We start from the raw sequence: 144,179 nt of genomic DNA, 5'->3' as shown, positions 1-144,179 counted from the left end.
AGAGTTTGTAGATAGAAGCAAAGAAGCCAGAGACTTGTGAACAGACAATTTACTCATTTCTCATGCTGATTTCTATTCTGTGTATCCAGGATTTTTCTGCCATGTTTCTACACCATATGCTATATTAGATTTCAGGGCCCAGTTAACCAAAAAACATTCCTCTATATGGATAGATCTGTCACAGCTCTGGTTAATTTGCCACTAGATCCTGCTATAATGCTAATAAAAACCAAGACATTTTTCCAAGATCAAGTGAGTCCCCCTCAAAAACTGTAAAACCCCTGAAGAGAAACGTTTCTGGAGAAATAAGAGACTGTATAAGAAGCTGCAGTGAAAGGAACTACTTAAAATCTGTGAGTTCTCATATTGAACTAATAGTGATATAACATTTTAATGATATGCTATCAGATTTGCTTCAGATATTAAACTCATACATTTACACTTTCAGCAGGCCTGTTTTCACTGATATTTGGCATTCAAATGCTATTTGTATAAAAGTGCTTACTCCTATGCATAGCTTCACATTACACAAAGAAGAGAGGTATGCAAAGGTCCTAGGGTGAGAAGTAGAACCAGAACATTTCGTTCTCAGTCACTGACTACACTTAAGGTCAGTAACAATCAAAGTTGTTTCCAGATGAGCAGAGTTCAATGGTTCATATGAAATAAATCATCACTCTAGGCAGTCAGATTCACAAAGCCAATCACTTGTGTTCCCACAAAGCAACATGAAGAAAAGAGAATCCAAAAACTTGCTCCTGCAAAATCCCTTGCTGCTAGCTCCTGTCCTGAGCAGCAGTGGCATGATGGGGAGAAAGCCAAATTTCTTGAGCCTATTATATGAATCAAGAGATTTCATTTTCCTAGCATGTGAGATGGTCCTTGTCAAGGGAAGAAAATCTTCACATAAATGAAGGCTTTATTTTGAAGAAATAGGAATTTGTTTCTGTACACCTCAGGAAGTAATTTGCATCAGCACAAAACAAGTGAAAAATGCCACAACAGTTGGTGGCATCAAAACTTTGAAAGAAATACAGGAGGTGAAAAATGCCCCACCACTATCAGCCAGTCCCTGTATGCTGATCACTTTTGTCTTGGCCAGCTTTGGGGGAAGATCTTCTTCAATCTGACAGTGGCTTCCAAGATATTATTTCTCTGCCACTGACCCACAGGACAGATTTATTGGTGACAGCAATCCAGTGTCATGGGCCAGCATTTGGAACAAACCATCTGTCACTAAGAAGTCAGTGGCTAATGAATGCCTTTCTTCAAGGGAGCAGATTTCAAAATCCAGGTGCTTTTACTCAAGGCTCATGTCTGCCCAGCTCTGAGCTCCCCCCCAGTCTAAGAAGATCCAAAACAATGAAGGAAAAGAACCAGAGAAAATGGAATATAGAGAATGAGGAGAGAGGAATCTTTGATCCTCACCCCTTGAAACTCATAACAGCATCACTGTGCAATGCAAGGCAACACTGATGCAGACAGATTTTTAAGGAACTTATCAAGAAGCTAAGCAGACCTGATTTTGGACTCCTTTGTCATGCACTCAGTCTGGGTCACTCAAAGGTATTGCTGCACATGGCAGAATTCCTGAGAAATTTTTATTTTACACGGATGTGACTGGGATAAGCCATAGTACTAACAAAGTAAACTGAGGCTGGTTATTACGGCACGCAAACTCTGTGATTTCTGACAACAATCAGAAGGCAAACTAGCTTAGTATCCCAACCAATGGTCTTTTCCTCCAAAAGGAAAAAGACTGACTCACGCTCCATGAGAATCTGAGAAAATTATAGCAATAGGAGGAAGAAAATGAGCATCTTTTTAAAACAATTTGTACATATTTCCTGGTAGCTTCACACACTCAGTTAGAAAAGCTATAGATGACAAACTTTCTAATGACCTTTCTGCCATAAAACTTATCTAGGTGAGGTCATAATTCATATAGTTGTGCTTCAAAGCAATAATGCTGTCTGATCTTACTGTCCCAAGCTTCTCCAAATTACTATTTTATTGTTTTGTTCAGACACTCTAATTTATAAAGGAAGGAAGAAAAGTTACTGACAAACTGTTCAAGGTGTTGTATAGACAGTGTAATGAGATCCTGGTTACGCTGTACCTCTCCCTGGAGAACAAATCAGCTCAGAGTGTCTTCTTGTGGCAGCGACCTGCAGTAGAGATTTTATCACAGGCTATTAAAAAGCACTGGGGATGGTTTCTTCTGGTTTGTTTGATATTACAGCTTTGCTTTTTTTTTTAAAAAAAATGATACACTGTGGCAGTGAGAGCTGCCAGAGGAGCAATTCAGAGAGGAGAGCACCAATTACTGGGTACTTTTAGTCCATGCTGGGCTTAACAGACAGCACCCCAAAATCAAGAGAGGAGATATACCAAATAGTGAACATCAGATATCTCATAACCAGCCCACTTTTGTGTTAAGCCTGTCTCTTTGGTTGTTTGATTGACTCATGTAGGTCAGACTCACTCAGTGCTGCGTACTGAAAAGGGAATCCAGCAACAGTCACACATCCTCCCTCACAGATAGGCTGGCAAGGCAATAGGTTGACAGTGTTGTACAATCAAGTATAAATGACTCAACACAAAACTTGCAACTTGAAACTTATAATTGCTTTGGCAATCAATTTCTATGGCAGCAGCTACTTTCCTGCAGCTACTTCAGTAACGAGTAATATCAACGATTATTACTAAAAGATGCCTCTCCTCATGACTCAATTACCAGAAATACTACATGTGCCAAGTGTTTAGAAATGTTACCTACACTCCTGAACAGAGTCCCTATTGACATATAATAAATTCAGTATTTCTATGCTGTCAAACTTTTTTAATGAGTATTTGAAGGTCAAAGAAAGAAGAATCATCTGAGATTTATTCAAATAAGCCTAGCTCAGCAGTTTCTATGGCACAGGAAGAATAACTACAGTAATGCAAGGAAGAAAAGGAGGCTCAAGGGGAGACCTTATCACACTCTACAACTACCTGAAAAGAGGTAGGTGGTGATGATTTGTCTCCTCCCAAGTAACACAGGAAAGGACAAGAGTAAACAGCCTCAAGTTGTTCCAGGAGTGGTTTATATTGGATATCAGGAAAAAATTCTTCACCAAAAGACTTGTCAAGCATTGGAACAGGCTGCCCAGACAAGGATTCACTATCGCTGAAGGTATTTAAGATGTGCACATGTAGTTCTTGGAGCATGGTTTGCAGGTGAGCTTGGTAGTGCTGGGTTAATGGTGGGACTCAGTGACTCTAAAGCCTTTTCCAACCTAAACGGTTCTGTGATTCTATGCTGGCTCACAGAAAGTCACCTGGTGTCTGCAGTGTGAGCAGGAATTATACAGCAGGGACACCACTGAAGAATCAGTCTTGAACACCGAGCATTCCTACCTGAGTGAAGCACTGAAGATGTGAAGAAGGCAAACAGAACCAAACCAGTGTCATCCTCCTTGAGATAGGATCTGTGTTCACAACACATCTGCCAATTTACCTGGTGTAGTTTCTGCATGGTGCAGTACAGATGCCCTGAGAGCTGCTGCTGAAAGGTGCTGCTTTAGAACACACACACAGAGTAAAGTGGGGGAAGGGGCTTCAGTCCTCTCTCTTTACAGGCAGATGATGCTACCAATAAAAAATACATCACTCGGCCAGTTACCTCTCCCAGCACTCTTCTGATTTATTTCCCAAGCAAAAACACTAGTTTGTTTCTGGTGCTGAAAGGTTCAGAATCTGGTCGGGACAAGCTCTAATGACTAACAGCAGCCTGCTGCCTTCTTCACAGCCCACATCAGGTTTTTGGGTATGGGAATGGGAACAGGTCAAGAAATCTTATCTCTAGAAAGGGATTTACAGGAAATGTTCTGCAAGATTGATGCTCAAGAAAACAAGCAGAATTTGTTTTGAATGAGAAAAATTTTTAAAAATATTAAAAATTCTGTAATATTTATTCAAATTTCCTTCAAATGAAAGTAATTGAAAAAGCACTCAGTTTTAAACTGAAGCATTCTGTGTTGAATCAAACCACAAAAAGTTGATTAATTTTTTCCATTTTGCTTTGGTTTTAATCACAGATGACTTTTTTTATAATCAGCACAATTTTATCTCAGAGAACTTAGACTAAATAACATTAAATCAAATTTAATTAAAAGCTTTAGCTATTTCTCTGCAGGTTTGTTTCAAAATCAGAAAGAGGTATGGAAGTTACTGGCACTATTCAGCAAATAAATTTTTACTAAAAGGGTAGAAAAATTTGGGTTGGAGGGAATCTCTAGAGGTCATCCAGTCCAATCTTTCATTCACAGCAAGAGTGAGTCTACTGAAGGCCTCCTCAAGCTATGTTTTCAAAATCTCCAAGGACGAAGAGTCTCTAACCTTTCCAGCATTAAGTTGCCTGTGTCAGATATGTTTGTTCCATGAAGTACTTTTTGTGGTGGTCTCCCAGCGTGGGATGTGACCTGCACAGTTATCAGAGGTAAAGTTATAATGGCTGCAAGCAGAACAAATTTCACGTGTTTATTCCTCTGGATAAGAAGTAAATGTGGACAGCTTTTAAGGCAGGTTAAACCTTTAGTGAGTTTTCCTGAGCTGCAAACTTTCACAAACTCTTCCTCAGGAAAGCAGAAATTAATGTCCTCATAAACAGCAACAGTTCATTAGCTTACCAAATCCTCATTCAACTTATTCTTAGCATTATAATTAAAGAATACCAATAGCTTTTATCTAGCACATTCCTGAAATAACATCTGGACTCTGGAGGTATTGATCTCCCTTTGCTGTAGAAGGAGCCGCCAGTCAATGAGGAGATAACCTTGATTATTTGCCCAGATATGGTTAGGAGGAATCAAGGTCAACATGTATGTCTTTTAGGAAACATATGCCCTGTGCTTTCATCCAGCAGTTAAAAAGAAACTGACAGTTTGCCATTGTTTTCCTTCTTTTCAGCTGAAAGAACCAAGCAGCTGTAACTACAACAGCATAACAGGAAAATACAAGACCATTTAAATCTTTGCTCCTGTTGCGCATTTCCTGTTCATTTTTGGTATATTCATTTCCACACAGTTACCAAAAATTTCTCAAAGCTTCCAACAGTACTCTCATAACAATTTAAAAAGCAAGTTACATCCAGGTTTGTCAGATGCCAATAAAGACTCAAATGTTTTTCATAAATCTCTAAAAATAAAGCCCACGACTCCCCACATACTGATAGAGCACAATGGTCCCATGATAAGCAGCAACATATCAAAACTCTGATCTTTTTCTTCTGTAATCTGTCTGCCAACTCCTATTCAAGTGGGATCTTCATATTCAAACCTTCAATGTGTTTCATGTAGTGATAGTAATATCCTGTAGGTGTAGGAGTCCTTGACAATTTTCTTCCCTTCGTGTCTCTAGATCCTTCATCCAGCTTCCTTCATTGCATATTTCTTTCTGCTCACCTTCGTGGTCCTCCCCACATCCCCTGCTTTCATCTGTTATGCCCCCTTCTTCCAGCCATATATCCCAACAAACTACTTTGCTGTGCTTTTCCCCGTACTTTTGTCCTGTGTTTTTTAATTCTCTGTCCATAATTGCTGCTAACATTCTTTCCTGATGGGCACACTGTCATTCAGTCTTGATCATACACTTCTCTGAAGATGTCTATGCTGATTGACCAAACGAGTTAGAGAGAAGAGATGCTCTTGGGAGTGAGACTGGGATCAGCAGAGCACAGAGCAGAAGCAGCAAGAGTTCAATACTCTCCTTTCTTTGAACACTGTGTGTTTGCCAGCGGGCTTCCACGATTATAATTTCATATCTGTAAAATGCCTCATTAGTAATAGCAATAATAACCACAGAAATCAGTTCTGTCCAGTTGATCACAACTATCAGTCTTAAAATTTTTAGGGAGGTTTTTCCAAACTAAAAACTGGCAGCAGTGCACAGGGAAACAAAACCTCAACACTTTACCACTCTTTGCTTCCTGTTTTTGGAAGAGTCATCCTGCAGAGCATCTCATCTTAACAGCCTCATGCAAGAAGGGTCAGTGTCTTTTGTACAGTTTTAATTGGCTGGAAAGTATTTTCCAATTCTCAAGTCTTTGAATTCCAGCTTTTCCAAACAAAGTAGTCCCAGCAGGGTCCCATCAGTAATTTCTGCATTGCTTTATTTGAAAGGCTCATTCACAAGAATGAATTACAACATGTGATAGTAATTAGCTGTGGAAGTCTCATCAAATTCTAAATAAATTCCTTGTGATCAAAATCATATTAGGTAAATAAATACAAAAAAATTGATAAACAAAGGCTTCTGCAGGAGTTCATTGTAAGAAGAAAAGTTAATGGAAGTACTGTGTCCTCAAGAACTTCCCCGAAGAATGGAAAAGCAGCAGGGACAGAAAGGCAGCAATAAGAGCAGGATTAACATGCTCTTAAAAGGAAACAGAAATTAAAATAAGAGAGGATTGAGGAGCTGGCCAGAGAATGTGGATGGCAGAAGGTTGACTCACTCATAGACTCCTGGACCTGGAGGTTACATGATCACTCCTCAGCCTTTTTTAAATGCACTGAGATGAAATTGGATGGATTATTTAGTGCAAAACATGAAGCCCTGCTGATCTTAGTCTACCTCACTAGGATAGTACTGTTTTATACATTATATGAGAACCTGTTATATGAGAACCTGTCCTACTCATTAGACTCATTCTTGATACCAGCAGGTTGTTTGCTGGCTTTACACCAGATATTAGAGAACATCACTTGCCCATTTAATCCAGATTTTGAAATAAAATAATCCAAATCCATTTGGGTTTTAAAAAATTTTCTTTACACTCATGCAGGATGCTGGGCGGGGGGGGTGTGGATGTGAAAGGGCAGGGGCAGGCCTTTTCCAAAATGATGAAAACCATTTGAATTTTCTATATTTTGTTAAAAAGAAAATGAAGTATGAAATTTAGAGGAGCAAATTTTCTCAGTGAAAATCAAAATCCACTGGACCATGATACAGTCTCAAGTTATCCCTTAGGGGATTCATAAATCTTCTGTTAATCTGAGGAAAGATACCCTCTAGGGCGATAATACTCTTAATGGAATTGACAAAACAAGTGGAAAATGTCTTTCCAGTCAGATTCACATTCTTCCTTATTCAGGAGGAATGAAGACACAACTGAGAGCTCAAGGCAAGGAGTCTTCTTGAGGTTTCTTAAGAACTGGAAGCTGGAATAATCATCTTAGTCATCAAAAGATGAGTATTTAATTGGACCAACCACGTCATTGATTTTAGAATCAGAGCATGCAATGCTAACTACAAGCCATATTTATCAATTACAGCTTTGTCATTTGGAAGAATACAAATAGAACCTTCCTAAAGCAGAAGAATTTTCTGTCTAAAAATCTCTTTTCTAATTTGAATGTGGAAAAAACAAATATGTATAAATGCAAATAATAGAGGAGCATTGAGGAAATCAAGGCAATGAAAGGCCTTTCAATTAAATATTCCTCCTCTTATTGTACAAAGGTTTCATGTTGTTCATCCAATAATGAATGACCACACTTTCAATCTAAGGATATTTTCTCTGCAGAGTGCTATTCAGAGGACTTCAGCTCCATCTCTAAAACAAGGTATCTAGCTCTGTGTCAAATAAAATAGTGCCAAATTTTATTATTTTTGCCGTGATGATGGGACAATCCTACAACAAAGACCACACACAAGACAAAGCAGCTTGGTATCCTGAATGGTACTTTCCCAAATCATCTATCTCTGGGCATCAGGGAGGAGAAACATTGAAACTTTTAGGAGGGAAAAAGAACATTTCTCTAAAATGCAGAGGTGAAGAACTCAGTCCATGTCAGGGTTGGATAAATTCAGCAGCTGGAATGGACTGTGTTCGTTTCTGCATCTATGATCTTCACCAGGTGAATCAATATGAAAACATGACCAAAATCTTGATATTTGGCAGCCAGCTGACTGGATTTGCTAATAAATCAGTCAGTGTGTATATAAAGATCTTTGTGATGATCTTCAGGATTCAAGAATAAAAATCAAATTTCCTTGAATTACATCTTCAAACCAGACAAAATAAAATTTTTACAACCTTCTTTCAAAGTACAATCATGGGTTTTCAGCATGATATAAACTTTTCCTCTCACTGGAATATGATATTCAAAGCTACAAAGCACTTTCAAAGAATATTATGTTTAAACCCCAAATCTCAGAGCAGCAAGGACATACTCAGAGTTAATACAGCCAAAGCATTCTTGACACCACTTCATTTTTCCCAGTTGGTGTGCACACTGTCCGCATGCCAATAGCTTTTACACAGCAAAGTGTGCCTAGAATAAATCTCTAGGACAGCTCTCAGAGCTGCTGGAATAATCAGGCAGGAAGGTTTTGCTGCTTGGTCACTAATTAAACACTAGTCTCGAGATAAGAATGACTAATCTCTTTTAGCTGGTGTTTAATATCATGTGCAAAGAAGGGCAGTGGTTTCAGCCCTGTTTCTGGCAGCCAGAAGTGACAACACAGAACGCACTAGCACACTAGGAAATTTGTTTGTTTGTTTGTTTGTTTGTTGCATTGAAAGTCTCCAAAGGCAGAAGGATATAAAGGACATGGAAAAGAAACTCATCAGGCACAGCTGTGACATTTGCTAATGATGCAAAATGCTAGAATAATGGCATGAGTGAGTTTCAGGACTATCCATAGGCCTAATTAGTTGTCCCTGGCTATTATATCAGGGCAAGAAACTGTATTCTAGTTTTCTTATACCAGGGCCTAAGAAAATCAGGCTTTTCTTCTAGTGACATATAAAGAGGGTCAGGACCTATGGTCCCTCTCTCCCATTCCATTGTCCTGCAGCAACACATGCTATGTCCTGTTCTTCAGGGATGTCCTCTCTCATGTCCTGCCTAAAATCCACCTTCTACACCTCCAGCTCAGCCCCATTCCTTTTTCTTTAGGAAAGCAAAGGCTTTGCCTTAGTTTGGAGAAGCGCTGTTCTGGGGGTAGGAAACCTGACCTGCTCCTGTTCCAGTGAAATAGAGAGCTCACCCACCCCATGCTGTGGTCTGTCACCCCAGCCACCCACCCCAAGTTGGCTGTCAGGCACCACTGCCTGATGTCTGGCTGTGGGACCTCCTCCACCTGTCCCTCTGCAAAGTTTTCACTGTAAGAGTTCATAAAGCAATTATTCTATTATAAGAGCTTTGCACTGCCAAGTGCAACATTAAATCCCACAACTATGTACAATGGTAAAGGAAACTTCTGATCATTACAGTAAATGTATCTCTAAATGCAATTTGAAATGCCTTTGGCATTTCTTCAGGTATGCTGCTTTTTTTTTTTTTTTCTTTTTTAATAAAGATTAAATTGCTAGAAAATTTGCTTCTGAAGACTTGATCTTGGAAAGAAATTCAAACCCTTACATGCCTAGACTGTGCAGTGGAACCAGTTACTTCCTCTTGCTAACTCCAGTATTTCTCAGAAGAGAACTACAGCTGAAGATAAAGGCAGCTGGTGACAAGGAGCAGTCAGACAAACGTGTACACTTACGATACTTTCTGTCTAGAGGATTTCAGCTTTTTTCCTACATTCCTTTGATGAAAATATGGAAATGTCAAACTTCTAAAGCAGCCTGGACTTTCCTCTGGACCTCTTAAGAGATAAAGGCACTCAAGACTTGGTTAGGAAATGACCTTTAAAAAACCCACAAGCTGTACCCTGCAAAAACTTACCTGCTCCAAAACCCCTGCTGACGTAAAAGGAGAGAAAGAACATGAGTTGTTTTTCAATATCAACCCTGTTAAATGACATCTTACAAGCACTTCATAAAAGAAATCCACTCAACTATACACAGCTGTAGAAATTTACTTTGCAGGCACGCATTAAGGCATACTGAAAGCTGTGCTTAACATTCCTCCCCAGTCACATGGAAGCTGGCTGCTCCTGTGCTCACACACGTGAGGCAGGAGCACTTGGCTGCAGCCTGTGGAACGCTCACCCCTGACACGTGAGGGTGGCTCTCCCCCAACACCAGACTTCCCCCTGGCTTTTCCTTCCTCCTGCAAATGTCAATTCTACAGATATCCACTTCTTAAAATATTTTCATTTATTTATCACTGCTATTTTGAGCTATATAACGAATTCTAAACCCATCTCAGCATACACATGAAGGAGTCTTTTTGAAGGAAAACCTCAGAGGAGACAGGGAGTCTGGAACAGCCATCTTAGTGCTGAAGGAGCCTTGCAGCACAAATCCTTACAGGCTGCTTCATTAATTAATAATCTGTAAGCATTTAATTGGTACCACTGGATATGTTCAGAACATAGAGAGTCTGAGAAAAGAGGCAGCAGGGGTAGAGGTCTTTCAGGAATGCACAGGAAAACTGTGAACATTCCTGTAACTTGTAGCCTGACACTGGAACAACACAGCTCTGCCTTCCATATAACATCCAGGGTGTTTCTGTGGGGTGCCTACATCTCATGCTTACTTCAAAAGTTGTTGTTGGTATTCTTGGGGCTGTGGAGCAAGAAGAAAGGCTCACCCTTGGGCCCTGCCCAGAGGTCCCAGAGAGCAACAGAAAAGTTCCTGCTGACTTTGAACACAACTTTTCCTTAGCATACACTCAAGATGGGTGATGGGTTTTCTGTGTAAGGGCTTGAGCATCTGCTCCAGCAAAGGGTTTTGGTGTCAGTAAAATCTCACCCAGCTGAAGGTCATGACAGTGCCCTTAAAAGTTCTTTAATTTCCTAAGGCTAAGCATTAGACCTGTTAAGGACTGTTTCTAAAGCATCAGGGGAGAAGGCTGAGCCCCATTAGACACAAGGACATCAATTCCCACTCTTCCTCTTGCTAAATATGTGCATGACATAGAAGGAAGCACATACCTTATTTTCTGAAAAATATAAGTGGCCTATACAAATTAGGGCTACTGTGAGCAGGATTGGAAAGCATCTTGGTAAACTTACATCTTCAAGTAAGTGTATAAAATGTTCATTGATTCAAAATCCTTAATTAGTGTACTGCTTTGCTTCCTCTACAAGAAGAACCTGCATTGAGGCAAACTCCCAAAGGAGAGAGTGTAGGAGTGTGACCATAGCTGCACCTTCCCAGTTGGACTGGCAGATGTGCCAGTGCTGTAGAGGCAGTTCACAGCTCAGAGCTGCCACCAGGCCAACATGGAAGATGCCATGGTGCCCACTGCAAGACCAGAAAGACCTGTGACATGGGACACAAAGGTGTGGGAGGTGGAAGGGAAGATGCCTGCTGCCTGAAACCTCTTCTTGGCTCCTTGCCTCAGAACAAGTCCCGCTGCACACAGCAGGGACAGGACTCCCTCCCCCTACCACATCTCCAGGAAAACCCAAGAGGACTCAGAGCTTTGCCCTGTGGAAATCTGTTGAATCCAAAACCTTTAAAAAAACACAGTGTATTTTCAGAGAGAAGACATGTTTTGGTTAAAGTGCTTTGCCAGAAGATTTCCAGCTAACTCCAATTACAACAAGAGCTTTCAAAACTCAACAGTCCCCAGTTTCTTGAGTTGTTCTGCTAATCTTTTATGTGGTGTCTCCTTCAACCTTCAGCTGGGCCATAGCATCACTAACACTCTTCCTCTGCTGAACCCTCTATTTGAAATCTTCTCTGCAGTTTCCTACTTTCCTGTGACTGGTATGAAACAAAATTTAAGCTCGGTGCCCACATTATTCAGGTTGTTGCTGACTAAAAGTCTCCCTGTGCTGTCTGACCTACTGACTTTGGCTTTCACCGTCTCACCCAGGCCTTTACACTGACAGCTAAGAGAGTGATTCACCTTCTGGGTGATGTGAAATGGTTTCTATTTCATTTTGCACTGCATGCAGCCTGAGAGGGGAACTAGCCCCACTCCCTGCTCTGTGAGCAGAGCATCATGCATGGAGCAGGCTCTGGACAGGAAGGGTGGGGGGGTCTCCAGGTAGGGCAAGCATGGGGCTGCTGATCCTGTCTGTCAGAGTGCTCAAGGCTCTCATGGTGGGCATGCACTTCCAGGTAAGTTATCCTGCATAACTTATGTTGCCATACCCAAACCTCCTTCTCTGTTCATGGCCTCATTTTTCAGCTGGGCCTTTTGGAATGTTGGCGTTTCCCTGCCTCAAGTGTGACTCATGACAATATTGAGGTGAGCACAAAATGCCTGGCTTCCCAGATCAGGGCACCTGACCCCACATTCCTGGGCTCAGACACTCAGGGAGGGAGCTGTGCTCTTCTAAAGAAAGATGATCAAATTCAAGGTCCAGTTGAAGGGCAGGATTGCTTATCTTTTCAGATAAGTTCCAGCTAATTCCCACCTTAAGTGCATAAGGCAACAGTCTTATATATACTAACAATCTCTATGGTTATTTAGAATTTGTATGTTCAGTTTGCTTTAGAAAATCTGATTAATTTGTCTGCTAAAAAGTATCTGGCAAATATAAGGTTAACATAAAGGCATAAAGACATTCCTTTGAATGCTTTACAGAAGTGGTTAAAGAATTTACTTTATTTTTTCAGAGGCATTACCTTATACCTGCTGAGTTATGACAGACAGATATAATAGCAAGGACATTCTAACAAACAATAACTCCTGCTGAGGAAAATAATATTTGCTCCTAAGATAAACTAGGTAGGGTATGTTCTGACCATCTGGTGACAAGACCTTGTAAGTGTGTATAGTAGCCGCCAAAGGCATAATTTCCAGAAGGCAGTGATGTGTTCTCAATGGGAGACAAATTTCTAATCTTTTGTGATTTTGTGATCTTTCTTTTGTGATGTTTTTTTCTTATATTCCCACTATTATTTTATTGAATTTAGTGATAAACACTACTTGTGGACAGCAACACTTAAGTCAATCATAGCGATCAGTGGTCACAGCACATTAGCATCAGTACAGACCATAGGGCAGTACAGCAGAAACTATTACATATTTTATATTAGACACTCATTATATTACTCAGTAGATTGCACCCACCTCACACCTCCTTCCTCCCCTCCCGCCTCAAATAAAGAAGACAGAACTAAAAACCTTGAGTGACAAAACTAAACACTAGAGTGTTAACTCAAACACTAATCTACTATTATGAAACCTGTGCAACCACTTTCTCTCAGGAGACAATTATAGGCCATAGGACCACCAGTAAAATGTATTAAATGGCAGTATAAATATCTTTTCTATTTATATAAAAGAGAACATCTGATAAGTAAGCAGTAGAGAAGTAAAAGGATCTTTTATGGATATTGGAGATTGTTTTATATATGCTCTACTTTTTCACATAATGCTGTTTCTCACAGATCTTTCTCTAACTGCATTTTAGAGCAATTTACTAAGGTTTTATCTCTGTTCACCTTTGTATTGCAAACTTGCCTTGATCATGGCATTTGTTAAACTAATAGTTCATTTCCAATAATAGCAGCTGCAGAGTTTGTCATACATGATTGGGTCACACGTGCAGAGCTGCTTCCCCAGCCCATCTAATTCCCTGTGCTTATGCCTTCTCCTAGTCTAGATAACTTTTTTTTTTTTTAATTCAGAAAGTTCTGCATGCTTTCATTCATCTGAGGACTTATTACATCAATCCTTTATCTGTGCTCAGCCTCAATTCTGCTCTGGGGATACAGCTCTAAGTACCCACCACTGCTCCTGGCTACACAGACTAGCCCAGTCCATAAAGGCTTCATTCAACTGAAAGTCCTTTAAAATAATCAGCTCCCTAATACCAAGACTGACTTCTTTTTCCTAGAGATGCAAAGCTCAGAAGTTGCAAGAAACTTTAATTTCCAGAGATTTAATTACCAGTTTTAATTTCAGACGTATCTGAATTCTGATGTCTTCAATGGAAAGGTTTCTGACATAACTTGTACCTACACTTTGAAGTTGACAGCATTTCCTGTCTCACCTAAAGTATCAGCTCTTTAAGTGCATCTTCTTGTCTTGGTGGCCAATGCCACTGGCTTTGAGGATGTATTTCTAGACACAGGAGGTTGTAGACACCCCTTCTGAAGCTGGCCTCAAACTTGTTCAGCTGCTGGTACTATGCAGTGACATAGGACGACATTTCTTTTCAAACAGAATTTCTGAGTTGTCTCATCTCTTAATTCTCTTCTGACAGTACAAAGTTGATATTCATAGTTTGGGGATGTAGCTAGAGGGTAATTTTTAAGGGGCAAATATATGGTAGTGCTAACTGATCAATAACCAGTGCTTCACTGCATTAAAGAAGAAGCAAGTTCACAGCAACCACAGGTTCTATTCAGTCAGGTGTGTCAATAGAATGCTTTAGTTTCATACTGCTGAACTTCCTGAGCTACAGACTTCACAAGAAAAGGAATGAATCTGACCTTTGGGTATTATTTGTAGTGCTCCAGTATTTGTAATTGAGCCAAATCTTGGACAATGTTATCTGTCTAATATAGTCTTGTATTTCCTAAAAGTTTTGCTATGGGGCCTACCATTTGTTACAGAGATTTTCAAGAGGCCCATGGAGCAGAGTTCATCTGTCAATAGCTATTACAATTCTTTAAGCCTCTGTTGTGAAGAATTGTGCTTTTGTCTTTCGAGCATCTCTTAACACCAGGTTTTTAATTGTTCAGCTAACATTATTAATTACTTTCCTAAGATCTGAGTCCCCAATGTTGCACATCTGGTGCTGTCATTCACCTTCCAAAATAGTGATAGATTATGAAATTTCACTGTTCTGATTGGTAACAAGCCAAAAGATTCATTATATTATTCATCCTGTTATGATGCAACCTTCTCTCTAAAAAAAAAAGCAAGATTACTTCAGCTGGCATAATATTCACTTGCCCTAAAATTCCTCTTATGTCTTCTGCTAGTCCATATATTACAGATAGAAAATACCACTCTGGCAATTTGGTGCAGGGAAGTTTCAACTTTAAACTAAGAAGGCAAGATTTTCACTGAAGTACAGTGAATGGCAAAAATTTTCTATACCAAAGTTGATCACAGGTTTTTCAGAGCATTTGTGAACATCTCCTGTCTTTGCCAATTAAAACAATGCTATGCCTACACTGCAGTCACTAATCTCACTTCTTGAACAGCAGATTAGAGAGCTCTGTGCTGCCTCACTTGCCCATTCCCTGACAGCCACCCCAGCCACCTCATAGGGCTGACAGGCAGCACAACCCTGGCTCACAAACTACTCTAATGAGCTAAGCAGCATTGTTGGAGACCAACCAGAGCAGTGGCATGAAAGCTTTATTTTTCTATTGAGCATTTTTACCTTTTATTTCAGTGCTGGCTTTAATGGCTCATTTAAATTGTGCTGAGTAATGGAGATGTTCCATTAAACCAGGTCCAGATGTTCCCTTGCTCGAGCCCTGTGACCACCCCCCCTCACATATTGCAACCTTTTAATTCTGAGCCAGCTTCACATCTCACCCTCATACTCAGCAGCTGCCAACACTGTCATTCCCTGATGCCAGCTTCAAGCCTGCTTATTGGGTCTAGGTGACATTGTAGCAGATGTCACCCTTTAATAAAGGAGAGAGGTTATATATATACTCCTATCCTAGAAGAAAGGATGGCCCAATGTATATGCAAATAGCATAGAAGTGCATTTCATCCTTTCATAAATTACAGATGATTGCAGTGCCTTGAGAAACTGAATTCAATTAAGAAATATTTACATCACCATTTTTTGCTCTGATCCTCCTGTGTTACAGTTCTCCTTGGAAGTCTGCCTTCCTAGCAGAGAACTGCACTGGTACAGGCACTTTTTAAAAACACTTTGCAGAGGCATCCACTTCTAACTTGATACCTGGGCTATTATATAGAAGTTTCAATGAAAGCATGTTAATTAAAAGGAAAAATCAGAACAGCTTCTGCTCTCTTCTTTTAAAAACAAAGTTTTTAATGATGGAAAGCAGACACACATGCCTAAGGGAAACCATCAATTCCACTGCGTGCAGTCAGTGGAATATATGAAACCAAGAGCTACTATGGGAAACATGGGTAAGAGGGCCACTGTTGTCTAGGTTTGCATGAAACATAACAGCTGGTTTTGCACAAAGATTTCTTTTTGTGTATCACTGCTATCTGATTTCTCAGTGGTCTGTTTTTTACTAGACAAACATGGATAATCCACTGCTTCTCTAGTGTCCTATGCAATCATCTCTGGAATTTAAGATTATTATGTTGCTTACCATAATTGCCCATCCCTTGGTTAATGACTACGCTTATAGATGAAAAAAAGCCTTTCATGTACTTACACAATCTGCCAGACACAGGGCAGTATGAAGCAGGGTTCAAAGTCCAATTGATTCTAATTCCACACACTGGTAATTTTCACAGCAGCTGTCCTCTGATGATCTTGCTGAGCCTCCCTATATGTTCATGAGAGTCTAAGAGTGACATGACTCCACCAAATACAATAGCAGAAAGTGTCTTACCACCCATGCAGCATTCCTTGCCTAAGAAGGGCACATTCTCTGAAGAATATCATAGCCATCCTGACTATTGCTATTCTCACCACACTGGCATCCCCCAGAGCTATCAGGAAATTATGAACGAGTTAGTTTTGATGAGAGAGTACTCCCAATAATGAGAAAAAAATACTTGATCCACATCATTTCAAGTAAGAAGAGACACATCCAAAAATAGATGGTTAACCAAAATGTGAATCAGATGCTGAAAACTTTGAGAACTTCCCAGACCCTGGGAGCAGAATTGAATTTTGGTTCCCAACTGCTAGCAGGGCTCATAAGAGTACAGATAGCCTTCCTAAAACCACATCTACAAGACAGTCTTCTGCCACAGCATTAAACTCTACACAGATGAGTCTTGGCTGCTGCTGACTTTGTCTAAGTTACAATGGAGGCTCCTCTATTTTGCTTACACCCAGGCTTGTCAGCCAAAGCAATGAATGAATGGCAGCATGTTTGCACACATCCTAATATAAGCTATATCAGAATTTACTCCAGGTATAATTTATCATGAACATGGAAGTAAACTATATAGCTCAGACAAAAGTTTTTAGGGCCAATCTATGTAAGACATGTGGGATGAATGAGCTCTTCCCAGCATGGGACCATGTGCCCTCCCCATTTGTATCCTAGCTCAATGCTAAAAGGAGACATGGTTGTGACCCCTCTCCCTTACACCTCAGAGTCCCTCTGCATGGCAGAAGGGAGCCAGAGCATATCCAGGGCTTCTTTAGTTGTCAAAATACCCCTGTATTGCAAATATAACTGAAATGCCTGAGTCTTCTCTTGAGTGCTGCCATCTCTCTACAGCGTCTCATAAAGTCATCTAGCATTAGAAAAACTCTGCAGCTTTCAGTGTTCAACCTTTATATTAGAGGTGATCAATCTTTAGCCTTTGAGGCACGATCCACCAACACTGTGGCAGAGACCCTTAGAAAATCAGCATATGCCTCATGAGAGGAGAAGAGAGTAAGTCCAGATGCTGGTTTTCTTATGGCTCTACTACATCATTGTATGGCAAATCCCAGCTATAACAAATTATGGGATTTTCATATACCTACTGATATAAGCAGCAAATCTGTGATAATGCAGACAACAGAAAGTCTTTAAAACTATATCACAGAACAGCTCTCTTAGTGAGCTTGTGAAACAAAGGTGCACAATAAAGTCCAATGCTGCAGTATTTCTCTACCGCTGCCACTTCCCGAGCACACACTGTCAGGAGAAATCCACTCACTGGGCTGCTTCTGATTCTCATTTTGAAGTTATTATTGCAAGTGCAATCCCCAGCAATGAGGTAACAAAGATATTTTAGTTTCTGTGTGGGAGGCCGCTATATATCAGGCTTGTGATTGCAGGGATCTTCCAGAGCATTACACCTTCCTTGCTGACAAGTGTATCACATCAGAGGTGTGCTGGAGGGGTGGAGAAAGCAAAATGATGCTCACACAACAATGTCACCCACAGCATCACTCTGCTGTGGTAACATGGATTGGAATGCCTACAACCAAACTGAGAGGAGCTGAATTTCTATCAAAAGGCACAGCCTCAGAGAAGGAGACTTACAAAAGGAATTTGATGACATATATGTATATATTTATGTATATGTATATGCATATGTGTGTGGATATGCACTTCTGTAGGTGATGCCATATGGGATGCTGCACCTCTGGCTGGCAGCCAGCAGGCAGTGGTTGAAAGAGCCTGGTTCCCTCTCCCAGGAGTGAAAAAGCTGCCAGCTTCCAGTGCAGAGCTGACTTTCATGCAAGATTGTCCTTGAAAGAGATGAGGAAGCATGAGGACAGTTAACCTGATCATAAGCAGGTTACTGAACTGTGTTATGATTGAGCAGGTATTATAGAAATGTTTTTTCTTTAGTTAAAATTCCAGTCCCACAGGAACAATTGAAATTTTGTAGATTCATTTTTTATGTGTAATGTTTGGCTGTAAGATAATTATAAAGGAAATCAGTTCTGCTTCAAACCCACAAGTTTTCTACAGTTTCCTATGGTAAAATATTGTTACTGAGGCACATTGTTTCAAGGAAACTTGTTTTCCTGAAAGCATCTGCAAGTTTAGAAATAATCAAAACAATAAGACAAAAAAATCAAAATGGCCATTAGGTTCACCAATCAAGCTAAGTAAGAAAAGAAGCTTTTGAAATCCTTCAAGCCACAGTTACAGAAAAAAAAAGCCAGTCCTCAGAGACATGACTGACAGTTTTGTCTTTTAATCTCAAAACCTGATTTTTCAAATTTTAATTTTTTATGCAATTAACTATGGTCACAGAAGGTTGTTTAGGGGGGTAACCTGATTTAACTATCAGTAAGACATATATGCCTCTAACATGCAGTATAGGGTGATCAAACTAAAACCTTTGTTTATTAATTGGGTTATAAAGGTTTGTGCCAGTTGTGACTATTAAGAGTATTTAGCTTTATGTCATTATTTTTTCCTTGAGAAATAAGCAAAGCAATTTGCAAGTCTGAGTGAAGCTTTGCTATGCCTTTGCAGTCATTAGTGCCACTTCCCTGCTGAAGACACCATGTTGTGCTCTGTACACCAGCACAGAGGGGCAACAGGACCTTGCAACAGCAAGGCTCATTGTCAGGCTAGAAGCAGGACCAGGGCAACTAGAGTCCTTTGCATGCATATTACATGCAGAGGGTCAGTCTGAGTCTTGCCGTCCCATCTAACACGAGCAGAAATAAAATGAAAAATGCCACAAGGCTTCAGGCTACACCTTATAGTAATATACCCATCTCTCAAATGGCAACACCCTCCTTCCTCTGGGTCACCCAAAGTGGTCTGGCTTCTCCTTCCCTCACCAAATGGAGACAAACAGCAAAGCTCAGCTGGGGCTATCTGGTGGCAGCAAGGACACACCAGGCACAGAGTCAGTTCATTTCTGAGCACAGTCTGGCCTTCTCGCGCTCGGGAGGAGGATGTGCAGGATCCTCACGGCAATTTAGGCAACCTGGCCTGCAACCAGCACATTCTTGTTACCAGCACAGAGGTGATTTCCACAGTCACCCAGTTCAGCCCCTAGCATAATGGTTATTATGAAATGCAACCCAAAATCAATAACATTTAATAGGTTAAGTTCTGAGGTTAAGTTCTATCTTTTCTAGCTCCAGGTACAAGTACAGGGACTTGAGACAGACATTTAACATTATTTCTTCTACCATCTCTAGATTTCTATGAATAATTCTGTATTTCTCAAGCCTTTCCAGAAGGAAGAATGAAGATATCTTTATGGGACAAGAAAATTTCCTCTGGAAAAGAAGGGCCATTTTATACTGTGAGAGAATAGAGATGTGTAACTGCACATATTCATTTAAAGCAGGGAATATGGTGAAGTAAAACAAGGAAAACTGAAGCACAGACATGGTTATCAGTATGAAATCTTCTCATTTACTTCCCACTGTGTAATTTATTCATGTCATGGCATAAGGGAGCATCAAGAGAAACAAGGAAAAAAGTGGTTTGTCAGAGTTGTTGTTGAAAAAGAAAAGGCCATCTTTATCCTCTAGGCAGCCCTTAATTGTGAACACAGTCCAACATTCTTACAAGGATGCTCACTGCAACATCTCAAAAATAATTAGTGTGGATAATGTTCACAATTACCAATTTTAAAAAGGCCAGAGGAACTGAGACATCAGTGTGAATCCCAGCTTCCTGCTGCACAACACTGGAACAGCAGCAGACCAAATCAGCCTGTTCACCTCATTATGCTGCTGATGGGGACTCGTGTTCCCCACATCCCCCTCCAGCTCTCACAATGAGGGGGAAACAGGTATGCAATAAGGACAGTCTCTCTTTGTTGAATATTTTATGGGAATGGAAGGATCCAGCCACTCCATTTCCTTCTTCTGCCTCCAGTGCAATGAAAAGAAACTTCAGGGCAGCAGAGAATAATGCCTGAAGAATTTGATTCCTCAATTTTTTATGCCTTTTAAAAGTTTTTAAAACCCTACTGCATGAGGATAATGGCATTTTCTACCAAAAGTGCATTGCTCCTGACAATGGCAAAGCATTGAGTATTCAACCCCTGCTTTTATCCGATTCCCCTCTGTAATCTCCCAGATAAGAGCAAGCAAAGCGTTTTACTTGTAGATCTTTCATATCCCTCCTGGGAAATTAAAAGTTGCAAAAATCCACTGTGGGATACTGGGAAGCTTAAGGGAGAAATAATGAGCTCTTGTTAGTGAGAAAGGAAGAAAAGTCTGAGGAACCTGAGGACAGAACTGTAAGGAAAGTCAGCAATGACTGAATGGCTCTGGAGGGGAGGATATTAGCCAACAACAGTGAACAGATCATTATGTATATGGCCTTAAGGGACTCCACCCAGAGATAGCAGGGAAAGTTTCTGCAAGACAGGAGGGAGACATAAAGTTTCTCATCCCTTTCTTTCAGATTCATGAGAAAAAAGGAACATCACACCCTAAGGATGCCTCCATGGTGAAGGACAGCAGTAACCCATCTGGCCTGCAAAACTGCTGGGAGAAGGGTCAGGCTTTTCAACTGAACTTCATTTCAAGTAAAGAATTTACTTTGAAGAGCCACACAAATTTGGCATCCCTTCATTTTTATTGTTGCAAGTTATTTGCAGCGGAAATAAAGAACAATGACAGAGAGGATATACTCAGTTTTTGAAGGAATTTTTTATTATTTATAGCTGAAGAATGAACACCAACATGTTTTACATTTCCCACTTGCAGATGTCATTTGATGCCTGGTATTAAGTGTCCAGGTTGCCCACTGCAGCCTACCTGTGGCCTTGGGCTGCTGGGCAGAGTTTTTAAGTGCCCTAAGAGTTTAGGGCACTCATATGGACTGGGGCAGCAAATGCTCCCAGCAGAGGTGAGCTCCATGATCCCACTCTACAACACCCAGCACTGTATGAGACTGATGGAGTAGAAAAAAGCAGAGGGAATATGTATAAGAGAGGCTCAGAGTCTGGGAAAAAGACACTGGGAGATGAGGGACAAAATGAAGAGCTGAATATCAGCCGAGAAACATCACCTCATGTGGTACCATATTCCTTACTTTTACCATTACTGATTGTTCTTAGCACTCTAAAATACACACACAAATCTATTTCAGGCGAGTCTCAAACCATGAGTGTTTAACAACATCCTGATGTACAGGGTTCAGGCACGGTCCTCTGTGCTAAGACAAACCAAAACAAGAAGTCACTCCTTATGTGTCAGTCTATAATGAAATGAATCTGAAAATTCAGAGTGTGTTATTGAATAGCATGCAGCCATTAGTGAAATATAAATCTGTTTTTCTGAAACCTTAGATGACAACTTTCTAATCTGAATACAGATGGCGATTGACCTTATTATAGCACTACATGTATAATGAGTACTGAATCCAGAGAGTAACCTTTTTTTGGGTACAACATATGGATGAACAGGTCATCTCCCCCTCTACAATTTACCCTTGCTTCATAAGCAGGAATCATGACCAAATCAAAGGAAATCAGAGAAAGTCATAATCAATAGTGTTCACACTTCTGTTTTCAAATAGCTACTTTGAGGATAATCAAGGAAAACCTGACTGATAATGATGAAATACTTCCAGTTTGCAACCAAGTAGGAAGAATATTATAGAATTTTAATTAGAGAGAAATGGATGAGTAGATCAAGACAATTCATACCAAGGAGTGCCAAAAGTGATGGATGAGGTGTTAGCTGTTGAGAAATTTTCATATTTCTGTAAATGTCAGATGCATGTTAGTGTTTTATTTTTTACTAAAGCAAAAATTGAGGTAACTAATTTAACTATAGCTGACATCAGTTTCAGGCAGAATTATGGTGAACTAGGCCAGGAGTTTATGACTAACAGTATTGGAGTGCAATGGAAAAACAATCCTGATCCCACATTCCAGTGAGATTTCACTTCCGTTCGATAAAGTTACCAGCACTGGTGTAGAAAATTCTGGTAAAATCAAGAGAAGTAGCGGTACAAACTTGTGATGAAGGAAGTGCACCTGTAGCCCTTCAGCCCCACAGGCAATAGCATGGCTGTCAGAGGGGGAGTGACATAGATGTGGTTTTACATGCCCTGTGGACCTGGGTTGAAAATTCAGTTTGGAGACTAAGGACCAGAATGGGAGCCTGCCACTCTGTATGGTATGGATGTGATGTTTCATATGGTTTTAAAATTAAGAGTATTGTGGAGTATGGAAATGGCCTTTGATGCCAAAGTTGAGATTGACACAAGAAGATCTGTCAATAGCATAAGAAAGAAAAAGGGAGGAGGGAAATATGCCAAAGAATTGCAAATTAACAGTTATTTATAGGAATTGTTTGGTTGATAAGAAATGAACTGTGTGGAAGATACACACATTGTCAGATTCTATCAGGTTCATAAATCCTCCCCTTTTTACTAAGAACCTTAGCTAATAAGCAAAAGTCTTAGAGGCATGTGCACAGTTGGGAAATGAGCTTTTCAATGCACAGGTGGTCCAAACCCCAGAGGGAAACAGCCCCATGTGGGAGTGGGACAGGGATGCAAGAGGACACATGGAACCTTATGTTTGGCTCCCTGGAGATGGGATTCTGAGAAGTCTAAGCCAGAAGAGATCTGCAGCTGCCAGCTGAATCTGAAAGTGACTTTCCACCGATAAGGCTTGAAGTGCTCCCACTTCAGAGGGGCAGAGATGGCTGGCCTGACTGCAGGCTCAGAGGGAACTTACAACACTTGTGAAGCTGAGTTCATCTCTAGATACAGGCATGCTGGTCATGAAGCAGTAACAGAGACTTTCTGCATATCTCAGTGAAGAATTTACTCTGATCTTGAAATTTATTGTTTAAAAAATAACTAATTCTATTACACCTTTACAGACAACTATACCAGAACATGATTTTCTCAGGCATTGATTTGTGAAATATGTAAGATAGATAGATAAGAACTATATATAGCCAGTGATTATCGGCCAAAAAATAACCTTCAGATTCCATTTGCAGTACAAATCTGCCACAGTAATCAATAAAGGCTTGTTAAATGCTAGGGAAGAGAGAACAAATGGGGAAGTAGCATACCAGAAAGATACCACTTAGATTTCAATTAGCTGTCAAAACCCTTCTTTTTTTAACCTCCAGCAATTCAGCATTGTTTGGCATTGTAGTTTGTCTCCTTTACTTACACAGTCACTCTTTGAATGCCTGCAGCAGTCTGATGGGAAACATCAGTGGAAAAAGATATTTCTGAAAAGACTTTGTTGTGTTTGGAAGAGCCCAATTCAATAGCATTAAGAAGCAACTGTGATTCAAGAGGGCCACATACATGCTTACATTTTTATTTTTAATCACAAAAACAGAAGGAGAACTAAAAAAAGGTTTCGAGTGTTGCTTTTTTTATTCCCCCAAACAGAATTTTAGTGGAGAAGAGGGAAAAACCAGCTGAAACTGGTTAAAAACAGTGTATCTGACCAGTATTGTCTTCTTGTTACCTCGAGTTCCCTCTTCTGAGTATTCTTCTAGCTTTAGCACATGCCCTGAGCACAGCATAGCAGTGAATGCCTCCAGCTTTGAACAAGCTTCCTCAGGCAGCCCAACAAGTCCAACAGACTATGCTGTACTTCATGCTCCCACTTTGGAGAGGTCAGGCTCACCAGCAGTGGGTCACAATACCAGCAACAAGATGGTTGCTCACAGACTGAAGCTGTCCATAGTGAAGCCCCAAGTCTGGCAGTCCCCAGGACATGGGTACTGTCCCCACATGACACCAACAAAGTAAACATGCTGTGTTATAGTCCTCCCAAAGTTCAGGATCTTTTGAAGAATTTGACCAGCCTTACAAAATGCCTCTCTACTCAGACAGATCATCTGTTACAGAGGAGAGAGAAATTTTTCAAGAGAGAATATTCTCCATTCAGTAGGTCTCTGTGGTGTAACTAACCATTAACATGATGAGGAGATGAAGCCCCTGAGGATGGTGCAGCCACAAACCATTGCTCATTACCTACCAACAGCAATGCAAACTAAAGCCTTACTGGCAGGCTTTTTTAATCTTAATAATTTGACATTTAACAGCTAGGAAATGCACCCTCAGGAAAAGGATTGGCGAGTCAGGGTGGTCACCAGGGAACAGGATTCTAAAAAAGAAAAACAAGTAATGATTCATAAACTGCTGTAGTGCTACTGAATGTAGCAGAGCTCTACTGGCCCATGTAAGCTCAGGCTCTGTCTGACGGGACCAGATCCTGTCAGGTCTCTACAACAAATAATTGGGTCACACTGCCCACATGCTAATTCCTCATGCTGTTCCACAGCTTTTCCCAGTCTATCCACCCCTGCACTACTCCTTTGACAGTGCAGTTTTGCAGCACAAATATTCATATGAAATACTGCTCACTGCTGATAAAGGGTCACGCTGTCATTTTTACCCAGCTACTGCTCAGACTAAGTGGGGAAGTAAGATATGCTTCAAGGAAAGAAATCATGAGCAGTAAATTAAACACACTGAAAGTCTCCTTGAAGAGTCATCTGCAAGCCCTTGTGCTTATCCAATGCTGACTACCTAATGAAAAGCTCATTTGATTAGGAAAAAAGGCTGACAAATCCATGTGACTAAGAAAAACACGTCCTGAGGAGGCTGTCCCTGCTACAGTACAAAAAAGCACATTGTGAAACCATGATGTGGGTGGGAGAAGCAAATTCCAGAATTGCAGATGGTATGTGGCAGCATATTGATCACGCCCTGACAGCACTGTCCCAGTTCCACACAGGCAGTTTGCTTGAAGGAGATAGAAAACAGAGAAGCAAATATTCCTGCAACACAGGGATTATTCTAAACAGTCAGTTCATCATCTGCATGAAATTGTCCGCCATGGTTAGAGCTGTCTAGTTTATCCAAAAATTCTTCATACACCCGGGGTTTGGGCTTTGAGATTATAGAAACTGTGAAAAGGACTTTCCAAATCAGCTGTTAAACTGCAATACATTTACTTTAGTTCATTACACAAAAGTATGAGTTCTGTTTTTATCATAATGTAGATTCCTTTTTTTTTCCCTAAAGTCCTATGCAAACTGTTAGCTATGTAGCACTAAACTTTAGAAGACCTGACCTTGTTCTTCATAACAAAAACATGTGGTAGGGAGCCTCTAAGATGAAAGGCCTGCATTTCAACCCATACACCATATTCAGCTGTAAAAACAGTCTACACACTCCTCTTGAGAGCTATTGAGCAGGTTTAGCAGTATACTGCTTCAAAAGGAATTGCCTTCATGGCCCAGAGAGCCAACAGCCCTGTTTTAGCTCATAGTGAGGGAGAAGTCTGAAGGGAATTCTGCTGAAAGGCCATTACACACTCGTAAGTGGAAATAGGAACTGATTCAAGTACAGATATAACATTTTTGCTCCTCACGACTGAGGACATTTCAGGCTTTGTTTGACCCAAATCTTCCCAATTCATGCACCTACAACTCACAGCCTAAGTTCGAACACTTAAGAGATGGCAGCATCCCCTGAGTCCAAGAGAGCAAATTACATCTGGAAATTAGTGCCATGCCTTCTGGGAGACCTGTGGTGAATCCTGGACCTGCTTCTGATCCATCCAGACTGCCTAAACAAGCAGATTTGGTCTGCAACATATTTCCAGTATACTTGATGCTCTGGATCTCCAGAGACTGGGATAGATTTCAAGTTGTGCAGAGGTGGTGAACAGATTCAGTCCTTGGTTACACACCCAGAAGTTATCAAAAACATATTCTGCTTCTCCTGCCATGCTTCTCTTGTCTCACTTGCCTGCTTGGTGGTCTTCAGTTCCCTGAGGTAAAATAACAGCATTTCCTATCACTCTTCTCACACCTTTGCAGATAGTCACAGTGAAATTTTCTTGTTAATGAACATCAGAAATAGGCCTTATTGGAGTGAAACATGTGCCATGAACAGTAACAGAGAACTTCAGGATGAAGAAATATCTCCAGCTCAAACCAGATCTTGTCAGTGTAGATGTAGATTCAGGTTCTATCAGCCTTTCCCCCAAGCTGTATCTAAAGCAGGCAGAAATACTATTCTGCTTCTAGCTGGATCAAGCAAACAGCCAGCCAACAAACAAGCATGCAAAGCTCAGTGATTTAATTTTGTAATAGACAATTTGCAAAACAACTACTCCACAGCAACAGGGATGATGTTTCATATCAATACATCAACTCTATACAGGCAGCCTGACACATTTTTGTAAGGATGAAAGATTAAAGCTTGTGGTAGTCTATTTCTGTTAGGCAAATGGACCAACTGTCAGAATTATCAGATGCCGTTTAGCTTGGATGCCTTGTAATCTGGGTGCCAAATTTAGGACATATTAACACAGGTTTTCAGGTTTCAGGCACCAGGTAGTGGCAAGATGGTTTCAGACCTGTGGAAAATACAAGCTCTCCACACCTCAGAAAGGGTACTGACTTCTTTACATTTTAAACCAGGTGATACAGCTAGGGACAAAAGATCAGACAAGCTTTTGGTTGCACAAGCTTCTGAATGGAATGAAAGGAGACTCACTCTATTTGCCTGATGCTGTGCACCTGCAGACTGAGTCACATCACAGTGCAGATGTTGTCTTTTACATGATTGCTCAGGGAACTGAAAAAGTTGTTTGCTTATTTTACATGACAGCTACCAATGTCCTATTGAGAAACAGAACCACTCTCTTTTAAGCTTCTTTCTTTGCTTTAGTCACTGGATCATGCTTTCTGTATTGGAACAGCTCAGTGAAGAGTGGGAGGGCTGAAAGACAAACACCAAATGGTAGGACTTTTCCTCCAATGGCGCTTTAAAAAAGTAGAAAGCCATGGTGAGTTGAGCCAGATGATAAAATAGAAATACAAATGTGCTACACTACTAGAACAGTGAGGAAATAAATGAAGGCAATGAAGGAATATGCCTGATCAAAATGTAGTCATGTCCAGGTAAAAATGCACTCATATAGAGCAAGGCACACTTTTGCTTCTATCACAAGTATACAACCTCATGAGTATAGGACCTCATAGACAAATATTAGCCCTTACTTAAATCATTTTAAGTACTTCTAATCATGAGATCTGAAAAATTTTATGGTCCAACTTAATGATTAGCTGCTAGATAACTTAATTTTTTTATTCTAAATAAAGAAAACAATTCTCCCAATTAATTCTATTGCTCACTAAATTGTTCCAGTACTAATTCAACACATTCCCAACTAGGCTGAGCCATTCAGTATAACTTACTGCAGTACAGATAATCATATTATCCTGTGCACACTGTTTGTTACCTCAAAAGCTTTTCATTCAGGTTGTAAAAAACAGTTATAGATGGAAGAGGGCCTTCTGGGCTTGGAGAGGCTAGAAAACTGGCAGACAGTTGTTTCCTCCCCAGCATGGCTGTACCCTGACTGCTCTGGGCAGGGAGAAATCCTGATAACAGGTGGAAATACACAGAAGTGGAAGCATCCCTGTGCTGTCAAAGATCATACTGATGGCTTTCACTGAAGAGGGGTGAGCTCCCTTCATTTTTAATAAATAAAAATGCTCTCTTGCAAAAATCAGTGACTCAGGGAAAGGTTTGTTTGCTCTCTGAATGATTTGGGAAGGCAGAGGAGAATGCTGTTGGGGAGTTCTTGGCACAAATTTATGGTGTGGAGACAACAGCCTGCAATGGAAGTTGGGAAATATTTAGAAAATTTTGAAAACAGATCGTGTTATATTGTTCTTGTCTCAAGTGATGTGTGGATGGTGTTCACCTCCCGGCGAGAGGGACGGGGGTGAATGGCTGAGGAGGGAGCCAGTGGAATTTGCAGACTCTGATCCCACTGGCTTGTGCTTTGTTTTGGTACAGGGGAGGATGGAGGGTGAGGAAAGGACCCTGCTTGTACATCTGAAAAATAAAGAGGTTTTTTTAACTAATGGGAATATATTGTCTTATATTAACAGTTTATGGGCAAAAGGTAGAAGGGAGAAAAAAGGTGGAGGTAATTTTTACCCCTGAACAAGGCAGCACAGGAAAACACACATTTAGACAGCCAAAATTTTTCCCATATTAAATTTTGCTAAAATTCTGTCCATTTTGCACAACATAAGCTGTCATTGTTTTGACAGGAAAGAAGGAAGAGGGTGGGGTAGGGGAAAAAATTAAAGAAGAGAGGAAGACAAAGCACATGTGAACAGACACATGTAGCACTTCCTAAACAGTTCAGAAAAATATGCATATTCTAAGAATTACAGCACTTCAGGAAGTTTGGGGTTCGATTAGGATCCCCTGGCAATTTAACCAAAGCAGCCAGTCCATAGTGACCCCTAGTAAACTGCCCCAGATTTTCACAGCATTACAAGAGGGCATTTTCAACATGATTGTTTGCCTTTTAATTACAATCAGTGATGCCTTGCTTATGTAAGGTTATCCCTATTACATCAGGTGTAAAGCAGATCATGGTCTTAGAAAAACCAAAGCTCAGCTGCCTCTGTTTCTGAGCAGTAATCTTATATTTCAAGATCATTGCAATTCAGGCTTCCAGGACTGCTCAGTGTTGGAACCCTGGATGATGAGAATTTTAAACTCTCTATGCTGAAAGGCACAGACCCACAAGAGAATACTACATTTGACCTGAGGCTGTGGAGAAGGCTTCCAAAATTGATTGATGGCACTGGGATTACATGTGTGTAGTTTGAATACAAGTGTGTAATATCACGTGGTGGAAAACTTAGAGTTTGAGATTTTAGAATATAGTACTATCTATAAAGCTAAGACAGAGGTTTTAGGGCAGTGGCTGGCCCTTCTTCTTCACCTTCTTCTGCATGGGTTTGGGTGGTGTTTTGTAATTGGACAGAAAAGTCCACATTGCGGGACATGAGAGATTAGTTATTGGATTAAAAGTGAAAATAATTTAGGTGTCATTTCTTAATTGGATAGTTTAGCCTTAAAAGACCTTGTAGAGAAAGATAGTTAGCCATTTTGTAGCTTGTTAATAGAATGCTCACAACTTGTGAGACTGTAATATAGATAAGAAATAATAAACATCTGAGTCTGAACATGAAATATCATCTCTAGTGCCTTCAATCCCAACCTTGACAGGGGCAGTAAAGAAGTTAAAGAATCAACAGCTCAGCTCAGAATGCAATGGGTTGACAGGGGGCTGTACAAAAGAGCCAAGTTTTCACCTTCCCTGCCTGCCACTGGCTGCAGCAGTCCCAGACACATGGCAGGAAGGGAACTGGAGCTGTCACATGTGGTTACAGTGCAAATTGTCTTTGCATGGTTCCTAGCATCACTACAGGCCATTGCTTAGGAAGAAACACTGTTTGGCAATATCTAGGTATCTAAAATTTAAAGTAAAGAGGGAGTCAGATGTGTGCTCCCCAACGCCCTGTGGCACACAGCCCTTCTACATAAGCCTTCCTCTCTCCTAGACTGAGAAGGAGCAGGCACTTGCCTGCCTAGTGCATATGCAAGTACTCATCACATCCTGCTCAACCAGAGGGACCAGTGCTAGATTTCAATATTCACTACCTCCTTCAGTCCATTTCATTCCACTTACATGATCTATGGGAATCCTTAGGGGAGTGTTTGCACAAGCTAGTCTGAAAAAGAAGGTCAGGCAATCCTAATCTGCTGAGAAACTGGCAGCCCTACAAGCTCGTAGCACCAGAACTCGTTTGCTTTCAAAAGCAGCAACGTCAGATGCAAACAAGGTCAGGTCAATAACCTCCAGTTTGGTGCCAGCGTACATCACGGTCAGACTAGAATGGACAGTCTTGCTAAATTTGATAAAGTGCTTTATCGTATCTACCCTGGCATCTAATTTCCCTGTTAACCCCTTGCTGAGTTCTGTATTCTCCATCCCTTAAATATTGTCATGACATGACAACATAGCTGGGGAGATGGGAATGTTTCCATGAAAGTTATCAGTTCCAGGCATTTGTTTATTGCACACTAATTGTGTCACTGAGTCACTAGCACTCTAATGTATGTGATGCACTGGATGGTGTCTTTCAATGCATGGTAAACCAACAGTACCATTAGGTATTGCTGTTATTATGGCCAGCAAGAGCTGTGCAAATGTTAGGGTGAAAAATATTAGCTGCTCTTAAAAAAATAGAAGAAAAGTTGTTTACTACTGTGTTCACAGCTTCTTCTGCTTTCTTACTGGAAGCAGTCAACCAGCTATTAAATTAGGTAACAATATCTGCAGAGATAGAGCTTATGCTTACACATGCAAGGGTTTTACATTTTTACCTCACTAAGTCATCACACCAGAGACCTGGTTGCAATCATACTCTCACACTTGAGTGCAAAGGAACAGTCTCCCTTATCCTATCCAAACTTTCAGTCCTGAGCTACAGATTTTGCATTCTCAGTTCTGAAAACATAGGGTCAACAAAAGCTAGGAACAAGTTTGTGAAATTGTTTTGATTGATGACGGTAAGTTTGTTCACAGTACATTGCCTCACTGAGCAATAGGAGGCCTTTCTACAGAGATGAGTCAGTGTCTGTAGCTGCAACTAGAAGCCCAACAGCAGGTTAATACAAAATCTAACACAAAGGGATCAGCAAGGACTAAAAATCATGCTAACACCTTCAACAACAAAAAGTTGCTGCAGGAAAAGAGCACAAATGTCCTTAAGCATGCTCTTATCACATATCCCACAAAAGCATTTCTCCAGACTAGCACTGGATGGCTTTCTGAGGGAACTATTGGCAATCAGGACTCACAGATGTTTATTCTGGGTTGTGATTACAGGGCTCAGCTCCAGTATTCTCTGAAGTGCTCTCTGAATGGGAGCACAGAAAGAATGTCAGTGGCCCTGAAATCTTCCCAGGCAAATTGGCACATGGACATGGTGGTACTCTCTGAGACGCATCTGAAAGCAAAAAGTGATGCAAGCCTGCATCATAATGAGACATCAGATGGTTAGAGGTACATCAGGTTCTGTTAGTGGGTTACTAAACCCTTAAGGAACAAATAGTACATTTAACCTGTACTCCTGCAAAGATCAGGGGACCAAAATGATCCAATTTATTTCCTGTGCTCCCTTACAGGTCTTTCTTTCTAAAGACCCACATTTTTTGGCACAGTCATCTTGACAAAATTCAATGGTTTTAAATACTTAGTACAGATGCACAGTCACATTTTTCATCATATACACATTTGGATACAGATCTCTCTATTTTTCTCTTAAGAATGGATGGTAGGTGCTATCTATGGTTTAAAATTTAAAAAACACTCAGGTGCAACATATGACAAAAGCAGCATTTGAATTAACACACAGCTTTGAATGAAGCACTAAGTATTATCACATGTTTCACTTGTATATGCCTGCTCAGTTCTTCCATGCTCATCATGGAATATCCATTGACATAATTTCATTCAGCCCAACTGAGCAAAAAATTTAGCAGGTAGAAACTTGCCTACTTTACAGTGAAGGCTGAAAGATACTTGTTGGTTGGATAATTTCAAGTATCCAGCTTGAGAATGTTTTCATCTGTCCAGGTTTTGAGCTGAGATAATCACATTTTATTGGCTCTACACCAGAGCAGTTCTCCCAATTGAAATATGATAGCTAGAACACCCATCTGCTGAAAAACAGCCTGTTTGGAATAATGAATCATCAGCTCTTGTCTGCCAGTACCCACCCATACAAAACGTATGTGTCAACCATCCTTTGGATTTACTGAAAGTGGATTTACCACACTTGTTTCTAAGGAATCCGCTAAATTAAAAGCCCATTCATTAAATACAGCTTTAATTCATTTCAGGCTCTTTCATGCCCTGTCATGTTGGAGATATTCCTATTTCACGATCCAAGCAAGCAAAACAGAACAATCCATCCTTTGATTTGTCAAAACATTCACATGAGTTGATGACAAATATCCATCATGGAAGAAGTAAGAGCTTTCACATGATGCCTAAAAAAGAAATGTTCAAATGGAGTATAACTTCAGTAAACAATTTAAGTTATTTTGAACAAATATTTGTGCACATCAGGAAACAAAACACTGATTTTATTTTTCAGCTACTCATTATAAACAACAAAAAATTAAGAACTTTTGTGAATTCAAAACCACCACCAACTCCCTTCTTTCCCCTGATGTTTGTAAATTGTCTGCAGCAATGTCCTACATACACTGAGCAAAACTGCTGATCGCTGTCAAAAATGAGACAAATGGCACTACAGAGAAAATCTTAGACTGAAGACAAGGTGATTGACCCTTCCATCACTGTCTGAAAGGGGGCTGCCGCTGATTTGTGAAGAGGCAAAACAAAAGAGCAAGTTTTTCTGATTCTTGGGCCAAAGGGCTTGCAGCACAGTTTGTATCTCTACCCTTCACTCAGAATAAAAGGCCAGAGTGTGCTGAGCTTGTTACTCCCAGCTGCTTCTTGAGCCGTGCAGCAGATTCAGTTCAGCCTCAGTTATGTGACTCAAAAAAGCAATATAATAATTACGGAATACTGGTAAAAACCGAGGGAATGTTAGAGTCTTTTAAGTGTCTCCTGTCCTCACATGTCTCTTTTTCCCTTTTTTAATTTCCAGATTGAAAGTTCTCTGGTGCTAACGGCTTTTGGTTTTGACTTAATAAACCCTGCATAGGATGTTTTAAGCTCTCCTATCTAAGTGCACTAGAACCCTTAAGGGGTTCAGCCCTGAGGACATTGACTGTCTATAAACAGTAGGAAAATGATCCATCTGTTAAGAGGGAATTGTATTGCAAAACCATACACAGGAAAACTTTGATTTTGTATACACTCCACAGCTGAACTGCCACCATTTTCTTTAAAAATCTTTTATTTCTTTCCTTTAATTTGATTCACAGTTTGCTCCTTTGCATTCAAAGGCTGTTGGTAGAAAAGGAAACTGGAGAACTGCAATAAGCAAATACAAGAACAGCAGAAGTGTCTTTTTTTGGTCCTAATCTTGAAGTCTTACCTTTAGAAGGTCAACACGAGGGTACCTACTGATCATACCAGATATCATTACTTAGGCAAAACAACTAATCTTAAATTCATTTTTACTTTGACTCATAATAATTAATATGGAACCTTTGAAATAGACTCCTCTTGCCTTGACTCACTCTTTAAATTGGCTGAAAACTCAGGGCAAGGGCCGGCTTTCCAACAAAGGGATACAAAAGTCAGATAAGCCAGTCCAGAGGCAGCAAAACTACCCCATTATTTTTTCCCTTAGAGTACATGCCCACAATGCTCCCCACCACAACTTTTTCTGTTGAACTGCTTGCAGAAGATGATGCAGGAAATGCCTGTCTGACACCCTCTGGCAAACATCTGTCTCACAACTTGACAGGTGACTCACCAATACAGTGAAAGTTACATTACAGGAAAGCAGTCCCAGAGTGTGGAAAAAGAGAATTTGTGGCAGAAGAAGGAGGGAAGGAGCTCTCTAGCAAGCTCAAGCCCACTAGAACAGGTGGTCTTGGTTTTTCAGCTCAGCTCACCAGGGATAAAAAAGGAAATTACTTCAGCCACTTAGTTCATCAATATTGTATTTAACAAACTCAGGTGGGAACCATGAGGCCATAGGGAGCCTAGACCAGTTAAAGGATGTGGGAAGTAGGTATGAATTACACAGATGGAATAAAGGATTTGAGTTAGATAGACAGACAAACAGAAGGATTTAGTGTAACAGCATCACTTCTTCTCTCTCAGTTTCTTACCAAGAAATGGAGGCAGAGCAAGGATCACAGTGCTCCAGAAACCGAGACAGTTGCTGCCAGCAAAGAGGTAAGAAAAATGGACTTATGTAACTTTATGAACATTTTGCTTACACAGGAAATTTAATCAGCAAAAACATCATGTACTTTAGGACTTCCTAAATAGCAGTGTTATCTATAAAAGGAATGAATGCTATTACATTAATTCCCCTTCCGGAGGCAGAAGTACATTTCATCCCCTTTGCCTTCTTGGCATGCCTATAAACCCCAAAGTATTTACAGGTAGTGCACTCCAGGGCTACTGAGCAATGAATATTTGATTTGGGCAGCTCTTAACCTCTTAAGGTCTTCTGAGTACCATATGTTGCATGATTCAAGAGGTGAGTTTTAAAAACTCTATGTTCTTTCATACTAGTGACTTCCAAATCACTCACTGCTCTACAGATGTGGTAACACAGCTCCTGCCTTGTGAAATACCCTAAAATCTCTCCTCTTTCAGAGTTACAAAATGAAAATGATATTATAGGTCTGAAATAACAGTCTTTTGTTCTAAACTGCAGCATCTCCGAACATTTCCCAAGCCCCAAATCTGTTTGGTGGAAAGGAAAGAGGAGGCAAAGCCGTGTCCATATGCTCCTTGGAAAGATATAGATCTAGTCAGGGTTTAAGTTCATGCTTCCTTGTCAATCTCTTATGGTCCCAAAAGAGATACCAGGAGGGAAAAAAAAAAAAAAAAAGCTGCCATAAACTGACTTATCCTGTGTTATATGCTTCTCTGAAGTTTTTTACACAGCTAACTTGCTGGAGAATTCCTTAGGCAGCTCCATGTCTCTGCCATGCAGGAGCTAAGGAGCTTGTTATCATGTCTTACAGGACTCTGCAAGTGTCTGGGGCTTTACTACAAAAATTAAAATATTGTGAGAAAGACTGCTTATATTATCTTTGTGATATTTCTTAAAACAACACTTCTTATTTCCTGTTTATTGGGAAGGAAGAAACTAGAAAGAAAAGAACTACATATTAAATCCTTTGAATCGCTCTCTTTTTAACAGTTATACTACATGGTACCTATAATGTTTGAACAGGAACCTCTCCTACCTGAATATCCACGTTATATATATAATACCTATACATAGGAGCATGAAAGATGTACAAGTACATCATTTATGTACATTTCATGTACATAAATTCTTTTCAACTTTGTCAGAAAAAACATATCCTCTCCTTTCATTCCTGATCCCGAGGACCCCCATTTAGCTTTATACCTCTGCTGCCCTAATTTTCAGGGCATTTCTGTACGGTTAATCCTGCCTGCCTGTTGTCTGATTTCTCCCCACCTGGCTCTCATATTGTGAAGGATGTTTATGCACAGACAGGTGAGACTTGTTTAACCCCTCACATTATTAACTGACAGGTTTTGTAACAATGACCACAGCTACTGCTCTGACTGGCACCCCAGCTGGGATTTATTTCCATGGGCTCCAGAGCTAGTCAGAAGAGAACTGAATATCACTTCAGTTAGAAAGCAGGCTCTGCAAGGGGTAGATCACACCACCTGTGTGATCCAGAGAGGACAAATAAAATATCCTCTAATCCCAGCATGTGACAACAGAAATGAGGAATACAATGCTGTCAAAGGAGATGAGTTGAGACAGTGACCAAACAGAGAAAGATGAATTCATGGGCAAAAACAATTCTATCTTGCAAAATCAGTGTAAATAAAAAGAAACAAAATGCAGCAGGAAGGACTGTGAAAATATTTAGGCAAAATTGTTCATCTGCATTTAATGGAATCAGCAAGTCTTTACTAACAACACTGGCATTCTTCAGGCTGTATGTCCAGTAAATAACAAAGTCCAATGCAGCCTTTTCTAGATGTTCTCAGTCCTTTTATCCACTTGAGCAATGAGCTATTACTCATTCAAATGCTGTCACGTTAATAATTCAGTGTGGGTATTATTACACTTGCTGGGGAATTTCCCAACAAAATAGATTTTTATTGGAGATTATTGACAGTCAAAACCAAGAAATTTTAGGCAAGTTGTAGTGGAAGATAGGAGCTTGTCCAGAATTTGTCCTGCCACTTTTCCTTTGGGGCATCTAATGGTATAAAGGTTCCATCAAATGGTATCAAAGCATCTCAGCTTCTTGAGCATTTTGCCATAACCAGCACTAGCTCACCCACCAGGTTTCAAGCTTTCAGGCTCCTTGAGTTGACTTTGGATCATAAGGAAGAGCCTCAACTACTAGAGCTCTATCAGTTTTTCCTCCTCTGTCTGTTTCCCTTGCATAGCCCTATAAAAAGTTATCCCAGATGATCAGCTTTCCTTATTTCACATTGCATTTTACTTTTTCAGGTCTGCATTTTATTTTTAGGAACAATCTATGCTGCTAAAATACAGAGACACTACAATTTGTATAAAGCAAGGACCTTTCTACTTGAGAGCAAGTTACCTCCCAAGACATTGAAGGACAAAAATTGAGAACACTTCTCATTTCACCTTATGTCAGTGTAATCTTTGTTGCAAATATCTGAGGAGACAATTTCTTCTTCTCAAGGTGAACATTAAAACCTGATGGGCAATATGCTGGCCAAAATAAAGCCACACAGCCATATTAAGCACTCTTAAGGCAAATGAGCTCTGCTTGTTAGGCATGCTGTTGAAAGAACCAGAATGAGGATTAGAAGTGTTTGAAGACATCCTTTCAGGGCTAAAAAGAACAAGCTGAATTGAATTTGACTTGTACCATGAAAAGTACACTACCGAGAACCCTAGCAGCAGAAAGTCAGTAAACGAAAGTCATGCTATACTTGGGCACTACAGGAGAAACAGAACAACTGTACAGCACATTAATTATGTCTGTCTAATTGTTCATTAATCTGAAAAGAGAGAAATTATGTTCATCATTCATCTACTTCAACGTATGACATTAGAATAAATCAACACGTTCATAATCTTGACAAATTTAGGGAAGAAAACATTGTGTTCTCAAAGAAAGAAAGCCTGCAGACTCTAATCCAACCCATACCAGTGAGTGACAGAGGACAAACACAGGTGTTTGATGCCCTGAGAATTAGAATACATCAAGGTCACAAGAGGAAAAACAAGGAGGGCTTTAGCATTCTTCATTGTTTTTAGTTTACAACAGGGGAAAAAAGAAGTCCAGATTTTGATCTTAAGTAATGACAACTTTACCCAACTTTACCCTACTTTGCACTGTTATTATAATTTTATTATTTGTTTAATTCCTGTTCTCAGGTGTTGATATAAAACTGAAAGAGAAGAATAGAAAAATCAAAGTTATCTTCCTGGAGTCAAGAAAGGATTTTAACTGTTACCACATTTTACTACACATACAACTATGACACAATAAAAATCAACTGCTTATTAATAGCATCACTGGATAAAACAGAGTGACTACAAGCCTCTTGGTAAATCTTCTGAGGATTGTGGTTCTCCTCATATAAGTTGTTAGGATGTGAAGCTCAAAGACACAAGCCAAAGCTCTTAAGCATGCTCCTGCTAATTTGTCAGGTGCATCAAATAAGCTATCAACACTTCAGAATAATCCCCCATATTCTAAGGGAATAAATATCAGGGTGGAAAAACTCAACATTGGATTTTTTTTTTCAAATACTGACCAGCTCAGACATCTATTTGTGTGTGTGTGTGTGTGTGTGTGTGTGTGTGTGTGTTTATCCCCAAAAAGAGGGAAATTAAAGTTTTAAGATCCCAGCCTTTGAACATAAGTTTGCCATTAAAAAAAAGACATGCAGTTTCAGCTAGGCAGAAATGCTTTTTTTCCAAAAAGGAAAGTTATTTTGATATTTCTGTTAGGAAGAGGTAAATACTCATTTCAAGACAGCATCAATATTGCAGTTCTTAAACAGGAGCAGACCTTTTATTGTTCTGCTGCCAGTTTACTGATCCTATCTTCTTCCATAGCCCCCATTACACATCCCTGAGCACTGCAAAATCTTTTAATCTATTTATCCTTATGGCACCCCTAAGAGACAGCAAAGCACTGTTATCCCCATCTGCCAGGTGAACTGATGAAGGGATGCAAGTCCCTCGTGAACTCACCATGAGCAGACCAAACAAGGGCAGAGCAATATCCTTCCAGCAAAGTGGCAGGAGATTTTATCCATGGCTAATATACCCCACCAGATGAGGAAGACTTTGTCTTTGCTCCCAATTATGCAAAGAACTGAATTCTTCTCTTTGTCATCTTGGATATTTTCAATGTAGTCCAGCAGCTACTCATGCATGTTGTTTGGTACCACATTTGAGCAATGAGACCACTTCAGGAAAAGGTTTGAACAGATAGGAATTCTGTAAAGTATCCACTTCTGACAAGACCCTCTATGTTGGTGCCATAAAAACCTTTCAGTGTATTTTGCTCATTGTTACCTCTACACAGGAGGCTGCTTCTCCTGGCACACAGCATAGGAAACCTGCACTTTCAACACAGTGCTTGGAGTGGCCCTGAAGGAGTCAGATCTTGCAGCACTGAGGAGCAAACCTGAGTACAGCACCTCTGAGTAGTCTGCCAACAGTAATAGAAAAAAGGTGGTTGAAAATGAAGCAGAGATATAAATCTAGGCATTCCTAACTGCTTGTGAATTCTGGTGTTCCAGCCCCTGGACTATTGTAGCCCCTGCTCACTGTTGGGCCATATAGATTTTTTGAAAGGAGATAAGAAACATTCCTGCCCTGACCAACCAGGAGTGTTTTTATCCAGGAATATATTAAAAATTTATTCTCTCGACCATCTGTCAACAAGATGAGCACACATGGGCTGGGAATGTTAATCCATGACATTGTCTTCCTTCATCTCCTCCAACTGATACCTAGAGTATACAGCTATGTGAGTCTGACTTATGTAGAAAGAATAAAATCATTAAGCATGGTTGACTTGGCCAAAAACTTCTAAGACAGAGGTAGCTGTAAGCATTTGGAAGGCATAAAAACTAAGAAGGAATTTAACTGGCTAGGTTAATCCAAAGGAGTGGAAATAGTTCTATATGGTGATGGTTAAGTACTATCAATTTTTATACTAGTTTAATGCAGAGACAAAAACTTGCAAAAAGCCCTATTTTCTCTTACAGTTCCCAATAAGACATGTATTGCTACAGTAAAATAAGGTTGTCTGGTTTCAGTATCAACTCAAAAAGGGCATAAATAAAGGACAAGTGCATGGCAGAGATGAAGGAGTTCGACTTCTGGACCAGTATACACAAGGTGCAATATATTAAAGGCCCAAATTGCTGCCTGCATCTTTTCCGCCTAAAAAGGCAAAATGCGCTGCAGTCATCCCTATTTGCTACTTTGCCACATTTCACAGCTCAGTCAGCATAAACCCCAAAGGTTTTTTCATTTACATTGAAGCCAACACTTCAGAAGAAAGCAGCAAACACTTCTGTCTATCCCACCACCATATTACAGGTTTGCTTTCCCCCCTTCTACATTCTAGTCTCTAATTTCTGTTGTATTTCACAGACTCACAGGCTAATCAAGATTGAATAGGAACTCTGGAAGTGATCTTGTCCAAACCCTCTGTTCAAACAGGGTCATTTAGAGTGGTTTGCCTAAGTCTACACCCAGATGTCTTTTGAATAAATATATTTATATTGTCTAAGATCTTTAATCAGCAGTAAAGTCGAAAACAAATTAGAGCTAGAATATATTCTAGGAAGTAAATGCTTTATGCTTCTAGGCATAGCAATCATTTAAGTTACAGATGTCCTTAGAGAGCCCACACACGGCAACTGACTATCCACCTACAGCAAACCTGAATGTTGACTGTTACTGTCATCTAAGTTTGATTCCCTTCATGTTCAGTCTAAAAAGATAGGGTGGATGAATAGAAGATCTGCCTCCCTGAAAGTCATTTGAGATTTTAGGTAATATTGATGGATTGGACCTGAATCTCTGTCCCAAGATGTTACAGTGTAAACAAACCTAATAAACATGAAAAAGGAGAGCAAAGAGTAGAAAGAGATGTCTCTTCCATCTTTCAAGAGAACAATGGTACAGAGAAGAGATGAGCTTCAACTAACTTGCACCTAGTTCAATGCCTTGTACCTTGATCCGAGGTGCCTGGATCATCGAGTTTGAAAAACTGATCATCCAGCCTTTTCCAAAATACCTTTCTTTCAAAGCTGTTAAAAATAAATACTGCTTACCTATGAAATATGGCTGTAAACAAACATTCAAGTCACAGACAGAAGATTTTTATGAACAGTTCTGTGAGCATGTACTGATGGAGCTTTTACAGAGATTGATGTGAAAAAATCATGTTTCCCTGCTATTTGGACAGGTTTTACTATGGCATTAGAAAGTTTTGCATTGAACGCAGCTCATCACAGCACAATGGGCCCCAGGTTTCAATCAGGTTTCTACATAACACACACAGCTTTCTTTATAAAAGCTTGACTGATAGGACAAGTGTGCCTCCTGAGCCAGAGAAGCACATTAGCAGTAAACTTTCCATGCAGGCATAGGCAATGGCTGTAAACAGCAGACTAATGGAACAGAGTCAACAGGGATCTCACAATCCATGAACTGATTATGTAAATGTCATCTGACTGTTTACTTGAGCCATTCTAAGCATGGCCTAAACACAAAGCACATGGAGTTTTTCAAATATGAATGAGACTCTACTAAATATCTAGACACTTTCTACTTGGGGATGTTTATCTCCAGTGCATTTGACTTTCTCAAACCAATAAGTTAAAGGTTCAATTGCTACTGGAATTAGGAGCCAGGTAGTTGGTATCCTTTAGAAACACCGTTCTTCTTCAAATATGTTAGAAAGGGAAAAAAAAGTTCATTATGAAGCTTGAAGGATATCTACTGTAAATCCTGATGCTGAAAATGATAATTTCAATCTACAAGTTCATGCACCTATAAAAGGTTACAATAGCTGTTCTTTGGTTTGTTGGTTTTTTAGGTTTGTTTGTTTGGGGGTTTTTTTTGGGTTTTTGTTTGTTTGTGGTTTTTGTGGGGTGTTTTTTTTTGTTTTGTTTTGGTTTGCTTTTTTGGGGTTTTTTTTTGGTTTTTTGTTTTTGTTTTTGTTTTGTTTTGTTTTGTTTTTTGTGGTCCCAGAGAGTTAGCTTTAAATGGCAAATCATGCTTCATAGATAAAGTTTATATAATGCTGGAAATTGTATGAGCCACAACTACAGTACTATGGATGCCCAGTTCACATTCCGGCAACTTATGTACAAACCCTCCTATCCATCTCTCTAACCAAGCATATATTATTTTTCAGCTTATGCAGGCACTCTACAGCATGTACTTATCTCACCTAAAGCTCCAGTCCTTCAGTACTCCTGGCACTCCCCCATAAGAGATGTCAAAATCTGAGGTTTGCCCTCCATGGTCTGCATGCCACAAGTAGTGTTGAAAACTCTTCCATGGTGAATATGAGACAGGTGGCAGCAACAGCTCTTGACACTGGCTGCACGGATTTTTCCCCAGGAACTGCTGGGTAAATCCCCCATGTTTCTCACAGAGCAACTGGGAGTTGAAACAATTAGCAACCAACACAACCATGCCTTTAATGGCAACGAAAATGCCAAGAACTTGGCAGAATGAGATAGGGATCATTGGATTAGGATGGAAGGAGGGCTTGATCATCTTTACCCCTGAGGTGAAAGAAGAAATTAAGACAGCAATTAAGAAAGAAGAAGGATAGGATTGGATTCCTCATTTTGGCAGACAGGAAAAGAAGGGAAGGAAGGAGCCAGAGTGAACTGCTGCTTAAGGGTGTGTAAAAGGAAGCAAGGAGCTTAAAATTGGGAAGGGAAAATGGGTGGGAGTGAAGTCCTGTTTTGGAAAGCAACCAGGGACATGCAACTTGCCCCAAAAGTTAACAATTACTGCTGCCTTGAGTAGAAAGTGAATTTCAGAACAAAGGGTTTATGGCAGAGACCTGTCCACCCATTCTTCCATCCCTTTTCTTTTACAGGAAGAGAAATCAAGAGAAAGGCTCAGCTTTGGAAACATTCCCAGTCCAACTAGTGTCAGAACCAATGCCCCAAAGTGCACCCACAGGACTACAGGGAGCCAGAACACCTCTGAGGGCAGGGTATCTATCCCATATTCCCTCTCAAGTAAGTTGCCTACTGACATGACGTCTTTCCATTGACACTGGACTACTGAGAGAGTACTGTGGAGCAGCTTCCAGATCTATGAATGTAGAGATAACATTTGCAGTAAAAAAACCCAACCAAACAGATAAAACCAAGTTCACAATATGTGTCCACTGGAAATAATGCCAGGGAATGGCAGTCATCAATTTTTTTTTCTTTTTTTTTTTTATTGACCACTAATGCGTACTACAAAATGGTTATATTACTGAAGAAAAGCTCTCCCATAAATACCAATGTAATTTGGCCTAGTTTAGCAGGTGATTCTTAGCCCTGACTTCAACAGAAATCAGTGATTAAAGTTAAACACATCCATAAGCATCTGCAGGATCAGAGACTGTGTCCCCATAGTCAGCTTTTCCAGTACAGTTCCAGACCATTGCCAGAGAATCATATTTAAGATTGTATTTTAGTATATCCAATCTATTTAGCTGGTAAGTTGTGCATCTCAGAATAGATAATTTCCATAAAATATTGTTGAAGATTTGCTTTTCTGACTCCCAGTTGTCCTGATAATTTGCTTTCTTTTTTTGTCAAGATGTGATTCATTAAACTGATTTAAATGTATTTTGATTTTTGTTTATATCAATCATGTTTACTGAATTCCATATTTGTATTATTTGTGATATGCATAATGTTTAGAAACACATGAACAATACACTCACTAATGATAGAAATTACCAGCTACAAAGGCAAGAAAATTTTGTTCATTCTATTATCTAGATTCACCAACAGAAATCTCATAGATGAACTCTATTCTAATACACAGCCAGATAAGCAATCTTCTTATCTCATAATGATTTCTTCTCATTTAAATCTCCATTACTTCTGCCATCTCATTTTTATGTAATTTCCTTCTTACAGATGCTTTTATGTTAAATTTCCCCAAGCAGACAATAGATGTTACGTTTTCTTGATATCTATTTCAAAGCCTTTTATGTGGAATGAAAATAAGTGTAGAGAAGCTACAGGAAGGTTTCGTGTTCTCATGCTCTCCTGAACTATACATATTCTACACTGCAAACTCCTAGATGGAAACTGCACTCCTTCTTCTTAGAAACAATCCCATTTCCAAAGGTAAGGATTAGGAAGCTAAGTGCCAGGCTTAAAAAACTTTTAATTTGATATAATATTATTGCTGATAATACTGGGAGAAAAAAAAAAAAAATAAATCCAGAAAGTCCCTATAGCTTATCAGCTGAGTCATATTCTGCAGATCTGATGCAACAGTATCATCCTTGAATTCATTCCTGCCCACCAATACAAATTTCTTCCTCTAATAATCCTATGAACCTCACTACATTTGTTTTGTCAAGGTATAGGTTCTGGAATCTGTCTCTAAAAGATGGAGGAGTGAAACCAAACCTGAATGAAGTGCAACTTGCCTTTGGCAACTGTACATCAACTAGACTAACCTGATAATTTTTCTCTGTGCACTTACTGAGGCTGCACTCAATCCGCTCATCGAGATCATCAATAAAGATGTTTAACAACTCTGGGGTCTTGGGGAACCCACGCTAGTGATCAGCCACCAACTGGATGCAACCCCGTTCATCACCACTCTCTGGGCTTGGCCATCCAGCCAATTCTTCACCCAGCAAACAGTGCACCTGTCCAAGCTGTGGGCTGCCAGCTTCTCCAGGAGAGTGCTGTGGGTGACAGTACTGAATTCCAGGTAGACAACACCCACAGCCTTCCCTTCATCCACCAGATGGGTCACCTGGTCATAAAAGAAGATCAGGTTGGTCAAGAAGGATCTGCTTTCCTAAACTCATCCTGGCTGGGTCTGATCCACTAGTTGTCCTGTGTGTCCTACATGAGAGCACTCAATCTGTTCCATAACCTTCCCCAGCACCAAGTCAGGCTGACAGCCCTGTAGTTCCCTGGATACTCCTTCTGGCCCTTCTTGTGGATGGATATCACACTGGCCAGATTCCAGTCATTTAGGACCTCCCTGTCTAGCTACAACTGACGATAAATGATGGACAGTGACTTGGCAAGCTCTTCCACCACTTCCCTCAATACCCTCACGTGGATCTCATCCAGCCTCATAGACTTTTGAGAGTCTAAGTGGCCCAGCAGGTCACTGACTACCTCCTTCTGGATCGCAGGAGGTCTATTCTGCTCTCCATCTCTGCTACCCACTCAGGGACCAGATGCCCTGCGAATAACTGGTCTTTCTGTTAAAGACTGAGGCAAAGAAGGTATTAAGTACTTCAGCTTTTTCCTCATCCATGGCAACAATGTCCCCCACCCCCTGCATCCAATAAAGGATGGAAATTTTCCTTGGCCCTCCTTTTGTTGTTAATGTATTTATAAAAATATTGTTATTGTCTTTCATAGAGTGGCCAGATTGTGTTCTAGCTGAGCTTTAGTCTTTCTCATTTTCTCTCTCTGTGATCTAACAGCACCTTTGTACTCTTCCTGAGTTGCCTGCCCTTTCTTCTAAAGGTCAAAAACTCTCTTTTTTCCCCTGAGTTCCTGTGAAAACTTCCTGTTCAACCAGGCCAGTTTTCCCTGATGTTTTCTCTTTCAGCACATAGGGATGGGCTGCCTCTGCATCTCTAAGACTTCCTTCTTAAAATATGCCTGGCCTTCCTGGACCCCTTCATTATTAAGAACTGTTTCCTATGGGATTCTCTGAACCAGTGTCTCAAACAGGCCAAAGTCCACCTTCCATAAGTCCAAGGTAGAGGTTTTGTTGACCACTTCCTTAATCCATCAAGAACCAAAAAGTCCTGTAGCTTTGTGGTCGCTCTTGCCAAAGCAGCCTCTGACCACCACATCTCCCACCAGCCCTTCCTTGTTCATAAAAAGCAGGTCTAGCAGGATAGTGCCCCTGTAGGCTCCCTCACCAGCTGTGTCAGGAAGTTACCTTCCAAACGCTCCAGGAACCTCCTAGACTGACTCCTTTCCACTCTGTTGGGTCTCCAGCAGACACAGGCAGGTTAAAGTCTCCCACAAGCACAAGGTCTGGTGATGGTGAAACATCAGCCAGCTGCCTACAGGATATTCCATCTGCCTCTTTATCCTGGTTGGATGGTCTGTAGTAGACTCCCACCAAGATCTCTGGCTTACCAGCCTTTGCCCTGATTCTCAGCCCTAGACATTCAATCTTACCACCACTATCCTCAAGCTCTGTGCAGTCAAAGCACTCCCTGAGGTACAGAGACAGCCCACTGCCTCTTCCTCCTTGCATGTCCCCTCTGAAGAGCTTGTAGCCACCCACTGCAGCACTCCAGTCACGGCAGTCACCCCACCACATTTCCCCGATGGCGACTATATCACGGCTTTCCTGCTGCACGACGGCCTCTGGCTCCTCCTGTTTGTTACCCACACTGCCTGCACTGGTGTAGATGCAATTGTGACTGCTCTGCTCTCCTCCAAAATCAGCTTCTATGTGTCTCAGGTCCTACACCTGAAGGGAACTGTAGGCATTTGAAATAATGGTCCTTAAATCAATGAATAATTCTAACCACTGCATGTTACTGAAAAAAAAAAAAAGAGTATGTATGGCTCAGATAAGTTCATGTATGTATTTTGAGACTCAGAAGAGAAGAGGTTTTGAATTAACAGGTTTAAAAAACTGTATGAAGAACATCCTGAGGGCGAATGATCTAAAAATTGTGTCATGACATGTATTTTAGTAAGAAAAAATATTAATTACCATGGTGAGGTAAGTGATCCTTTAGACATTTGCAGACAAAAGAACCACTACCCTGCTGAGTTTTTAATGACTTGAGAACAAAAGCATCTCCATTTAGACACCAGAAGTATTTGACCCTCACAACCCACTGTTGCTGTGTTCACTAGGTTGTGCCCATACTATCCTTCTGGTTCAGTGTTGAAGTAAAACCTCGACTGTCCGAATTCACCATTGGATTTGCAGTGTGGTTTTAGCATATTCAAACTAGATTATCTGAGCAAGAAACTCACCCAAAAACTCTTCCCCACCCATGCACCATATTTACCCCAGTCTGTAATGGAGACAATAAGTGGTTAAATGGATGACTTGTCCTTCAGACAGCCTCAACCACTGAATGATCAAGACTGCTGTGAGAATTAAAAGATATGGTATCTTGCAGGTACTAGAGACCTGGTTTGAGTTACCCATCTCAGTTTGCACAGGCAGATGTTCAGAAATGTAGGTTGCATTTTGGCTTTGGGAATAATTCTGTGTTCTTGTTACAAAACTCTAATGGATGTCTCCATCTCATCTGCCTAGCACTACTATAATTTTATAGCTAAACATGTCTGAATTTTCTCCCTCAACAACCAGTCTAGAATTACTCTCACAGTATTGCAAAGTTGGATCATTTCTGATTCTTGTTTCCTCTTGTCCCTTTTAGCTGCAGCACTGAATCATACCACCTTCAGACCATGTAACTGGTTATCCATATGCAAGGTATGTAGCCTCATTAAACCACATAATTCAAGACCCAGATAGGGTTGCCTAATGCCAAGGTACCCCTGCACCAAAGTACTAGGACACCCCTCCTTGCTGCTGCTTCTCTGTGTTCACTATCCTGAGTTCTCCCTGCATCCCAGTGTTCTGAACATGGCTATACTTTGCAACTGAGCAAAGCCTGAATTCCTTGTGCCCATAGCTCTCCTTCCTTTCTTGTGCTCAACATGACAGTCTCATAATCAACCATTTTTCCCCTGAATACTTCCTCAGACTGCCTTAGCCCAGGCTCTCTTGGTCTTTGGTTTGGGATACAGCTTGAGAAAGGCTCTGCACTGGAATGGGAAAGCACCGTAATGCACCTGCAGCAATCACACAGACACAAAGCACAGGTCTCTGCAGCACCAGGTGTCCAAGCACATGGTCTCCAGCACAACCTGCAGCAGATCCAGGGGATGCTCAAGGTTCAGTGACCACTGAGAAAGCTCTTTTCCATGATAATTCTTGGCTGCAGCCCTAGGAAGTGTCATCCATGGGAGCTCCAGGTGAGGATAATGCAGGGCATTGTGGGGGAAGACTACTGCAGCTGCCTTCCCACAGCTGCTGTGTGCCAGGCTGCACCCGTGCTTGACCCATTTACAGTTGCCATGGAGAGAATGAAGTGTATGGAATTATCACTCCTCCAATTGCAATGAGATTTCATGGAAATAAATATCCATTTGTGAATTTAAAGGGGAAATACAATGAAATAATTATGAAAATCTATGTCCAGTAACTGCTGACAAACATGCATTATTTGACAAAGCTAATCTATCATCCTTTGTTATCAGCAGACTGCAGCTCTACCCGAACCAAACCTCTTAACAAGAAAAGAGAGGAAATTGGGCACAGTTGTGGCACAATTCCTTTCAAGACTTTCACATTCGAAACTCAAATACTTTTCATCTTAATGGTCTTATAACACAAAAATGGATTAAAGCAGCATTAAGCCAGAAATCAGATTTTTATGTGCAGTGCAATTTCTTGCAAATTCTGTGAATAGGTTGGTCTCCCTCCCAACAATTAGAGTTCTTCCCTCTGTAATTGTACTGCAGCTACAGCAGCTACTAAAGAGAAGAGCACAAGAGATTGCAAAGAAGAGCTCCTTCCAAGTGCTACTACTCAGCAAGGTTTCTTAAAGAAAGAAATGCTATTATATGAAGGTTTGATGAGTTGATAGGAAATGACCAAAAATGTTTCATTTAGGCTTCAGTAAACATTTTATACATCTTAATGTTTTTTTTTCATTAGTTTATTCTCTTTTTCTGCTAAATTGTGAATTTATGAATTTCAAGGATGTAAAAAAATGTTAAGCTATTTCAAGCAACTCTGCAATCATGAGACAGCTCAATTTTGCAATCTTGGTAGCTGACGGTAATTTTGGTCAAGTCTCCAGTTAAGGATATTTGCAGCACATAATAGCAATAATTTATTGAAACTACCTGAACTCAGTGAACAATGCTATCTACACTCACATGTCAGTGGATGGCCCTTTATTAGCCATGTATGACCATGTAGCTAAGCACATTCATTAGTTTTTATTTTCACTTGTTTAAAGAACTTAGAAGCCTAGCTGGGGATCAACATTCCCAAACATCACCTGCATTTGGAGGAGCTTAGTCTTATATTAGAGATTTGATCCCACTTTTTTTTTTTTTCACTGGGTCTTCTGACTATTTTACAGTTGTGATAGGAGGGAATATTCTAACCAGAATGTTCCACAGGGAAATGATTCAGGGCTAGCAACCCTGTAGACGGAGGAGGGGAAACTGTGCTAAAGCACATTTGAGTGACACAGACCCAGGATGTGGGATTGTGAAGGTTTGTATTTAGTATTTTTTTTCATTTTGTTTCATGGTAAAGATTAAAGCAGACAGCTGAAAACTCAGAGGTAGGCAATGTCTTTCATCCATCTTAGAGACGGAGGCGGCTTATCCTGTGGTAACACAGTGCCATCTACTGATTCCTTTCTTTAAGGAAAAAAAGAAAACCGCACAAAATTATATCTTCATGTTAAAGAAAGAAAAAAAAAACCACAAAAAAAACAACAAACTAAATTATCCCTCATGGTAGGGCAGGTGTAGTCAGCAGCTGCAGCACCAAATGACGGCTGTCCTGATTCTTACCAATGAGCTTTGCAGCACTGCATCTTACCTGTCTCGACTACTGATAGTTAACTACAGCTAAACCCAAAATATTTATTTCACAGGTGGAAAAACCACAAAACCAGTAAGGAAACTTTTTTAGAAAAGAAAATAAACCCAGAATTTCTCATCATGGAAGACTTCATGACATACAGGGATCTCTGGATGCTGGCAGTTACTCTAAATCTGATTTATCCCCATCCTATGAGTTGAGGTTCAGGTGCAGGTGCCTTCCAGAAGCCACACATTCCCATGAGCTATGTGCTGGGCTACGTGCCGGGAAATTCCACATATTTCATTTCTGCTTCCATTTGGCCTGAAGACACCCATCCCTTTGTATTGCTGTGTAGCTGTCCTTGGCCAGGAGACAGCTGCAGGCTGCACAAAAAGGTGGGGAATGGGATGCAGTTTCATGGACGTGACTTCGGCACGTGACCACCATAGCAGGTGCTATATGGGACTGCTATCCCTCACCAGCAAATCTATGCTTAATCTTCTTTATTCCTAACTGAGAGGAAGATGAGTGAGAGGAAGACCAGACAACAAGCCTGGGATTTAGAAGTGCCAAATACACCTCATAGCTTCCCACAGATGGGCTTTTTTCCCATATTCTTTCAGTGAGAAAGAGCAATTCATAATGCAAAACCAAAGATAAACTTTTGCACATTTTTGATTAAACAAATTTTTATGCACTGGTGCAGCAGTTACCTTTTCCCAAAGATAACATATTGTTTTTTCCTTCAACTTAAAATACTTTCCTGAAAACTATTGTTTGCATATTAGGTGATAACAACACCTTGAAAATACACAGTCTCAGATGGTGCATTAAAAACAATGGTGAGCAAGCTTCTAGAATAGTAGAAGAAGAGACCCTGAGAGCTTTAATAGTTCAAAGGTGATCTATATTCACCACTAACAGGTAATTTTCAATTTACATGGTACATTGGTAAAATAGTCCTTTTACCCTATTCTGTCCTGGCAAGCTCTCACTTGGATACCATACCCAGGATTTGGTGCTACTTTCATGATGTTTGTGAAGAGATCCAGTGAAAAACAGTGAACAATGGGAGATCTGGAAAGCATAGCATACAAGGAAGACTTGCATGAGGTAATATCACCTAAAAAAATATATTTAAAAGCTACTGAAAAGAGAAGTAATAAAATTTTCTTGCCTATCATGGATAAGAGGAAGATGTAATGACCTTCATGCACAGTTAGGAGAATTCAGATTGCATGCTAGCAAAAAGCATTTCAGCAGCAGAGGCAGAGATAGGGAATAGAGTGCCTGAGAGGATGTGGACTCCCTTCAACCAGAGGTCCTTACTAACAAATTTAATAGAAATACAAGTATAATTACTCTGGCCACAAGCACAGCCTAGACATGAGCTTCATGAGGTTCTTCAAGCCCTTCTTGCTCCATGAACTTCTGATGTTAAAATTCTAGCCTAGGGAAAAAAATTAGCTTCCTTCCAACCAGTAATGCAGGGTCAAAATACAGCTACAGCCTGATTTCACAGACACTGGTGTAAATCAGGAGGTACTAAACTAAGGGCAGTGGAATTACGCTGCTATAAAGCCCAAAAAGATGGCCTTTAAGATCATTAATCTAGTGGGTTTTACAGTAACACAAGGCAATTTTTAGATATTTTTCATACGTATTCTAGTTTCTTTGTTATGTTCTATTCTGGATTTTATAGCAATAACGATATGATCACCTCATTGCCCTGGTATCTAAGTAGTGTAACAGGTGGAAAAAATATTAGCCAGGAAAAAGATAAGGTGATTTGATGCCCCTGCACCATATTTTAAACCCACCAATAGAAGAATGCAGTTGAATAGATTCTTTTTATTAAACTCTACTTAGTAAACTAATTTCTCTGCCTTCTGTGGCTAGCAGGTTCACACAACTTTCTTTTTTAAACTGGCTAATTTTGAACAGGAAAAGTGTTAATTAAAAAGTAAACCAAAGGGCTTAGCTAAATCTTCTGTTTTCTCTGTGTTCCAGTTGCTCATCTGTAACAGAGAGATCGTAGTTTTCTCACCCCAGACATCTGCTGTATGATTCAAGATTTGTAGGGTGGTTTGCATATTCCCAAGTTATTAAAATAGATCACAGCAGATAATCCAAACACTACATTAGAAATTAATTTCCCTTTGCTGGACTTCTGACAGAATACAGAAAATGACTGGAAGATCTGTGGTTTTTCTTCCGAGATATACAGTCAGCCAGTGTGACTGCCCATGCTGAGCCCAGCAAATAAATCTCTCAGCAGCCTCAGTGGGAATGGGATCAGCTCATAATTTCCCCATTTTTTCTACAGGAAGCCTGAGACCTTGCTGACACAGTGAGCACTCTCCAAGAAGTACCTCTACTTCTGCATTTGCATCCTCTCCCAGTGGATCTCCCTTACTAGCACCTCCCAAAAAGCTGGTCTGCCCCTTTGTACATGGATAGACAGCTTTTATTGCACACAGGAGTACTTAAATGTACCTTCTGTTTAGCACGGAGGGCAAGCAGTCAGTACAACTTTGGTTTTGAGGTAATTTACTTATTGACAAGGATCAGCCTAATATCACCTATTGCTGGGTGGAAATAAGTTCTCTTTGGGGTAAAGAGGATGTACAGTCTGCCTGGCTGCATAAGAGCATCATCCCTTGTAGTTGTGATAATATTTAACTGCCCATGTGTGGACACTCTTATCCTAGGAGTAACAAGTGCAATTTCATGTTTAATCCACTTCTGAAGATAAATGCTGAGTGTGAGTAAACTAAGCAGGAAGAAGACACTCATATGCCAGGAGCTGATAAAGAAAAGTTTATCGGACTTAGCACAAAGACAAAGCAAGACTCACCTGAAGCTGTGGATATCAAAAGCCCAGGTTCCAGGCATGAACAAATCACCTTAAAACATTTGACCACACATGAGTAGCCTGCAAACCAGGTATTTGGAAGTGTGAGGCAATGGCCACTAACTTGCCAAGGGTATGTGGGTCAAAGTGTCCTCACTTTCAACTCTCGATGCCATTGACACCAGACAGCTTGATTTGTCATGGGTTCACTTCCCCATAGCTGAGAGGGTACCAAGCAAGGACAGCTTCCACTGAACACTACAGCAAGGCTCTTGCTTGAGCAGTGCAATATCTTTGCTGTTTCTCATATTATTTGATAATTGTGTCCTATAGTTTTGTTCCAGCAAAGCGCCTTAGTTTTTCCACCGTTTCAAAATATAATTCTTAAGTAAGGAAGCCTTAACTTTGGGTTATTAACTTTGAATGCCACATTATGGTTTCCATTATTTATTGCCACAACAGCCTATTAAAGAGGCATCTCCACCCAGCTAAATGCAAGATTTTTTCTTCAGGCATAATAATATCTCTGGGAGCTGTTCATCTCTAGTAAGTATTTAAACATATATTTAAATTTAAGCATGCAAGTTGTCCTCTGACGTCAGTCAGAATTCTGTTTAAAAGTAAATCATGGACTTTGTTTTCTTTTACTCAATACAGCATAGTTGCTATGGCAATAATCAGTAGCAGAGCACTTGTGGTGAAAGGCAGAATGTTTTGATTGTCATGTGAAGATTCACACCTCCAGAATTCAATTCTTTTCCTAGCTGCTGCTGTTCCTCCTGCTGGCTCAACAGACTGCAGTGAGTCTTTATTAGCTCTGATAAGCAGCACTAAGACAATGATTGTCCAGCTTGCTCTGAAAGGCCACTTAGCACTGAAGAATTAACACTCCCTGTACAAACACCCCAAAGATGATACTACAGAACAGGTGTTTAATCTACAAGGAAACTTTCTTTTCCTTGGTAAGGAAAGCTTTTAATTCACTTCCTCTATAAAGAACACCTGATGGACTCTATTACGCAAATGCTAATCACGATCAAAGCAGTTCTAAGAAGGGATACCCAATCCCTGATCATAAGTCTTTAGTCTTCTTGTGTGTGCACAATATGCATTCAATTTTTATCAGAGTTTTATGGAGCAAAGAACAAATATAGTACCAACTTGTCCACCAAGAACAGAAAAACATCCCCGGCTAGTCAGATGGAAAAACAGATATGTGGGAAAGAATAAATGAAAAAATATCAAAGCAGACAGAATAGCAAGACAGAATTTGCTGTTTAGCCTTAAGGTCACAGGCAAATCCATAACAATTTCTGAAACTATTTGCTATGTTGAAAAACCTGAGACCTCTTAAACTACCTTGCTTTTATAACGTGCTCTCAAGGCTGGCCCTGAGCTAATTCTTGGGAATTTTAGGAGGAAAACTCCGTTCCCCAACAGTGTCCTCATGACTAAGTTGAAGTACAGTTGGACTTCTGCAACTTCCAGATGCTCCCTCCTCCCTTTCAGTGACCATGCCCAGTATAAAAAAGTCAGATGTCCTTCCTTGATGTCACTGTAGGATAATTAAAGACCCAGTGTCTTGCTACCACCTGCCACAAAGGCTTATGGTCTTTATATGCAATCTGAATGCAAGCTGCTACAAAAGACAACATCCCCCACAAATAGTGAGGTCCCAAGGGTGTCCTGGGATTAAGGAGGTTCTGATGCTCTGTTTCAAAAGTAAAGCACACACAACATCCCTGAAATTCAATGAAAATGCTTCTCTGATAGCAAGAACTGCACACTAAGCCTTTGAGATTATAGCTGGAAAAAAAAAAGGTAGGTACTTTCCTAGCAGGTTCCTAGGGAATCTGTATTTATTCTAACAGTTTTCATGCATGTCAATACAGGAAAGTAAATAAGTAAAAAAGACTGAACAGTGTTAGTAAGAGCTACTTCACAGTGGATCTGAAAAGTCACTTTATTTCTGCCTAAATCAGCTGGCTCTGAAATGGGAGCACATCAGTGGAAAACTTTTTTGACTCTGCTACCTATTTTTGGACTTGTCAAAAACATATCACCTACATTTTTCCAGTTTTCAGCTGATAAAATGCTTGTTGTTTTTCCCTATATACTTTCATACTGATAAGCTTTTTCACACAGAGTAACTGAGCTTGCCTTACCTCAGTTAAACCCTGTTTCATAAAGCCTGATATCTATGGTCCATTTCATAATGTTAGAGTCATGTCTTACACAACTGTAAATGTCTGACACCCTTCCATTTACACACTACACTAGTTTTAAGTCTCAGCATAGAAAGTGGAAGCGGGAAAAAAACCCAACAGAATCTGCCACTAGAAGTGGCCGGACCTTTTCATAGGCACAGGTTGACATAAATTTCAGGCAAATATTGAAAGATTTGTTATTTCAAAGTATATCACATCTGGATCTGGTCTAGTACCTGAATCTGAAGCCTTACAGGTTACTCACAGGAAAAACTTTCCTGCTAACTTTTTAGTGCTTTGTCCTTTTGCTGTATGGTACTTCAAACTTGCAGAGGCAAAGGTAAAGTAGACAAGAAAAACATCACTGTAAAAAGATGATCACAAAGGGAGTTTTTAATAATCAGAACAAAATTTAATTTTTAGAAGTTGTTGAGCTTCGGTAACTAATTAAAAAAAAGTCTTACTTATGATTTTAAAATATTTTTGAAGTCTTTCACTGTCTTTAACACTGGACACTGACCCCAGTGATAAAAACAAATAAGCTTTGAGATGGAAACCAATATCTTCTCCTTGTCCAGAGAAATGCCTGAGAACTACTTGCTGGGAAATCATCTGTGACAGGCACATAGGAAAGCCTTGTGAAAATGTTCTTCACAAACTCAAAAGTACAGAGGCCCTCCAGCCATACACCTTCCACAGTTTGAAATGAGTATATGTGACCCAGTATGAGAACTTGGTGTTCCTTTTGTTTAAACATTAATCAGCTTTTTCAGAAATAGCAGAGCAGTTTCATTAATTTCTTTTCAATTTATATAATTATTAGATTTGTAAGTACATAAAAAAAACACTTTGCACTTTTAAAATTTAAATTACTACAAACCTGAAATGTAACTTCATACAATACTTGAAAAAAAGACATAACAAAAGCAGGAAGGAAAGAACTGAGAATATTTTCCCAATATATATGATCAGTCAGGTAAGTTTTCTATAGCTATCAACAAATTTGCTTAAGAACATTTCATTTGCAGTTCATCACTATTAAAATGCTGTTAAACTTAGTCTTCCTTGCTATGTATTTGCACAGAAGCTTACAACTGTCAGAATTTAGTCTTGCTCAAGCAAAAAATACAGCACCACCACTCCCTGCAAATTATTATTTTCATAAAATTTTTGTTGTGCTCAAGGTAAGACATATAAAACCACCTTAATCCTGCAGACTAAGTCAAACCATTCCTCCGGTAAAGAGCCACCAGGCAGAAAGGAAAATTCCTTTCTTGGCTCAGAAGTTTGTGAATACTGAGAAGGAGAGAAGACCTCTGTGGGCAGGGGTAGTTCCTCAGCCTCCTCCCATCCCATCCAAATCAATCAGCAGGGCAGCTCTACACACCCTTCAGGACTGGTTTATATTTAGCAATTAATAAAGAATAAAAAATAGCAAATCGTACACCCACTCTGCTTTGGGGAAACAAATGTGCTAGTCAACGGAAGATATAAATAATCGCACGATGACACAACGAAACGCCTCATCCGGTGGCTTCAGTGCAAGCTGCTGTCCAGGGGCCAGCAGAGCTGCTGGACGTATTTCATCAGTCTCTTTCTCAAAGAGATGGATTTCTTTTTTTGGGAACAAGCCCAGTTCACCGAGGAGTCATTTTTTCCCCCATCAGCTGAGATCAGTCACCAGTAACTCATCACTTCTCATCCAGCCCATGCTCTTCACTTGTAGCTGAGACTTTCCAGCAACGATACCACAGCTGGCCTGCAGGAAACACCCCCGAACTCCCTATTCATAGTCGGGGAAGGGCAGAGGAAGGAGAAAGCAGGCAATCAGATACAGAGCGATAGGAAAAGTGTGACCTTCCTTTCCCTCCACAGTGACACCATTTTCTCCCTCAGCTTTAACCTTTTAAAAACATTCAAGAAGCCATGTGAAAACTCACAACCTCAATGCAATCTAGACATAATAACTCCAAATTTTTAGATCCAAAAGAAAATCCATAGTGCTAGGATCTATAGATACTAGGCCAGAGAAGGTGAACATGAACAACAGCTCCATGGAAGAGCCATTCTGGGTTATTACTCCACCAACTATAGGCACTTCTATTAAAAACTTGTTTTATATTTCATTAAATAAGTTTGACATGCTGTCCTGAGAGCAAGAAAACAGGAGGTTTGTGTACCTAGCTCTCCCACTCTGGCACAGTTTACCTTCAGGGAATGTATGAAAAATAAATCTTTACCAGGGACTTCCATGCCCCCTCCCTGCCAGCTGCAAGTGAGGTTGGCATGAGGCAGAAGTCATAATGCTTCTAGACACTCATGTGAAAGGATTGAGAACATTCGGGTGCTACATGTACAGAGGATGGCAAGTTTATATGGTGGCTAATCAGGGGCCTGGGAAATCACAACGAAAAGTTACTCAATGTCTTGCCTTGGCCATCCAAAGCTGGCTCTGTCAGTCTACTCAGTTTCACAAGAACTTGCAGACATGTGACTGGAGGTGTACAGGGACAGAAGAGCAAAATAATGTGATGGGCTTATAGGGAGGGAATTGAGATTTTTACTGCTTTCCAGCTGCCTTACAAGAAAATTCGAGTGCTCAAATGGCAGGTTGTGCTCTCAGGGTGGTCCACAGCAGGGTGTAAAATTGTTGGGAAGTTTATTTACATGCTCAGTCACTCTCTGACCTCTAATAAGAGCAAAAGCAGCATGAAATGAGGCCCCAGCTACTGTGAAGAATTGCCAGATAATGAGATTTATGGAAGAGTAAACATGTTTATCCATATCCCTCAGCTGTTAACCACTGTATCGAGCAAAAGACAGGCTGCCACTTAAAGGGTTAAAACAGATTCATAATTAGAAGGGAGACTACAAGACCCTGGTGCAATCCCGCTGTGCAGGACAAGGAGGAGGGTGGTGAGTGTGTACACACACCTCCTTCTGCTCACAACAACAATATTTTTATTCACTTTCCCTGATAACAGAATCAAAGAATCATAGAGCAGTTTGGATTGGAAGGGATCTTTAAAAGTCATCTAGTCCACCTCCCCTGTCATGAGCAGGGATACCTGCATTTAGATCAGGTTGCTCAGAACCTCTTTCAATCTGGCCTTGAATGTTCCCAGGGACCTTAGAGCAGCTATAAATTGCAAAGCTTTTTGTTAGCTGGGCTATCACTGCAGTCCTGATTCAAGTTAGTGCTGTAGCTCAAAGCCTGTGCTGCCCAGTGCCTCTTTGAGGAGCAGCACAAAGTGAATAGGTTTGATCCCAGCCTTGGCATTAACCTGGCTGCCAGCACCTTTGCTGGTAGTTTCTGGGCACACAGAATGAGTTTTTTCGTCTTAGTCCTAGCAGGGCAGAGCTGAAGCAGTACTGCAGAAGACATTGCTTGATCTGCCTCCATTTGGCGAGGAGTGAATGTCGATCTCTTGGGCTGTAAATTCTACCAGCATTTCTCCGAATTTTACATATGGTTTTCTCAGAATTATGGGTGGTGGAGGAAACAACTCTAAATAATAACCACAATGCAAACATTTTACAGTAGAAAATGCACCACCCTAAAAATGGCACAGAGCCATCATTTTAAATTACACAGGACAGGAGCAATGCCCCTGTGGAAAGTGTCATTTCAAGGTAATGAGGATGTTGAGGAAAGACTGTGTGACCCTGCCCATATTTATCCTCCCGAATAGGTGGGGATGTGTCACAAATCGCTGTTACCAACCCGAGCCACTCCTCATTCCCGCATGGCAAGCTCAGCCTTGCCACCAAGGAACAAAGCACAGCCGCCACCATAACTATTCCGTAGGAGCAGCTCACAGCCAGTTTATCACTGTAAGCCTGCAGCGGGGAGCCAGCAGTGCCAAACGACAGAAATAGCAGCACTCCTTTTATCACCCACGGTTTCACAATGCACAATGCTGTGCCAAAAGGTCCATGGATAGGGTGGGGACATTCCCCTCACCTTTTCCCAGGGCTCATCACTTAGTCTTGATTTTTACAAGAACTATAAGAAAAGGTTTCTCATTTCCAGGTGTGGCAATATGACCCTCACTTCTCAGTTCAGGATGTGGTCTTTACAAACATTGGACTGCACGAGATGCATCCTGAGGAAAGGGTGAAGTGCCACTCTGCATGACTGCTGCCTGAGACCATGAGCTGTATTAACTTTCTGGAGGGAAAGGGGGGAAGTGAGACTGCCCCTGATCATAGATATACAGTCACCTTAAAACAATACTTTGGTCACAAGTCTAATGACTGTCTCTTTACCATTGCTCCATCCCACTCAGCAAGAATTGCTGCTCTAAGTGGAAAGTTGAGCTGGAGCTGAGCTTGGCCAAACTTCCTATGGTGATGACCAGAAGCCAAGTATTGAGAATGGACTGAGTCCTCCCAGCTCTGCAGGGCTGGTCTGAGCTCACCCCCACACTTACCCATCCAGAGCAAAACTGTCCCTGATGGTAAAAAGGCATCAATTGATGTTGGAAGAACAAAATGCTGCATTCAGCATCTTTCCTAGGAATAGAGAGCACTTTCCTCATTCACATTTTTTCATCAACAAAGTATGTATCTGTCTCCCCTGCAGAGAAATAAGAGATATTACCATTCTGATGTTTCAGATACCAAGTGTTCTGCATGGAAAACTACAGGACCACAAATCATATCTATTCAAAGCACAATAAATTGTTCAGGGCCACATAAAAAAAAAACAAACCAAATTTCCCATGAATTTCATTTGTGAAACCCCAGGAAACTTCCACTTTAGTTAAGAACTAAACAACCCTGATTTGGCACACCTAATGCACCTGCTGCTCTGATCATGCAGGGCTTAGTCCACGCACAATCACTACTTTGAGTGTTCACATTTCTTAATTTTAACTCAGAGGTTAGCTAAGTAGCCACATGTGGAAAGAGAAAGAGTGCTGTGAATTAATCATAAAAATTACCTGACTTAGCTTCAAGGAACAGAGCTCTTTCAAGAGCACTCAAAATCTGACAGCATCCCAGTGACAACTCCATGGAGTACAACTCCAGGCCTTAATGGCTGTTTCCTAAAACCAAAATAAGTTAAACTCTTATATTATTTAATGGCAGTGAAATCCAAAAGAAAATTTTGTATTGTTCAGAATATTGCTATAGATTTATTATTTTCCTGGACACAGATGAATGTCAGCAGTTGCTTTTTCTTTTTCTACATTATTTGAATGATCTCAAAGGCAAAAGCCAACACCCCCTATAAAAGTTATTTAATTTTTTTCTTTTCTGAGCCTCACCCAAGTCCAGTCCTCACTTATATTCTGCTTCTTTACATCTGCTGTTACTTTAAGTATCTTTATTTTTAGAGGTATATTGATTTACAAGATTCATCTACAGTGAAGCAAGAACTAACCAGCCTTCCTGAATTACTGTCTGACCTCCCAGTGATGCACACTGAAATCTTTCACTCTTTCTACCTCAGCTCTGCTCTAACTCATCCCTACCAGACATCCAGCAGCCAGAGTACACACCAGCTGACACCTTTTTTCTTGAGTTCCAGCAGTTAGTTTTCCAGGATGCCTGAAGACTATGTAAATCATATTACCACCAAAGAAAGGAATAAGCAAGAAAATTTCAGCCAGGAATATTCTGCCTCTCCCATACAAAGCAACTTTCTTCTCTGCTGAGATTAGTCAAGCCATTCAGAACATGACCGCATGAGGGAAAAAAACTACCCTCAACTCACTTTGAAGAAATGTCTTGCAGGCATTACAGTGTAGTCTGTCCTTAAACAGCCTCAGCAGCAAGAAGAAAAATGCTTCACATTTCCAGATGTAAGATGTGCAAAGAAAGTTAATTAACTAAAGTTCATATACTGCTTTGAAGGTGGAAAGACCTTCAAAGGAAGTGTTAAGAACAGATAACCAGAATCCATCTTTTCCAACCTCATAAAAAGCAGATCAGTGCTGCATAAAATGCATACAACAGAGAAATTGTGCCTAAGGAGTTGCTTAGAAACTGGTATTTCCCAGCTGTCTCTCAGTCAGAGCTGGGATTTCACTACCTATTTTTGACAGGTAACCCAAATGGGACATTGGAGTCAATATGGCTGGAACATTACAACATTTTCTTCAGCATTCAGGGCTCATAGTTTTGATGTTTAAAAAGCAGATTTCTGACAGCTCCCTCAAAAAGTAATTCTTTCTGTGTCTGTCCAAATACATAACAGCCCAGCTAAAAATGCTGTTTCTGTTGCACAGTATGCCCATTAAATAATTCATGTCACTAACACTGGTGAGAAGTGGTATGTAGTAGCAAAACAAGTGAATCTGAGTACATGACAGCACAATTCTAAATATTAATTAGGAAGGAATGAATGAGCATATTTAAAAATCAAACTGAAATGTACCTCTTGCTGTATTTTGTCCTTATCATCCTTACATCCAAACTGCATGACCTACAATAACTTAGCTAAACCTCAGGAAGAACAATTACTTTCCTCCCCCAGTGGTGAACAGCTACATCTCTCAGGCAAAGAAGCACAAATTGCTTTGGTAAACAATGTTCTAATTCCACTCTGGAAAAGAGGTATTAATCAGGCCCTGGGAAGAAAAGTGAGTCTTAGGCAGGATGACAGCAAAACCAGAACCAAACCTCCAGCTGACTATCAAAGGTAGACATTGATTTGTATCAGCTGAGAGGAATGTGACCTCTGAACCCTTGTTCTCAAAATAAGGTAGTTTTATTATTTAGATGAGTGGATGGTGTTAAGCACTACAAATACATAGCATATTGTGCTATAGAGAACTCAGGAATCTAAAAAACTTCTTTTCTTTCAGGCAGCTCATAGAAAGAAACTGAACAGGGAAGTAAGGTCTCAGACCAGAGTGAGATTTTCTTTGGAAGTACTTAGATCAATACCTCAGCTTGCCCTTCTAACTGAAGCACCACACTATGGAAACTGCATATCTGAACAGTTATGCACATACACACACTTATTTTTTAAACATAAACCAAAGGTTTCAAAACATATTACCAACAGAGGAAGCAGCCTGAAGCTCCTTGCAGGGGTCAACTGATTAGAAGAATCTCACAGCGCTGTAACAGCATATTTCTCTCTGAATCACCAAGAAACTGGTGCATGTGGCTCTTGCAGGATGCTGGTTTTCACCCCTGTCCCATATGACTCAAAGCCACAAAGGCCAGAGATATATTTGACCATCCAAAAAAAACCTTTCCACATTATGCATTTGAATAGGCAAAATGACAACTCTGGAACAAAATGATTAACTGTAGGAATATAATTATGGGTTACAAAAGTATCCTTTCCATCCTCAAAAGGCTTAGTGCAGTTCTGGAAGCAAACCAGCACAGGAAGGAGGTAATTTCCTAATCAAACTTCTAAGGTTATCTTATCAAACCTACTCAATGTCCTCTACTTGGAAAACTGACTCCAGTGTCTCCTTGGAAAAGAGTGACTAAAATATAGCCATTCAGCAGGACTGAAATTACCTACTTTCAGCTAATAAGTACTCATGTGATATCTCACCACATGGATATTTCACCACAAGAATCCCAAAGACAGACAGAATCCCAGACAGACATTCTACTGTTTCCACCAACAAACATTTTGGCATTCATCCTATTTTCATCAGTGAAATACAGTCAATTCACTGCAGCCAAGTAAGTATAAACAAATCAGTTTTAAAAAATTAAGGCAACAATAGGAAATGTTCCTTTTCTTTTTATTTTTTTTTTAATAAGTCAACCCTTGAAAATGTCATTTTACAGCTGCAGAAAATGTGACTTTGCCTGATTTTTTGTTGGGTCAGCCAAACTTGAAGAAAAACATGAAATCTCTCTGTAACCAAGGATAGACTACTACTTTAATAGGCACTGTTCCCAAAGGAAGAGAAAATCCAATTACTAAAATGGTAGCATAATCTTCTCATTATTATTTCAGGAGCTCAGAGTTAATTGGACAAGTGTAGCACCCTGTGAATGAATGTGTGTCCTCATTTCACAATAAATGGTTTGTAATTACTTCCATTTCTCTGAAATCAGGAGATAGCTCTCATTAGCAATACCCTGGAAGAAGCCTTTTGTGGGTTTGAATAATATTACAAACCCCTTCATTAGCATATTTGGGCACCCCACAGAAGCTCTTACACACAGAGAAATGTTCTTATTTCTTCTTTCACGTAACTGCACAAAGGCCCCACATACCTATGGGGAAGCTGCACACGTGGTTTTGCCTCAGCCTCCACTGCAGCCCAGCATGTGTCTGTCACCTCCTCATGTCCCAGTGGGCTCCTTGGACCAGGCACTCCTGCCTTCACTTGAGCCAAGCTGCAAGGTCCAGCACACCTTCCCAAAGCACAGGATAAAAACAGTGGTAGCATCCAGCTGAAAAACCTTGGCCTGATCCACCTGACAGGTCACAACTTCCATCTTCATCTTTCCACCTTAAACAACTGCCCATCCAGGACCCTTGTACTCCCTTCTGTGGGGGCATCTGCATTTTCTAGGATATTATTAAGGACACCTGGTGCCAGAGAGAAATGCCACAAGGCAGGCTGTGCCGTGTTTAACTCGTCACCCACCAGAGAACACACCCGTCAGGTGTGCTCCACCACCTCCTGTGTTTTAACAGACAAAACATGCTCTTCAACACAGAAGCCCAGGAGTGTGCATCTGCCCTTCTGGACTTATCACTGACCTCTGCAATTGCTTCCTTGCATATGAACACAGACACACACCCCCTCAGCTGTCTTGGTAAAACAGGTGTTTGTGAATCCAGAAGGTGATGCAAAACATCATCCTGTGAAGCCAAAAGATGTTGCAACACATCATCCAAGTCCCACACTAGAAGGACTTTTTTCAGAATTTGGAGTAATTTTCCTCCCTCCAGATCTCTCTGTTAAAGAGAACAGAAATAGATGCACAACTTAACAGTAATGTTACATTACATACAAAGGTAAAGATTATTTGCAGATTTAGCACAGTTCTGCTTATTCTCTCCAGCATCACGCTAGCTCCCCTGTTAATTGCAGTGATGTGGCAGAGCTCAGGCTGAGTTCTATACAGGCTGCTTTGGCTGAACTGGCATTCTCACACTGGTTGCACTTTCCCTCATAATCTCCAAATCCATTTCAGCTGCTCCTTTTCAGGAGGCAGCACCATGTACATAGCTTCTGGCTGCAAAACTAGCCTTCAGCTGCATTAAGAGGCATCCGGTTTAACCAGTTATAATACTGCAGGGCTTCCTTCTTTTTCTCATCATACCCCAATCTTCACCTAATTTACAAATGTTACCGACAGAGATTTGATGTATTCTAGAAAAAAGCCTTGTGCATTGTTGTCCTTTAAGTACAAACATCACCCTCCAAGCACAAAAACAAATGCTTGGAAAGGAGGGGAACAGAATTCAATGAAGAAAATGTCCCAGAATTTCCTGCAACTGTTGTTGGTTTCCTTTATTCATTATATTTAGCTTTCTATAGAATATTTAATTACCATCTAGGGTGGAAAATGAGAACCTGGTCTTACTCTAAGACTAAGAAAATTTAATTCCATTTTCATTTTCCACTCTCCACCACACAGAAAATCCACAAATTTAATAAGAAGCTTGAGGAAAAGTACTTGGATACTTCAGCCAGCATCCTTTCTAGAGCTGAGACAGGTATTGAGCTCAAGCTTTAAGTCTGAGCAAAAACAAACCTCAGCCCTGAAGACAAGGCTGGAAATAAACTCCTCACAGTTCCCTCACAATCCCACTATCTTTTTTCTCTCCTTTTTCCTTTATTTGTTGTTGTTACTAAGAGGAAAGTCTTAAGTATATCTGACTCTATCTGTGAAGTTGAATCTTAATGTACAGCTTTCCGAAGTTTGGAAATTCAAAGCTTGGGGTTTAAAACCAGTCTAGCTTACACTCTTGATCTGCACATTTAAGTTAGGCATGAAACTTTCTCTGACCCAAAAAGTCAAGTCTGTTTTTATCCCTGAGAGTTTTAAAAATATGTTTTGCTTTGCCTAAGTTACAAACACTGTGGGAACATGGACATAGCCTGATTTGAATATAAACATTAGAGCTGATGTTTCCCCTCTCCAAACTACATGCAGTGTCTCCCTAAGCAAATCTGCTTTCAGGCATTATACAACAACTGGGTACAGACATAAACAGGCTGAGAAAAGATCTGAAATAGAACAGAAATAACCCTATGCTAATTGAGAGCTATAAAGGATGGCAAATATATTAATACTTCCACATGTAAAGTAATCATCTCACACCAGTGAGATAATCTTCTAGTGTTAAACTGAACTGTACTAACTCCATCAGTAAGAATTAACAGATGGAGCAACTCTTTGAGATTTACATAACAGTAATTAAACAAATCCTCACAATGGCCACATGATTTAATGCTCAAGCCAGGGCAGTCTACAAAAATAAAAGCTGTACTGTCATGTTGGAAAATTCCAGAACGTATAGCCTGAAGAGCTCATAACTTGGATCAGTGTGCCTTGTCCTCCAGGATATCCTCTTTACTGTCCACTTAGAGTGAGAGCAGAAAACTCAGAAATAAAGCAGCTGTAATAGACACCTTCATTATCTGTAGGAACAAGTCCTTGGACTGCTTCATCTGTGAGACAGTTATTCATACATGTTGCTACACTGGAAGTATAGTCTGAATAAAACACATGGGAAAGCTCATAACTCTTGGTATATAGGAAAATTCTATGTGCCCACAGAGAGCTCCTGGTACAAGCAGGTAACCTATCCCATGGCACTTGCTTCACTGCCACAAGCACCAGCAGCTCCCTTTGGGGCTGAGGCTGAAGGTAGGCATGGGAAATACAATAATTACCCATTTCTACTGGCAGGAAATGTCCCCACTGGGTAACACCCTCACATCTGTGCATGTGCAAATGTATAGGAATCTCAAAGGGCAAGAAAAAGCAGAATAAGCAAAGTACTTGAACTGCACATTAACCGTAGAAGGAAAGAGCCTACCCATTAGAGATGGAAAGTGCAGAAAGGGACAATATTTTGTATCTTCACATAGGCTCTCTCTCCTGCCCAAAAGTCAGCAGCACCATTAGCACCAACAGACTTCCCTTACCTCTCTGAGGTGCTGGACACCGTGATGGTGGAATGGGGTTTCCCAGAAGTTCACTTCTGAGAAATCTTCACAGCCATGCTGGACACAGGGACACCATCTCCATACCCCACACCCGGGGGTCCTGCAGAGCTCTGTCCCCACCCCATTACTCCACCTCTGATATCTTGGACCAGAATCACGTAGATGACACACAGACCTTTGTCTCCAGCATGTGAAATACATCTGGAATTCTCCCATCATATTTAATGCAAAGATAAAATCAACCTCTAAAAGTAAATTCATCTCATTAAACCTGAACCTAGACCAGATCCAGATGGGGGAAGGTATCCATTTATTTCTACTAATTGTCCAATATCCCATCTGCTGTTGCTGAAAATGTCTGCCTCCCACATGCCCCCATCACTCCCTAACTAATGAACTGTTTCACAGCTTTTGGGTTCTAATGCTCTTCCAAACAGGATGTGTAAATAGAAAAGAAATTGGCAGAATGAAACACATGCTGATATAGCTGTTTATTCCCCTCCCAGCTGAGTGACTGGGGATTAAATACACCAAAGCAGGTATTCTGCTGCCACCACATGGTCATGACTAGACCTAGCCATTTTTAAAATAAAATGCTTCCTCAGAACGCATCAAGTCACTAAGCATATAATTTTTACGTATTTCCTTGACATGCCTTCAACTGGCAGTTCTTGTACCAAATCCATCAAATGCCCACAGTTCCAATCTGGCTGCTAGGTCTGCCCTGCAACCAGGTGGCATCCAGAGATGTGAGGTGTATCCAACTCTGCTTCTCTTTTGTTGAAAGCAAACAAGTCTCTGATATACCCAATTAAAAAAACCTCTGCAAACAAATGAGGAAGAGTTGGAAGTGGTTTTATTTTTTGGTGACAAACACTTCCAACAGTTCATTCTCTCAGGAGTAAATTCTGGGTTCTATTAATGAAGAATGACGCTGCTTGTGATGCAGCCAATATTTTTGTGCAGGGATGTAAAAACCACCATCACTGAGGTCTTGAAGTGACAAAAGGCTTTGATTTCAAAATACTCAGAGAACAGGTATTAGGATGATTCAGCTCCCTACCATAAAGAAGGTTATAATTAAAACATTTATTGTCTCCATGAATATCAAGAGAATGTAATGACCCCACGATTTAAAACCACTTAGTAGGATGAAGATAGTTTCTCAGGCTTTCAGTGTAGTGTAGTAACAACCTTGTCTGATATCAGTGAAGTGCAATATGGGTGGATGGGACCCCACTGTTCAGAGTGAAAATGAGCTGATTCCCCTTTAGTCTCACCACGTGCTTTCTACTTTGTCTCTCAAGGTAATTCACAAACCAGAGCTACTGTCATATATTACTCTTTCTCCAATCTGCCTTAACGGGACAGATTTTTGAGGCAGGAATGTCAAAAATATCAAAAATATTTAGGATTTGTAAGACAGGCAAGTCATCTGGCTTGGGATGGCTTGATTGTGGAGTCTACACTGACCTTCTCATCCAACATGAAAAACTGACTTAAACATTAGCATTTGGGATGATCATTTTCAGCTGTCATTGATATTACTTGACCAAAGTTCAAGAAAGGAATGGCCACAATAGCAGCCTGTATTCTAAGGAGCCATTTTTGGTAACTCAAATTGCTGTCATTTATTTCACTCTAAAATACTTCTGTTGACATAAGTCAGTGCTTTATTGTGATGGTTTTGACCTCAGTGAAGAACTCATAGGAATCCTTTGCTCCCTCCCTGCCTATGCCTGAGGCTTTCATCCCACCAAATGGCAAGTTCAGGTCTCTCACAAGCCAGCAGTTGGTCCACACCAATCCAGACTGCAGCCTGTGTGCTACCCTGTGAACACGTCCCACGTTGCTGGACCACACCGTGGCTGCCAAGCCATATTTCACACCGTTGGCTCTTCTGATCACCTCTTCTTCTGTATCAAATGCTACCACACATGTCACAGGACCAAAGATCTCTTCTTGCATGCAACAAGATTCATCCTTGACTTCAGCAATAACTGTGGGTAACATGAAATAGCCTTTCTGGTTGCCAGGTGGGAGGGCCAAAGGATCCACTCCCTCTCCACAGAGGACTCTGGCTCCTTCAGCCTGGGCTTTCTTCACATAGTTCCTTACCTGGGGAAGTAGCAAAAAAACATCACTGCTAAAGGACACCAAATCCCAAGAGTTCACACATCAGCAGGAGCCTCCGAACTCCAGCTGGAACACGCTGCCCTCTTACAATAGAGGGCAGCATTCCCTAAATTTTGTTGTTATGCTTCTTTGTATGCTTATTTCTTGCTGAAAAAAAAAGCAGTTTTCTCTTTCCTAACACTTACTAGCCTAGCAGACAACACTGCTGGCTGGCCCTTCCCACTAAGTATTGTCAAAAGGGTAGGACCCTTGGTGAAAATACAAGTGGTTCCAGAGCCTCCCTCCCTTCTCTCAGGAGCCTGGGTAGTTTGCCATGTATCCCACACCATGGTTTCACTAATTTACTCCAAGGAATCAGTAGTATTTTCCTGCCTCACAGGCAAGGCTTTTTAAATGTTTACATGCCACTAGGATGATGAAGCCATGAATGCTACAGAAAATCTCATCAATAAATGATTAAAGATGTTTCCGTGGCTGCTGCTACCATATGCTTGCTACCTTGAAGACACAGGATGTACTGTTGATCTGCTTCTGCTGTTCTGCAGTTGTTGCCTGGTTTCTCTCCTTAGAGAAAGACCACAGAGATACCACAGAATTTCCTTATCTTTTTCTTCTTTTAGGCACCTTCGTAGGTAAAACTTGGAAATTCTCTATGGTGCTACAGACTAAGGACCTCAGGAAGCAGGTGTTTCTACCACTCTACTTCAGAACAACAGCACTTGGAGAATCTTCTGAGGCATCAGGAAAGCATATCAAAGGTCTGGCTTTCTCTCACTCTGTGGTTTTTCAGTCTGCTTCTTGCGTCAGAGAGTTCTGGGATATGTGCATCTGCTCTCCCTGAACTCTGACACCACAGCTTTCATTTCATATAAGTCACTAAAGCAGACTGTGTCTAACTGTGCCATCTCAGCTGCTCTCCACACACAGACCATTACAAATTACTGCAAGCAGTTCTAGGAAACTGTTTTGTACAAGCCAGAATTTGCCAGAGTGATATAAAAATAAAACTTTTAACTTGTCAACTAACTTATTAGGCAAATGCACCATTAAAATCCAAGAAAATGTTGTTGAACAACATTTGTGAGTATAAATTCAGGACTATTTGTGAGTATAAATTCAACCATTAGAATTATCTTATTCAAACAGGAGGAAATATTCTTTTGCTATTTTAAATTATTTTCCCCAGGGAGTTTGATTTTTTTTCAGAGCACTCACATGATCCCAAGCCACAGGCAAAAGAAACCTCATTAAAAAGATACCTTATAATGGCTTTGAGTTATCATCCCTCAGAGCTAATCTTGGAGATGACAAGATCCTTTCCTGTACAGTCCTGAAACTACCTTTTGTAGCCCTCTAAAAGATGAGATGAAGTCACATAAACTCCATGTAACATCACCTTTTCTAGATGCTCTTTACTTATTAGTGCTCCCACATCAGTTGTAGGATCTGAGGGATTCCCAGTCTTCCACTTCTTGGCCTCTGCCACAAACCTCTTCAAAAACTGACCGTATATTCCCCTCTGAACAAAGATCCTGGAGGTGCAGAGACAGATCTCACCCTATCAAAAAGAAAGAAACAAACAAGAAATCAACTATATTGGTTCATATTACATTGCACTGTTGACATGTATTAGGAATTACAACCCAGTTCACTCATGTCCCTGCATCCTCAGGAGCATAAACTACATTAAGCAACACTGCAAAGTGGGATTTTTTTCCAGATTAAAAAAAAAGGGAGAAGGAAAAGGCAAAACAGTATCACTATCATGCAATCACTACCATAAGTAAATTTAATTTTATCAATTATATGTTTTCTTCTCCAACATATTTTATAGGAAACATGATTTCTAACTCTGAATGATCTCTCTCTTCATTTCCTGATAATCTTTCTCTGATACCAAGCTATTTTCCTAACGCTTGCCCAGATACAATTTCCTGGCTTTGGTGCTCTCTCCTGAGGGTGGTGGTGAGGGACAAATAATGTTGGTAAAATTTTGTGGGAAGTCCCCTAATTTAATTCTAACAAATTAACAAGCATCCCACTTACTTACGCAGTGGGACTTAAAGCAGCTGCTTCCCTGAGAGATAAGAAATGTATGTACTTTGAGAGGAGTAATTACACCTTGTTATCTTCTGACGGAGAGCATGAAGATGAGCCTTTTATTACGTTGTTTCCCTCCTTGTGGAATAATGAAGCATTTTTCATATTTTTCTACTTAGGACTTTCTCAAACACAATCTTGAAATAGACCTTGGCAATTTGAGATTCAGATCCAAAGGTAGGTGCAGCATGCACACAAACCCTCAGACATGGCCCCATCCTGCTGCCAACAGGGTTTATGTGTTATAGGGGCAGGAGGCACCTGGTTGGCAAAGCTGGACCTCACGGTGGTGGGGATGCACTGGCTCAAGTCAGCATCATCGAAGATGATGGCAGGGTTTTTGCCTCCCAGCTCCAGCGAGAGCCGCTTGCAGTGTGGAGCGCTCTTCTCCGTGATCCGCTGGGCTGTCAGCGTGCTGCCCGTGAAGGAGATCAGAGGCACGTCGGGGTGGCACACCAGGGCCTCTCCTGCCTTGGCGCCTGTTCCAAACACGACATTCACCACCCCAGGAGGCACCCCTGATGGGAACAAAGGCACGCGGTCACTGTACCCTCCTGTCGCTCCAAGGGTGTCACTTCACTTTGTTTTGTCCCTGAAGTTAGAAAGTTACCAGCAGCTCGAGGGTGAAAAATACTAACCCTTAACTTCAGTAGTAGCTGAAATCCACGATGTTAGACAGATCTATGTGTCATGGGCTAAATGATAAAAACAGTTCCACTAATCAAGCTTGTCTGATGTGCATCATCAGAGATGCAGTGTACAGTCATTCAGGGAACAAGCAATTGTTCTCCCAGTTTTAATTAATAGCGCACCAAATACAACCGTGACACAGTCACCAAGAGCTGATTCTCACTCCTTTATTCTCTCACGGCTCCTTTGCTTGCACCACAGACTTAGGACAACCATAAATGGAGTGTAGGAGGGGCAAAATTTTTCATCAGAAGATAGTGGAAAAAAATGAGCAACAGCTGGATTGAGGAGAGAGGATAGCATGAGGACAGAGAAAACCTTTTGTTCTCCAGTGCAACATTCAGCTACAGCAGTCTTTCCCAAAGTCTTTGAGCACCTTCTGATTTCTGCAACTGAAAAAAACCTGATGCACACACAAACATTTCCACTCTATTCCTGTTCCTTAGCATGCTACAGGACTTACCTGCTTTCTCCAAGTGTTTGCACATCATCCAGGCTGTGACAGATGTCATCTCACTTGGCTTGGCAACCACAGTATTTCCACATGCAATGGCAGGAGCTATTTTCCAAGTCAACAAATACAGTGGCAAATTCCAAGGACTGATTAAACCAGCTGCAAAACAAAACCACAAAGACAGGAAGTCAGTCTGCTGGGATACAAAACTCATTTCTCTGACCTCAAGCAGTTATACACCAGTTCAGATCTATGAAGGGAATCTGGCCATGGCTTTTATTTTCAGACAAATAAATAAATTTATTGTACAATAAAATTGCAGCATTTCTCACAGGGAGATAACTTCTTAAAAGACCTGCACAAATTATTCTAAAAGAGATCAGCTGAACTCTCTGAATAAGTTTTGCTGCTTCTTCAGGGCAGAATCTTATATTTTCAGGAAGTTTTTTAGTATTTTGCAGGAACATTAATGCAAGGTTAGCCATAGCAATCATTTACAGCAACTTGTCTGTGGTAATACTTAGTGTTAGCAAAGAGCAAGTGAAAGTAATCATAGAATGGTTTGGGTTGAGAGAATCCTTAAAGATCATCTGGTTCCAAACCCCCAGGGACACCTTTCACTAGATCAGGTTTCTCAAAGCCCCATCCAACCTGGCCTTGAACACTGCCAGGGTTGGGGCACTGTCCATTTCTTCATGCAACCTGTACCAGTGCCTCATCACCCTCACAATAAAGAATTTCTTCCAAACATCTAATCTAAACCTACCCTTGTTCACTTTGAAGCCATTACCCCTTGTCCTATCACTATATGTCCTTGTAAAAAGTCCCTCTCTCTTAAGCTCTCTTGTAGGTCTCCCAAGAGCTTTCTCTTCTCCAGGCTGAACGTGCTAGCTCAGATCATATACCTGCTTCCTCCTGCTCTTTAAAGCTGTTTCTTATTTTTCAATTTTAATATTAAAGAAACTCTGTATAACATATAGTATACATTTTCCAGATAAATTTTAGTCTAACTTATGAGTGCCAGAATTTATCTCTATATAAACTGTTGTTCCCATGAATTGCTGAATGACCAGAATTATTTTCAGTAATTGCCTTTAGGAATATTTCACTTTACATATTAATAGGAAATTATGAAAAAAAAATCTGTAATTGTCATGTGTGACTCCTTACAAAAGCCACGGGATTTATTTCTGTTTGATGGAGCAGATTCAGTGAAGGACTTTTCCTTATGAGAATAATTTTACCAAAAAAAGTTGTGTTCTCCACTGCTCAAGAAAAGTTTTAACAGGGTCCTCTAAGATAGCCAATTTTATGTTGTAAGTAATTTAAGTGTAAATGTGGAGAACTGACATCTATTTAATGTTATATGTTTTTTGTACTATATGTATAACATAACCTAATAATGAAATCATTACAACACGGTTACTTGTCAGCTCAGGACAACCACTTTATTTTCTGAAGCAGCAGCAGCAGCATCTAGTGGCCGAGTTCAGCAGTTCCCCAGCTACAGTGGTTTCTCCATCCAAGTGGACTGGGGTCACCGACTACTACAGCTTTCCCAAAGGAGAGGGGGATCCCACTCTCTCTGCTGGAGCAGGAGCTCAGTGCTCCGCACATTGCACTGATCCACAGCTGTAATGCTCACTCACAGACGAAACAAAAGAGAGATTGTGAAGGTGAGAGCAAGAGATTAAGCTTTTTAGGTATGCAATCTTTTTTCTTTTTTTTTTGCCATGAAGTCACATAACTGATTTTACATGGAGTTGCTGATGCTTTAGCAGACAAGCCCATGTTTAGCATATGAGTCTGAGATAATAAATGCTTTCAAAAAAATCTTTGCTGAGCCCCTATGGAGGCAGACATTCTGCCAAGCTTTTCAGCATGTGAGGATAATCATACCAACTCCCACAGATGCCCTCGAGGTGTAGTGCACGCAGCCCATGGTTGGCATTTCAGTGCACTCTGTGATGTGATGAAGGATGGAAGAGGCGAAGAATCGGAAATTGTGCACGGCCCGAGGGATGTCCACCGTTCTGGCAAATGTAATAGTTTTTCCTGAAACAAAAACAAACATGCTGCTGTCATCATGGAGAGAAACACTGCTTTATAGTCTGCTCTGAAAGTTGATTTATGTGTCTTTTGGGAAATGTCTTTTGTCCTGTGCCCAAGTAATCGCCAGCACAGTACAAATGTAGTCAATGACAACAGCTCCCCTCTAGTAATTTCAAATATCTGACAACTGAAGTCAAAGTCAGCAATTCTAAAAAGCAAGACTCACCCAGGAATCCCAAGTCCAAAACCTCCTCAAGGTTCATGCACATCTACTCCAATTTGCTCCAACAGTTCATAACATAAAAAAAAATTCATCCAAAGCCTCCATTTCAATATTCAGCAAGTCACACTTATTTGAGATCAACAGTTCCGGTTCTTACCCTGATCCTTTGACTCTGCTTGTGCAAACGCTTCCAGGTCATGTTCAATCAGGTCTGCCAATTTGTTCAGGATCTGAGATCTTTCCAATGGACTTTTTGAGGACCAAATTGGGAAGGCATCTTTGGCAGCTTTGACAGCAGCTTCCACCTAAAAAAGCAAAAGAGGGATGATGAATGCTAATGAAAGCATTAAGAAAATATTAAACCCTCAGCAGATAAATTTATATTTCAGAGACTAATAATCCTGACCACATTGCTGGGGAGATGACAATTCCTTAGAGCTTTTCCATTGTTATCAAGACACTACCCCATAACTCAATAAGTGTTACTGAAACAGAATATCTAGAAAATAAACTTTCACTGGAATTCTTGTTTTTCTCCAAATTACAGCAACTTGTGGGGCACCCTCCAGGCCTGGAAGAAATGCTGGCATGGTCAAATGGAACCAGCAGGTGCCACTGGCCAAAACAAAAAGAATCTTTTTTCTCATGGAGGAAAGAGCAAGAATCTCCCCAGAGCAAATGCAGCTTCAGTCTAAACATGCACAACCCTTGCAACACAAGACTTCAGCCACAGCAGGCAATGACAAAAGTAAGGGGCTGGAAGCTCTGCTAGCTCTTGATTTTCACCATTTGGTTCAAGCAAGGACTAAGAATATATTTAGGGAATGGACACTCAGATGAAAATTTTATCTTGCCTGATCACAGCTGGAAAGTCATTAATGCCCTCACAAGGAAAAAAAAAAAAAGTTCCTTTTTCAGCTCTGGGGGTTTAGTCAGTTCTCTTACCAGACACCTAACAAAGACTAGAGGTAAGAATCATTATATGCGTTTATACAGATACACATCACTCCTATTAGTATTTTGCTTGAGATGTACATGACTGCTGCACGGTCCTTCAGCATGACATTTCTGAACAGTGGCAGATTGCCACCACTTTTCTGAAACAGACCTATCTTCAAAGGATTAAAATTCAGCAGAAAGCTTTCTGTCCCATCAGTCATTTCCTCTGGACTCTTAAATGAAGTTACCTGCATCATTCATCTGTTGATTTATAAGCAGTTCCTTCTTCATGTTTACCAGTCTCACACTAACTAAAGATGGTCATCAATATTCTTCCATATTTTAATTAACTGCCTTATTTCCCAACTTTTGCTTTCTATGTAATGCTTATGCCATACTCCCAATGTCTAATATATGCATCAAAGTGGTGGTTTAACCAAAGCTGCCTTAGCTGAGTTCCTAAAATTTTGCTCGTACAATTTCTTCAGTTTTGGAAATCTGCCAAAATCAATAACTAGGAGGATGCTGATGTAATATTGATCAGACCATTATGACCTCTCTGAATGTTGCCATATTTCTAGTTCCCATGAAGTCACTGAAGGCTCCTTTCCACCAATTCCACAAAACTCAGTTAAAAAATTTGTTCCTTCAGATTGTGACAGGTCTTATAAAAACCATCACAAAATAATTTACAGATACTCCTTTTTATTAATGAGGGCACAAAAGTTCAAGCAAGCAAAAAAATAAAATCTATCTACCCCTTCTCCTTCCCCCTCCCACACACATCAGAATTTATGGGCCCTGTAAAAATAACACCCAGAGTTTGAAAGCCAGAACAACACCAATGCAGGGGGCAAGGTGGGAAATAAACCAACATGCGGAGAGTCACATGGACCACTGGCCAAGCTCAGAAACCTAGACTCTTCTCTTTCAACTGTAGTTCAACAACTTCCTGCTCAAGTGCCAATGGCAGCAGGCTGTCAGCCACTGAACAGCTGAAGCAGGACCAAACCAGGCCTGGGAAAGGGGAACTGCAGCTTCCTGAGTGAGTCCAGCGCAGATGCCACACTACCCTGAAAACGTTCACCCTCTGTGAAACCATACCACCTTCACTAATGGTTCTTCCACCCTCCCATCCTGAGGTGCTGCTGCTGCTCATCTGTCCTCTCCTCTGTGCTCTCCTCCAGGTGCTGCCAGGAGAGGAGACAGTCAATACTATCTGCATTTTTAACCCTTCAGTGGGTTTAGAAGAAGGACAAAAATATTGCTTTTTCACAAACAGCAGAAGAGAAAACCAGCAAGGGAAGAAATTAAGTGGCAGTAGATTAATCAAATAAAAAGTAAGAGGAAAAAAGGAGAGAGTTTTGTAGAGAAAAGCTAAGCATACAAAGGTTAAACAGTTACTTAGTTTGACTAGCAAAAAACAGCAAAGAAAGTAAAGCCACAAAGAAAGCACACATAAGAATTCAACTATGAACTCCTGTGTCTGATACACTTCCTTCTGCTTTCCTCTTCTGCATGAGACAGATACAGAGAAACAACACACAATCCAGACCCATCACAAAAGGCTCCTATCAAAATACCCCATGCTGGACTGCCCTCAGAACAAGATGTTTGCTTTTGCAGGGGATGATGTGCAGGAGATAGGTTCTTTAAAGAGAAGTGTTTTTAAAGTAGATATTTGCCAACACTAATTAGTCCTCATCAGCCTGTCTTCTGGATATACAGGGCACCTGCTCATCTTGCTGTGGTACTGTTATGTAGAATTTAAGATATCTAGCTGGGAAACAAACTAACTCCTAGGAACAAACAAACCTCCTCCGTGTTTTTGGCAGAAAGTGGCTAAAATGGCCACAGCAGCTGACCTGCTGTTAAACTCCAGGGTCAGCAACAAACTCACTGTCTCCCCTTGTTTCACTTAACTTCCCAGTAAAATTTACCAAGATAATATGCAACTGGACATTGAGCCTTGCTAGAAAACAGCACCCTGAGTCCTTTGCTGAACTCTGGTCTACATGCTTATTTGGTATCTCTAGATAACCTAAAGTAGTATGAGATTGCATTTTCTCCAGCATATTCCATCAGTCAGCAGCGGATGCCAGCTCTGCAGAGCACAACCTTCTTGCATAGTTGCCTGAAGGCAGGACTAAAGCACTCATCAAATTTACAGGTCTTTAAACTGTGTTCCCATTGCTACATACAAGCACTGACTGAGAAAGCTGAAAGAGAAAAGCATTGCTCTTAGGACACTTCAACTATATCTCTAGAGTGGATAGCAGCCTCTGGCGTTCTCAGATTTTTCTGGTTTTAATGATTTTGCAAATGAATGGACAGGAAGATTTGCACCTGCACATCAAAGAGCAAACTTTTCAGGCATAATTAGGATTGGAATGAACTTACACAGATGTATTCCAACAAACCCAATCTGTTACTCTTTAACCCTTGGTCATCAGCATCTAACAAATATTTACCCCGGTGAAATTAGAGTGCAAAGGTTTCTGCTGAGAGAAGCTGTCAATAAGGCTGAAATGCAAGCAAAGGGAACAGTTACGCACTGTAGCAGTCTGTTTTAAAAAACATTTTCAAAATGCTGTCTGCTATTTGACAATATTTTCCAAGCCCTCTGTGCTATCCAAGCCTGTCCAGTCACTTTCCACTTCAGTAAGTTTGAAACAATTTTGGACACAGACTTGTAGGTCCCCTATAAAGCAGCATCAATGAAACTGCAGTTCCCCTGATGAACATCATTGCCTATCCACATCTGAATACGTACAATGTTCCAGGAAACATTCACCCCAGTAGAGAGCACAAGAAACCCTATGGATGCAGAGGAGAGGGTAGGTTATAAGGAAACACATTCATCACAGCCACTGAATATCCAACTGCTAATATCAAAATCAGAGAGGTCTGAAAGCTTTTTACCATCTTCAGAGAAGAGACATCAAGCCAAAAACCCTTTTAAATGAAAAGTGCAAATCTTCAAGACACTAAGGGAGAACACAGTTGCATATGGTGTCTCTAAATTTATTTACAGAAGAGATCAATAAACACTGTTCTCACAGATTGTTTATATTTACAGCCTGTCTGGGTGTTATTGTGAACTTATGCATAAGGCATCTCCTACCATGTGAGCTGAAGGAGCTCCACACAAATTACTGAAGCTTTACTGATTCATACCAGCTTAGAACACCATAACTTTCTAATAGCAAAATATAAAAAAAATTGCAGCATTTGCTGCCACAGCAGTGCATCACACAATACTATAATATAATCAAGAATTTACTTGTTTTAGCATTGAAGTCATCATTTTTCTGTTCTCTCACTTCCATCTTCTCTCACTCAAAAGGTTAGTTACATGCATTTAACATTTTTCACTTTTTTGTACATGTGGATAGTACTCACCTCTTCCTTGCCACTGTCTGGAACCCTGCAATAGACATCTCCGGTGGATGGATTATAGGAGTCTATGTAGGAGGAACAAGGAACAAATTTGCCACCTATAAAATTTTCCAGCACTAAGAGAGCCTTTGAATGAGCCATTGTTGGCTGCTTACTTCACCTGTGATTTTTTTCAACGAGGCATCAATTTAGATTAGTATGTCTGTAGGTATTTGCACAGTGAGTCCGAACTCCTCCCCCATCTCTCCGTCTTCCCTGCACCACTTGTTTACAAGTGGGAACGAACCCTGGCAAAAACAGCAGGAAAGAGCAAAGGGAAAAAATTAGTATTACTGTAACACTTGGTTCTTTTCTAGGAGTTGAAGCAAAGAGGGAAGAACAGCACAGTTGCTGGAAACCAGCTTTTCTCTGTCTGTAGGAAATGAAGTACTGAAAAAAAAAGGGAGAAAAAGAATGGTTTGACAGGGGAATTTCTACCTGTATCAGTTTTGAAGTTACAGTTTGAAGATATTTTGCAACAACTAAACAAAATAATTCAACACTCAAACATCTGGCCAGGAAGCTGCTTCTAAGTGTCAGCAGACAAAAGACACTTAAGACCAGCATGTCTGCAGCTCATGTTCACTGTTCTATCAATACTTTTCCTTGTATCCCCAAAACCAATGCACCTAAAAAACAAAAGATTTTAAGCACTAAGAAACTCTTTTCCACCAATATCGCCAAACATCAAACAATACAAACAGCTGAGTGACCCCTCAATTCAAACAGCTGAGAAGCACAAGCCTACCTGGCTGGTGTCAGAAATTCACCAGGTTTTTTTCTCCCAAAAAAAGCAAGACACTGGCTGTCATGCTTTCCCTTCCATAGATATTCCAGCGGAAGACACCTTACTACAGAGAAGCCTGTTAGTTTTTCCATTAACTTCCCAAGAACCTAAACTGCCCGGTAAGAGCCGTGTAAAAGACATTTTCTCCAAGACAATGCTGAGGATTATCAAATTGTTTTAAGATTGCATGCCACCTCCTTGCTCTCCAGAGATATTCAAAACACTACACCCAGTATGTTCTCACCAGGAGATTGTGAATATCTCGGTCAGGAGTTTAAGAAGGTTTTGCATCCTAGACAATTGGCAAGCCACCAAGTTTCACACAGATCAACATGCAGTCATATTTTGATTGAAAAAAGGTGATATGCTTCTATTGCACAACAACAGATCATTTATGCTTCAACCAAGTGGCACCTCTGAGCAGAGTTCAAATCTGTGTTGAAAGGTAGTGCAGTCACGTTGCAACTGGATTATGTAATACCTCTTCTTCTCCCAAGCTGCAAACTGGGAAAGCGTGCAGTAGCTTTCCAGTCATCACAGAAAAGTGAGCCTCAAAATTTAATCCAAACATGTGTGAGAAGAGTTATCAGAGGTTCACCCTTGTCCATAAACAGTAAGGAATTTATGCAAATCTTAGAACTGAAGACTGTAACTGCTCCCTGACTCAAGGGCAACCTAAACATTTTCAAAGTTTGAAGGCAAGCTCAAGTGGAACCGGTTCAATGCAGGAGATTGACAGTATAAAATCTCTGGAATCCAACAAGGGTACCTAAACCTTCACAGTGGCATGTTGAAACTGATAAATATTGAAGTGCAATTTTTGGTCTATAAAAAGACAAAAGAAATAGTGGTAATTCATAAACTTGGCAGTAACAGTTTGCAGGTATTTCAGATTCATAAGCTTTTACAGAAGTCATTTCTACATAAAGCATTGCTGATTGTACAGTACAATTCAACAGTACAATTCAATTATGTGGTCAACAGTACAATTCAACTATGTGGTCAAGTGCAGGTAGCTGCTGAATTTGGGCTAAAGTACCTAAGGGCAAAAAAAGTTATCTACCAAAAAAAATTATGTGGGAAGAGTAGGTACAGACCATACAGAACTGTGAACTAAATAAGAACTATAGCATTTTTGTGTTCTTCACTACTCTGGACACAGCTTTACTTCGGTTAATCCCCTAGACTGATGCTCTGGAGCGAGTGCTTCAGCTCCTGCCACTACTAACTCGGGGCAAAGGTGAATTGTCTCCACTCTGCACTCACATACAGGTCCTGAAATACCTGAGGTCATCTCAAAATTCCTACCAACATAACTTCCAAGTTGTAGTAAAATGTGTCTGTCCTGAGCTGGAGGTGGCAGAAGGACCCTCTTTTCAGCTGGGAGGTTTCATCTGCCCCATTACTGAAAAGCAGGAAGGACTTACAGGCGTAAGTCAGCACAATTAGGCTTTAGCAGACACCGCAAGATTAAACTGTCAGCCTTTGTTCAAAAGAGCCCTAAGTCTGGATGAAAGAGATGTGTATGTGAAGTGGCTGCACTGAGTAACATGGGAAAAACTGAAATTATTTCTTCAGAAAGCCAAGTTAGATGCCAGTTTCGCATTTTAAGTCATAAATTTACTCTGAAACTTCTCAGTTATGGTAAGTAAAGAATGATTTAACACAATTTAGGAGTGTTTAAGTAACAAAAGATGAGGGAGACAAAAATGCTCAGACAAATTAATTTTATTATTCTTACTGTTTAAAAAATAAAATTAGCCAAAGTTGGCACAGCTTCTACTACACAGCAAAAGAAAATTTCTTTTTTCTTAAATAAATTTTGGGACAGGGAAAACAATCCCATGATAATACTACATGCCATTCTCTTGAAAACAAGGTAAATAGTTTTTTTTTTTCCCTGAATATGCATTCAACTCAAACCTAAAAATATTTTAGACCAATAAAGTTACTGAATTAATGTGCAGCAAAAAAGCAATCAAAGAAAATATGTAAACAATTTATGTCTGGAAGTAAGGAGTTTGTTTCATGATAATTCATCGTCTTTTTCTCTAATTCAGCTTTCTAATATTTTTCCATCAACTTCTCTAAGGGCTAAGTTCCACATGGAGAAACTCATGAGATTCTTGAGATCAAGAAGTCCAACACTTGCAGTTCCTTGTCAGTTGGCATCTTGTTCTGCAGCAGGAGAGACTGATGAAGGGATCCCCAGATGTCTCACACAATTCGACTTTTGTCACCACCATCTTCTCCCCAGTTAATTGCACTTGTTCCTTCAACTGAAATAACTGGATTCTTACATAGAAGTTTGGATATCTGATTGAGTTTTGCTTGGACGGTGGAAATTCTGTCACCACTGTCATTCTTTAATCTAAAAATACAAGCAAACGGAAAAAACCCTATGGTGAAAAATTAAGTACCGAGTGTAAAATGATCTCAGTGTTTTTCTGTATTATATAGTCGTGGAAAAAATAATTCCTTTTCCACTTAAATTCTCGGAACAAGAAAACAAGTACAAAAATAGCAATTCCCAAATAACATATCAAAGAGTTTATTTAGTCTCAATTCTACAAACATTGATCTAGCTCTAAATATTGCAGATCTAAATAGAATCCCAGTCATCTCAAATTTAATGAAAAATATGTTCAATCCATCCTATTTATGGATCTTATTTAAGACCAGACAGATTTTTAGGAGCATTATACATCCATAAGGCCTCTGACTGACCTAGCACATCATTCATACGCATACAAGGAGAAACCAGAAATGCTCATGCTCAAATTCTAAGTTTTGACATTAAATGACTCAGGCTTAAGTTCTCAGTACCAGAACTTGGTTAATGCACAAGATTTCTTAAAGGGACAGATAGAGGGACATTCACATTTTTTGCTTCTAGTAGAAGATAGAACATTTATGTTTGGCCCCACAGTCTTTGCTTCCTCTCGCAGAGGATCAGAAAATGGTTTTTGGCATCAGTAAGAATCAAATGTACAATTGTCTTTAGCTATAACAGAAAAATATGTTGGACCCAACCTAGACAAAGGTTGGCCAACACTTCTTATTTAGAAATTGCTTCCAGTATATTCATACAGACAGATTTCAAGAGACTGATGTATTTCAACTCAACGGGAAAGAGGGGAAATTCTAAACACAGTAATTTTTACTGCTAACAAATTAAACAGAATCATTACAAGATTTCCTCACATCTTCCTGCAGCACTGTCTCTTTTTTAGCAGAAAAAAAATCACTCTTTGGGCTAGAGGGTGTAAAACAGGTCCTCTGCAGTACAGAAAGTCTATTACAAAAATGTCATACCTCTGTAACAACTCCTGCAGCAATAGTGGAACCACTGTAGCGTAACATAAATCTCCCCAGCTCTTTAAAATCTTTGTACAACTCTAGAGCAACAGGTCTTTGAGTTTGTAGTTCTATTAGAGCATTCTGGCCTTTAGCCAAGAACCTGCAGGTAAAAAAGCAGAAAACTCTATTAGAAATGTATGCACGGATCAATGAAGAAAAGAACAATGAACAAACGGGAAAAATTATTTTAGAAAGTCTAGAGTACAATTATCAAACTTGATTTCAAGTATAACCCAAGCCATGAGACTGAAAACTCATTTGCTTGGAGTATACATTTTAATAAGGCATCTAAGTTTTCTTCAAAAACTTCTTGGCACTTATCACAGCATTTAACAAATTGTTTTTGAAGCTAATTATCTCATTAACACCTGTTTTTTCATGTCAAGTTGAAATCAAGTCTTGTTTCAACCCCACAACTAAAGAGCCCATTCATTACTTTGTAGAAGTCTGCAACAGTTTCAGCCATGAAATTTCTGGAAAAGGATTATTCTGAAAATGTTGTATGTCTCAAATAGCATTTCTATATTAATTTAAAAATATTATTTTAAATAACTAAAGGGCTGTTACTGTAGTTGTATGGGAAGATTCCCTAAATTTCTTTTGCACTGACACATTGTCTAGTCAAGTGTGTTTTAGGCAGTTAGCCATCTCCAGAATTATATAAGGATCCCATGCTTGAACAGTCAAAGAAGAAATACTGTTTCAAAAAAAAAAAAAAAAAAAAAAAAAAAAAAGAGAGGAAGAAAAAATCTCCTTTAAGTTAAGAGCTGCTGATCTAGGATTCATTCCCAATTATGCAAGTGACCTTAGAACTAAATCACTGTACTTCTCAGGTGCTCTGCAGTTATCAAGAGGGCAGGAGATTTTTCAGTTTGCAAAGCACATTGAAATCCAAACATGAAACCAACTAAAACAATAAAAGCATATTCTTATAACATACAATTGATTAATAGTAGAACCTGTTTGATATACTGTGTATTAAACATCAACCCATTTCTTGAGTAATTATTAACTATTCATAACACTTACTTAGGTTTTTTCTTTGTCACTTCACCAGTACTTTTGTGCAGAACACTCAACAGTCTTGTAATAGTAGCAGGTTCACTTACTGTTTGATAGTGTAAAAGCACCTGAAAATATTTTTGCAGTTATTAAACATCCTATAATAACCAGCAATCCTAGGTATTAATAGCTGAAAACAGCAGCTTGCTTTAAGACTGATTTTTTAAAAACAAATACTTGTAAAACTTCTCTCACAGGAGTGTGTGCCTCACATCCAGTAACTGTTCCTAGTTTCTAAACTTTGTGATCACAACTGGTATGACACAAAGGCCATATTTTATGTCACCATAAATACATTTTTCATCCTTCAGTGTTTTGCTTTTGCCACCTCAGTGCAGTTCTGTAGCATGAACTGGTATTTTATTTATTTTAAAAAGTATCTTAAAAGGTATCTTACACTTAAGTGCATCTTTGTATTTCCACAAGATGCAAGCTTCTAAAGCCTAGCTGTGGTGGAACTCACATTCTCTGAAATGGCTCAGCTATGTATCAAAAGCCAGTAAGAATAAACAGGTACAGTATCCTCTTCAAATTACAGAAGAATCTGTTTCCTCTGGAGAGACAGAACCACTTCTGGATTCTGACTGTATCTTGTATTCAGGAGGTCAAACATAGAGAGGAAAAGCTCTGAGCAACCTGCCATGAACACAGTTTTCACAGAGACTTACAGGAAATCCTTTAGTGATTGGAACCTCAATATTGAAGATGAGAACCCGAGCTCTGAACCGAGTGCAAACTTTTATGGGTTCCTTGGGATCACAAAATACACAGCCCACACTAGAAAAGAGAACAAAAAACAAAAAACAAAAAAAATCAAACAGATATCTCTTGACATAGAAGTGTTAAATAATTTTCCTTTTCTAGGGCAGTGATTAAGACAAGCAAAGGAAAAGCAACACTACTTTAATATAAGAAGGGTGGTGCAGGGGTGTAGGTGTGTGGATATCCAGGAACACTATACTGAAGCCTGTAACAAAATGCGTTCCTAGACAATGTCTACCTTATTTTGTGTGTATGCATGAAGGGCTCTGTCTAGTTCAGTGAACAATTACGTCCATTGCTAATCAGTTTCTGAAAATGTCATTGTTTCCTGTGCGTAGATATTTTTAAGAATTAGACTTTCATTCAGAGATTCAGGGTTTCCGTTCAACAGCATAAAATACTGCAGGGTGCCCAAAATTGCAGTACTGCTGCCTGTGGCTCAAGTATTTTCTGGATAATAAGGGGACATCATGATCACAATTCAAAACCTGAGATTTCAGCAACACTCATTTTCAAAAAAATTCTACTTGGAATCACAAGAAAGCTGCTGCTTGTTACAAGTTGGTAAGTAGACTAGACATAGCTTTTTCACAGGGGCTAGTTTTAGCCATCGGAAATGAAAGGAAAATTAATCCCACACAGGTAAACATGACGGAAGAGAAAAAACAGCATGATTAAACATATACATAAAATTTCATCAATATCAAGAGGACTTGAAAATTCATAACTTTTTTTGACGACCCTAACATATCTCCAAAAGACGAATGACATCAAGGTAACAAATTCAGACTTCATTCATCAACTAGAACAAGACTTCCCTCAACCTTTCACCACTCAGAATCCCACCCCACTATGAAATGGCCAACAGAGAATACCTGTACTTTTCCCTTAAATCAGAGCATAGATTTGAAAAACTATCAATGCAAGGAGATTTTCAAAGAGTAGCTTGAAAGTTTGCTGTCTCAAGTCCAACTGAAATGTAAAAAAGGTGAACAAATTGTGGATCCAATTATCTGGCCTGAACAACAACTGCCACTTAAAAGCTTGAGGCTAATGCTTAGCATGAATCCTACAGACTGGGAAAGACAAGAAGAGATTTGCTGCACCTCACTATTAAGACCACCCCTTAGTAAAACATTTAGGAAAATAAATCTTACAAGTAGCTAAATGTGTTGAAGAAACATCAATTCCACTTTTACAGATTAACTTAGTACAAAATGACAGTTGTTTGCATGTGTCCTGTTAGAATAATTGATAATTTGAGAAGTTCTTTAAAAATTTTGTTTTATTTAGCAACATGGGTTTCATTTATTTGGCAATTAAAATGTCCAAGGGGTAGTCTAAAAGAAAATGGCTTGGAAGGTTACTGGTGTCAGCACTAGGACAAAGGATGGAAACTGACAGTATTCTTCTGAGGCTGCCGTTGCACATGCAGCAGATGTTTCCAACGTTTGTACATGCAAGCCAGGTGATATGCATCACTTTGGTTTTAAATATCCTGGTAGCCACATCATTCTTCAAGTAAACCGCTGTAATATAGCCCAGTATAATAGTTATACAGCTTTTCATTAAAAACAAACCGTTACTTAGACTGAAACCCAGTTTTGCTCACTTGATTTTGATGATATCCATGCCGGTCAAAGTGAGACTAACGTGATCTCCTGCTGCAGCCCAATCAACTGGTTCATCGTGCAGTGTGATTCCTGGAAATGAGTAAGAACAGAACCTCACAGTGAAGTACCTAGGTTCTGAGCTACAAACAAACAGCTCTGTTTGGGCCATTTGTGCTTCATCAACCATTACTCATCAATTTTCAGTATGAATGGGTTGAGAGTAAAAGCTTTTTAACTGAGAAGACTGAGGAAGCTTTTCTTTCCCCTTGGTGAGGATTCACTATTCTCTCTCACCACACCCTGCACCATAACATGGCCTTATTCGAGCCAGAGGAGGGGACCTGGCCCTTGTCACCAGCACAGATGACGCAATCCTGAAAACGCTGTAGTACTAATATCTCCATATCTGCCCCACCCATCCTTTGAGGCACACGCACACCCTAGACCGCATCTTTCATATACTTTAATGGTACTGTGTCAACTTTCATTTACCTTGAGTGGGTTTGCTGACTCTTTCATAAAAAAGCGTAACTGAAGCCTTCCGTTCGCAACATCATGTCTATTAGAAAGCACCTTTATGTGCAATTTCATTCTGATTTTAATGTATTTTAATTTCTTTAAAAGACTACCTGCCTGATGGATGAGGGCAAGACTATTTAGCTCTGATTGAACATCCTGAGGTTTCTGGTGGACACTGAGAGAAAGAAAAATCCTGGTTTTTTAGAAATACTGCATATATTTATAGGATCTAGTTCTATTTTGCTGCAGATTGTACGTCTTGACTTGCAGATTTGTTCCCAAAACCACTTGCCAAAAACATGCCAGAAAGCATGATTGAAGTATAATCACGTTAAGTATAATTTTTTAAGCAGTGCTGATAATTATTGATATATCTGTCATTATCACAGAATGAAAGAAATTCGGCCTCTTGAAATGAACATCTCGAATCCTAATGTGCACACTACCTTAAGTAAATACCATATGTTAAATTGAATTATGACTTGTTTATATTGAATATAAATAGTAAATGCTTAATATGCTTATATGTCTAACTTATATGCCCAACCTTCATTTGCATTTCAGTCATAGGAGAGGCAGTACAAAAGAAAAACCATAGAATTGTGCTGCAGGAGATACTCAGACAAAATACATCTGTTTCCATGGTACTTCCTCCACTCCCCACACAGAGAAGTGACTACAGTGGTCTGCTACCCAAATTTATCCACATTTTTGTAACATTCCTGTGCATGTGAATAATGTGCATAGAACTGTGTAAATTGATAGACTGAAGAGCTTCCCAAATTAGCATTGAACAAGCTGGGTTTGGAACAGAACAGACAACCAAACCAACACATTGCTGTATTCAGGATAAATACTTAGATACAAAAACCTATTCATATCTCAAGGACTCAATTTTTTATTCACTGGCCAATGTAGGAAAATCGTAATTTTATCTTTCTATTTGAATATGAAGCAAAACCAACTCTGCAGTACAAAGACAGCAAGCTTAATTAGGAAACAGCTAAGCACTTAATGTCTAGCTATTTCTTTCCAGAAATCAAATACATTGAAATTTAAATCAAATTTTCTTCTATTTTCTAGCTGTTCAAGACAACTATATCCTGAAAGTTTGATACTATGAAAGGATCAGTGACAAATCTTACAACATCAAACAGGAGTGATGACTTTATTCTCAAGCTTTTTCACAACCAATTAATAAGATTAATTTCTAAAGCTTGTTCAACATCCTCACACTTCCTAACAGCAGAAACACTCCACAGTAAAGCTGAATACTAATGATTCCTGTACTGAATATCTTTATAGACATTGCTGGAACTCAAATGTTTTTACAGGCTCTTCATAAAGCAATGTCTAAAGCCACAAGGCTATAACATTTGGATTATCTGATAGGGTAAAAAAAAGCATGCAAGATTTCACATACTCTTCACAGACATATTTATACAGACACAGTCACATCTAAAGAAATTCGTTTTATGCTTTCACAATTTATGTTTGACAGTTAGTATCAGTTTGACAGTCTGTTACCATTTCAGTAACTGTTTCTAGCCCAGTATTGACCTGAAAGTAAACACGCTTCTGAAGACTGTACCTTTTGCAGTGCAAGTTTCATTGGGAGGCATTGCCAGAAGTCGTTCTCCAACCTGAATATAGCCTGCTTCTATTTTACCAGTCACACAAAATCCTGAACCTTGGTCTGCAATAAACACAGCAACAATTTCAAAAGACTTCATAATATAGTCAGTTTCCCATCAGAAGTTAATCCTTCAGCAATGCCTAGACAAGTTTTTAATATAATGAAGATTTTTTTTCCCTTCTCAGCAGAGTGTTCAGTACTTGCAAGTTAGCCAGCTGTGCATCATAATGAAAATGAAACATTAAATTCAAAACCTCTAGATCTTATGTTTTTCAGAACTAAGCAAGAAATATTCTTCTTTAAACAAATGTAGGTACATAAAGAAGTATTTTTTAGTTTTTTCAGTATTAGACTAAACCCCTTAATTTCTAGCAATATTATTTAATTCAGCACTTTCTCACTATAATTACAGATAAAAGGAATATGACAGACTTCTCATAATAATTCTCATGCATACAGGTGCAAATTCCTATGCCATTTACTGTTTAACTGAGTCAGAATCCTACACACTCTGTCTGTATATTACTTTTACTCCTGGAAAAGTCAAAGAATGATTCAGTACTATTTAATATAGTAATAAATATGAGAAACTGTTATAATTGGCTAAATTTAAGTATTTCTGAATAAAAGATCTGCAAAGTTTTCATCTTCGATGTCCTAACAGTCTGTTCATCATTTGAATTATATGCCAGTTATTTTCCACAGATATGCTACACATGGACATTTATGCACATACACCTTAACAAATGCCTCATCTTCTTAGCATGTGTTTGCAGGTGTGTTTAAAAACAACTCTCTGAACTGATTCTACAATGACATTTTCAGTATCCATACAAGCAACAAATAATCTTTTGCTGAACATCAGAATTCAGCAATATAAGCAAGCATCTTAGTATTTTGTGACTCTAATTAAAAGCTGAATTTAAAAGAACAAGTTGATCTCAAATTCTGAGGTCACTTACTACTGACTTGCTCTTTGCATTCACCACAGATACTGATGAATGCTTTTGTGTAATGAATCTTTCTATTGGAAAAATATTACCAGTATGCCTGCATGCTAATTTTCCTCTATTCATTCCAGCAAATGAGATGAAACACAGATAATTAATAGATGACATCAAATGTCAAACAGAAAACTGTCAAAGCTGGTACTGGCTAGAAAAAGAATACACAAGTCATGTTACAGACACCACCTCAATACAGTACACAAAACAACCTGAAGTTGGCTTTGCAAGCACTTGTGGCAACCAAAAATATAACCTCATTCCAGGTTCTCAACCACTCCCAAGCACAATCAAGAACCATTTATCTTTTGTTCACATCATCACCTGGTTTGGCTTGGTAAACCAATGTGGTCTTTGAAGCTTCACCAACTCCCATGCTGATTGCTTTCTTAAAAGGCTGAAGTTCCTTCAGTTCCCCCTGAAATCAGTTCAAGTGCAAAATGGACAGTGGGGGACAGAATCAGGGCATAAAAAATGGCCCAATTTCTGTGCATCATGGTATTTGGGTTCTGCCAGAACATCTTGTTTGTACTTAGGATTTGGTTGGTGGACAAGGCATTTTAGGGTCATAACAGTCATAACCTAGACAGAATTATAATATGGTAGGTGGGGACTGATGCAGCAGCAAAGGGATTTACAGGGACCTCTCAGATCAAGAGATAGTATAGCTGGCCTGGAGAGAATGAATATTAGAAGGACTGTGGAGGATAACAGCTAAAAGCTGGCTGAGGCAGGTGAATCATATATGTGAGCAGCCTTAATAGAGAAAGGGGTTTTCCAAACTATATAGGAGTACACTCAGCACTCTCACTTTTTACACATTTCTATGGACAGTTCCTCCTGAGCATGCACAGGTACTGGAACAGAGCTGAGAACAACTGTTGCTTCATGTACTTGTATCTGCACCTACTTCCTCTGGTGGCATCAAAGTTGATTAAGTTTTGAGATCATAACGTAAGAAAAAATAGTCTACAAAAACACCTAAAAGGCCGCATTTAGTGATAAACCCTCTATATGTAAATTGAGTCCCTTCCAAAGTCATTATTTTTTGCATACTTTAGCAAAATAGATGTAGTCAAAACTGCTCATTTTGTGAAACTTTGCTCAACCCAAAAATTATTATTGCAGCTGAAAAGCTGTGATATATTATTTTGAAAGATCTCAATCAATAATCCTAACACATTCTCCCACAGCTCATGAAAATAAAGAGATAAAAATAAACACAGAGATGGCATAGATGGCAAAACCAGTGATATCACACTAGGGTAATTTCCTATGCAACTCTTCAATATTTAGCATTATGGCTTCAGTTAAATCAGCATGCACAATATCTAGTGTTTTCTCAAAGGCCCACATGAAAATTGCACAACCTGGTATTTCCAGGCTTATACTACTTACAATCAGTATTTCAATCTGATTTTTTGTACTTCCCCTAGAAACATCTAAATAGAAAGCAAAATTTCTTAAAATATGAATTTCAATAATCATATTTGATTACAAATATTTACAACAGTTAAAATCATGCTGTCATTTGGTTTGCAATGTTTCTCAAGGGACCTACAGAATGTTTCAAATGCGCTGAGTCTAGAAGCCTTATTTCTTCTAAGTTACTTGCAATTGTAAATGACTAAATGGAAAAAAAATCAAGCTTACCATGAAAATCTTACAGGCTCAAGGCACTCTATTTTCACCAGACAATCAAAGTAAGAACTGGTTATAGTTCTTGCTGTTCCTATCTTTATTAATGCTAGGGAATAGCTCACTGCCTTAAATCCTTGGCTGGTTGTAACAGTCTCACCACCACCACTATTTTCTTCCACCTCATCTGCCCAAATTTTTATACAAAAATTAAGGAACATATCATTATTCACATCTACAACAATGAACAGAAAAGGAACAAGACAAACTTGTTTAAAATCTAGGACTGGAAAGCAAAAGAGCCCAAAGCCACACTCATAAAAAGTTTGAGAAATATTGATTTAGTCCAGCAGAACCAGTTTGGGCAAGTCCCAAATTCTGTCCCACAGAACCATGAACTCATTACACAGACAAATAATTGGTCATGCAGATTAGTTTCTTCCATTCCTTTTCCAGGGTGTTTCACCTTCAGCAGTACTATTTAAAATTTGGCAAGGAATAGAACTTGAAAATGTCCTATTCTGGTCTAGGACTACACATGAAGTTCCAACTTTAAGTCTTATTTTGAGAGCAATTTTTAACACTTGTGTTAAATATCAGTGAAATGATGGTAAAAACATTATAAAAACAACCAACCTTTAAAAACATCAGCAACACACAGTCTAAATGGTTTATCCACTGATCTCTGTGGTGGCTTGAAAGAATCTGCAAATAAATTGGTAAGATCTTTTAGAATGTCTGTATGTAATAACTATCTCAGCAACTTCTCTGTTAGAGAAATTAATTATGTTGCATTCCATTGACTTTGTCTCATTTTTTCCCCAAAATAGAAGTTTTAACACACACAGGACTAAGAGGTGTTATTTTAAATGAGGAACATTGCACTTACCAATTTGCTCCAACAAACACTTTCCTTTATACCATTGTGTAAGGTCACTTGACTGACCCCTTGTGACTAGATTTTCACCACCAAGGCCACTTGTTGGGATATAAGCCACATCTGATTCCTAATGAAGAAAACAAACGGATGTGAAGCATACATGAACAACAGAATCTCCTAGCAGAAGCAAGAGGTGCATTTTTTGAATGTTATGCATCTAAACTTTAAAAGAATAGCTGTCAAATTTGTATTTCTCCTGGAGAAGGCTGATTATCAGTGGATTCCTTTGTGGTTACCTCTTGCCTGATCACTCTGCTCCAGCAAAGAGTTGGAGATGATTAAATATGACAACTAGAAACTGAGTTTAGGTAATAAACTCCTCCATGTTTGACAGGAAAACTTTGGTTTGAATTGCTACTTTATGCATAGGGATTGCAGGAAGACGACAGCCAGTATAAATGAATAGTAGCTGGAACTTAGAAAACATGAGAGGAGAGTTCTCATGAGCTCATAATCCACACTGATACCTGCTCCAGTATAAAACACTCTACTGTCATTCATGTAATCCTGAACATTAAAATAGACAATTCTTGGTCTCTTCTGCTTTGTAGACAACAATCCCAAGAAACTACAAGTGATCTGAGTACCCCAAAGTCTCAACAGACCTAAACAAAGATGATGACACAAAGGGTATTAAAGAACTGACTACCCTTATGCAGGACTCAATGTCACCCTACCAGGAAGAAAAGGCATCTGCTACATTATGTGCATGTAGCAGTAGCAGGAAAGTGACACAAAATAACCTGACTTTAGAAAAAGCTCATCCCACCCAAATGCTTGAACAAAGCAACAAAGCCCTCACAAATATATTACCTTAAAGCCAGCTTGCTTAAGAAATTGGCCGAGCTTACTTGTAATTTCCTGAAATCTTTCCTGTTGCCAATTGACCTAAAATAAAACACAGATTAGGATATGATAATAAAATGATAGATTTTTAACCATGACTTGAACATACAGCTGCATGTCATCAATTCTGTAGTAGAAACAGATGTATATTTATAAACATGAGATTTCCAGGTGCATTCATACTTGAATATATAAGAGCATACACATTAGCAATTGCTGATCACAAACACCACTAAAATTGCAAGCCCTTTTAATTTTAACAGTAACTTTTTTTTTAAGTTTACACAAAATTCAGATTCAGCAAGATATAGTCACTACAGTAGTAATTTAAAACATAAATAGTAATCTTTAACACACTTTACACATTTAAATAAAACTATTGAGGTCTTGACCTAAATGACCACCAAGATGATCTTACAGATTCCACTGAGATCAACTGTTATGTCAAATTTCCACAAAATTTGGGACCCATACTCATTTTAGCACAAAAATTAACCTTCTGTGTACTCTGAAAACACACCCATAAATAAAAAGAACAGCATCGTAAAGTCTAAACATAAGGGACAGAGTTGGAAAGCTAAGAGCAGTGCTTTACTATAACTTTCACAATACTGATCCTTAATATCTACAAATCTAGACAGAAACCCTTGACTTAAATGAAGAAACTAAATGTGTACCTGGTCCATTTTGTTAACTGCAACAGCCAACTGTGTCACTCCAAGAGAGCGCACTAATAATCCATGTTCTCGAGTTTGTCCACCCGTCTCAAACCCTGCCTCAAACTCTCCTCTGCTGGCATCCACAACCAAAATTGCCACATCAGCCTACATTATAAATAAAAACAAATTAAAAATAGTTTTTAAAAAGTGGTTAAGAGGTGGAAATAATCTGGGTAAATACCTCAGTCAGTAACATTTCACACAAAATGTACTTCACACAGAAGGAATCCTGATGTGCTCCAAATGTAACAGAAATTTCTCAGTCCCATCTGTACCATACCCACTTTGGTGAGATATTATGGCATTATGTCATAAACCAGCACCTCCTGGTTAAACAAAGGACAATTGCTGGTTTGGGGAACCTGTCCCCTTCAATCTATCCAGATCTAAACAAAAGCAGCCTATACTCAGAAGCTTTAGAACACAATGTATGAGCACAATGTCCAGCTCTCTCTGCCTCAGTCTGTACACCTTCTTAGCGAGAAGCTGCAAAAATTACAAACAAATCACCACACTATACAACTGGGACAACTAGTTGTACTGTACTGTCGACTGTATGTTGGATGTGAATGCTTCACAGTCCACTCAACACACTGGAGCATACCAACATCACAAGATGGCAAAAAACAAAGTAGCCTATTTCATCACCTAGACAAACCCTCTGCCAAAGCATTAAGTGCAAACAGTCTACAGCACTGCACAAAAGTCAGCATGTAAGCACTGGGAAAAACATAGATCTTGCTGTTAGCCTTAAATGCTGCTAATATTTCTTGTACTTTTCCTGCTTTGGTAAGTAATTGCTAGTTAGATCACCATCACGTACTAAGCGACAGCAACAGAAGTGAACAACAAAGAGTAGTGGTGTCAACAGGCAGGTGTGAGACCATTTCAGAGTACTGAGGAGAAAAAGTGGTACTTTTTCCCTTTCCTTAAATGTTTATGCTTCAGAATTCCAGGAAAAGGAAGAGAGTCCTGATTCTGAACATCCCTGGCCTCATCCTAGGCATGAAATCCCCACAGCTCAGAGATAGCAGGAGTGTGAGAATGGGAAAAGGATAACTGATGAATTTCCTCAGAGCTCCCAGCCTCAGAAGTACATTGCAGTGAACTTCTCCTTCAAAAAGACATCCTGCATTTTCTAAACTATAAAAACAGTACCTCAAGGACTTATTGTATCAAAGGCCAGATGCTGGCCTTGATAAGGCTGATTTGCATTTTGCATAACAGCAGCTGGGGGTTCACCTCCTAACAGCATTCTCCACAACAAAAAGGGTTTTCCCAATTCCAGCCATTGATTCAGCATTGAGCCTACTCTAATAGGCAACAGAAAGTTGCAAAGTTTCAGCGATTCCTTAACAAGCTCCAGAACAGACCAGTCCCTCATCACCCTGAGAGCTGGAACACAGAGATACCAAGCTTCATTTGGTCACCCCTGTCTTCTGCTGAACTGATACAATTGCTGGAGGACTTCAACTCTTCTCTTAATACTTCTGCCTGTGTTACTTTTCTCCCAAAATAAAAAAAAAATATATTTAAATAACAATTGTAAAAAAATAGCACATCTGATTCAATATTTTCCACTGTTCTGAAACCAAGGATTCAGTTCTAATTTTAAAACTCATAAAACTACTACAACACATATTCCACCATATAGATGGCTGTATAAACACTACACCATAATTTGCAAACTTCTGACTATTCTACAGCCTAACCACTGGGTCACAAGGTCTGAATTCTCACCCGGGCTCTGCTTCAGAGCTAAAGCAGAACTTGGGACAAACCAGTCTTCCTATAGTGCAGTTCTCTATCCAAAATCATACTAGCAGTACTCATCCAAGTACTCAACAAAGATCTTCAGATATAGCCCGTATTTCAGACAGTTATGACACAGACAAAGCAAAAATCTATACACAGCTTAGCTTTGGAAAAAAAAAAATCTATTAAATCTCTACCTTGGAGAATCATTTTTATTATTTAAAGAAGGGTACCTATAAGCGAAAAAAATAAATCACTCTTTTATATAATGTAACTACATTATTTTTTCCCCATCTCTGAGGTATTATTTCCACAAATAATAATCTATAGGAGACTGGTAAGTGCCATACTGATTTCAATGGGTAGTGTCCAATGCTATTGACTTCACCTACTGTTCCTAAAACAAGTGACATGCAGTCTCTGCAAATATCCTCTTGACAAGATAAATGCATTCTGTATAAACTTTGTTATCTGTTTTCTCATCCCCTATAAAATACACTGTAAAACAGAAAAATGTGTTTTGCTTGAACTATAAATCCTTTCTCTTCAAGTTCAAAATCACTTAAAATCTTAACCTACGACGTGACTTTCACAGAACTACTCATTGAGTAGCCATATATCACATTTGAATAGCTTTCAAAGCTCCAGTGATTTTATCAAACTGCAACTTACTGTTAAGTTACTTAAATAAAACCCTCCTCCCCAACATTAGCATCAAAAAAAGCAACTACCTTTAATGTTTAACAAACACATTCTTTTTTAAGTTTAGAAAATGCAAAGATAGGTTAACACAATCAATAATTCCATTCCATTCCATTTTAGATTTTAAAAGAAAAAAAATATTTAAGAAGAAGTTACAAATAATACTGATATTGGAAAAAGCATTTTAGACCATCTTTACCTGTGCAGCTCCTGTGATCATATTTGGAATGAAGTCCTTGTGGCCTGGAGCATCCATCAGTGTAATTACTTTAGTTGGTGTCTCGAATTTGGTCATACCCACATCCATTGTTACTCCCCTTAAATAAAGCATATATGCAGTGCACTATTAAAACTGCTTTAAAACTTCAGAGATATAAAGCAAGCTATTAAAAATACAACCATGAAATTATACCCTTCATATCTTTCATTGATTTAGCCTTCACCATAGGGACATCTGCATGTTGGAAGAGCAGACCTCTAAAGCTGCCATTTAGTAAATCCAGTTGTGAAGAAAAATTCCCAGAATTCCCAGTACTACCATGCACCCTTAGACCATATCCAAACAAGCACAGCAAAAATATGAAAATTGAACTGCATATTTAAATCATTACTAGTTATACTTTTGATATTTAATTCTTAAAAAAAAGGTATCAAAGTAAGAGAAACATAGCTGAGTTTTTAAAAAAATAGGTGGTATTGGACTACAGAGACGCAGTTACACATTTACAAAGTCCACAGGCAGAACTCCCGATTGCCAAGGAAGGATCACAACACACTTGGACTCAGTTCCACATCTCGCTAACCTCCACATGTTCTGCATGACACACAGGATAGGATCCATCTCACCAAATGCAAACACCTACAATTCACATGTCTGTATCTGGGTTAGTCATCTGCATCTCCCTTTACAGACAATCAAGACAGGAACTTTCAAGGGACAAAACATCTTGTAGTAGAAGATATTTTTAGTATGCTACTTCCAGTCACCAAAAAATCCCAACAATAAGTCCCCAAAAATCCCAAACATTTACAGATGACTCCAGAGAGTTTTTTTTCAAATACAAAACTCATTGCAAAGAGAAAATAGAATCAATCAAAAACACCAATTCAGAAAACTCACTCCTTCAATATAAAAATGCAATTTTAAATGTCATATTTCAAATTAATGGTCTTTTATATAGCCTTTTATAAAGCATACAAATATAATTGTTAATTAATTTGTAGATTTTATTTTAAAAGTAATGTAAGTCACATGTGATGAACCGACATTTCAATGCTTATTTTATCAGGTTTATCAGACTAATATTTTCTAACAAATGCTGTTCTTTCACGGAAAAAAGGTAACTCCCATCAAAATGTATTTCTACCTTTCTCTTTCTTCACCAGTTTCATCCAAGACCCATGCATAGGCAAATGAAGCTTTACCAGCCTTTTTAGATTCCTGTTCGTATTTGTGCATAGTTCTTTTGTTCACATTTCCCAAAAGGTAGAGCAAATGACCCATTAAAGTACTTTTGCCTGCATCAACATGTCCTGTGGAAGAAAATAAATATTACAGCAATTTTATTCATTTATGCAATTTAGGTAAAGCACAAGAAATATTCTAAATATATAAACATCACATGTGCTGATAATGCTTCTGTAATCCATAGAACTTCATAATCCTGTGAGACAGAGACACAGGAAGACAGGTTATTAGAACAGTCACTTAGCATGAGAGCCATAGAGCACCTCTAAAATCATGCTAAAAAGAACACACTGCAAAAATGAAACCAAACCAAACATGTTCTGTACGTTCAAAGGGACACTAAGTCAACCTCACTGTCCAAGTCAAAGACATCTGAATGTACTCCCTCCAAAAAATGCAGATGCAACTGAAAACAGTATGAGATTCCCTTCCCTGGAGCGAGGACAGTTTTGCTCCTGTATCACTTCCAGCTTTAAACAACGCAGTTTTTAAACTTTATGTTTGTCAGAAATGTAATTTAACAATATTACCTATTACCACCAAATTCAGCAGTTGCTTTCCTCCTTGTCTCTTCTCCAACTCTGCTTTCACATCTATTTGTGGTTTTGCCTTGCTTGACTTCTTTGCTGGAGTAGGCACCATATTCTGCTCTTCTGAAACCTGCGCTACTTGGGGTGAAGGAGTAGATTTTGAGACAGCCTCAAGTACCCCAGAAGCTACACTGATGTCTTCAGGTAATAGTCCTTTCTGAGGTGTATTAGTGTGGCCATTTTCCTCAGCAATTGCACTAGGGGAAAAAAGAAAACACAAAGAATGCAAATGGCAAAGAAGACATAGAAATAGGGGAGAGAAACTGAGTTTTCGATTCACTATCATGTAAGCCCCAAGGAGTACGTGATAAGCCCATTAAGGTGGAACTGATAAGCAGCTGGATAAAAACTGCACAGATACCAGCTCTGAACATCTTGTCTGAAAAGCAGCACTGTTTACAAAAGCAAGATAAGAAGAAATCTTGTAAAATATATGAAAGAGATAAACAAGCTTTCCATAGACCCTTCCTTTAACAGGAAGGGAAAGGACAATTATGCAGAGCAACCACAGAGCAGGCTTCCTCTGAACTAAGAGCCCAAGTCAACTTTGAAGCACAGATCCTGAAACAGTTTCCATGTACAGTACCATTACTACAGTTGAACATAGTAATGTTTTATTCTGAGAATAGCAATATAACATAAAGAGTTGATATTAAGCACATGTAAGCTGCAATTTAAAGTGCAATGCTTATACAGAACTACAACAGATGAGTTAAGATTTATCAATATTTTAAAAAAAATTGTTTCATGCATCAAACAAGACACCCAGAACTAAAGAGATTTGGATTCTCAAACTCCCTTTTTCTAATACCCTGTTCTCCCAAAAATCACCATACTAATCCTAATGTTAATCTCAAATATATTATTTTCTAACTCTCTTTTTATCTCCATTTTATAAATAAAAATATTTTGCTGATTGACACAAGCTTTCTGAGAATGTACAATATTATTCTTTATCTGTCATAGCAAAGATGATCAGTAAAAACAAACACTAAGTAATATTTTAAAGACAGCAAAAGCTTTCTTACTGCCTAACAGAGTTGCATGGTGAGGCATTAATGTAAGAAACAAGACAGGAACAGAAGCAGTTATTACAGGTCTGCCAACATTCTATCACAGCAAATGTCAATATACAAACCACTGATTATTCAGAAAATGAAAATCCCTACAAAACACTATACTTAAAATATACTTCCAGGGGAAGCTTCTTCCCCTGGAAAATTGGAAATCCTTTCAAGTTCAATACCATCATGCTGCAGACTGCTTTCTTTGGAACAGCTTCATGCAGGCTCTCAGAGTCAAGTGTTTCCACATCCACAGTGAAATTTTCACTCTCCACTTTCTCTTTACATGCCACAATTAACTACCGAGTTTTAATCTTTTCAACTTCTACAAACCAAGCTATTTGTTTTGGTACCATAGAATCCCACATTGTGACATCTCAGCTTTTATTTGACATTACTTCCATTTTCTGTCTGCGTAGGAGTATTTGCATTGCATTAGTCCCTTTCAATTACACAGATTTCGTTGAACAATACAGCCTAAACATGTAAGTCTACTAAAGAAAGCTGTTGAAGAGTTATGATCTCTGTAAATGTTCAGATCAAATGCAAACTTAGTCTCTCATTACAAGTAACGTGGGACATTTTTTGGCTCCCCCTTCTTCCCCACAGTTTCAGAACCCACCTGTGTTATCAGTACTGTAGTCGACTGATTGATTTTGACACCTTTTCATACGGCTCAAAGCCAAGTTTTTCTCTTGATTGTGAGACCAAAGCAAAAATTCCAATACTCATTTTTTTGGCTACAAAACCCAAGGTCAGGTTCTTGCCTCAAGGCTGAATACCCATATTTTTTTCCCAAAACCCAAGGTCAGGTTCTTGCCTCAAGGCTGGATACCCAGGCATGCTTCCCAAATCAGCTAAGCAAACAACCTGTTTTATGCCAGCCATGATAGTTGTAGGGGTACAGACAGTACCCCTGCTTCTGCATAATGGATAGACAATTCTGTATGAAGTCTATTTGATATTAAATAAAATATAGATGTATAAAGTCTATTTCTATTTTTGTATTAAGTATTTTCTAAAAAGAAGGTATTCTACAAAGTATTCTAAACCACTTGTAGGAGAAGAACAAGTTTCTATCAAACTACTCTCTTGGGTCACACAATCCTGACATTCTAGAATTCACACTACAAAGCAAACTGTTCTGTATCACCAACTATCACTCCCATATTACAGATAGCATTGCAGTTTGACAGGCTGAATAACCTTGATAACACTTGATTCTTTAAACCACAATAATAGCTGGTCATCATTGCTTTACGTGTAGCAATGAAGAAAGTTGATTACACACAAATTATTCCACAGGGAAAAAAGTCACTACAACTATTTATGCTTTCTTTTACTGGAAAAGGTAAGTGCATTTCTATAAGGTTGAACAGAAGGCTCTGCCCTTTAAAATTCCTTAAATAGTACATTAAGTTTTAGCTGAAAACCTACTTTGGAATGGCAAAACAATTATTTTCTCCAATGTCTCTGCAGGGAAATTTTACTTCATGAAAACAGACTGGAAACAATCAAGTTGATAGAAGGTAAATATACAGAGAATTGTGGTAACAAAGTTTTCTACATATTGTAATAAGGTAAAAAAATCTTCTGAATGATGTAAAGTATACCAAATAATTTTTGTCTCAATCATTTAAGAGAGCCTCATATATTTACATTTAATTTGCATTAGACAACTTTCATCAAGATTAAGACTCTTCCATCTTTTTTCCCTTTCTTCAGGCAAACCAGTTGAGTCTCAGCATAATATCTAGTATGTTCACATTGAAGTACCAGGACTAGTGCCAATATGCAAAGGTCACACTGAAATGCAAATATGGTATTTTACATTGGTATCAAGTTTTCTTCCTTGAAAGTCTAATATTTGAAGTTCTGGAGAAAACTATTTGTATAAGAAGTCATATCAAAACAGCCTTTACAGCTGGCAATCGTTTTCTCTCCATTTCTTCCCAAACCAAATTTTCAAAAGTGAAAAAAAAATTAAAAAGCAGTTATTTAGATGAAGCTGAAAGTAATGTGAGCCACAAACATAACTCTCCTATGTTTCTATAGCTTTCCAAAATATATTCAAGCATTGTCACATCAGCCTATTAACAGACAAGAATGTATTTTCATAGAGAGGTTATTTGCAAGCCTCTAAATTTTATTTCATTAAACTAGGTAATGATTCTTTTTGTAATCCCAGATGCTAAGATCTTCCAACAGGCCTATGTCAGTAATGATTCCCCGAAACAGGATGGATTTTGTGTGGTAGAATTCAAACTAATTACAGCATCTGAAAGAACCATGGTTATTGCCAGAGACCATAAGTACTCTTTCATTTCTATGTAGCTTTTATTGCAACCACCACTGCTTAAGGCTGCCAGGTAGCTTTTATTTTGGGTAGTGCAAAGAGAAAGTGCTAGATACAAATGAAATTAGTGAAACAAAGGTCCAGCCATCATTAGGCCTTGCTACTTTTTCAAGGGTACAGTATTTGTACACTCAGTCCACTGCTAGAGTTTAAAAGTTTACTGTGTTTTGGAAACGTGGAAACAACTTGTGCAACAACAAACCTAGACTTGCTATTTCAGAGAAGAAACATCAGAATGGAGAGAGCATATGATCTACTTACAGAGTACCCCTAATAACACAATTCAGCTTTTTGCTGACCAGTGTCAGGGAAAGGGACAGCAAGTTTATTGCTAGGTACCTAAGCAGGAAAGCGGGCAGATTAAATTCCAGTCTCGTGGAAGTACGTGAAAAGAAATGACAACAACAACAGCAACAGTAAGACCCTGACAGTTATGCTTCATGGCAACCAGATGAGTAGTTTATAAAAGCTTGATAATGGCTTAGAAAAATGCTAAAGAGCTCCATTTCTGACAGTCAAACAAAAACGAATGACATTGGAAATGCTCTTCAGTTAGCCTCTTCCCACAAGGTTTTACAAAATTGCTGAATTGAAAACTCCTGTCAGAAGGCAGTACTAGTGTGTCACTAGTGCAGGCAGTTGAGAATATAACCAATTCAACTGCACTAGAAAGCATCTTTGGTAGCAAAGCTCCAGCTTGGTCTGAGCTATGACAACCTACCATATGAATAAAAATTTATATTGGAGGAAGGCCACTTCCTAAACCATTGCTTGCATCATTGTTTGAGAAGTTGATGGAACTATCAAAAGCAGTCTCAGTTTGCCAGCCACTGCTATCTGGTAACATGGAGCCATTGATTAATTATGTAACTCAACTTCTTTGAAAGGACAGAACTTATGTTGAACTTACATTATGGAACCTTGCATGCACACTGAGATGATGTACTCAAGGAAGCTTGACCATCAGCAATTCAGGCACAAATGTCAAAACAGCCTATCACAGGTCTTTTGGAAATCAGCAGACAAACCAAAGCCTGGTAAGGACCAACATTTAGTCAAAATTAAAACTGCCAGGCCAGAAATTTCCTATGCTGTCTTACCAACAAGGGCCATAACAGTAAACTGAATAAAATGTCAGATTACTGTTTTCTGAGGAATATTAATAAATACAACATACACTGTTATAAGACATGTTAGAAGGCATTCAATCTCCCAACGGTATTGAAAAGCTCACATCACCACGCATTCAAAGAGGAACCTGAAAGCTCATCTGCTCCATATTAGCTCTTCAGAATTTAGCTTTTAAACATTATTTTCAATCTTCTATTCTCGATGCTGGGTGAATTATTTTTACACAACCGACTCTTTTGGAGTACTTACAGTCATTACAGAAACGTCTACATTTATTTCCCCTTTCAAAATTATTAATTACAAAATATTGGCCAGATTAGTTAAAATAACCAACCCTTTTTTGGTCACAGCTTCTTCTGGCTTCCTTTATTACTTAACAGAAAGAAAAAGCCCAGTAAACAGTTTTGCTAGAGCATCAGTGTACCCTCAAACTCCATTTTCTGCAGACAATCCCACTAAGAATACCCAGCAACAAAGGCAATCAAATGCTCAAAGCAATTAATTATTTCTAATAATCCATCAATTTCCAATAAGATTCACTAATTAATATGAGGTTATACCTCAAAACAAGACTGAATCATAGAGTGAATAGTTAGTCAAAGAATGAGGGGTTTTTGCTAATGCAAGGCTGCTGCTTTTAAAAACATGTCCAAAAATTACCTTTAAGATCCCATATGGGTAACAACAAAAACTAGTTCATATGTACTGTACAATTTCCTTCTAATGGTATCTGCACCAGCACCATACAAACACTTTGGAGTCAAAGTAGGGGGCACAGTTACAGATGTTTTAGAATCCATTTAGAATGCTTTGAATAATTTATACTGGTGCTTTTGGTCAGTGACATAACCTATGTACTTTTAAAAAACTGTATTATTATAAACACCCTGCAGTAATTTAACAATGAAACAAGAACATAAAGAACTTATAAAAAGGGTCAAAGGAACAAGTCTTTCTTAGGTGTTAAACACAGATTCCTTCTCTTCCTTAACAGGTTATCCTTACCCTGCGTTAATCCAGAAGGTAACTGCAGAGGAAGAAAACCAACCCTAATATTCACTGAATTGAGGTGGAGGTTCATGTTTTGTTTTTCATGTTTAGAAACAGATGATTCTCTGCTTCTATAAAGTCAATGTCATAGGCTCTGCCTCCACTGCAGTCTGTTAGACAAAAGAAGGAGGCCCTCATCAGACACCCTGAAGAAGGGGTCTTTACGACAAGGTAACTTGTCTTAAGGATACATTTAAATTGTATCTTCTTCCATTTTCATTGATTGGCTGTGCTCCAAATCTCATGCTCTTTTACAAATCATTCCACTTCTTACCTATTACTACTACTTACAGCTAAATAGCTAATGCATATCCAATTTCTACAGTAAAAAGAAGTTTGTTTTCAATTAGCATTTCAGCAGTACCACAAGTGAGATGAATTAAAAAACATCTTCACAATCACAGAATGACAGAATAGTTTAGGTTAAAGGTCATCTAGTCCAACCCCCCTGCAATGAGCAGGGACATCTTCAGCTATATCAGGTTGCTCAGAGCCTGGTTGAGTCTGATTTTCAAAGTTTCCATGGGTGGGGCATCCACCACCTCTTTGGGGAATCTGTTCCAGTGTTTTAACACCCTCACTGTAAATAACCTCCTTACATACGATCTAGACTATCTTGCAGTCTAAAACCATTAAACCCTTTGTCCTGTCAGAACAAGCCCTCCTAAAATGTCTGTCCCCATGTTTCTTATACACCCCCTTTAGGTACTGGAAAGCTGCAATGAGGTCACTCCGAAGCATTCTCTTCTTCAGGTTGAGCAACCCCAGCTTTCTCAGGTTGTCTTCATAGGAGAGGCGCTTCATCCCTCTAATAATCTTGGTGGCCTCCTCAGGGCCCACTCCCAACAGGTCTATGTCTTTCCTATGCTGAAAACCCCAGAACTGAATGCAGCACTCCAGATGGGATCTCACAAGAGGAATATTAAGGATCTATCTAGAGGATTTACCCACAGGTCCTGATGGCTTAATCTTTTTTCTGCCACTGAACTGTAAGCAAGTATGATACAAACTATGCCAGTGTCCCTGAAAAGAAGCAGAATGGTTGAGAACCATGTTGGAGACAACCACTTTTCAACATAGACTGAGTCATCACTAGCCTATCCAAGAACTACTTTAGTCTACAGATGAGGAAGCATTCCTCTTATCTCTTCCTTCCCTGTGGAGCAGGCACACATGCTAAGTATCAGAGATACAAAATTCTGTATTTGCTCTTTTTTGGAAACAAACATTTTAAATTGCCATTATTATAGATTAAAAAAAAAGTCAATCACAACTACATAAAATGAGCTAACAGACCTTCTTTACTCACTTAATATTCCTTTCTATTTCTAAACTTCTGTACAAATTAAATTACTACACAGAAGTCCCCATGAAAAACTCCGACTTCTAAGATGTTTAATAAGAACATAAGAGATGAAGGTGCCTGGAAGTTCATGAGTCCAGTTGTCAAACCCAGAGGCACTGATTAGTAGACAGCAAATGAAAGAAAAAATTACGCTTCCTTTATATATTGCAAATCTCAAACAGTACAGACAAAGTATTTTGAAAGTCCCGTAAATTTTTCATTTGGAGCTTATTGCATCTAACAAGACTGGATGAAGGTGATGTCTTTTAGCAATGACATTTAGTAGCATAAAGGAAAAATTACATCAGTTTCACACCTTGTATTAAATGTGCTTAAGTAGATGAAACTGCTTGCTTTCCACTCAGTTATCAAACTTGCACAAGATACTGTAAGATAAAGACTATGCTGCCCTCTTACTCCCAAAAATGCTTTCCAGATCAGAACTAAAAACACTGCAGGATGAGGATGGGATGCTGGCACTTACACTTGAGAATTTTTTGACCTCAGGATGAACCATGGAATTTCTTGCCACAGATTAGATAGCTATTGTAAGACTGGGTTCAAAAACATAATAAGGGTACCTAAGTAAGAAAAATACATTAACCATTCTTAATAGAAATAGACAAAACCAAAAAATAAATAAAAATTGTGGGGAGCCACAATGATATTTCATGGACCATATTCCCAACATACATGGCCTGTCCTTATATATTTAACTATTCACTGCTGGCTATTGCTGTAGGTAGACTCTGATTCAGATGTCTGTCTTCTTGCTCTCTCATGAGACATCCCCCTCAACAGTTCCAAATCAGGATAAAATTAGAACCACTCTAATTTAGCTATAGCACAAGTAGGACCAACTCCACAACTCTACAACAGTTGTACCCTGGACACCTGTTAAAGTTAATAAAAGCTGCAGAGGAAGGTATGGTTTAGCCATAAGTGATTGTTTTCCCCATCAACTATTCTTAAATACATTACTTCCTTTGAAGAACAAGCAATTACAGTTAAGATTTATTGATTTCATAATTCCATTTAGAGAACTAAATTTAAAATAAACGAACACCAAGAAAGTTCAGTATTCTATGAAGCGGATGTTTAAATAATCTGACTACCTGATATCTCTTCGCACTATTCATAGTGAAAGGATTTGTTAAACTCAAAACGTGAGGTACCATCTTCTGAAAGTAATTCTGAGTCAAACAAGAAGCTGAAATGGTTAGTTCTGAAGAGTGACACTAAAACTGCTGTGAAAAATAGAAAAAATAATAAGAAAACTTGCTACAGGTGCATCAGTCTGAAAGAAGAGCTGCTGATGTACCTTGATGCATGAGGGCTTGGCTTACCATGGAACTTCAAATCCCATAGATTGTTTCTTTCCAGACACTGTCATTTTGGTAATTTTTGGCACAATTTCAGATTCCATTCTGGCTGACTGGTAATCCCTTGTTTTTCCTAGTAATAGACAAAAAGTAAGTTTGAACTTGAGGTTGTGACTAACAGGTGTTAAATATAAAGTTTAACAAGTCCCATTGCTTCTCTCCAACCCAACACCAGTCCTTCATGACCAACTCTTACATTTCAGTGTCTTATGTGAATACATTACATAATTAATCAAAATAATCTACAGTTAGATCTATTGTGAAAATCTCACCTCTATCTCCAAGCATTCACATGGCACCTACACTACACAACAGCTTTACTAGAAGCAGCTCTGCAGGATGCCAGAATCATTTCATGCATGAGATAAAGAAATAGTTTGCAGCTGCTCACTAAATGATTGGATTAATTCTTCCTCAGAGTTTTTCTTTTGCCTTAACATTGCTAACATTGTAAAGCAAAAAAATATGTCCAACTCAGGGAATTCTAGCAGCAGCACCAGCTATGTGTGGGCTGCAAGGCCTTCCCTGAAACCTGAAAACAGAGTTGTTTCCTACTGAATCACACTCAAGAAGCCAAGCAATACTCCAAAGCTAGCTAATTTCAAGATTATTTAGAAATAATTACCAGAACTGAGTAACTTAATTACTTAAAGGTATTAACTTTTACCATAACTTAAATGAAAACACAATTACAGTTCATTCTTAATTTTGTGCAACTAGTTGCACAACTAATAGCACTACAGTGTTGTTAGTTTCTTATCAAGCTGTAAAAAAAAGATAAATTATTTACTCTGCAGAGGAAAGGTTTATATAAAAGAAGTAAACTAGTAAAACATTTTCTTTACACAGTTCCCTTATTATTTTATGATCCCTTCCTCCTTCAAGGAAAAAAACTTCCTGCATTACAGCATTTGTGACAGCTGCTGCACATTCTGTTCTGAAGGATGTTACACACATGACAAAGCAGGACAGCAACCCAAATTCAGAATTAAGCTGCAATTTTAAAACACACTTTACCTACAAGTCTATCTGAAAACTAGAAAAACTACTCTTCCAGTATTGGACCAATTTGGATACTCAAGAGTCAAGTGAACACCAAGTTACTCTTTCAAGTATTTTAGATACACTACATTAGGATGAACTATTGTAGCCATTTGGCCATACTCATTTATGTTAATGCTGCACTTCCTTCTAAAGCACAACGGTTACACCTTTAAACCACAAGATCAAATTGGTTTGCAGGTTACATAAATGACTGCGGTCAAGCCTGCTGAAGATTTCAGGCAAGGAAGAAGAATACCACAGACATGTCTACAACACCAAACCAAAAAAGCAAACAATCACAATACAGATGGAGACATCCTTATTTATCTGATGACTTGGTCTTCATTTCCCTCATTTGTCTTATCTGTTGATATTCATTTTATTTATATGCCACCTGCAGATCTCTGCAAGACATAGTCTTGTGTGTGGTTTATGAATAGTTGCATACAAATAAGAAACAAAATTAAGAGAAATAAAGGCAACAGCAGAAAGCATGGCTTAAAAGAATCTCAAATCATGTAACTAACATACATAAATATTCAGAATATAATTCTCACTGGACAGGGACTATTAAGTTAAGCACAAAGATTGTGTTTCATCTTCAAGCTCTTAAATAGATGGCTTGCAGCATTTTTTTAATAAGGAAACACTTCAGTTACAGTAAAAATGACATTACTTTTGTTGCCAATTTGGTATGATATTTTCTGCATCAATTCTAACAATTTTCAAGCAGACATCATTTTCAACTGACAGGTAAACATGAATGCTTTACATGTCATTTGAAAGCTGAATTATCAGAAAATACCATCTGAAAATACCATTTGAAATCTGGCTACAAGGAACTAATAATTACAAATAACACAATTAAATTGAAATGAGACTAGTTGAAAGAAAAGACAAAAATTAGTATTATATAATTTGAAGATAACTTGCAATCTATTAGTATGAAAGTCAAAGGTTTTACAAAACACACCTTCTCTAATCAATTCCAAAATTAAGCTTTACTCTGTACAAATAATGCTGCAGTGTTTGACACAGACTTGGAGTTAAATTGTACAAGGAGACTTAACACATTCAACAAATAGAGTATTTGAGACAGAAAAAAACCCTTAAAACTAGAATTTAGGAAATACTACAACTTGAAAGAAGATACAAAACTAAAATCACAAAGAACAAGAGAAAGTAATATAGAAGTCCATTAAAGCTGACAGTTTGGGTAGTTCTTTATTTACAGATACTTTAGTTTTATAAGTGACAATAACAATAATAAATAATTATATAAATAAATAAATACTAAAGCATAGGTGGAGCAAGGAAGCAGGCTGGGATCATATAAAGACAAATCAAACCATAGAAATAATCCAGGAATGGCGACATTCAAACAGATGAAAAGGCAAGGCAAGAATTATTAGTAACACTACTGATAGAAGCATCAAATACAATTTTCAGCCTTCCATGTTTTTATAACCAAGTACAATAAAATCAAGCAGAACACTTGAGATAAGGACCAAGTCTGTCTTTTATGCATTGCAGGCGCCATTAAAGATTAATAATTATGGCTTCATTACAAAGGACAGAAGGCTGGGAAAGGAGTATACTTTACTATCTAATCTATAGGGAACCGGAGAAAACTGCATGATAAATTCTTATCTGCTCTAGCAGGCAAAGCAAAAGCTATTCTGCACTTAAAAGATTGCATGCAAATCCTTAAATTGCACCTTGGAACTAAAAGGAAGTCAATGCACAAAGCTGATACAATTCTTAAAACACTTCTTAATCTACAAGCAGGGTACCCTATGGCAGCTGAAGTGTACTACAAACCCAGAAAAAACATAGAAACAGTAATCCCAATCTGATTAGGACAAGAGCAGCTGTGGAAAATCAACTTCTGAAGGGAAAGGAATACAAGGATATACAGATTTTTACCAAGAAGGTCTTCATAAACTTCTTCATACTTACTGCCATTTGGACATTCTCAAACACACACCTAGGTAATTCAATGGCAATACGTTTCCTAAATCAAGAGTACAGATAAAATAAAAACAGAGGTATCTTTCACAAACTCCAAAAAAAGTCCCAATACCTCATTACATTTCACTACTCTAAGCATTGCATGAAATACATCTAAGTGTGTATCCCTACAAGTAAATGCACTGATTGACATAACACTAGGAAAATGTAAACATTTTCCTTCCACAGAAATACATAGTATACATTTATAAATCATAAAAATTAAAACTGAAAATAAAAAAAGTAAAATCTTAAAGGCTCATCAGCATGATAATTCTCACAAGTCAAATGTTCAGAATCCCAAACTTCTAGCCTATTTCAAGCAAAGTAGCTTCCAGAGATGTATTTGGTACTTAGACTGCACAGACAGACTACCCAGGCTAAAGCACACTGTAGCTACAAGTCAAACACTACTACAAAACTAAAAGTGTACTGATGAACCTTATCTCAGTATTAAACTGAGATCAGCCTAACACCAAAGGGAACAGACAGACCTGCACTGCCATTACTCCAATACAACTGGAGTGCATGAAACCTTGACAAAGTTCTATTATTCTTGGCTGTGTTTTTACCTTTCCTGTGACTGCCAGTTGGTCTTCTGACTTAACAGACTCAAAAATCTGTTAAGGCTTATTCAAAAAGTATTACTAATGACAGCTGATATGACTTCAAAATTGTTAGCAACACAACCCCAAAATTTGATGGCACAATAAACTACCTGCAGGCTGACATACATAGATGATGATGATGACACAGACAAATACATATGCAGGAAGGAAGTAAAACATTGGGATAGTCTTTAAAAATTAACAGTCTCTCTAGATGTTCAGGATGGAATAGTAGAAGTATATAGATTTAGTCAACCACCTCCCTTTACTGTGAGCAAATCCCTCTGGTTTTCTTTTCTACAACTGGTTGTAAGCAGTACCTATAGGAGATCTGTACAAACAAATCAAAAGATTACTCTGGCTACATTATCAAACATAACAGGCTTGATAAGTCCTTTTTTTCAATTTTGATTCATATATATATTTAACACTGAAAGTAACAGGAAGATAAAAATTAATCTTTTCTCTAATTCTGTTGGAGCTCTGGAAGGTTTCAGTAAATGGAAGAGTTGATTGACAGTCTAGTCTGTTCCTAGGTAGTTTAGAGGTGAATGAAAAGAGGAATCTGTTAAACAGCCACTCTCTCAAGAAAGACACTTTGATACCAAATGGATATTGGCATATTTGGAGAAATGCACACTAGCACTGGGTATTTAAATCCATGCTGACTTTGTTCAGATGACCAGATCTTTCCAACAGCAAAAACAAAATGCCACTGCTTTCAATTCCTATACACAGAAGCTTCTCCTCCCAAGTAGTCTTTCACTCATCAAACTGTAAATTGGTACTGAAACTCTACACTGAATGAGCCCATTGCACAGAGAAGCCTGTTTCTGATACAATGAACCAGAACATTTCATGTGCCTGAATTCAGCCTGAAAAACAAAGAAAAATGTCAAGTCAGGCATGTCTTGAGCCTATGCTTTTTCAGATGGCAATCCCATTTAAATAAATCCATGTCTACTCACAAACCAACTACTAATGTTATAGAAGCACTGGCAAAGGATCACACCTTCAAGGGAATTATGTTCCAATTAACTGTAGGCAGCTTGCAGTTAGTTTTTCACTTGCATGCTTTTGACATTTTTGTTGGTTATACTGATCCTTCTCTTTTCAAAATTGGATGTGCACTTGAAGGCAGCTGCATACTATTTGAATTTTGAATGGGGCTGAAGATCTTACATTTAACTGACACTTGACAGACAGAATAAAGTTACTTAAGCAGGTCCTCCTAATGCTGTCTAAACCAGCACTGCCATGAAAACAAACACACATGCAACGCTATGCTTTCTAATCTACATGATATGGTTTGCATCCTTTCCTCTGCTACAGACTTTCTATATAACCACAAACAAGTCACTTACACCTCTGTCTGCTGATTATACAGCAATAACCACCAATTACATAAAAGAAAACAGGGCACTGGTTTTGTGCACCATGTCATGAGCTCAGTGCACATGTCATGAGAAGACACAGCTCAATCTGAAAAGCAGAATTAATAACCAAGGCTCCTCTCGAGATAATACACTTCCCTTCCTAAATGCTCCGTTATGATTTTAAACTAATTTTAAGACCCTGTAATTGTGAAAATATTTCAAATATGGACTACACATGAGTGAGTCAACCAGATGGAGACACCCATTACACACAATTTCATGCTCAGAACCATGTATTACCTGTTTGCCCACATATATCTGGATTTATAGTAATATCTATTAAATCCACCTTGTCACATAACCCACCTGAAAAACTTCAAAATGTTTACATTTTTCTATTTATGCCACAAACCTCATGAGCTTTAAGCCTTTAAATAATTTTTTTTAAATTTGCCTTAAAAACAGTAGAATTTTATTTTTATCTCTTCAAATGTTACAGTACATGGGAAAAATAACATAAAGAAATATCAAAACTTGTCAAATTAGAGATCTGCTACTGAAAATTTGTTTTGGTTTCATAAGTAAACTGAATTATTTTACACTCATGAATTCTACAAAATGCTGTAGGATACAGTGGTAACTTGCAGTTTAGTTAAGTTTGCACTGGGATGCAGTACACTATCATCAGTGGCATTGGTACTGTATATTAGTACTGTGTATTAGTATTATCAACATATCACAACTCTGAGAACAGTATCAGAAGTCCAAGACTCTCAACAACATACCATCAGTACATAATATGACTATGGAACTCAGAATATCCTAGATTTCCTAAATTTAGACAGCTTCCTAACCTTTAAAATATTCTGCCTGCATATGATTTGCTGTGCATCATCCCTGTAGGTCATCAGTTAAATGTCTTTTGATGCAACAGCAGTGACAAAGTCTGCATGTGTGAGAACTTCAGCTTACAGAATTCCTTCCATATGCAAGCTTTAATACTTAATTTAAATCAGTTCAAAATAGCCACTTTTAGAAAACTGTATGACATTATGCTACTATGAACCACAATATACAAGTGGATGCTACTGAACATCCACAGCACTTCCAAAAACAATGCAACAGTCCAAAATAATAGAAAAGATAACTTGCTAAGTCACCACCCAGTGATGAAACACAGCCATTCTAAAGATATTACTGAAAACAATTCTCCAAACAAGAACACTGAACTTTTTCTTTTTAAAAGAAAGGTTATTTCCTAATAGAAACCACAGTCAGGGCTTTCCAGGTAACTTGGTCTCATTGTTATAACTATTATGTTCTCTGCAAAGTTTCAGAGGGTGAATATGTATTTTTTTTTTTTTCTACATGAACTGGGAGTAGACATTTTCACTGAAAAATGCTGAAAATAAAAATGTTCACTTGTACCTAAGTACAAGAATTTTTTTGGTTTGTTCTTAAGGTTTGATACAAGAGGGAAGAGAGATACAGCGGGTTCTTGAGTGGTGATATTCCTGAGTTTCTCCATCATGGACCAGTTTTCTGGAATCCACAACACACAAACAGCACAACTTGCTACCCCAAGACTGAAGTTCCAGAAACAGTTTGCTTCACTACATGCAGCTGCAACACTGGGTGTGCAGCAGCCACAGTCAGAAGGGCTGGCAGCCTGCTACAGCCAGCTGGCACTCCTCACCTCTCTGGTTTTACTTTACAATGTTTGCAGCTTTCAGCAAGTTGAGATCTCTAGTCCTCAAGCTCACTTTTTTTTTTTTTTTTTTTTTTTTACTTCTAAACAGGGAGAACAAATAAACTGGAAGATAAAAGATACAACAGAAGGGTTTAAAAAATGGCACCAAAGGAAGGTATTATTTGCATAAACTAAATCATTCAAGTGATCTTTCCACATTCTGAAAAACCAATAGATTTTGCCTTAGCAAACAGGCAAAGGCAAATGATCTTATGGCTTAAGTTTTAAAAACGAAATCCCTGAAACACTTCATCAACATTCAGTATGTAGCTGCTACAACTGTTTTTGTCCAGGCTGGACACAAATGTGTCACCTGAACTCAAATTCTACCTCTCCTATGGTCTCCATACTTTCCTACCACAGCAATAAACCGGAGGCATAAATTTGTCCTAGATAAATCATAAAAACAACTAAAACTGGAGGGCAAAAGAAAACCATATAGTGAGAACTGGCAAGCAGCAAGACACACAGATTATCAAGAACAGATGAAGACTAGAAGAATGAAAACCAGTCAATCAGAGAAGACGAAATAGAGTGATAGAGTGACCATGAAAAAAAAAATAGTATTAGTGAACAACCTAACTTGGGAAAAACTGTGTATAAGGAGAAGGAGAAAGTAAGAGTCCACATACTCAATGACAAGTCACATGCAGAGCTAAACAAGAACAAAGGAAGCAGAAAATGAGCAGAACTGAAAGCAAATGCAAAGTATGTCTGGAAAAGAGCAAACACGGAAAATAATAATGGCTAGTTATTAGAAAAATAGGTAGAAAACTGGGAAAGGCTAGATAAGGAGTTTGAAATCATGAGGAAGAAAAAATGGAACTGCAATAAAAAATGTGGAATGACATGAGGAAATAAATACTATGTTTAGGGCACAAAGACAAATTCAACAAAAAAATTGAACACAACTGAATAAGTCAGAGGATTAGAAGGACACAGACACAGATGTTAGATCAGGTTGAAGTGGATGGAGAGGAATATGTTATAATAAGACAACAACACGTTTTCTTTCCTGTCTGAAACATAGCCAAAATTTCTGGAGTCTCACCATGTCTCTTGCCATCAATACTACCTCCCCGAATGAAGCCAAATGATACAGAATCCAGCAGTCAGTTACAGTTGTATTCTCTTGCTCTTCTCACCTGAAACATCTTCCTGTGAGAATTTTCTGGGCCAGCAGGACTTATTTAATTTACATACAGTCAAGCCTACAAGCAGCACAAAATTAGTGTTACCTATTAAAACTATTTTTTCCAAGTGACTCCTTACTGCAATCATTCCATCAAATGATGTACATTTCATTCAGAATATCTAATGTTGCCAGAAACACATCTCAGAGAACAGTTTATATTTTTATATAAAAGATTTTACTCGTGTCTATTACAACTGGGATTCAGCATTTTCACAACTTAAACTTGTATGTCTCAATATTTGGATGCTTAAATCAACATTCCAATTTTTATGAAATTATGTTTAAGCAACACATGACAGCAAAGAAATGCACAGACCAGTTCTATATGTAGACCATTGGTACAGTCTTTCCAGAAACATGGGTAATTAGCCTGGTTTGCATTCATGGTTCATCTGTTAGGGGAAAGACGGGCACTGATGCTATAGCAAAACTCTTAAGATTTCCAGTTTCACTAAGCCAACACCTCCCCTGTAAAAGAGCGGAGATCTCCTGTACAGAAAGGCAGACTGGGGGGTGGTGCATGTTTTCCTTTCTAGAGTACCCAAACATCAGCTGTCTCCTTTTGAGGTTTCCGACATGTAAAGGTCCAATAGGAACTCAACTATCAAAACAGCAACTTTCTCATCCACCAAGTTTTTCAAAAGGATGTCCCTGTGATATTTCTCCTACCTACTGCTTATAGTTCAATGGACTAAAATTCAGTCCTTGACATGACCATAACTCAGCACAACTCATCCTGTAACTACTGAAACCTAATTTGTGGGAGGTGTATTGCTCTGCACTCTAGCAATGCCAACGATACCCATTCTCAATCCGTAACTGAAGCTACAATCTCCTGTAAAAATAATTTATTAGATATTTGCAGTTGCTCTGTAACAGCACCTTTACTCTCCCCCAGATACACAACCATAAGTCATTGGTGGTGTTTTCTAACTCAACGAATTTTTCTTAAATGACTGTGAATTGTCTTTCACTGAGATTTACAAAAAGCTCAGTCTGATATTTCTGAAGTGCAACTTCCTACCATAAATGGTCATGTAAAGAGCAGAGTCAGCACTATGGGCAGGATAACCCCAAAAATATATCCCCTTCAGCCAGTAACTTAATTGAACAGAACACAGAGTCCATGCAAATTACCAGAATTTCTGTTAAACCTTGGCCCAAAATGAGTATGTAAAACTGAAAGTACAGTATGTACATTCTATTACAATTATATCAAATTTCCAAAAATAACAAATAGCAATTTCAGGTTTAATTCACAGCTAATGTTATAATGCCAGAGGATGGTGCTATTTGCACATCATACCCTTTACATGTTGATGTTATTTATGCAAGAACATTCCTGCTGATTGAAGGAGTGCAAGGCATTTTACAAAAAGAAAGCTTTCCTGATCCACAACTTTTATTTATGCAATAAAACTACTTCAGTATGAAACAGAAGTTTAAGAACAGTGAACATGAAAAACATAGAACCAAACTGACAGTATTTAAAGAGTAAAATCATCTTACATTTTTTCAACTTTTCCACAACTATTCTGCAAATTTTCTCCAGAAACTTAATGAGCTAGCCTTTCAAAGTTGCAGAAGAAAATGTATTTACTAGACCTACATAACTGTTTAAGCTGCAAATATTTCTAGCATTTTTAAATTCCAGAAAAATGCAAAAATTTTATGTGGTGAGAACTTCTAGGCAGGACTAGCTAAAGCCTTATTTAAATTTAGGTTTTCTGAATTCTCAACCCTCTCACTCTGCTGGTGACATTACAATCACACTAGATCCTCTCCATGACTTCAGGGATGGCAATGCAGACAGCATAAGGCAATGCCACAGCACAAGGCATATTTCAGAGGGGAAGACTGGTGGCTTCAGAAGGCCAAAAGTCTAATCACATATCAAAATTTTATCAGTTACTGAAAAAAGCAGTTCAGGGGCTTATGTAAGATGTGATTTTAAAGAAGCACGTGTTCAACAGGTTGAGTATAGGTTAAATGAAAAAAAAAAAATCAAGGTCCAGCAGTACAGCAATTACTCATAATACTGTGTACACATAAACACCCATCCCTTACTGTAAATTGAAATACAAATGCATTTAATAAAAAAAAAAAACTAGGAGTTGTTCATGAGTACAAGGGTACTCATGAGTACTCACTGACACTAAGTTTTGTATTTCTGCTTGCAAGGTTATGGTAATCAAACAGCAAATCCTCAGAGACGTCCCCTTTCAGTTTGTGGGGTTTTTTCCCTTAGAAAGACAAAAGAATAGACATATTCTACTTATATATTTTACAAAAAGTCAGCCAAATACCCCCCATTTCGAAAGAAGAAGATTAAGGAAGAGACAATATTTACTAGAACTTCATTAAAGGTAAAGAGAGTAGGAGTGGAGGTATAGGATTGCCAGCAGAAATGGAACTGAATAGATGGAAGGACATTATGTGGAACAGTTTGTATTTCAAGGGGTTTTGCTTTGGTTTGATGAAACTGACACTTCTTGATCATCCTTGCCATGCCCACCACCTCCTACTCAATATAGATGGAGACATCTTCCCAAGCCGGTAGTTACAGTACTTCTTAGGGATCTGGCAAAACTAAGTACAAAGTCTTCACTGTAATTGACAGAAGCTGTGGATGATATGGGTGTCCCCCACACCACAGCAAACGTTCAGACTCTTGATGTTTTGGGGGGCTTTTTTCTTCTACTTAGGCAAGAGACAACCTTCCCACTAAAAAGCATTTCACTATAACTACTAACCAGCTTTGGGTTTGAGCCTCAATTCAAAACCATCTTTGTGTTCAGTATTTGTTCATATAAAGAACTCAAAGCAAACCTAAGTTGCATTTTTGCTCCAAATACTTAAATGCCTCTTGAATTCCACAGTCAATAGCCATAGTGGAGATTTGAACTCAAGAAGAATTGCTTCAGGGCATTGTACTGCTTTTACTAAGAAAGAAAACTGCTAGAGAGGAAAGAGACACGAAGGAACAAAGATGAATAAAGTTCCAGAACTTTTTCTTCTGAAACATAAATAATATTCCAAATAGTCATAATATTAAAAATGTACCAAAGAGTATTATGGTCTTCTATATTGAAAACTACAATTAGATACAAGAACACACACAAAAAAAAATCATTGCCAACAAAAAACCTCTCTCCAATACAGTGAAAACAAATGTGTTATTTTAAATCCCAAAATAAAAATCATTAAAATGTATTACTTTGACTAAATAAATTAGACACAGTCATTTTCCAAACTGTCAAAAAATAATGTTTAGTCTTTGGGTTTCTTGATCGGGAGCAATATTAATAAACTGAGGAAACTAACAAGGAAAAAGCGGACAGTATTAACCAGAATGGAAGTAATGATGCTGGAAGGCAGGCTCCAGTAAAGATAAACCCAGTAAAACACAAGACTGATATTCTAACAAGCTCACTTTCGGAAACAGTTGTGTTCCATGCAAGGCTGCTAGCTCAGCAAACCCAAGAATAAGAAATTAAATAGGAGCTAAGATGTTACACCTAATACTTGCTCTCACTTTTTAAAGCAATCTAGCAGAACAGAGCCTGCCCATATGTCCCCAAGAAAATGGGAGGTTTTTTCAGAGCAGGTATTTGTAGCAGTGCACAGAGAGACTTTACATAAGGTAAATATCTAACTACTGTAAATAGCTTACATTAACTAATAATACACATGAATAATGGAAAGGTACCTCTGATAGGTGAAATGTGCCAATACAGAACTGCCAGACCTAGGAGCTGATAGGCTCCTAATTACCAGAGATGTACTCAAATGTGATGGAGTAGGAGAGATGGCATTTACAGTTTTACAAAACAAAGGTACTGTAACTTGAAAATCCTACCTCTTTTGCTGTTGCAACTAATCTCTCATCCAAAATCTCTTATTCCAACTGATCTGTTAATATCCAAAACTTAGGCAGCTACTGAAAACATATAACCTTGTAAAAAGTTAAAAAATAGATTAACTGAGTTTATTTTTAAAAATTGAATCTTTAGCAGTTAAGTGCATACATCTAAAAGCCACCTGAACAATTACTTTGAAGCTAAAAATGTTAAATGTTCAAATTTATACCATTCAGAAAGAGTAAATGTTAAGAAACAACAAATCAGAAACAAAAGGAATTAAAATACATTGATCTTTGCACATGTGAATTAGGTCAACTTAAACATTTCACACAATCTGTTCAAAGGAAATATTCTGAGTGAACATACACCCTTTGACAGTGCTTCTTGTACTAGGATTAAATGTAAAATAATGAAACAAAAACAAGAGAACCAAGAAAAGTGATTAACAAGGTGCTATTTCTTCTTTGCATTTTTTCTCCAGTAAGACTAATATTGATCAACCTACTCTTCCCCACATTAACTGTTCCAAGATTTCCAATTACGGGATGATGTGTCATGCCACTGGTTCAATTTTGCATTATTACCCAACAGCAACATATTAAGTGGCGGGGGGGTTAAAAAAATAACTGCAGGATCACAATTTTCCCCATGAAATTTCAGAAGAAAAGCAAAGTAAAGTTTAACACTTTTTCTTATATCAGATTCAGCCTAAAATAATTTTTTAAATATTAGATTTACAAATTATTTCTATGTAGATGGGACAGTTTAAGTACTCTAGAGGCATTCAATTTTAAAAACATAATCCCAGGAGAAAACACTTAAGATTTCCTCCTTCCAGCTTAGTTCTATTTTGCACCATCAATATGTTACAATATGCTCACAACCTACGATTCACTACTAGAGATTACCTTTCACAATGTGCTATTATTTAGCAGAATGCTTTCCCTATTTTTTATTAGATACCACTTTAAACATCTTCCCCTCTCAACACTATTTGCCACTCATGGTAGAACATCAGAAGAGAAACAAAGGGAAATGAGGCTTCAAGTCCAGTCACACTCATATCTGCTAGTTCTTGGTAATTTATCCATAACCTAATGGGGTATGTGAAGTTGTGCTATTCCACATGTGACTGCTCACAACTGGAAGAGACCTTGACTGCTCATAACGATGCTGGTGAACCAGTATTTTATTCTATCTTACTACTGGCATTAAAAGCTCAGCTTTTCTGATATAACTAGCTACGCCACCACTAGTATCTCTTGCTGGTAGATTTTCCAGATATTCCTGTGCTGTAAAGGATATTTTATTTTTTTGCATGTACCTCCTCAACTCAAGCAACTCCAGCCTTTTGGAAAGAAAGAGTGCAATCTCAGTTTTGTCCTCAGTGCTACACGGATGAGAGCTCAACTATCACACATGCAAACTTACTCAACAGCAGCTATCTTTAACAAAAGACAAGTAATAACCAAATACATCTACAGGAGATGATGACCACATTCTCAAAGCTTGAGATAGAAACTCAGAGAAGTTTGATACTACTAAGTCATACTTTACTGTCACATTATTTTCTTCTAGTTCATTTTTGTGAATTTTTCTGTATGTCTTCACTGTAAGATCAACAGGCTTCATTCAACATCTACTTTTGCTGCTTCCTTTAATTCTAATGGAAAGCACCCTACTCATTTCCTAAATAAACAGAATTAGTTTGCCACACTGTCATCTTGTCCTGTTCATAAATAGAGTACATTTGAGGAAGGGCAGAAATGAAAAGGAAGCAATGGCTAGTAAAAATACAAAGAAAAAAAAAATACAAACCAATTTCAGCATTCTTTCTTATTTAAATATCTTACTGGTAATCCAAAGAATATTTGAATACTAGGTGTGAAACTGCTAAAGTTCTCTGAATTTAACTTGCAAAACAAACTTAAGTTACATCAATGCAGTAGGCAGATCAAAGGTACTTAATTTATCTGCAGTCCAGAACATCCACAGTATCAAAACCAACATATTAACAGAAAATATATATATATATATATAACAGAAAAAAGTTCACATGACTATTAATACAAAGATAGAGACTAATTTTAAGCTATCTGAAAAGCCATGAAGTTTTCCTGGACCATTGCTGTGCAGTTTGTACAAACGCTTAATTATAACTGATTATATACCAGAAAGACATGTTTCCCTAAGGAATATATTATGGATGCTACCAGCAACAATGAAGATTGCTAAAGATGTAGAGAACCTACCATTAATTTCATGATTTATTTGACAGTAAGCCTTTGAGTGGCTAACTGATACAAAATCCTAGAATTAAGCTCTAACTCTATTTATCAAGGAAACCACTGCAAGGAAGAGCGCAGATACTGGCCAAGCTGAAGTAAACAAGGTACAAAAAAGCTACTTGACATGCATAGCAGCACACATTTGACAAACACAAAATTTAACTTTAAAAACCCTACCTGTTCTGTGTTAAAATTTAGGAAAAAATCATAAAAACTGCACCACACTTCAGAATAAGAAATGTCTTCTCTTTTTAACTGCAGCATGTTTTACATTATCTGCATTACTTATCTACACTTGCAATACTTATATATATTATTACCCTGAAAATTTATTTATTCCACACTTTCCTATGAACTCATATGGTATCATCCAAAGTTATCTGATTTCCAGCATAATCAAAGATGAACTTGTTTAATTAAGACTAGAAAAAATTAAAACCTAATAGTACTATAATCTGAAAAAGAGAGACCCATATTTAGAAAATAACAACCTATATATAGATGTAATGTGAAACATAACACTGGAGGCTGTATTCTCCACTGCCAAAATAGTTCAGACACAAACTGATTTATAAAAAGCCTCATATCTGGGTTTAGAAGCAAAATTTAATATTGTAATGTACAGCCTATAGTTTTAGACAAGCTTTGGAAGATTTATCAGAGGTGGATCAATGCCAGAAAAATCTCATTTGCCAGCAGTGCATTTCACTCTGTCATGACTTTAGAAGAGAACTTGCATGGACTCAAGTTCATTGCTTCATGTTTTTCTCTACACTTCACATTTACAGTAGCACTTGTAAGCACACAGCATCTACAATCTTGCAATAGTTTGTTTGCATACATGTTATCATAAAAATAGCATCAAAAGCATCAAATTTAAAGCACATTTCTACCTTGAAAAGTGTCTATTTAAGATCTTTGGGTAGCACTTTTTTTTCAACTCAGCACAGCACTCGTTGTACACACAGTTACTCTATCTTGCCTAGTGGACAAGCAAAGTTAGTCATTTTCCTGTTTATGTGGGTCAGCAATAGGGAAGAGGTAAACATTAAAAATAGGAAAATGTGATTCTAAAACCACAAAAAGTTGCAGCAGGGACTCCAACAAGGAGTACCCAAAATAACTTCAACTCATATTTTGGAATTAATTAGATACAAAATTTCCATTTAGGGTGAGCTTCTATATAGGCAGTAAAAATATAGAAAAATAACTGAAGCAACAGCCAGTCAAAGCTCTTGCATGTCTTTGACAATGTGGCATTACAACTTCTGCAGATGTAAGTATTTTCCACAATAAAGTCAGCTAGTTTTCCAAGCTTCTGGCATTTTAAGCATTAATTTCTGACAGTGGACTCATGAGTTTTTATTTTAATAGCCATTTCAATCATCACAAGTATAACAGAAGGGAGGAAACTGGTACTTCACATATTTCTAAGTGTCCTCGCTGAAGACTGAAAGGCTGTGAACATAGAAGCTGAGATGATGAAAAATGGGTCATACTCACCCAAGAAGAAAACAGTTCAAGTGTAACTAGAGGCACACAAGTGGTGGCATTTCTGTTATGTCTGATATATATGTGCCATAATACACTAGACTATGCAACTAATGTGCTTTGTAACAATTCTGAATCATCCAGAAAACTGAAGAAGCATATCCAAAAAACTGTATAGAGATGAAGTTTGCAGTGTTGACACAAATTTTCTAGGGAAGGAACAGTATTTGTAGTGAAAAACTCTTAGCATAAACAGACATTGTGAAGCAATTTTGTGTTTAAAGCTTGCATTTTTACACCATCCTGGCTTATACTTTTTAACTTATTTTCTGAATTTTCCCAGGTTTCCTGTTAGCACTCAAGCTCCTTTTAACCAGTAGGTAATGTATTTTAGTCTGCTTCTTTTTCTCCCACTATTTTGGATTGTATATGCCACTTCTAATGTTTAGATGTCTCACTAGTTTCTAGAGCTGAAATGCATTAGTTTTCAACTGCAAAACACTACCATGTCAGCATTCCCAACAGCATTCCGTTGCTTTGAGTACTCTTCAGGTACAACTTGAAGTACAACCTCAACAACAATCTTTAAATTGATACATAATAGCACTGCAGCAGCAGAGATTCATTCATCCTTAAAACAGGATTTTTAAAAAAATCTGACTCCAATCATACATTCCCAACAATCCAGCAACCCCATCTGAGGATCTAGTAAATTCTTCACTTTACCTTCTAAAGACACTGAGAAAACCAAGCAATAGTTGATCTTTACCGTGACCTAAATTGATTGAGATAGGACACTGTAAGAACAAGTGGAGCTACAGCTTCCCCAGGGTCTCTGGTTCTTCTGGAATCCCAAAGTTCTAAAAAGGACATAATCATTTTTAGTTTCATCCAAGTTCTCTTAGCTTCCAAGCAAAACACCTGATTTTCGTACATGATACAGTCAACTATGGAAATGACTGACTTTGTATTGGTTTACATTTTGTCCTAACAAAAGTAAACCAAACTAGTGTTAGAGGACCATGAAGGAAAACTCAGCAAAAGCCTGGAGTGTCACTTTTTCCAGTGTAGGTGTATGAGGAGAATCTCAAAAATGTATTTCAAAGGATTTTAAAAAGCTTTTCATTGCTGGTGACACATTTTTCCCTGAAATAAGCCACTTCCTTTCTAAAACCCACACAGTACCTCCGTGTCAAGATTCAGTAACTTTGCAAAGTCTGTGTATATATTTTTCTTACCCAAAACACGGAAGTCTTAAATTCTCATTTACTTTCCATGATTTAAGATATATCATGTCAGATTTCAAAGATTTCCACTGAGAAAAGAACACATTTTCTTTGTCATAGACGGAATGCATAACATATCTGAGTATAATTAAGTACAACAGGTCCTCATCTCTATAGCAGGCATTTGAGAATTGTAATGTTACAGAAAAGTTACCACATCCAACTGAAGTTGGGAATAAAAATTTCTTCTCAGCTACCAATGTATAAATAATGGATTTTCAAATGAGCAAAATCAAAGCATCAGAGCCTGATATGATAAATGGCAGTAAAACCTGAGGAAATCTAAAGCTAATAAAAATATATTGTACATCACCATTAAACTTCAGAAAGTTTGCTCTTCTTTGGAATTCTCCCTATAAATAAAATCCGGAAGTATCAGTTTGTCTGGTTTTGCTTGGGTTGTTTTGGTCAATTGAAGGCTCCCCATTGAAGGCTTCATTTGTCCATTAACCACAACCAGAAGTGTTAAAAGTTATCTGTCAAAGCACAGTAATTTGCATTCTGACATTTTGCACTAAGAAGTAACCACTATCACAATGACCATCAGCAACATAAAAAGACAGAAAACAAATATTTGTCCATGGAAAGAGAAACACATATCATTCTGAACCAAAAACCAAAGTTTGCTGCATTCAACTGAGTAAAAAGAAAGAGGTAATTACATCAAGTCACATTGTGATTATGTTTGTGTCATTTTTTTCATTTTTAAATGCTACTGGTGTAAAGCAAAAATGAAGGAAGATATTTATACAGAAGAGGCAAAAAAAATTTCAGAAAATGAAAAGAAACATTAACAAAATGCAAGGTAAGCACCTGCCAATTTTATTTATTCTTTTCCTGAAACTGCCCACACTGCGTTACCAGTTATGTCAAAATCCTGAATGCATGCAGAATTAATAAAAAGCATAAACCAAAGATACATGTTAGTGAAGAAATACCTGTTTCTCTATTAACATCTATTAACTGCTTATCTGTAAGAAAAAGAAAGTAGTAAAGCCCAATATCTATAAACCTAGACTTAAATGTGAGACACATGCTCTATTCCTAAATTATCTGGCATGTCATGAGTAAGGCTTTTCAACTTCCTGTGCCTTACTTTCAACTTTGACTCTCTACTGTGAAGTTTGTTTCTTATTAAATATTTATAAAAATAGACCTGTTCTTGGTGCTATTCTTGAGAAACTACCATAAAACAAAATAGCCAGTGCCACCACAAAGACAGCTCAACTCTAGATTCCTTGCTGCCCCAACAACAAGCAAATCAAACAGACTCAGTTCGCAGTGCTTTTTATTTCCTGCAAGGACTGCACATTTACAGACATCTGACCTCTTTCTTGCTCAAGCATCACTAAAATCAAAAATCTTAATGTCATAAAGCGGTTAACAATTCCGTTAATGGTGCATAAAATGGAATAGAACCTTGCTCAATCACCAGTATCTGTTTGTTCTGTAACACCAACACAAGCAAAAAGAAATGTAGTTTAGCTAGAAAAAAACCATGCATAAATTAAACGAAAATACAGATGTTTTTCACTGAGGGTACCATTTTCACATAAACACTTTCTAGAAATTTGAATTTTAAGAAAGATATCTCAGAGAACCTATGAATACCAGCTACGTTTCCTGAAACAAAAATCTTTGCTTGTCTTGACTATAGTGAGAACAACTTACTACAAGACTGTGCTTCAAATTGCAATCTCTGAATACCAGAACAAAGGACACCTGAGAAATGCTACACATGTCAAGAACACATGCCACCAGTCAAAAAAGAAAAATCTGTATTAAGTTTTCATTTATGTTATGAATAAAAAGACTCATCAAAACAATATCCATCTTCATCAGGTATTACCTCCACATATGGACAAAATCACAAAATTACAGTATATTCCGAGTTGGAAGGGAGCCACAAGGACCAAATCCAGCTCCCGCCCCTGCAGAGCACCAACACTAAGAGTCACACCATGTGCCCGAGAGCATTGTCCAAACACCTCCTGAACTCTATCAGGCTGGTGCTGTGACCACTTCCCTGGGGAGCCTGTTCCAGTGCCCAGCCACCCTCTGGGTGAAGAATCTTTTTCTTATATCCAACTTAAACCTCCCTTGACACAACTTCAGGCCATTCGCTTGGGTCCTGTCACTGGTCACCCCAGAGATCAGTGTCTGCCCCTCCTGTTCCCCTCATGAGGAAGCTGGAGACTAGGATGAGGTCTTCCCTCAGTCTCCTCCATGCTGAACAGACCAAGTGACCTCAGCTGCTCCTCATACAGCTTCCCCTCCTGGCCCTTCACCATCCTCATGGCCCTCCTTTGCAAGCTCTCCAGTAGTCGAATGTTATCTTTTGGCACCCAAAACTGCCCCCAGCACTGGAGGTGACCCTCCCCAGAGCACAGCAGAGTGGGACAATCGCCTCCCTCGCCTGGCTGGCCATGCTGTGCCTGATGCCCCTCAGTTGGCCCTCCTGGCTGCCAGGGCACTGCTGACCCCTGTTCAACTTGCCACTGACCAGCACCCCCAGGACCCTTTACATGGCACTGCTTTCCAGCCTCGCATTCCCCAGTCTGTACGTATTTCCAGGGTTGCCTCACCCCAGGTGCAGAATCTGACACTTGTCCTTGTTGACCTTCACTTGTCTGGTGACTGCTCAACTCTCCAATTTATTGAGGTCTCTCTACAGGGCCTCCCTGCCCTCAAGAGAGTCACCAGCTCCTCCCAGTTTTCCATCATCTGTGAATTTGCTCATTATCACTTCCAGTCCTGCATCCAAGTCATTTACGAAGATGTTGAAGAGCACAGGGCCAAGGATGGAGCCTCACTAGAGATGTCTGATGCCACTTCACTCACAATAAACCTTTGTGCCTGATCCATGAGCCAGCTGCTCACCCACCTCTCAACATCTTTATCTAGCTGCATGCTGGACATTTTGTCCAGAAGGATCCTGTGAGAGACAGTATCTAAAGCTTTACTGAAATCCAAAAAAAATTACATCAACTGGATTCCCTTGGCCAACTAGACGAGTTACCTCGTAATAAAACAAAAATCAGACAGGATTTTCATGAAGCCATACTGGCTGTGACCACCAACTGTGTTGTATGTCAGATATTTTTCAATACCTCCCAGAAAAATATTGTCCATAACTTTATCAGACACTGAAGGGAGACTGATGGGCCTGTAGTTTCTGGGGTCTTCCCTAATGCTCATCTTGAAATGTGGGACAATGCTCACCAGCTTCCAGTCAGCTGGGACCTCAGTGATTATGAGTAAATACTTCACATGCAACTCTCCTCTAAAATCTCCATAATCTTATTATAAAAAGAGTAAAATAATTTTCACTATGTTTTCATAAGTCTTAATCTTAAGAAATGGTTCAAAGATTCTCTTCCAAATATCATTTTAATCTCTACAGACTACAACCATTTTACAGGTTCTAGTCATTTTCTGGTCTTATTATTACCAGAAACTTATAGGGCAATGGGTTATTTTCTAAAGAAATCCTACCAACACTAAACATACTAATTGAGCAATGTACTACTGACATAGCTCAGAAGTCACTGACAATTGTTTCTAATGGGCCATTTTAAAGCATGCAATGTAACAAATCCACAAACCAGATAAAGAATACTTCCACTATGACACTAGAAGCTGATGAGCAGCTTCATACAGATTGTCCATCTCAAGAACCACCTGAAATCACAAATTGCAATTAGCTTTTACTTTTTGGTAATATGGTGTACTTGAATAGACCACACAAAGGAGCAACTGGTGCATAATACAGCAATACTAAAATAGAGACCCATTCCCACTGAGTTGCATTGAGATAGCAATTTGGGAAGACTAAAGAGTGTGATTAAATAAATAAATAAATCACTATTGGCTTTTTGTTTCCTCACATTGTTCTCCAGTGCAGACAGGTAACTTGGACTAATGTCAATTCCTATAATCTAATTATGAAAGCAGTAAATTGAACATAAAAATTTAAATTTATCAGCTGCCTACATTTAACAAAATGAAACAAAAAAAGATAACCATAAAAATTAAATTCTATTAAAAAAAAAAACCCTAAAAAACAGAGAAGCATCCCGTTTCAGCACTTTAGGAAGTTTACCTTTAGTACATTAATTACAATGGGATGAAATATTTGCTTGAAATATTGATCCATAATCAAACCTAATACAAAACAATTTTAAAAATTTGAGAAGTTGAGTACTTTAGATTTGAAAAGGATGTGATTGAGTGTCTGTACAACCCTAGCTCATGTATGAACTACTGCCATTGTATAATGGCAGTGTAATTAAGTATGTATGCTTCATAAAAAGATAAGCCATATCCTATTTTCAGACAAATCTTTTGTCTAGATATTCATTTTTGCAGTACTAGTTTGCGTAAGTGCAGATTTTCAGAAATTGTTGATTACATAAAAGTGTTTTTGAATGGCACAGCAAGGAAATAGGGCAAAACACAAGACTGCAAAGATTACTTCCCTGCACCAATTAGTCTCTTAGAAATAACATGTTGAAATACTACTGTGCAACAGTTCTAGAAATTCAAGCAGTTTGCTGCATGTGAAATTTAAGATCTTGAGAACTGTCCAAATAGATTTTGCCTTATTTTCTCCAAAGCAATCTTCAGTGCAAAGAATGCCCATGCAAACCTGGACAAGAACTGGAGTCTGTTTCCACAATAGATATAAACATTACAGAACATTCAACTCTATTTCTATCAGGTAAGTTAACAAGAAATTGTAATTAACTCAGTCCTTTAATAATATGCATTTTATTTACATACATGAAGCAACATCCAGAAGTCAATTTTGTATTAAAAATAATCAGCAGCCATTTAAAAATTATGCACAAAATAGATCTGATATACTAAATGCCTTAGGAGTACACAGTAGTAGTATGTCTATGCAGTTTAATATTATCTTTTTCTGTTTATATGCAAACACAGACAAGTATTTTGCAATGTTAATATGTGAATTCCAAAACAAGTAAAACAATTAACCCATATTAGCCAAAGATAGACAGTAGCTGCAAAATTGCGGGGGGGAGAAATTATATACATAAATTAAGAAAATAAGCTCACTGTGTCAAGCATAAAACAGACAGATTTAGTTTACTAGAATTTTAACATTCATTAGGCACAAATCCTTCAGTGCAAAGGCCAAACACAGTTGTTACACAAAAATGCCACATACAATATCATGCAGTATTCTAGCACAATTAAACCTGTCCTTGATACCACATATCTCATTCTCAGTAAATAAAGGAATGATTCAGGAAATTATTAAAATACCCGTTTAATTTAAAAAGCAAATATAGTGACACAATACTTTTTGTTTAGAAAAACAAAACTATAAAATTGTCTAGGCATGAAAATAAATCTCTGCTGAAAATTAATTGGAATTCAGGTTAATCCACCACTTAGGTACCTTCTCCAGTGTTCAGCCTGCAGGCCTGTATTAATTCAAGGCTCACTTCAGAATTCAGGATTGCAAACTGAGGAAAAATCCCTCCCCTACTGTTTACACAGTGAACAGCATATACTGCTCCTTCACGACCACTAACTCCAGAGTCAAATGCCAATGAGAAAGTAATTATATATGAAAATCTAGCTGCCTAACAAGATCCAAAGTTGTTTACTAAGGTAACAGTCCCACAGTAAGATCCATGCTCTTTGGCTTCAGCCACTTGTTCAAGCTGTAATCAGCACTAAAACTACGCCAAAACTATCCTTCATGTACTGCACATTGCCCCCTTCTACTTGTTCCAATGGTATCCACAGGACCTATATTTAGCTGTATGTCCAGTTCATGTCTAAAATTATAACAAATGCTAAGGAGTTTTATGCAAATAAGGGTAGCCAGGGGAATGAGAAAACAGACCAGAACAAAAGAGAAGTTCGACAGAAAATAAGAAAATATTTAAGATGGTAAAGCAAATATATTCAATTTTAAAAGACCCACAGGTATTAGAAATCTCTACTGACATTAATGAAGTCATCTGGTGTATCTGAAACACAGGAAAGCAAAACCACCTACAAATGTAACAGGCATGACTTTGCAATGCCAAACTTTGCATTCATATTTTATGTTGAAAAATTAGAATTTCTCTACTAGAAAAATACACACAATTTTGGGAAATGTGAGCCTTAATTACAAACTCTGCTAACAGGACCCTTTGGTCAGTAGGAAAAACAGGCTTGGATTTTTAAGCAGGGGGAAGTTAAAGGTTGGATTAACTGCAGAGAAAAAGATCACTGAAAAGCATTTCATATTTTTGATACAGTAGAATTTGCTATTATGACTAATCAATAAAACAATCAGTAGTACAATCAGTATCCATCAGACTTCTATAGAAAGTCTTCTCAGGAGATCAATTATGGTCCTGCTAATGAACTTATCAAATCATAGTACATACACTGGATTGTATAATTTAATCCTTTAAAGGAACTCCAAATAGGTTAGGATAGATTAACACATCAACTAGAACATAAACACTGCAGCACTGTCATAATATAAAACTTTTATTAATCAGGGTAAGAAACATTTACTTCATTCACAAGGTCAAAGCTCACACTGCTCTTAGTCCTAAGTGACAGATGCATCAACTAGACAAGCAAAATATACAGACCATTACATTTGTACCTGAGAGAACTGGAACATGTTTTGTTTTATTTTATTTAGAAACAAAATCGTAGTGCAATCTGAAGTCAGGAATAAACCTGAAGGTTTTGTCTTTTTTTTTTAATCTAATATGCTCAAAAAATTGGATTAAAACTAGATGAAAGTCATATCTAGTGTTTCATACTAGCTGCCAAGTTTAGCATAAGTTTATGAACACACATTTTTCTAGTTGCAGCAGTATCTCTATTGAACTTATTGCTGTTCTGAATCTAAAATATTGGCAATGAACTGGAAATATATTAGAGGTCATAATGTGTACTAAAAGGAAAGTTAAAACATACATGCAGCTACTAATTTGAGTAACAGGGCACCACAGTAAGTCCAGAATGTTCTGACTTTCATCTAAAGATTCAAAGTAACAGCAGTGTGTACAAACAGCAGAAAAGAATGCATTTCCATTTCTGAAGGAAGTTTTCATCAAAAAAGACAAGAGGCAAATACAAATAGCACTTAGGCTTTGCCTTCTTTTTTTTTCCTCCATTGAGCAAAGACTCTCATGCTACAGTTGAAAGTACTGAAACTTCAGCACTTCTCTGAAAAACTTGAGAATAAACAATAGAATCCTAGGGAAACTTCTTAGGAAACACGTGCAGCATGTACAGACTTATAAAATTGCTGGTTTAAAATGCTGGATATCCCATTTTGATAGCTAACTGGAGTTGTAGGGCACAACAACAATTTAATTGCTTGCTCCCCTATAAATTTGGTCCTATCAAAAACTACACATGTACTACCACAACCAGAACTGTCAAAACCTGAGGTCCTTGAGGCTTTTAAAAACTAAAGGCATTTCTGTTGTAATAGTGTGATCAGTATAAAGACAGAATAATGACATTGACTGGAAACATCCATTACAAGACTGGCAGTTTAATAACATACCTTTATCAGAAAATCTAACCTTAAGAACATTTAATAAAACAGTTGTAATATAAACTGAGGCTCCTGCTCCCAAACTATACACCATATAGCAAAAGTAAATTACTTTACAAAATAATAAGTCACTGTTCTTCCCAATGAACTGAATCTTCAACACCTAAAGCAATATTTCAAGAAGTCTAATGGTGTTTACAGAATTATGTACATGCAGTATCTATATAGTAGAGCTCAAGACTTTCCAAAAGTTAAAAATGTTAAACTGTCAGTGAAAATTATGCAAAAATTAGGCTACTCAGTGCAACACTTTAAAAGTTCACATACAAATTTCTACCTATCAGCAAGAACTGTAATATGCCAATTTAAAAAATAATAAAAAGATCAATTCTGGAACATAAGTAGGTCCTATATTAATTTTTTAAATACAATTCAATATCAACACTGATGCCTTTTTTTTTTTTCTCATTACTGTCTTGTAAAAGCTTTTCTTTGGTTAGCTTTCACAATATCATCAGGAGATGCCGATTTGAAATCAAATGGTGTTATGGCTAGTGTAGGACTGGTTTCCTTGGGTTTTACATCTTGTACTTGTCTACTGTATAGGAAAGTTTTGTGTATCCCAACTGTGCGCCGCTTATACCCTTTTGGGGGATAACGGAGGCACAACGTTAAAGCAAAAGCTGAAGGTCTTGCACGCAGCGCCTTTATCCATGAAAGGGACAAATCCTGCCTCTTAAGACCATGCCCTTTTTTGGGTTTTCTGTTTGTTTTGGCAAAACCAGAACATTTTCCTTGTTTTTCTTTTACAATTTTCGTTTCAGGACTTAAGATATTTGACTGTCCTACCATACTTTTCTCTGTAGATACATCTGCACTTTTTACAAGGACACTTAAATCAATGTTGGTTCCTTGGGAGGGCCTCAATTCAATTACATTGTGCATGGGCAAGTCCATCCTTTGCTGAGTTTTATCTATTTCAATAGTCTCTGCTATTAAATCTGAGAGTGATAAATTCTCAACCTCCTTTACTGGACAAACTTCAGAAAGGGCTAGAGAAGATAAAGATCCTGTTAGCTCTGGCATCCCACCTGAAGTATGGGGTTGACTTCCTAGCTGTGATAATGATGAGCTTCCCAAATTCCTATCAGTGAGACTTGCTGTTGACTGGGTGTAAAGATCAGCCAAAGAGTAACAGTGGCTAGCACTGCTTTCCTGGTGCTCCTGAAGCAAGTCAGCCAATGATGTACTTCCAGATCTTAACACTGGCAAAGCAGCCATGTCTGAAGAGAGGCTTTCTTGCTTTCTACTTTTTGCAAGTGAAGAAAAATTTTCAAGAAGTTCATTCTTTTTATTTATAGTATAACTGACTTCATTATCAAGAGCCGAGTTTCCTAAAGCACTTGCCAAACATGGAGGACTATAAAAATTTGCTTTTCTATTACAATCAGAAGTCTTTGAGGAAAAAAGAGGAATGCTGTGTTCAGGACTCAGAGAATCACAAACCACATTCTGCATCAGCAAGGATTTCAAGTCCTGTGTTTCCTTGCACTCCAGTGGGTTACTTCCTATGCTAGAGTAAACATCTTGACTGCCAGAAACCAAACTTACTGCATTAGCACTTTCTGGTAGTTGCTTCTCTGCTTGTTTATTCACAGGTGCACAAAATGATCCTTTACACAAATCATCACTGAACGCAGATGACAGAACCAGTGAAGAAGATTTCAATCCTTTCCTTTCACATGAAGGTATATTGGATTTTTCAAAATTTGTAGTTAAAGAATAAAGAGCTGAATCACTTTTGGCTGTCAAGTTTCCAAACTCAGGTTTGTTGGTGTTGTCAGCAAAATTGTCTACTGCACAAGAGAAACTGTTTGTATCAACACACATTCTTGGACAACAATGTAAGTCTCCTTACCTTACAATAGCCAATAATTTTCAGATGGAAGTCCAGTCACAATGAAATATCCCATTTTTTAAAAGTTGACAGCAGCAACAAAAAAAAAAAAAAAAAAATCAAGAAACATGAAAAGGCATTTAATTACTAAGTGTCCTCCAAAGGTAAGGAATGTTCTACATGTAAATCACAGGTATCTACTGAAATACATAAAGAACTTTAAGAATCAGCAGAGAATGCCAGTAAAGACTACAAATATTTAAGCACAAATCAGAGTAAGAAAGCTACTGTATAGACACTACCCAAAAAGGGAGATACTAGGAATGTGAGATGTCAGTTTAACAAATAAATAACAGAAGCACTAATAATTTAAAGATGCTTTCCAAATTTAAGGACATGCATTAATTCAGTTAAGTCATATATTATAAATCAGAAATCTATAATGAACTGCAGATGGTTGCAGCTTGAATTTAAACTGACACTGATGTGTTACTTTGACTTCTCCTCAAGAAAAGCTCTTTCCTTGAAATGTTTTAGAACACACATATAGTAAGTCAGTCTTCTTTCATTTTCCTAGAAATGACTATTGCAATATTAAGTGTCTTCACAGTTTGTAAACCCCAAATTAAACCATAGATAGAAATGAAATTAATCACCTTGAATGTAAGCAATTAAATATAAGTATACCTTTTGTAGTCTTTGCTAAAATCACAGCATCCTTATTCTTGGTCTTCGCATTTTGCTTACTGCCTTGCGAAAGCACAAGATCCAAAGCCTTTTGTACATCAAATTTAGTATCCAGTACTGCTTGCACCATTGCTTGTTCTGGTATGGATTCTGCCAAAACTTCTCTCATTTGATCAAGGCATGAATGAAGGCGGGCTGAAAGAAACACATTACTGTTATAAGCTGCCCAAAAATATGTCTCCAATGGCCTAACCACTAGCACCACACCTCTGATTAGCAAACAGAAGGAAAAAACATTACAATAAGGGTTAAAAGCTTTAGAAATTAATTTCAATCTCATTTACTGCCCTGATAGACTTTATTCCCACACCCTGCAGAATATTTAACCTACTTCAGATATCGCAATAAAGAACATATTACTGACTGTTTATTAATCTAGAAAGTCCCAGTACTGAAATATGTTGATGTTGTAAAATAACTGTCTTCACTGCAGAGAAGACATACAAACAGTCACCTTAAAATTATCCAAAGCAATAGAGTAAGTCAACGTAGAATCCCATTGAACAGCACATTTTAAGTGTTTACAGATGCTACAATTAACACCGAAAGTAAAACAGCATTTTCAGGGTGCTCAGGCCTTAACAACTGAAAACCTGGATCAACATGCCAGGTTTCAAAATACCTGTAATTTTTACTGTTTCTAAAACTGTAATATATTCCTTGGCTGATAAAATAAATATTCTTTGGAGCATATTTCTGCAACTACTATAAGCCTTTACTAAGATACTTGCAGCACAAGAGACTGAAAATGCACCAGGTTGCCACTTACTGAAAGCCATACAAACACTAAAGAGCAGAATAATATCTTCCTAAAAATTCTAGCTTCTGCCAGTTCAGATTTTAGAAAACAGGAACTGAAGAACAGGAATATTTTTATTTGAACACTTCCTGGAAAATGCTTAAAGAAGTTTGGGAATTCAACACTACAGAATTCCTACCTCCATGAAGTTAGCACCCTTTACCCGTAATTCAAATAGCAAGTGAATGTTCCCCAGACATTTGCCCTACAAAACAAGTGCGGCAGAGCCCTACACAATGTGCTGGTTGCCATTTTACCATCTAATACTCAACAAGAACAACCTTGTGAAACTCTTCACAGCCACCCTGGCTACATCAATAATTTTGTATTAATGGCCAACACCACATACTGTATGAAACATAACAGGTCTGGTGAGACCACTGCTGTTTTCACAGTAGAAGTGGGTATTTGGAGGTTTCTTTTCTGTCGTTTTTTTAGTCCAAAATGTTACTTGCCTTCCAGCTCCAATAGCAGGTCTTAACTGATTGAGTCTGTCAAAAGCATTCTGCAAAGCCAGAAGATGGCATTGTCTAGATCACCTGTACCATTATACTAGCTCATTCTTTCAAATTGCCCTCCACAGCTTTATTTCCTGCTGTAAAAACATGTATATTATTCCCCAATGTATCATATTTAACCATATCTCTAAGCATTAGCTTAACTTCTACCAATTTACTTGACATGGAATCAAAATTCTTTCTAATTCACTGTTGAGTTTTCTGCAACTTTTTTTAAGTACCAAATTTCAACACACTTTAGTCTGATCTTTCCAACGTTTTAAAAATAACCCTGATTATTTCCAAAACATTAAAAAATATTAGCTATTAATACTTAGGAAAGAGACTTGTGAATCTTTTTCATACATCAAGCAATTAGGCAATTAGGCAGCAAGTTTAAAAAACAAAAGCAAGTATTTTTCCCCAAAGGGCCAGCTCAGAACTCAGCTTGTAACATGGAGTTCATAGCTGCAAGACCGAATGGAAACAAAAGTCTTATGAACTCAAAAGGGTAAGAAAAGATTGCATAGAATATTGGCTACTCTTTCAAGGAAATTAGAGACTTTGAAAACCTCTTAAATACTGCCAATTGCTATAATTTGGAATGCAAAACAAAAAGAAATCATTCTAATACTCAGTTTGTAATATTCAAGAGTCAAGATTTGAGCTGTCAGTACAGCTGTTCTAATGTATCCACTTCACATAAAATCTCATTATTTCTAGTAAGAAACTAAGAACACATTTCAATGTATGCAACCAAGTTACAAGCAGTACACAAAAGGTAGTTATGAACTTGAAGAATGACCACTGAAGGTAGTTCCCTGAAGGGTATTGTTTTATAACAAGATTCCAAAATGTGAGCAATCTCAGTCAAGTAAGAAACATTAATTTAAGACTATTCTAGTAAATCTTTAATTCATGTAAGAGATTATTCTGCTAGTTGCTTTCTATAATTACCTCTATCAACTTCAGTCAACTGATGAGTGGGTGTAAAACAATCAGCAGCAGCATCAGTACCTTCACAGCCATATTCTTCTTCTAATGGCTCAGCAAACGCAGCTGGTTTGTCTCGTTTGGAGTAAATAAATTGAGCTGCTGCATTCGGTAAAAAACAAAGTATTAAAAAATAAGTAAATTTTTTTTCCTCCTTCAAAAGCAAAACATAACTAAAGGTAAAATAAGTTAGGATGCTAAACTGTTGCAGTGGTTTCAAGGGGGTGGTGAGACACTACTGTGTAATAACTACTAACTGAGGACTGCACAGAGCATACAACAGCTGATGCTAGAATATAAGTAAGTTGCCATCACAGTGAAAGTACAGGCTGGGCAATATCCTTGTATCTATGGAATGCAACAATTCTGCAAAGTTCAGCATTACAAAAAAGATTATACTCCAGGTTCGAAAACCAGTATTTTCTATACAAATCTATGGCCTAATGTCTTCAGAACCTTACAAAACCATTTGTGAATTTGAATTTTCAACCACTTTCAGTTTGAATTTTAAAAAGCCAGCATGAGATTAGTATGGCTTTTATAGTATGTGACTGTTAAACTACTGATAAGAATTAAATGGACTTGAACACATCCTTTCTTTCTTGGAATTTCATTAGAAATGCAGCCCTTGAGTAAAAACACATAGTCACACAAAACTTTAAACAAGCGCGTGGTTTCACTCTGATTTAGCAACATTAAGGCATATACAGATAAAACGCCTTGCTGCACAAGAGCCCCAGTCATTATACTCTCTCAGAAATGTGCAAAGCATAATGTAAACAAACTGCCTTACGCCATGAAATATTCTCCCCAGCTCTGAAATCCATACGGAAAGCAGGTGTATAACCAGAAGTAGCAACTCCTAGCAACTGTTGCCCAAATGCATACACACCACTTCATATTCAATCGCCATAACTGAAGCAACTATTAAGACTGTTGTACAATCTACATCAGATTTTATAATTGAAGCTTCCACACAAAGAGTTCTTAGGAAAATTACTGTGCACCGTCAGGAATTAATTTTGCCATTTATCAGTCTATACTTGAGCAGAAGCATATTTTCATCACTGAAATCAACAGCATGGGAGAATACCAGAGTTTTAAAGACCTAATCTCAAGCTCCCGTGGCCAAAGGTCATACACTACATGACAGTCACAGTGGATTAGATCCAAACCAGTTACCTGCAGTAGCGCAGCTTCATATCAACACCAGCTGTACTATTTCCAGGGCCTACGCAGCTCTAGAAACACTGCCACCAAATCTGGGGAAACCTAAACTGATAATCTTGCCAGAGACTTGACTGGACAACACAACTTAATGGTTCTACAGCCAGGCTGAATTCAGCTGGGCCGAGCCACTCCAATTATGCCTTACCTGAGCACACAGCCATTGCTATTTTTAAACCTATTTTGCAACACTGCAAATGCTGGAAGGCTGATTAGCTCCACGTGATCTTGCATGAGAGGACCAGCACTGCAACCCACAATGAGACTCCCTGTCCCACATTTACTCAAGGGTGCGTAGAAGACATCAACTACCAGGTGCACAATAACAACTGTCAAGCCCAGGTAGATCCTACTAACCACAGGAAAAGATACCAAATGTTTCAAGATTATCAACACATTCCCACAGAGCAGATTTTTACATTAACAAGTACATTCCAACCATCTAGGATAATATACATGTAGGGCTCAAGATGTGGCCAGCTGTCTAAGGAGACTTTGAAAAGTCCAATGCCTAACACTACATAACTGACTGCAACAGGATTATGGCCTCTAGGCACTTTTCAAAAGTGTCACTAGCTTTCAAAATGTGTTTTATTTAGAAATAAATATGAGAACAGGTATCAATGAACAATACTTGATAATTATTTGAACTAACCTGTTGAAGGAGAAATGCAATAATCATCTTCTACTGATTGGCCATACACATCATCATCTTCAAAGTCTATGAAGCAAAAACAGCAAGATGAATCTGCACAATTTCTAAATAATATTATAACTCAAATACATTTTGCACAAGGTTTTATGAAATAATGCATTTCCTGTATTCCAGAAGTACAGTTAGGTTCTGTTTATTTACCTAGGTAAGAAATAACCTTCCAAGTTCCAATAACAGAATTTTCTTAAAATAATATAATTTAACATTTAATACTCTATTCATTAGGCTGAAAATTATCAAGAGCTACCATACTTCACACCTCCTCCTTCAGCATCTCCTTTGTCCTCACAGACTAAATCTAACTTTCTACATTCCACAAATCTTTACCCATGGCACTTCTCTTGATATTTTTACTTGACCTCTCAGCCTTCACCCCAGACAGGCAGGTCAATTACAATTTCTACTCCAACAACTCAGGATCAGCATTTCTACTCCATTCCTACACATTTCTCACCTTTCTTCTCTGTTTTATGCTCACACCCATCCACCTTTCAAATGAAGTTCAGCAAGGCAAAAACAAAAAAAAATAATTCACAATTCCCTCTGAATATGCAAAATTGTTTCAGGTAAAAAGCAAGTATCTTATACAGTTTCTTAAAGATAAAAATATTCTTTCCTCACAAAAAAAAAAAGGCACCAAGAAATAAAAAGAGTAAGTTATGCACCTTTCTCTCTAAAAATGAATCCTAGTATTATGCCAAGCTTAAAAAAATAGTGTAATTTCCACTAAGTAATAATGAAATACATGAAAAAATAACAAACTATTAGTAAAGACACTACTACACTTGGCAGTTTCACAAGTAACCTCTATTTTTTATTGTTGTAAAAGACAGACCCCAGCATGCACTGACCATAAAAAGTAGTATTTAAAAATTACATAAATTACAGAGAACAGAGTAGAAGCTACTGAAGTATTCCAGCTGTATTGGCAAGATACTTGCAGATGGAATATCACATTTGGTTATGATCACAGTATCTCAGAAAGGAGAGGGGAAAAACATAGAACATCATCAAATAAAGAGCAGACGATCTAAGGCCCAAGAAGTCTTCCCACGAAAGGAAACAAAACAAAACAAAAAAAACCCGTAAATATTTAGCTTAGAAATGGGATTCATATTTGGGCATTACAGAATTGCATGCAGCATAAAAAAGCATATTGCATTTAACAGAGAAGAAGACACAAAGTCTATTTCATTTGGGTCACAAATGATTCTGTGCGACTACGGAAGAAGTATATGGTACAAGGGTAAAGGCCTGACACGTAACCTCACAGTCACATTTCCAACAGCAAAAAGCAACTTAATAGCTACAGCAAATTACTGTGCATCTCAGCAAACTCATTACAAGAGTCTGACGAGTGTATCAACACTGAAATTAACTCTATGGATTGCACACTCAACTTCTCAAAAGCCAGACTCAGCTGAAATCAACATTTCAACCCACCTGTGATGAAAAATGGTCTCTAGAGGATGAAAAATCAAGCAGTAGAATTCCCAATCTAGTTCAGGACTGTGCCTGTATTAGGTAAATTTACACTAGCAGAAACTGTAAGGTGGGAACACAGAGCCAGCACAGCTCACATGAATTTACAACTTCCAAGAAATACCAATACCAGAGTGCAAAACCCAATTTGTACTACTATAATACATAAAAACCATGTAGTCTGTTCACTCAACAGAAGACCAGAGGTGAGCTGAAGCATTTATTGCATTTTTGTAATAATCTGACAAAGTGAAGCAACAAAATTGCTGCTCTCTCACCAAAGGGCTCTTTAAAATATCAGTATGAACTGAAGTGTGTCCATTTGTCCATTTCTCCACAGCCCAAGCCATCAGAAGTACAGATTTTCAGGGAAAAAAAAATACTCTGATTTACAGTTTGCGTAAGTTAATGAGGCCAAGGCACAAAGAAAGCTGCAGTACTGCAGGTACATGCCAAGTTCTTATGGAAGAACTCCTTCATTCCATTCAAGAAGCGTAAGTAAAATGTGACAGGTGCCTGAAAAAGAGAATATTCCCTAAATGCACAACTCCATCTTTAAGAATTACATTTTTTCCTCAAGTAACAGCTGTTAATCCCTTTCTATTAACATCAACAACAATTTGCTAGACTTTGGCCGTGAATATGAATTTTTAAGTTTTTCAAGACTAAAGATGGATGGATTCAACCATACTGAGGCTTTTTTTCAAGTCAGTGCCGCTACTAAAAAGCAGAGTAAATTTGGGCAGCTCAAGGCAATGCAGCTGTGGCTTGGACCACGTACCAAGGCCACGCTCTCCCCGTGTGGAAGCTCCTGGGAGCCCCCGGCAGCAGCAGCAGCAGGAGGAGGAGGAGGAGGAGGTTCAGGACGGTAGAGCAGCCATGTGGGCCGGCCCGGCCCGACCCTCCCCACTCGGGCGGGAAACGGGCAGGGAACGGGGCGGGGAGAGGCCTCGCCCGGAGCCGCGTCCAACCCCCGCCGAGGGGAAGTGAGGGGGCGGCTTTTCTCCTCCCACCGCCCCTGACAGCCCCCCAGGCCCTCCCCTACCGCCGTGCGAGCCCCGCCACACCTTCCTGCCCGCGGCCACCGGGACGGGAGGCCCGGCCGGTGGCAGGGGCACGGGCCGGGCGGAGCGCGCAGGGACCGGCAGCTGCGGCGGGCTCCGCAGCTCTGCCACCAGCGCCTGCTCGCTATAACCGCTACCTTCGTCGTAGTTATATCCTCGGACGTTCCTGTGCCGGGACATGACGGCGACAGCGGCGGCGACGGCCTCGCTCGCCCGCGGTGACGCTGGCGCGGCCGGCCTAGGTGGCCATGTTGAAGTGCGGCGGCGCCTGGCGGAATCCCCTCTTGCGCAGGCGCGCAAGGCGCCGCTTCCGCCCTCGCGCGCTGCTGGGCATGCGCACGGCCCGTCCCGCCTGGCTCGAGCCGGCGCGTCGCGCGGGGCCGGGGGCGGTGCCCGGAGGCGCTCGCGCCCCGCCCTCGCGCTGGGCCTGGCTGAGGCGGCCCGGGGGGCGGAGGGAGCGGGGGAAGCGCCGCGTTTGGTGTCCGTGATCTTGGAGGCCTCTTCCAACCTGAATAAACTTTGCTGTGATTCTGCAGGGTCTAGTAGCATAGAGTCTGTCTGTAGTAGCTGTCTGTTTAGTAATGTGAGTTACAGGGAAGGTCTAGATAGGAGGTGGCCGTTTTCCATCAATAATGAGTTTGATTCAAGCCAAAAATGGGAAGTTTACATGCACACATGTAAGCAAGTGGTTTAAAGTTTATTCAAAAGTAGTTGCATCATTGATGAAAAGGGGGTATTCCATATAGGCCGGAATTCACCCAAAGGTAGGCTTATTTAAACACACTTGAAGTAAGTGTTTGTGATCTGTGTACCACCACAGGAACAGGGTTTGAAAGGCTTTGAAATTAAGTACAAGGCCTTTCTCAATTCTGGATCTGGAACAGCTCCAGTTGACCTGACTTTTTGGTGACGAGTAGCCATTACAATCCAGGGACTGACGAGTGGCCAGGCTTAAATGAGCTGCTGTAGGTAAATGCAAGCTGTAATAATTAGCATTGCTGTTGGCAGTGTTAAGCAAAATATCAAAGCATTAGGCTCCATGGAGCCTTGATCTGACTATATTGGCACATTACTGTGACTTTCTAATGCCGAGTTTCAGCCTGCAGGAGCAATTGCACTGCCAAGGGTTTGGATAGCCGAGGAGTGTCCCTACAGCTGCTCCTCTTGCTGGGGCAGACAAGTAAGGACAAGCAGACAAGACCTTAAGCTCTGGTGAGAAAGAGAGTTGGGATAGAGATCCCAGTTCATGAGCTCCAGCTGTGACAGAAGCTGTTTCCATATCTGCCAGCCCAGTTGTTCCCCTGCAGATACTTGCATTCATCTGTGAGCTCGGGAGGTGCTAGGCAGATGACACCATTAATATTTCTGAAGTCAGGTGTCTTCATCTTTAAGACCTTCAATAATTTATTTACCATCTTTTCATCCAGTCTTGAGAATACCAGAAATCGAGTTCCCCTCCAGCCAGCTGCATGCTCCAGGTGTCCTCTGATACCCCAGCACACAGCTACACATCCCTACAAATACACATGCCCTGTTTCTGTACCTGCCACCTAACTATTGTCTTGTCCTTGGCCACATGCCAAAATTGTTACTATCTACCACTCCACATCCTTCCTGGTCACTGCCAGAGGCAGGGAGTATTAACTATAAGCCTAAAGTTTGTGTTCATATACAAATAGTATGCAAAGTTGCAGATTATTTCCTTATATTATTTGCATATTTCTAACTAATTTCTACAGAGAAATTAGCGGCTGAACAGGCTTAGGCTCTATATAATGACTTTCATTCAGTGCTAGGATTAAAACAGAATTGGAAACAAAGGTTTCTGCTTAATACCCATGTCCTGTTGACCTTTAGTGTCCCAAATGTTCTCTGCAGCAGAGGTTTGACAGTAGTTGAGCTAATCCTCACCTGTCCCAATCTCTTGACATGAGTCAAAGATACAAAAGTGGAGACTTGCTATCATCCATTATTACTACAGCCAGGGTAGCACACTTCTAAATTCAAAAGCTGATTCCAGCATCTGCTTTCTGAGCCTTCAGTGAAGTAACATGAACCACTGTATCGTTACAACTATATATACCAGTCTGCCTCCAATAGCTTTACTTTGGAAAAGACACACTTTCCAGCCTCTGAAATTACTTCAATCCCATTCTTCAAATGTTAAAAACTCCAGTAAATATTAATCAGGTACATTTAGCTTTTTTTTTTTCTTTCGGGTAGTGACAGTTCTCATTTCTCACATCTGAGACCATTGTGTTGCATAGATATTTCTTTTATCCTTCTTTTTGATGCTTTTTACATAAATCACCAGCTGCTTATCAAATAATAAATTTTTCATGTTTGAATTTTTTTTCATTACTTCTCGTGATTTTGAGTGACTTTGACCTCCTCAGATAGGATGTTCATTTTATTTGCTTGATAGTCAAATGTAACATTGTTTTCAATATTTCAAAATTAGTTCAAAACAGGAAAATAAATAATAGTTGTAAAAATATAAAGGTGAATATAAAGGTAAGCCAATGGAGGAGATTGTATACTATGTAGTTTTTCCTTGGCATTAACAGTGAACTTGAAATGTTGCTATTCTTCATTTAAAGTGTAATGGGTTATATCATACAAGATATAAGGAAAAAAGAACCCAAAGACAAGAATTTCTTAGAGGAGCACAATTATTTCATGTTACACGAGTATCTTCAAAGAGTCATAAATACACTGTGATTATTCCTTACCTTTTCTTAATTCTGAGACATATGTGAATGTTTAGGGAAAGATGTTCAAGAAATAATAAGCTTTAGTTCTCAAGCCCTAGCTATACCTCAGTTAGTTCTACTTGTGCATGAATGCAATGTTCATGAAAAGTATTCATCTGATAGCAAAGTGGTCTTCCATAACTAAACATTATTCCTTCAGCAGCAATTAAAGCACCATCAGAGAATCTTGTCAGTCTGGCTCCAGCAGCTCTGACTGAGGAATGACTAACCAGGTCACTTCTGGCATTCATTTGCTTCCTGCCCACTGAAATTATAAATTACTTTAAGGTGTGTGCCTTAAGAAGTGAACTAAGATCACCGGTTTCGATCCAGGTGACAGCATTTCTGGTAATCTCTTTTTTTCAGCAATCTGCTGGGTACTCCCAGCTCCAGCACTATGATTTTTTTTAAATTTTTTTTTTTGTAAGAATCAGTTAATAAAATAGTTAATAATTTCATTTTAGCTAAGTGGAAAGACTTTCATATGATGTTATTTCTTCTTAAAGTGAAACTGCCAAGCTTTTTAGTAGTTGAATAGTCTTAGTTACAAAACATTCAGTCTATTTCAATATTGTATTGTCCTTTTAAACCAAAGTCAAGGAAGGCTAGGAAAAAAACAGCATAATTCCAGATGTTTTACCACACTACTAGGTGTGGCTGTTAAGTTCTAAAATATAGGTATTATCAAGGTCAGTAAACACATTTCCAGCTGCTAAATGATCTGACTAGCTCAAAAGAACTGCAGCCAGTAAATACATGTCTATTTTTGTCTAAAATGATGCCATGTAGTCAGAAGCTGATTTAAAAGTTAGAAAACAAAGAGTATTAATAAATTATCATTTTGTACATATGGCAAATAGCAAGTATCTCCAATTTTCCACAGTATGAATGAGCTTGTTAAATATATTTATTATTTCTTTGGGAATGGATCAGTGCAGAACAACAAGTTTCACATATGAGTGATTTATGTTAAGTCAAGACCTTACACAGTTTCAACAGGATCTATTAACAGCTAAGTTAGATGGCAGCTGATGGCAAACAGTAATGTAATGGCAATTCAGTCTGGAAAAGTGACTATTTGTATAGTTTAACATAAAATCATTAAAACTAGAAAAGACCTTTAAGATTATTGAGTCCAATCCAACCATAAACTATAAACTGCCAAGTTGACCACATTTGTGTTCCTCACAAGTATGTAAACTTTCTGTTACAATAAGGAATAAAACATTTCAGTGGCTTTAGGTACGTCTCTATTTCTGTAACGCTTTGATTTCAATCCCAAATTCCCCTGTCACCCTGCTGCCTCCCTGCTGGCACTCAGACTACTTCTCATCTGCAGTGAAGTCTCTGGAAGGAGGGGAACTGCCTTGAACCACACAGCTGGGAGAGGAGTTCAAATTCTACATGGTTGCCAAGAGCATGGTAGCTAAAGCCACTGTGAAGCACTCAATGAAAACCTATATTGGTTTTATTCAGGGGTAAAACCAATAGAAAATAGATTTTACCCCTGAATAAAACCAATATTTTATTACAGCAGAGTGGCATTCACTTCCAGTTGGTCTATGAAGTTTATTGTTGGTACAGAGAGAAATAAGTGATGAAAATCATCAGGGGTATGGGAAATATGTGAAGAAAGATTAGGATTAGGAAAGGAAGGATTAAGAGTTTGTCTTACAGAGAAGATGTATAAAATGGAACATGACGAAAGTTTATACTAGGAGTGGCTCTGAAATAACCATTGGGGTTTTTTTTCCTCATAGTAAGGGCTTTTCTCAATTTCCTTGAAACTGAAAGAAGGCAAATTTTAAACTGGTAAAAGTACACAATTTTCATTCAGGACAGAATTAGACTACAAAGTTCATAAGCCAAATAAATTGTCATGGCTAAAAAAATTAACAAGATTCAAACAGTTTACATCCTTGTGTAGATTACAAGAATACTTAAGCATGACCACAGTAAATATTTAAAGTCTATATAAAATTCTGCAAGGTATGAAAATTTTCATGTTAGAGATTCCATCTACTTTTCTTGTTACAAGTGACTGACAGGATAAATTAAGGGAACTGCAGACCTAAAGAAGATGCAAAACAGAAGGCTGTCATTATGACTTGATTGAATATGATGCATGTGTCCACACTAAAGCAATTTATAATGACACATATATATATTTATAGTGCATATAGGCAGCATTCTGTTGTGTATGATTATATACATCATTTTATCAAGCACTTTTAAAAGTTTGTCGTGGATTCTGGCTACTACCATAAAGCATGACTTCATCAATTTGTCTGTAATGATTGGACATAGAGATGTAATCAAGCTTTCAGTAACAGCAGTGGAACCTTTTTCTACTGCATCTGTAGAAAAAAAATACCAAAGGGAACTTAGATCCTGGTAAATGTCTTTTGAGAGACATTACACAAGTATCTATAGATTCAAATCACAGCAGGGTTTAAGAAATCATCACTTTCCTATATAGAGTAATTAATGACACAAATCTGACTGGGACATTCCACTACTGATCTCTTCTTATAGACTTTAAATAAAAAACAAATGCTGACGCATGTGGGCTTCTGGGAGGCACAGTAATACTTAGCTTGTTGGGAAGACAGCTTGTTAAAGTCCAAGAATTATGTTAGAATTACTCTGATTTTGTTTTCTGTGTTCTGCACTTTTACATTTTTGGGACCTGCCTTTGACAAACCCAGCTATATATTTTGGGCCACTGAGTCAGGGAAACCCTGTACTTACCTCTCTTAGAAATCCACTACCTCCATGGTT

At 38.7% G+C, this 144,179-nt stretch overlaps 2 protein-coding genes across 9 annotated transcripts; both read right to left on the bottom strand.

The window, feature by feature from the left end:
- Nucleotides 1-65,837: 65,837 nt before the first annotated feature.
- Nucleotides 65,838-77,196, bottom strand: ALDH8A1 (aldehyde dehydrogenase 8 family member A1). The gene is made up of 7 exons (XM_053939636.1): nucleotides 77,000-77,196; nucleotides 72,816-72,963; nucleotides 72,283-72,438; nucleotides 70,393-70,542; nucleotides 69,501-69,757; nucleotides 68,536-68,697; nucleotides 65,838-67,121 (listed from the first exon to the last, which is right to left on the bottom strand). The coding sequence occupies exons 1-7, from the start codon at nucleotides 77,135-77,137 to the stop codon at nucleotides 66,669-66,671; spliced, it is 1,464 nt and encodes a 487-aa protein (XP_053795611.1). The 5' UTR covers nucleotides 77,138-77,196; the 3' UTR covers nucleotides 65,838-66,668.
- A 2,336-nt stretch (nucleotides 77,197-79,532) lies between these two features.
- On the bottom strand, nucleotides 79,533-138,976 carry HBS1L (HBS1 like translational GTPase). 8 transcript variants are annotated; one of them, XM_053937052.1, is made up of 19 exons: nucleotides 138,783-138,950; nucleotides 137,975-138,097; nucleotides 136,040-136,105; nucleotides 134,122-134,259; nucleotides 131,809-132,003; nucleotides 104,729-104,837; nucleotides 96,377-96,633; nucleotides 95,746-95,911; nucleotides 94,578-94,695; nucleotides 91,880-92,026; nucleotides 91,170-91,244; nucleotides 90,306-90,423; nucleotides 90,053-90,121; nucleotides 86,730-86,834; nucleotides 84,619-84,709; nucleotides 82,913-83,021; nucleotides 82,212-82,312; nucleotides 81,138-81,282; nucleotides 79,533-80,193 (listed from the first exon to the last, which is right to left on the bottom strand). In XM_053937052.1, the coding sequence occupies exons 2-19, from the start codon at nucleotides 138,030-138,032 to the stop codon at nucleotides 80,182-80,184; spliced, it is 2,079 nt and encodes a 692-aa protein (XP_053793027.1). In that variant the 5' UTR covers nucleotides 138,033-138,097; nucleotides 138,783-138,950; the 3' UTR covers nucleotides 79,533-80,181. The 8 variants fall into 8 exon arrangements, with proteins under 8 accessions (XP_053793027.1, XP_053793029.1, XP_053793032.1 ...); XM_053937060.1 differs by lacking the exons at nucleotides 79,533-80,193; nucleotides 137,975-138,097 and adding exons at nucleotides 121,311-121,331; nucleotides 130,979-131,137 and having other exon boundaries at nucleotides 81,132-81,282; nucleotides 138,783-138,958; XM_053937054.1 differs by lacking the exon at nucleotides 137,975-138,097 and having other exon boundaries at nucleotides 138,783-138,954.
- Nucleotides 138,977-144,179: the final 5,203 nt, after the last annotated feature.

The sequence above is a fragment of the Vidua chalybeata genome, chromosome 3 (genome assembly GCF_026979565.1).
Source record: "Vidua chalybeata isolate OUT-0048 chromosome 3, bVidCha1 merged haplotype, whole genome shotgun sequence".
Lineage (NCBI taxonomy): Eukaryota > Metazoa > Chordata > Aves > Passeriformes > Viduidae > Vidua > Vidua chalybeata.
The sequence above is the reverse complement of the archived record's forward strand: the minus strand, read 5'-3'. Positions and strand labels throughout refer to the sequence as shown.

Bases quoted from the DNA above. Each gene is read 5' to 3' on its own strand.
- ALDH8A1 (XM_053939636.1), bottom strand. From the start codon at position 77,137: ATGGCTCATTCAAAGGCTCTCTTAGTGCTGGAAAATTTTATAGGTGGC. The intron at 72,964-76,999 runs GTGAGTACTATC...TTGCTTTTTTAG, and splicing joins CAGACAGTGGCAAGGAAGAG to GTGGAAGCTGCTGTCAAAGC. The intron at 68,698-69,500 runs GTGCCTCCTGCC...TCTTTTTGATAG, and splicing joins GGTCCAGCTTTGCCAACCAG to GGTGAGATCTGTCTCTGCAC.
- HBS1L (XM_053937060.1), bottom strand. From the start codon at position 138,825: ATGTCCCGGCACAGGAACGTCCGAGGATATAACTACGACGAAG. The intron at 136,106-138,782 runs GTAGCGGTTATA...TTTGCTTCATAG, and splicing joins AGGATATAACTACGACGAAG to ACTTTGAAGATGATGATGTG. The intron at 90,122-90,305 runs GTAAGTGCAATG...ATTTATTTGCAG, and splicing joins GTGTTTGTTGGAGCAAATTG to ATTCTTTCAAGCCACCACAG.